Source organism: Chelon labrosus (assembly GCF_963514085.1).
Source record: "Chelon labrosus genome assembly, chromosome: 19".
NCBI classification, from domain to species: domain Eukaryota; kingdom Metazoa; phylum Chordata; class Actinopteri; order Mugiliformes; family Mugilidae; genus Chelon; species Chelon labrosus.
The window spans coordinates 1503070-1636424 of NC_140352.1; the positions used below are offsets into that span (position 1 = coordinate 1503070).

Below are 133355 nucleotides of genomic sequence, written 5' to 3' on the forward strand. Positions count from 1 at the left end.
GGTACTGTGGTGGTTTCTACCATCCTGTATGTAGTGGTCTGCTGGAGCAGTGGGAGCTCAGAGAGGGACAAGAAGAGACTGAACAATAATTACATAATCATCAAGTCGTTTCAGCCCTTCTTTTTTCAGAATGAGTTAATGTTGAGGTATGTTTTCAACAGGGCTGGTTTTCACTGGGCCTAAAGTTTGAAGTGGTTTTCAAAGTTTGTAGGTAGAGGTGTGTCTATTAAACATAAACTGATCCTGGTTTAATGTTACATGAGAAACTGATATATTTGATCAAGAGGAGGAACTACTTCAGGTAGGGGTGTAACGGTATTTGCATTCGTCCTGCGGTGTCACGATACGGCGTCACGGTTCGGTGCACGCAGTCATATGGAGAATACGTCTGAGTGAGTAGTTTATTAAATAAAAGAAAAAGTCGAGTCCTCACTTCAATCCAGGTGGCGCTAATGAGCCTACCGCCACCTGGACTGAAGTGAGGACTCGACTTTTTCTTTTTTTAATGTGTCGAAGGAGGAATATTTTCCTCTCCTTCAGCCCAAGTTCTTTATACCTATTGGAAAGGTTAGTTCGACTATGAATAGATCACCCGACAACTTCTCTCCAATCAACAAGAATAGAATCAACGAGAATAGGTACAGAGTCAGCGCTGAGACTTCAACTTAACCACCTTAAGGGTAGGAGAAGAGAAGCCCCTCACTAAGTGTACACACAGGTTTTATTCTATCTGGGCTCCACCCGAGGACAATAGGAGGAGTCCGGCCTTTCGTGTATCAGTGGTCTTCTATGTGTGGCCGAGGCCGGCCCTAACTGGTATCTTCAAGGTGAAATATGAGTGTGGTGCATCTTATCTAGTGAGCAAGCTGCAGCAAAGCAGTAAATAATCCCGTATCTGAACAGGACAAGAAGAAGAACACTAATTTCTGTCCTGTTCTGTTTCTTCCCATAACTCTTTTATATCTAACAAATGAGCCTAAAATTTTTGGTAATGAGCTCATTACCAAAGCTGCGATCATAAGCCTATAGAAGAGGAAAAATTCAATTCAATTCAATTCAATTCAATTTTATTTATATAGCGTCAATAACAATACAAATCGTCTCAAGACGCTTTACAAAAACCCGGCCTGAAACCCCCAGAGCAGCCTGAAGGCAACTGTGGCAGGAAAAACTCCCTTTTAACAGGAAGAAACCTCGAGCAGAACCCAGCTCATATGGAGGGACCCATCTGCCTAAGGCCAGCTGGGTACAGACAGAAGAAAGAGAGAAGAGAACAGCAAAGAGAGAAGAGAAGAGAACAGCAAGATAAACATACATCTGTCATGGATACACATATCTGACTAAAGTGTACATGTGGAATCTGATGATACAAACTGATGATGTTACATGACAGTTTGAAAATGTAAGAGGAATCATAGGCAGGTTGGAGAATTGTTCATTCAGGTAGGAGTGGATAACTGCAGGATTCCATGAAGACTGGGCAGGCTGATGAGACCACGACAACAGATGTAGTATAGAGCTCCACAGGAAACGCACAACTCCAGGCCAGAGATACTCACAAGAAGAGGGGGGAAGAGGGAGGAGGGGAGGGGAGGAGGGGAGGGGAGGGGGGGAGGGACACACAGCAGTAAACATTCTACATAGTAATAGCACAGAATTGTATGACTAGTAGTAGATAGGAAATTAGAGGGCAAGAGCTCTGTGCCAGAGAAAAGAAAGTGGAGGATGAGAGAGAGGAGAGAGAAGAAAGAAGGAGGACATGTGTTTGGTGCATCGTCCCCCAGCAGCCTAGGCCTATAGCAGCATAACTAAGGGATGGAAAAACACACGAAGAAGAAAAGTAATGCAGCAGTGGAGTTGGAAGAGCCGCTGGCTTCATTTAAATCACCAGTGTGGGAACACTTTGGTTTCCCGGTGCAACATAACGGTGATGGCACAGAGTGGTGGACCAGACAAAGACTGTCTGCCGACGATGTTTGGTGGAGGTGGAGTACGTCGCTGGAAACACATCAAACATGCTAACCCACATAAGACACACTCATCATTTATTTTGTAATATTTTAAAGAGCTTTTCAGTTTTGGTTCTATTTGAAATATTTGTTTGACTTGTTTGACAATATTACTAATGTGAGAGTATGTTCAGTGAACATACTCTCACATTAGTAATGTGTAATAAACAGTGAATCACTGTTTACAGTTTACTGTGTAATACAACATTGAAAATGTTAGTTTCTTCTAATGAAGTTACCAAAGTTGCCAGTTGCTACCTGACTACCTCAGTTTATCCCTACAAGAAATTGTGCTTTTTCTTTTCCTCTGTATGAACAAAATGAATGAATGGTATGAGAACCCTCCTAATGCATTCTAGTTTTCACTTTTATAACAGGAGGTGGTTTTTCAGTCAATTGCTCTGTTCAAAATATATGAAAAAAGCTAGTCTTATGAGTTTTTTTCTCCGTTGTACCGAACCGTGACCCCGACACCTAGGTACGTTACACCCCTAGTATGTATGTATGAAAGGGTAGTGTTTTTGAACTGTACACAAGGGTTAATACTAAGATAATTTTCTTCTTGCAGGAAGTTGGGGGTTAGATGCTTGCTCAATGCACCGCAGCCATCGACACAGAGGAAGGTGAACCTGGGACCCAAGTCGCATCTCTAGCTACAACTCGGACATTCAGAAGTTCGCAGATGACACGGCCATCATGGGGTGCATCAGCAACGATGAAGAGGAGGTGTACAGGAGCCTGGTGAGGGATTTTGTTGTCTGGAGCCACACAAACAACCTACAGCTCAACACCTCAAAGACTAAGGAACTGGTCATTGACTTTGGGAGGGACAGACCCAACCCCAGACCAGTTCTGACAGGAGCGGAGGAGGTGGAGGTCGTGCAGAACTATAAATATCTTGGGCTGTGGCTGGACAACAAGCTGGACTGGACGAGCAACACGGGGCAGCTGTACAAGAAGGCCCAGAGCAGGATGTACTTCCTCAGGAGGTTAAGATCCTTTAACATCTGTAGGAAGCTCCTGGGGATCTTCTATCAGTCTGTGGTCGCCAGCGTCCTGACCTACGCTGTGGTGTGCTGGGCTGGGAGCACCTCAAAGACAGACCTCTCCAGGTTGGAGAAGCTGATCAGGCGGGCTGGCTCTGTGGTTGGCACGAGGCTGGACCCTCTGGCTACTGTAGCAGAGAGCAGGACACTTAAAAAACTAATGTGTATCCTGGACAATGCCAGTCACCCTCTGCACACGATCATTAGTAGCCAGAGAAGCACCTTCAGCGAGAGGCTGCTCCTCCCAAGGTGCAGGACAAATAGGCTGAGGAACTCCTTTGTCCCCCGTGCCATCAAACTGTTTAACCACCACTCACTTGGGGGGAGGAGGACAATAAGGAAAGGGTCTGAATGACATTTTTAATTAACCTGCAACAACATGAGTGAAATAGCAAAGTGCAATAACAATATGCATCTAGTATTTTTTCTATTTATGCAACAACCATGTATGTACAGTACAGTCACAATATTCATTATTATTATTATTATTCTTTTCTGGGTGTTTGGTATTTGGGTCTATAATTCGTGTACATGTATGTCTGACAAGGGTTGTATGCGACCTCCCAAAGGGATCAATAAAGTTGTTTATCTATCTATCTATCTATCTATCTATCTAGCTAGCTAGCTAGCCACTACTCCACAGCTCCCCCTATATCTTGGTCTGGAAACACAGCGGGATGGATTTATACCAAACTAAAATATAACCGGCTACGGTGTATTAACAATAAAAAAATCGAATTCATGTTATATAAATTAATATATTAATCTAGATTTTAAAATAAAGCCCCGGTTGTATTCAGGGGACATTTGAGATTTAAAGTTCGTTTTAATTATGTATTTTTTAACATAATCTTATTTTTTAAATGTGTGTAATGTGCTGATACTGACGAGATAAAATAAACTGAGATGAACTTATAAGAAACAAATTTAATGCTGAGAAAACTTAAACAAATGAAAAGTCACATTATAAATCCACTAATATAAATGAAATACGATTAAATATAAATACGATTAAACTGAAACATTTATTATTATTATTTATTTTAATTATTTAAACGAAACAAAACAAGATTCAAATGTAATGAGTTAAACAGACAGACAGTGAGGGTCTAGGCCAGCAGGGGGCGCCACATCTCCACAATATACAATATATTATAAACGTTTCTAGTTGGATTATTGTTTAAGATAAAATAAGACATGTTTATTAGTCCCACGTATGGGAAATTTCCTTGTCACAGTAGCATGGAATTTGGCAAAAAAAAAAAAATATATACAGAAAACAATGACAACTTCGACAGGGAAAAAGTTACCAAAAAAACACAAATACAAAATTTTGAAAAATATATACAAAAAATATACAAAAAAAATAACAATACTCTGAAAAAATATAGAGAGAAAGAACTAGAAATATAAAGACATTCTGTATATACATTCAAAGTCTAACCCAAGTCTAGTTCTGGTTCTGGTTTTCTGTCAAGACCTGGTCCTCAATGACAGGACAGGGTTTGACATCTTTGCTCAAAACAACTGAAAATAAACTAAAAACGGTGCTGGTCCAAGTCCTGGTACTTGTTCCTGGTCCTGGTTCTGGCTCCAGTCCTGGTCCTGGTCCTGGTCCTGATCCTGATCCTGGTTCTAGCCAAGATTCAAGGTTCTTTATTGTCACATAGTAACAATGCAGCGTTATTACCAGTAGTGACATTCTTGGGGCGTGGAGCCCACTCGACTTCACAGAAGCAAAAAATACAATAAATCAAATCAAATCAAAAATCTGGGGCAAAATTAGATTAATATATAGGACTAGTCTGGTTCTAGTCCTGGTTCTAGTCCTGGTTCTAGTCCTGGCTCTGGCTCTAATCTTCGTCCTGGTCCTGGTGTAGTGGTGACCTGACCCTGTGCCCCCCGAGAGTAAACACCCCTCAGGACGTAAACACCCATAAACACTCTGTCCCAGCCAGACCAGTTTAACTAGGTGCGCTTCTTTTTGACACCAGTCACAGCCCCGCCCCCTCGCCCTGGGTGGGGGGAGGTGCGGGTGTAGTGAATGGAGCGTCCCGTGTCCCGTCTGCACATGTTGTTGTTGCCAGAGGCTCCGCGGACCAGAGAGGGTCTGGGGGGCGCAGAGGACGTGGTTAATGATTGAGGGTCAGCTGGTCACTTACTGACCGGAGGACCTCTTCTTCTTCTTCTTCTACTACTACCACTACTAGTACTTCTTCTTCTTGTCTCTGCTGGACTCAGTTCTAAAGCAAAGGACCTGGATCTCTGCTGCAACAACTTCAGCAGAAGAAACTCATTACCTGAAACCAGACTTCCTCAGGACAAGGACCGGGAGCAGGACCAGGAGTAGGACCTGGACCAGGACCAGAGACCGGCTCGGGTCGGTCTGCGGCTGCAGTGATGGCTGCGGGGAAGCGGCAGAGCGCGGGTCCGTGTCCTCCGGACGGCGGGTGGGGCTGGGTGATCGTGGGCTGCTGCTTCATGGTGACGGTGTGCACGCGAGCAGTGACCAGGTAACACGCGCACTTTTTCATATGCACACACACATATCATTATAGATATAAACTAAAATAACACACACACACACCTGTTGATAAACACGTGTTCAGATGTGTTGTTGCATCATGAGGCCAAAATAATAGAAACAGCAGCGTCAGCTCAGTTACAACACACAGGTGAGTGTGTGTGTGTGTGTGTGTGTGTGTGTGTGTGTGTTTGTGTTCTCTGAGGGTTAGAGCGTGTCCAGTGTGTGTTTTAAAGGTCTCCCAGAGGTTATGGTTGTGATCAGGCTCCAGATATGGGATGTTTTATGTCAGTGGAAGGTCCTGAACAGGTCAGACAGATCTGAACTGATCCACAGTCACAGAAACGACTTGTTATAAAGTGAAAGGATCAAACTGTCTGATTGATCTGAGGCGGCCCGACAACCAGGACAGCAACTAGAGCAATGAAACTAAAACAACTAGAGCAACCACAGAAACTAAAACAACTAGAGCAATCACAGAAACTAATAGAGCAATTACAGAAACTAAAACAACTAGAGCAACGAAACTAAAACAACTAAAACAACTAGAGCAATTACAGAAACTAAAACAACTAGAGCAACGAAACTAAAACAACTAAAACAACTAGAGCAACGAAACTAAAACAACTAGAGCAATCACAGAAACTAAAGCAACTAGAGCAATGAAACTAAAACAACTAGAGCAACGAAAGAAACTAAAATAACTAGAGCAACCACAGAAACTAAAACAACTAAAACAACTAGAGCAATCACAGAAACTAATAGAGCAACCACAGAAACTAAAACAACTAGAGCAACCACAGAAACTAAAACAACTAATACAACTAGAGCAACCACAGAAACTAAAACAACTAGAGCAAACACAGAAACTAATAGAGCAACTAGAAACTACAGAAACTAACACAACTAGAGCAACCACAGCAACTAAAGCGACTAGAGCAACTACAGAAACTAAAACAACTAAAACAACTAGACCAATCACAGAAACTAATAGAGCAACCACAGAAACTAAAACAACTAGAGCAATCACAGAAACTAAAACAACTAGAGCAACCACAGAAACTAATAGAGCAACTAGAAACTACAGAAACTAACACAACTGGAGCAACCACAGAAAGTAAAACAACTAGAGCAATTACAGAAACTAAAACAACTAGAGCAACGAAACTAAAACAACTAAAACAACTAGAGCAACGAAACTAAAACAACTAGAGCAATCACAGAAACTAAAGCAACTAGAGCAATGAAACTAAAACAACTAGAGCAACGAAAGAAACTAAAACAACTAGAGCAACCACAGAAACTAAAACAACTAGAGCAATGAAACTAAAACAACTAGAGCAACGAAAGAAACTAAAATAACTAGAGCAACCACAGAAACTAAAACAACTAGAGCAATCACAGAAACTAATAGAGCAACCACAGAAACTAAAACAACTAGAGCAACCACAGAAACTAAAACAACTAATACAACTAGAGCAACCACAGAAACTAAAACAACTAGAGCAAACACAGAAACTAATAGAGCAACTAGAAACTACAGAAACTAACACAACTAGAGCAACCACAGCAACTAAAGCGACTAGAGCAACTACAGAAACTAAAACAACTAAAACAACTAGACCAATCACAGAAACTAATAGAGCAACCACAGAAACTAAAACAACTAGAGCAATCACAGAAACTAAAACAACTAGAGCAACCACAGAAACTAATAGAGCAACTAGAAACTACAGAAACTAACACAACTGGAGCAACCACAGCAACTAAAGCGACTAGAGCAATCACAGAAACTAACACAACTAGAGCAACTAGAAACTACAGAAACTAAAACAACTAGATCAATCACAGAAACTAAAACAGCTAGAGCAACCACAGAAACTAAAGCGACTAGAGCAACTACAAGGAAACCACAACAGCTAGAGTAACCACAGAACCCAGAGCAACTGCAGAAACTAAAACAACTGGAGTAACCACAGAAACTAGAGCAACCACGGAAACTGAAACAACTAAAACAACTAGAGCAACCAAAGAAAATAAAACTAGAGCAACTACATGTACTAAAAAAAGAAGAGCAAACACAGGAACTAAATCAACTAAATCAACTAAATCAACTAAAACAACTAGATCAACCACATAAACTAAAACATCTTGAGCAACTAGAGCAACTACAGGCACTAAATCAACTAAAATAACTAGAGCAGTGGGAACCCGTCAAGCATTTATAAAGTTGTCCTAACAGTGTCCTCTGCTACTGCTTTGGTCTGTAAAAACCCAGTGTGGCCAACCCCTGAACTAGAGCAACTAGAGCAACCGGAGCAGCAACCAGCAGCTGCAGCTCAGTCTATGAATAGTTAAAGTTGTTTTTTTTTCCATGAAGCAGCTTGTTTTACTGACGTGAAGACAAGACGACCGTCTGTTCCTGTCAACGCCTCTCAAGTATACACCGTAACACACACTTTAACACACACACATTGACACACACATTAACACACACTGTAACACACACTCACTAACATAAGCCAACATTTAATGATTGGCATCAGAGCGGCATCTTCCCGCACGTACCAGAAATGTCCTCACAAGCTAAATTAATGCTCAATCTGGTCCTCACACACACACACACACACACACACACACACACACACAGGTTGTCTTACAGCTGACTGTAAACAACTTGTTTACAGATTCTTTACTTGCTCATCTTCTGACTTCTGATTTCAGCCTCTGCAGGTATTCCGTGTGTGATCTGAGTTAAATGTGTTCACACCTGGTTTTAGGGGAAAGGTTACGCTCAGGCAATGCATCCATGTCAGAGGAATGTCCTCACAAAGACACAAACTCAGATGTGTGTCATCAGTGCAGAGGACTTGGTGTCCCGTTGTCGTTGATAAACATAAACCTGTGGCTAATTAGCTTAGCATAAATACGGGAAACTATTATTCGTCCAAACTTTAACAGCCCATAAGACGAGGACTCATTTGTGTCTCTGTGGTTGATTTGTGTTAATCAATGATGGCCGGTTGGTTTTGTTACTTTTCAACAAACTAGTTTCTTTCCACCTCTCTCCTTTTTTTCGTATGCTAAGCTAAGCTAACCTCCAGGTCTTCTGACCACAAGACAAGAGTAAGAATAAATGTTGGGCAGATTTACAGATAAAACATCAAACAGAACATACATGTTGTCTTATGGACTGATGATCTCTCTGTACGGTGGCCTCTTTAGGACATTTGTCCAGTCTGCAGTAAAGGGACAGTTCGTTCAAACTGTAAACCCGTTGACCTCCACTGTGTTCCAGCTGAAACATTAAGAGACGCTCCGAAGGCCTCGCTGAGACTCTGACACCTGAACAAACACCAGGTCCCGTCTCTGACTCCACGTCAGGGTCTGCGAAGGCCACACGGTGCGTTCAGGGTCCCCGCTAGGTCACTGTGTCCTCATGCAACACGTTTTTTTGTCAGACACATTTACAGGTTCGTCTCCTCAGGCGTTCTCACAAACCGTTAGTTCATTAATTGATAACGTCACAAACTGAGAGAGAGAACGTTAAATGTAGAAACGGGAATGAAGTTAACCACCGTCCACCTCTAAAGTCTAGTCGTCCATTTTATTTGTGAGTTGGTCTGTAGCTGTATTTTTATGAGGGTTACCAAGGCAACCAGAGCCTGGGATGTCCACGAGAGACCAACTGTCAGATACATGGAGATGAACAATCAGAGAATCACTTTAGATCTGGATGGAGCTTTATGCAACTTTATCTAACAGGCTTATGTTAGCTAGTTTAGGCTAACGTTTGCTGGTTTATGTTTAAGTTAGCTGGTTTTGGGAAACATTATTTAGACTAATTTTATGTTCATGTTAGCTGGTTTAGACTAACATAGTTTAGGCTAATCCTAATACCGAATACACCATGCTGATAGCGGGCTTTAGTCCCACCTACTGCTCTGATTGGACGGATTTTCTGACGTCACTGTTTGACGTCACAATTCCAGACATGAATGCATTCAAAGGTCTTTATGGAAATCGGACTAATATTGATTGATCCATTTCTCCGTTGGCAGAAAATGAAACAACTCTTTTGATATCCAAAAAAGGTTAAAAAAGCCAACTGGACTTGTAGAGTTTGTTCAGAAGACGTTTCACCACTCATCCGAGTAGCTTCATCAGTTCTGGTGGACTGGTGGGAAATCTGAGGTTTAAATAGGAACTCCTCCTGAAAAAACTTGCTTGTTATGCTAATAACCAGAAACTGGTGCAGCTAATTTCCCTTAACGACTGGGTACTTACCTGTAGTGGAGGGGGGGACTGTTTTGTCCCCCTCCTCTTCCCTATGAATGGTTCTCTAACGACTGTTGTCCGTCAGAGGCTCCAGTGTCAAGGTGTGAATGAGACTGAAACTTCTTGGGGACAGAAGTTAAAACTGTATTGTAAATAGATGGCAAATTAAATCTCAGTCCACCTCCTCTGTTTAGTGAAGGTTTTTCCAGTTTGACATAGATGGCTTCCTTTACTCCTCTTTCAAACCATTGACCTTCTCTGGCTAAGATTTGGACGCTGTTATCTTCAAAGGAGTGTCCTTTGTCCTTCAGGTGTAGGTGGACCGCTGAATCGTTTCCTGATGAGCTGGCTCTCCTGTGCTGGTACATGCGTTTATGGATGGGTTGTTTGGTTTCCCCAATGTATAAATCTGTACACTCCTCACTGCACTGAACAGCGTACACCACATTACTCTGTTTTTGCCTGGGTGTTTTGTCTTTTGGGTGGACCAGTCTTTGCCTAAGTGTGTTTCCTGGTTTGAAATAAACTGGAATACGGTGATTTCTGAAAATTCTCCTGAGTTTTTTTTCTGTTAGCTGGTTTAGACTAACATAGTTGAAGATAACAACGTCCAAATCTTAGCCAGAGAAGACCGATGGTTTGAAAGAGGAGTAAAGGAAGCCATCTATGTCAAACTGGAAAAACTTTCACTAAACAGAGGAGGTGGACTGAGATTTAATTTGCCATCTATTTACAATACAGTTTTAACTTCTGTCCCCAAGAAGTTTCAGTCTCATTCACACCTTGACACTGGAGCCTCTGACGGACAAGAGTCGTTAGAGAACCATTCATAGGAAAGAGGACAGGGACAACACAGTCCCCCCCTCCACTACAGGTAAGTACCCAGTCGTTAAGTTTTTTCAGGAGGAGTTCCTATTTAAACCTCAGATTTCCCACCAGTCCACCAGAAATGAAGAAGCTACTCGGATGAGTGGTGAAACGTCTTCTGAACAAACTCTACAAGTCCAGTTGGCTTTTTTAACCTTTTTTGGATATACCATGACCTGGATGACTGAGAACCTTCACAGACAAACTCTTTTGATAATTAACTGATTACAATGAATTGTTTCTTTGGTGGCTAGCAGACAGACCTGGACTGGCTAGAGAAAGTGGCCCAGGGCGTTGTTGGGGTGTAGCCTCCTAATCTAGAGACCAAACAGCACAGTCAGGTACAACACCCTGTCTGGACAGTCCCTGTTTGAACCGCTTCCATCTGGCAAACGTTTCAGGACAATAAGAACCAACAGGTTTCGTTGGCTCTCAATTAAATCTTGAAAACAACTGACAGATTAATCCAACATAAGAATAGTTCAGTCTTGTACAGATTCGTGTTCTGTCCTCAGTTGATTTCCACTCGTCAGTCCTGTTTTCTGCTTGAAACCCGACCCCGCCGCCATTTTGAGGCGGTGTCAAGGAACAAAAGAGGAAACCTGGAGGCCTGGCATTAAAATGGAGGCAGCATCGTTAAGCTTCACTTCTGTTGAGTCAAATAAAAGAAGAGCTAGCTCACCCTTGTCTTTAATGTGACCCAGGACACACTACCAAAGGAATGAGGTCACATGTGTCCCAGACCACCTCCACATGTGGACTGACACCAGATCAGTGTTCACACCTGGACTCTAACTGGGACACGAGAGAGGACGGATGTTAATGATGTCTGAACGAAGTCATAAACGGTGACTTCTCCAGCATCTGCTGATGGAACATGAAGTCTGGTCACATTCCTGCAGTAACAGCTCAGTTTCTTGACTTTGAACAGAAAGTTTGAACTAAAACTGTCTCTAGAGCATTTAAGACATAAGACATGTTTATTTATCCCACGTATGGGAAATCTCCTTGTCACAGTAGCGAGGAATTTGACAAAAATATATACAGAAAACAATAACGAATTCGACAGGAAAAAAACATTTGAAAAATAGAAACAGACATTCTCTATGTACAGTGTCCTAGTGGAAACTTTACAAATAAATAATTGCTAAAACTATAAAACTATAAGATGGTAAGGTAGTGGTTCATGCAACAAGAAGATTTATTTGTGCAAAGAATATAGCGTCATATAACGTGTTTCACTGTTTTTAATCATGTGGTGAATTTGGTTAGTTGCATGGATCAGGTCTTGTCTCTGCAGCTGTAATTTTTCTGCAGAAACACAGACAAACTGCCTTTTTCCTTTGACCTTTGACCTTGGGCTGCTCCTTCTCTGACCTTTGACCCACGTTTCCTGTTCACACCAGATCCAGAGCGGTTCAGAAACAGAAAACATGTGTTGGAGGTTTGGGCTTCGTTGATGAGTGGGTGTTGGTGTGAACAGATGAGCTGATGCTCCCAGTCAGACCAGTTACATAACGTTTGTGTTTTTTAAGCTTGAAGTCCACCTCAAATCATTCTTTCTTCACATGTGACGGTTACACAACGTCTACCTGACCGTCCGCTGACCTGTCTCTCCTCTCTCAGCAGATATGAGACCAATAATCTGGAGTTCACTCTGACGCCTCATTCATTTTCATTTTGTCTTTTTATATCTGGGCCTTTAGCGTAAGCCATATTTGCGTTACTGTGGTTACAGCCGCGGGCATCTTTGTGGCGTACAGTTACCACGGTTACAACAGACTCACTGGAAGGTCATGTGACCCCACCGCAGTTAACAACATCTGGACTCGTTGTGTTTCTAGAAGACGGGAGTTTAAAGGCGTATTCACACCTGCCTTGTTTAGTTCGATTAAAACGAACTCAAGTTCGTTTCCTTGCTTGGTTCGGACCTTTTTGACTGGTGTGAATACAATCACTCGAACTCTGGTGCGGACCAAGCAAGCGGACCGAGACCCAGCTGAGGAGGTGGTCTCGGAGCGGTTCCTACCGAACCCTGGTGCGGTTCCTTTATGGTGTGAAAGCAGCCCGACCTCGATCCGACCCAAGTTGCAAAAATCTACCTTTTTGGATTTGACGAGCTCCCGTAGTTTTCGCGCATCTATCAAGAAGCGTCTGTGTGTCTGTCTGTCTGTGGCACGCATATGTCGCGAACCGTTGGCCCGATTGATTTGAAACTGGACAGGTGTCTCGCTACGGGCACGAAGATGTGCACTGCTAAGTTTGACGAAGTTTGGATAAGAAATGTAAAATATATCGGTAAAATAGATTTTCTCCGCTCTAATATTTCCAGTTTCCTGATGACAGTTAAATTATTGCGCTGGCTCAAACGCTAGATGGTAACCATGGCAACGGAGACTCAACGTTATTTTACAGTTTACAGACAAAACATGAGTGATTTGATCATCTATCTATAAATCAAGAATTTCTTTTAACTTATTTGGTGAGTTTGTGTCTGTCTGTCTGTCTGTCTGTCTGTCTGTCTGTGGCACGCTGATTTGAAACTGGGCAGGTGTCTTTGTGGGGAGGAGACATGGGTCACGACAATGGTCACAACTGAAAAATCTTCTTCAGCTCCCACTATAGGAATACTTCCGACGGGCACTGCACTAGTTATGGGAAATGTAGGATAGCCCAGTGACACACACAACAGAGAGAGACACGTGAAGCAAACAAACGCAGGTAGGTTAGGTAGAGATGAGCCGTGGCTTAACCGAGCTCTGAGGAGACACGCTGCCTCCTAGATATCTGGGCAGATGTCCAGATATCTCAAATGCTGGAGAAAACACATAAAAATGCAGAAGTATATAAGATTTTTAGTAAACAAATGAGAGAGAGGGGATTCCAGCGCTCAGTTTATAAACCATATTGCTAGCATAATAACAAGTAGACCTACAGTACGCAAAGTCTCCATTGTAGCCTATTTACGTGGGACATTTGGCTTCCTTCTTTACCCCGCCTATACGTTTACCAGCCAATGGCTGAACGACCTTAGCACATCTGTTTTTGTTTATAAATTCTGGTCCGGTTGCAATTAATCACAGTGTGAAAGCGAACCGCACTAAAAAAAAAAAAAGAAAAAAAAAATTGGTCCGGACCAAAGCAAGTGAACTAACGGACCTTCCTGGTGTGAATACGCCCTAAGTTTTTATCAGGCACATCTGTGGGTGGAGTCCACCTGAAGGTCACATGACCAGATACTCACCTGTGATTGGAGGAATCTGTTTTGAACCTGTTTTCTAACAAACCATTAACTGGTTGTTGTCCAGACTGACAGGTTATATCTTAGTCCACCTCCTCTGTTCAGAGAATGGTTTTCCAGTTTGACATGCGCTCTACATGTGGACGTTGTTGTCCTCCAAAGACCTTTGGACCCGTCCCTTGTCCTTTAGGTCCAGGTGGACAATTGAATTCTGACATGAAAAGCTGGTTCTCCTTTGTTGTGAAGGATCAGCTCGTCTTCTGGTTGTTCTTCTTTGTGTATCATAATCATACACATCATCTGAGCGCTGTGGAGTTGAATTAGTTTACCGCTAAATGGCTCTAATGGTAGGAGGAACCTCTTAGCACCTAGAAATATATTAGTCCAGTGCCAACACAGTAGAAACCACCCAACAACCATCTAGCAACTAAAACATGTAGTGAACAGGTTCTTTGAGGCTGCAGCAGGCGTTGTTTTATAACCTACTGGGTGTTGGTCAGGTAGCAGGGAGATGATGTTTGGAGGCTGACTAGAGATTTAACAAAGTCATCTATGTCAAATTGAAAAAAGTCCTCAGACTGAAATAGTCTAATAAAAACTTTAATGTTTAAATTAGCAGCTGATGGATGAAGTCTTGTCTGAGAAGTTAAATGTTTGAGGAACATGGACGTTGACGCTCCCCTGTGTCCACAGGTGCATCTCCATCTTCTTCGTGGAGTTCCAGGCTCACTTTGAGGCCGACTACGCAGCGACGGCATGGATCCACAGCCTGGTGGACTGCACCACCATGCTCTGTGGTCAGTGCCCTCGCTCCAAATCCACGGTCGTTACAGAGCGGTTCTAATGAAACCAGCTGAATGTGTGTTTGTGTTTGTGCAGCTCCGGTCGGCAGCCTGGTGGGGAACCGCTGGTCCTGCAGGGTGGCAGTGATGCTGGGTGGACTCTTGTCCTCATGCGGCCTCCTCATCAGCTCCTTAACCACCAGCCTGGAGCTGCTCTACATCAGCATGGGCGGTCTCACAGGTTATAACGCTGGGCGACTTTAAAGCATCCTCCAAATGTCTAGACTAGACCTAGTCCTGACTGATTAAATCTCTCTGGTCTTCGCAGGTCTGGGCTTCGCCCTCTGTTACACCCCCGCCATCGCTTTGGTCGGCTGCTACTTCCGGCGGAGGAAGGCGCTGGCGTACGGCATCGCCATGTCGGGCAGCGGCATCGGGACGTTCGTGTTGGCTCCGGCCGTGCAGCTGCTCATCGAGCTGTACTCCTGGAGGGGGGCGCTGCTGGTCCTCAGCGCCTTTGTCGCCAACCTCTGTGTCTGCGGTGCTCTGCTCCGACCAATCACGCCGCAGGAGGAGGAGGCAGAAGATGAGGAGGACGAAGAGGAGAAGCAGCACTGTACGTGGTAAACCCGATATTACACCAATATTTCAGTATTGTCTGATCCCAGTTCCTCTCTGATCCTAAATGTCCTAGAGTTGGTCTCCTGTGTCTTCCTAAAGTCTGTCCTTGTCTTCCTTGTCTTCTCCTAGAGTTGGTGTCCTGTAGCGTCCTAAAGTCTGTCCTTGTCTTCCTTGTCTTCTCCTAGAGTTGGTCTCCTGTAGCTTCCTAAAGTCTGTCCTTGTCTTCCTTGTCTTCTCCTAGAGTGGACTGGATTCAGTCCAATAAATCTTTCAGTCAAAGTTAATGTAGTGTGGAGAGGGTAGCTGGTACCTTGTGTTCTCTACTCCAGAAATGTTCTGGTCATCCAACGCTGCCATAAACTCCCTAACCCTCTCTGGAAGATGTTTCTCCTTGAACTTTTCTCTTCTTCTTCTTCTTCTTTGTACCCTGTAGTCAAACACGTCATCTCAGAGACATGGAGTTTATTTTGTTTCCAACTAATGGCTCTGATTGGTTGGCCTCTATTGTATAGAATCCTCTTAACACCTACAAATCCACTAGTCCACGCTGTAGGAACCACCCAACACCTTAAATTTCCACCATCTGTTCCGCTGCAGGTGACGTCTCATCGCAGGACGCAGAACTCGCCTTAAAACTCTCCAAAGAATCCAAAGACAGCCTTTTGTCATCTGGAAAGCCGCCGCCACCGTCGTCGCCTTTACCGCCGGGGTCCCAGGCTGCTCCAGGAGAGGCCGACAGTGGCCTGAGGCGGCGCTTCAGCTCCTGCTTCCTGTCCAGTAAGGAGTACCGCTTCCTGCTGATGCCGGACTTCCTCTGTCTGGCCGTGTCCTTCCTGTTCCTGGCCAGCGGCTGCAGCCTTCCCTTCGTCTACCTGGTGCCGTACGCTCTGAGTGCCGGCGTCAGTCACCAGCAGGCCGCCTTCCTCATGTCCATCCTGGGCGTCATCGACATCGTGGGGAACATCACCTTCGGATGGCTGACCGACAGAAGGTAGGTTCAGTCCAGGTAGGACCGTCTCTGTGGATTGAACTGAAAGATGAAAGAAAAACAACTTCAGATCAGAGGTCTCTGATCCACTGCTAGCAACGTTAGCTTTGTAGCTATGGTAGCATCGTTTCTTATAGATCTGAAAAGGAACCAATATGAAGACAGAATTAATTTTCCAGCGACGTAAAACTGAGTCCTAGGGATACGCGTTCAGACTTTGACTTTTTTACACTGCGTGCACAATTATTGGGCACTTTTGAGGATTTGTTTTATTATTTAACAACAAAACAAATGTTAATAAACCTGAATATTTAAGGAAGTGAACGTGAGGTTTTGACTTTTGTACGAGAATATTTGTGTGTGCACAATTATTAGGCAACTCAAAGAAAACCAAAAATATTCCCATCTCACGTCTTTATTTAGTGTTTCATTTTTTTTTCCACCAAGATCTTGTATTGATGATGGGAGAGTCTGACCACTGCACAAAGCCTTCTCCAGCACATCCCAAAGATTCTCAGTGGGGTTCAGGTCTGGACTCTGTGGTGGCCAGTCCATGTGTGGACATGATGTCTCATGCTCCCTGAACCACTCTTTCACAATCTGAGCCCCATGAATCCTGGCATTGTCATCTTGGAATATGATCCATTGATGGAATAACCTGGTCATTCAGTATATTCAGGTAGTCAGCTGACCTCATAATGTTGCTGAACCTAGACCTGAGCAACTGCAGCAACCCCAGATCATAGCACTGCCCCCACAGGCTTGTACAGTAGACACTAGGCATGATGGGTGCATCACTTCATCTGCCTCTCTTCTTACCCTGATGCTTCTCCACTATCCTTCCAGTTTTTAATAATGCCTTGGACAGTTCTTAACCCAGTTTTAGTAGTTTCTACAATCTCCTTAGATGTTTTCTCTGCTTGATGCATGCCAATGATTTGACCCTTCTCAAACAGACGACCACAGGATGTGTCTTTAGACATGGTTGTTGAAGAAATGAGAAGCTACTCATTGCATCAGTTGGGCTTAAATAACTTGTTGTCAGCTGAAAGATAATCACCCATGCAGTAATTATCCAATAGGAGGCTCCTACCTGGTTGACTAGTTAAATCCAGGTGGAGACTTTTTTTTTTTGTTTGGCCAGGCAGTGTAGTTTTTGACTTGTCAGAATCTGTTAGATCTGTTTTCCGGCCCATTTTGCCTGATGAAAAGAAGTTGCCTAATAATTGTTCACACCTGATAGAGGGTGTTGATCTCCTGAGGCCTCATTACACCTCATTACCTCCCTCATTACACAGACACACATCACCCAGTATGTTTAAATCCAACAGGCATTTAAGTTTGTTCAGCTTGGAGTTGGAACGTATACGTAAAATGACGATACGGTCAAAATACTCACTTGCCTAATAATTGTGCGCACAGTGTAGAACCAGCTCGTGATAATAAGTCTCAGAGACTGAATCTATGAACTATTGAACGACAGAATCAAAATAAATCAGTGACTCTGATCTGACCTCAGTTAAAATCCATCAGTGAAACAACCTGAAGATAAAACCTGCAGCAACAAGTCAGAGATAAACGACAAGTCAATGGGTTCAAAGTAGGATTAAAGTTTACATCAGAAGGTTTTTTGTTTATTCGTGTATTTACTGACGCTTAAAAACCAGGAAGCACCGATGGTCTCATCAGTGAACTGTACCGGTTCAGCCTGGAAGTCATTGTAGTTGGTCTGGAGTCTCTCCGTTGGGAACTGATCGATGTGTCTCTTAATGTTTAAATGTGGGCGTCCAGGTGTCTGAAGCCGTACCGTCGGGCCTGCTACGTCTTCTCGGTGGGGATGGAGGGACTCTGCTGCCTCTTCACGCCGCTGCTCCGCTCCTTCACGCTGCTCGTGCCCTTCGCCGTCCTGTACGGTTACTTCGACGGCGCCTACGTGGCTCTGATCCCGGTGGTGACGTCGGACGTGGTGGGGGCGCCATACCTGTCGTCTGCGCTGGGCGTGGTCTACTTCCTGCACGCGATCCCCTACCTGCTCAGCCCCCCCATCGGAGGTGAGCCGAGGCCTCCCTCATTTACAACCAATAACCAACACAATTACTAACATAATCACTGATAAAATCAATATGTGCAATTAATCAAATACTAATTATATTTAAGAATCAAGAACCAAGAGTCTTTATTGTCATGAGAACAGAATGAAATGTTTGCAGAGGCTTTAGAGGCACACATATAAATAACACAACATTTAAATAAAACACACGAAAAATATGCCACTTAGTGCCAAAAGTGCCACTTAGTGCAAATCCAGTATTTAATTATTTTATAAATTGCATGAATTAAATTGCCAAACACCAAAAATTGCCTAAAAACTTGGAAATGCTTCATGTAACTTTAAATTGTTTTATTTTATATTATATTTTTCCATGAAACAATTAAACCAATAAAATAACTTGATCTAAAAAAAAAAAAAAGATTAAAAAAAATCTTGAATAAAATACATTACTCAAAATAAAAAAGAAATACTGTCATTAGAGCAGTCAATTTATAAAAAATACTCTAAATAATAGAAATCACTTTAATTTGAATTTAAAAATTACGTAAAATTAATTATGTAATTGTATTTTTCAATCTGATTGCACATTGGTTTTCTAGTTTTCTACAATAAAAAAATTGAAATCACAAAATGTAAAAATCACTTTAATCTTTTTTTAAATAATAAAAAATTACTTGAAATGAAAATATCTTCAATTTAACTTGGAACAAAAATCATTTCAGGTCAAAAGATAAAACACATTATTAGTTTTTAGATGTAATAAATATTTAAATGGTGAGCTCTAACTCTTCTTCGTCTCTTCCTAAAGGCTGGTTGGTCGACGTCACAGGAAGCTACACCGCCACCTTCTTCCTCAGCGGCGCCGCCCTGCTGGCCAGCGCCCTCGTCCTCGCCACCGTCGCCGGGATTCGCCACGTGCACCACCGGCTCGCCGTCGCCAGGGGCAACAAGCCCGTCTGACCAATCAGGGCCGATCGGGGCGCCGCCTCGTGGCCTCGGAGGAAGAAATCAGATCCATCGACGAGTGGAGAGATGTGATTGGCTGAGACGGGCGCCAATCAAACTTTATTTAGAGTCCGGTGAAGGTCAAGAATCAACAACACCGTGACAAACGCTTTGACTTTGATTGAACTCGATGAAGAGCCTCGATTGTTTTTATCTTTTAAACTCTGGGCGGACTAAAGCTGCTGCAGGAGCAACCTGTACCTAATAAACTGGACACCAGCATCAACCACACAATAAAAACGACTTCAGTTTGTTTCTAGCTGAGAGATACCTCTCCACATAGCTGCTACTTGTTTTAATATGATCATAATCTATATTTGTACAAGGTGATTTTATTTGTTTATGGTGCACTAAGTGTTTTATGGACCCAGCATCAACCCCAGCGCACAGATTTAAGACACAGTCTGGGAGGTTTCCTGGTTAACGACACGACCCTGAACGCATCACGCTGCTAACGTCGCTGCTTCGGCTCCAAGGAGAGACGCTGATCACGGTCGGAGTCGATCATTGATCATGATTTCTAAGTTTTTCTGTGAAACTCAGACGAACACTTTCAGGCTTTTAACTCAGGTAGAAGAAGAGTCCACGCCGTTTGAGAGAAGAGTGGTTCTACATTAGAACATTTACAGGGATGAAAATAAATCAACCTAACGCTGTGCTGTCTGAAACATTTCTCATCAATAAATGAAACATTTTTCCAGTTTGTTTCCTGAAGGTTTTCAAGTTATCGACTGATTAAAAGTAAAGTTCTGCTCTTAGTGGATTTATTTTTATTGTCCTGCTCCAACTCTGGTCTCCATGAAGGTTCTAGTGTTCAGCTTTAGCAGGCATGCAAACTGGTCAGGGGTCAAAAAGGTGAGAAGAGTGTGAAGAGGGAAATGGCCACGAACACCCCCCCCCCCCCCCCCCCCTTGGTAAACAGAGATTTACAAAGACAACAGACTACAAATTCACTAATTTTTACCAAAAAAAAAACTTTTGAGCCATTGAGCCTGAACAGCTCAATGGCTGTTTTTCCTCGGGCCTGAAGGGCATATTTCACTGCCGGGCCTTTATTTTACTCAAGCACATCGCGGTCCAGGCCTTTATTGGAAGGAGGCCAGAATTAGAGGCAGGCCTTAATTTCTATTTGAGCAAAACGAACTACGAGTAGAATGAATAAAAACAAGATTTTGTGTCTATTTGAACCTATAAAATACTAGGTTCATTTATTGAAAACGTACCGTTACCATAACATGGTATGCATACAGAATATTAACAACAAATGAGCGGCGCGACGCGGTCGGAGCGCACTGAGGACAGTGAGTCCGCTGCCGGTCGGCAGTCGCGCCGGGAGCGAGTGGGACCCGTCCCTCCCCGCACGGAGAGAGGGCGCAGTGAGCACTGATTCCACGACCCCAGGGACCCCAAGTGAGATGCGGGGGGTCGCTGTAAAGCTCGCGGCCGGAGCCGACGAGCCACCTTCGCCCCGAGCACTTCCAGGTCGACCCAGAGCCGGTCGCGGCGCACCGCCACGGAGGAAATGCGCCCGGCGGGGGCCGGCCGACGCCGGGGAGAGGTCCCGCTGAGGGGATCCTCCCACACCGTGCCGCCGAAACCCTGACCCGCCGAGATGACCGGCCTTTATTTACCTCCGCTGACAGCGAGACCGGCAAATGTTGGAGACCCGGCCGCTAATGGAATACAGGCCCAATATTAGAGGATTTACGGTATATAGAACATTATATTATTATATTATTAAAATATATTAAAATAAAAGTCAACGAGTAGGCTACCCCCCCCCCCCCCCCCCCCCAAATATTTTCTCCTCGGATTTGCACGAATCACATAAGTCACCCAATTTGGATTGAAAACGGCGAATTTCGCCGAAAGGTGAGGAGTTTGCATGCCTGTTTAGTTTCTAATGACTCAGATGTTGATTCTACTGGGTTTTCATTGTGTAGAGTCAACACCTTTCTGACGCTGCGTCTACATCAGCTCCTCCAGAGTTTTCAGATTTTAATAGAAGTTCCTCATTTTTTTTTTAAACTCTACAGACGAATAGAAAGACGACAAGAAGGAAGCTGTGAGTGAACCAGAGCTGCTGCTCTAATAGAGCTTTATTTAAAACATGCAGCATATTTTAGAATTCATCTAAATCTAAATCACTTCAGTTTGAATTTCTCTTTAGAAATAATTAAATACTTAAATGTGATTAAAAAAAATAATTATAACGGTAATTCTTTTCTAGAAATAATTCAAAAAAATCCCTTGAGTTCAAAATATTTCTTGAAATAATAAAAAAGTCCTTCAGTAATCCAAAGATAATTAATTAAAACTGAAATCACTTCAAATAATAATTTATAAGATTTTTTGAATTTAAAATGTATAAATACAAAAAACTAATAAATCTGATAAAAAATCATTTCGTATGAAAAACATTAAAAGTTAAAACATTTAATAATAAAATAATTTTGCAAAAACAATGAAACACTTTAAAGTTTAAGCTGCTTTCAAAATAAAACCTAAAAGTAAAAAGTCCATTTCCATTTTCACACTGAACCCAAATGATGAGTCCATCACCCTTTTATTTTGAAAGTGGCTACTTCCTCTGAGTAGTTTGAGGCTCTTATTCTTAAACTCCTTCCTGTTGGTCTGAAACTAAAACAGCTTTTAGCTTAGATTAAATTGACTAGTGTACCTAATGAAATGGCCAGTTTCATTTGAACCTCCTGATCAGCTGTTTGTAAATGATGCTTTTATTTTGAAGTTTTATCTTTTTTCCAGCAGTAAACTGAAGCAGAGGAGTCGGGGAATCATTTTTTATTTTTTTCATAAATTGAAAAAGGCCGTTTGCGTCGCAGTTTTTTATTGACCCCGAAACCACAAAATAAAAACTAAAATAAAAACGGAGAGAAACTGTACACGGGTTTAAAACTCTTCTCGGCTCACACTGATGATGTCACTTCCTGCAGGTCTTGGAGCGTAGCTGTCTCCTGATGATGAGGTGGTCGCTCTCCTTGTCCTCGTCTCCCCCCGACGTCTGACGGTAAGACACAGAGACACTTTAGAGACGAGGACGTCCTCATGTCCTCACAGAGACGGAGAGACACTCACTGTGACGGGGGAGTCCAGCAGCTGAGACGAGGCGTCCGTCTTATACAGCTTCCTGCGTCCTCGCCGGATTGCCGTGGTTACCGTCTCCTTCTCCACCGAGTGTCCACTGACGAGACCCATGATGGTTTTAGCTGCAGAGGGGTTTAAAGGAGGATGGTAACCATGGTAACAGTGGAGACGCCAGTCACCCGCTCTGTCTTTTCCTCACCTGCTGTTTCCTCCTCTTCCTCTTTACCTCACACAGTTTTTATTCTGGTTCTTTACGAATGGATCTACATCTGTTTATTGTCCCCCTTGTCCCTGTTGTCCCTGTTGTCCCTATTGTCCCAGCAGCGCCCCCTGCTGTCCACTCAATCCGCCACAGAACAAACAGTGACTGACCTTTACTGCTGAGGATGGAGGGAGAGCTGTGGATCAGCTCCTTCGTCTTCTGCAGAACTCCGTCTTTCTTGTCCTTCAGAAGAAGAAGAGACACATTTTAATCTCAGAGCAGACAGGAAGTCTGTCCTACTCCTTGTGCTCTGTTCTACTCCCTGTCCTCCCCTGTCCTCCCTGCTGTCTCACCCGTTTGTTGCTGCGAGTGTTTCCTCTCCCTCTGTTCCTCTTGTTCTCGCTGTAGACCAGGTCCTGTAACGACACCAGCACCGTCAGCACCGTCAGCTTCACCCGGGACCAGACTGAAACACCGTCATGACCTGAACTCACCTCCACCTCGCAGCTCTTCCTCTTCTTCCCAGTAGTCTTGGGGGTTTTCTTTCTGTCGGCCATTTTGGATCTGAGCGGAGACTCCTTCAGTTTCTGTAGTTTCTCCACCTCGTTCTTCACCGCCTCAAACTCCTTACTCCTCGTCCCCGCTGCCTTCCTCTTCTGGAGTTTCTGGATCTCCTCCTTCAGCTCCTCCACCACAGACACCTTCCTCTCCTCCACCGCTCTGTTCTCCTTCTCCTCTTCCTCCTCCTCCTCCTCCTGCCTCCTCTGCAGCACCTCCTTCAGACGCTGAAGCTCTGACAGGAAACGCCAACGATCAGTCAGTTAAAGCAAACAATCAATCGGTTACCTAGGCAACCAGAGTCTGTTTGACACGTTACCTCGTCTCAGAGTCTCCGTCTCCTTCAGGAGTTTGTCCTTCTCTGATACGACTCGTTGCAGCTCTGACGCACAAACACACAAACAACATCAATCAACCAATCAGGAGCTTTCTAGTGAGTCCCCACCTGGGATGTCCCACCCGTCTCCCAGGTGACACATGTCTCCTAGGAGACAGGTGAGGAGGAGGAGGACTTCTCCTTTCCCCTCACCTGTCATCTTTCTCTCTCCTTTTATCTCTTCCTCCTCCTCCTCACCTGTGGTCTCCCTCTCCTGCTCCCTCCTCCTCCTCACCTGTGGTCTCTCTCTCCTCCTCCTCCTCCTCCTCCTCCTCCTCCTCCTCCTCCTCACCTGTGGTCTCTCTCTCCTGCTCCCTCCTCCGCTCCTCCTCTGATCTCTTCATCTCCTCCAGTCTCCCTCGCAGAGCTCCGCCCTCAGACTCAAGCTCCGCCTTCAGGTTCTGCAGCTCGCGGGTGAACTCTGCTCTCTGATTGGCCAGCTGCTCCCTCAGCTCAACACACCTGTTTAAGAGGAGGAGAGGAGGTGGTTAGCAGTCACTACTAATCACCTCCTCTCTGAGTACTGAAGGATGAATCATTGATCGTTTAGTATCACCTGAGCGTCAGCGTCTCCTCCAGCTGCCTCTTTTCTCTCTGCAGCTCTTGGATCTGTTGGGATTTCTGAGCAGATCTCTCCAGCGCTGCATGGCTCTCCTTCTTCAGCTCCTCCATGGCTGCATGGAACACACTGCTGCTGCTGCTCCGCCCCTCCTCCTCCTCCTGAGACAATTCATTAATTCATTCATTCATTCATTAATTAATTAATTAATTAATTAATTAGACATCTGTAACCAACTAATAGAAGACTTCATTTCATTGATCAAACAAGAGGGAGGACCTTGACTTCCTGCCTCAGTCGCTCCACTTCCTGTGTCAGACTGACGATGGACTTGGTCTTCTCCTCTGATTGGCTCTCCAGGTCCTGGAGGCGGGTCGTAGTGACGCTGAACTGCTCTGATAGGCTGTCGGACCTCTTCCTCTGCTGTTTGAGCTGCGTCTGCAGACTGGACACCTGGAGACAGATAAATAAATGACTGGTGAACGGGGTCAAGACGTTTGTAGGAGGAGGAGGAGGAGGAGGAGGAGAAGGCGAAGGAGGAGGAAGAGAAGAAGGAGAATGAGGAGAAGAAGAATGAGGGGGGAGAGGAGGATGAGAAGGAGGATGAGGATGAGGAGGAGGAGAAGAAGAAGGAGGAGGAGGAGATGAGGAGATGAGAGGGAGGAGAAGAAGAAGGAGGAGGAGGAGATGAGGAGATGAGAGGGAGGAGAAGAAGAAGGAGGAGGAGGAGATGAGGAGATGAGAGGGAGGAGAAGAAGAAGGAGGAGGAGGAGATGAGGAGATGAGAGGGAGGAGAAGAAGAAGGAGGAGGAGGAGATGAGGAGATGAGAGGGAGGAGAAGAAGAAGAAGAGGAAGAAGAAGAAGGAGGAGGAGGAGGAGGAGAATGAGGATGAGAAGGAGAAGGAGAAGAAGAGGTTGAGGAGAAGGATGAGGATGAGGACGAGGAGATGAGGAGGATGAGGAGGAGGAGAAGAAGGAGGAAGAGAAGGAGGATGAGGATGAGGACGATGAGAATGAGGAGGAGAAGGAGGAGATGAGGAGGAGAACGAGGAGATGAGGAGATGAGAGGGAGGAGAAGAAAAAGAAGAACAAGCAGAAGAAGAAGGAGGAGGAGGAGAAGGAGGAGGAGAACAAGAAGGAGGAGAAGAGCAGCACCTCTGTCTGTAGCTGGAAGATGCCGTTAACCAGAGCTTTGTTCTCCTTCTGGAGTCTGGACGTTTCTCTCTGCTCGAGCTCCAGAGACGAAAACACTGAGTCACAGTTTGGACACTGGTCCAGATCTACAAAAGAATGTGGACATGTTTAATGTAATTTCACTGCAATGTGTCCACAAACTTCTATCGTCTAAAACATGGAGGAAAGTTCAGCTCTTACCTGTCAGCGTCTTCACCTTCTGCTCCAGAGACACCAGCTCCTTCTTCAGCTCCTCCACCTCCTCCTCCCGTCTCCTCAGCTCCTCCTCCAGGCTCCTCCTCCTCCTCTCCTCCTCCTCTCTCAGCTCAGCGATGGTCTCCTCCTTCTTGTCGTTTTCCTCCTGCAGCCTCCAGATCTCCTCCTCTAGAACCACTGAGGAGGAGGAGAATTCAAAGAGTGAACACTTTGTAGAATAAACCTCCTTCCATCCATCGTCTCTCCTTCCTCCTCTAACCTCTCCTCTTGGCGGGTCCTCCTCTCTCCTCCTCCTCCTCCTCCATCGATCCATGCCGTCGTTTCCTGGTCTCCTCCTTGTCCTGACCTCCTGCTTTCCTCTGCTGAGACTCCAGCAGCTCTTTCTGAAAAACCATCCTCAGTTATCACAGTGTCCTCCCGCTGATTAAACCTCTGGACAGGTGTGAAATAATCTGAGTGTGTTTACGTCTCTGGTGACGTCCTCCACGGCCGACTGCAGTTTAACGATGACGTCGTCTTTCTGTCGACAGATCTCCATCAGCTCCGATAACTTCTGACGCTGCTGCTCCAGACTCTGGGAGGAGAAGCAGAACAAAACACAATCAGGTACCGGTCATTCGTTTTCCACAGAAGAAGACGACACCACAGAAGACGACACCACAGAAGAAGACAGGCATCTTAAAGCACCTCTTTGGTTTCCTGCAGTTGGTCACGTGACTGTTGATTCTCCAATCGCAGCGCCTCCAGCTCTGTAGGAACAAAGGTCAGAGGTCACACTGACTAAAACACAGAGCTGTGTGTGTGTGTGTGTGTATGTAGACCAATCAGCCACAACATTATGACCACTGACAGGAGAAGTGAATAACATTTAAACCATCTTGTGACAGTTCAGTGTTCTGCTGGGAAACTTCTGGACCTGGCATTCATTGGTGTGGATGTTACTTAGACATGTAGCACCCACCTAGACCAGACCACACCAGGCCCCCCCACCCAGACCAGACCAGGCCCCCCCACCCCATAGCAATGACACTCCTTGATGGCAGCAGCCTGACGCTTTAGGAACAACTCAGAAAAACATGAAGAACAGCACAAGGTGTTGACCTGGCCTCCAAATTCACTAGATCCCAAACTGATCAAGTATCTGTGGGATGATCCACAGAGGCCCCTCCCCTCAAAGACCCCCCCACTAACAACAGGACACCCTCAGAAGGAACATGTTACGCCTCTGATGAGTCACCTGCACAATAGTAGGAAGGTGGTCATAATGTTATGGCTGATCGGTCTATGTGTGTATGCGTTTATACCTGCGGTGTGCGTTTGTTCGGTCAGACAGTGGTGGACACTCTGAGCGTCCTGTCTGATCTTCTCCAGGTCTTCGGTCACTGAGCTGATGAGTCCCTCCAGCAGAGCCGCCTGTTCCTCCTACAAACCACCGGCACTGATCAATAGAGGCGTCAACAAACAGGGAGAGCTGACGCGTCGGTAGCGTTTTAATCACCTGTCTGGCGTCGGTGTTGACAGCACTGACAGCAGACAGGTCGGCCGTCTTGTTGACGAGGTTCTTCAGGATCTCCACTCTCTTCTCGGCTCGCTCCTCCAGGATCTCCCTCTCCTTCTCCAGACGATCACTGGAACCAAGAAAAACACCTCGTCCTCAACCGCACTTCAGAAACGTAAACCACATCACATCAGCAGGTGCTACTTCTCCTCTGGTCACCTGTAGTCTTTCTCCATCTTCTTGAAGAGCTCCATGAACTCAGCGCTGACTTCTTCTCTGATCTGAGCCTCCAGAACCAAACGCAGCGCCGCCTCCCGGCCCGACTGCTGACGCAAAATAAACACGTGGTAAACACTAAAACAACATTTATGACTCAGGAACAGATTAATCAAGAGCAGGATCCAATGTATGTTTTACCTTCTGCTCTTCCTCCATGGTCCTATCCCCTTCCTCCCCCTCGTCTTCTTCACCTCCTGCCTCCAGCACCGTTCCCTCCATCACACTCTCCTCCTCCTCCTCCTCCTCTTCTTCGTCGTCCCACTCTTCGCGGTCGTCATCATTCTCCAGTAAATCCTCCAGGCTCGTCTCCCAGGCAACCATCGAGCTCTTCCTGCCCCGACCCGACCCGTTACGGCGCCGGTCGGCCTCGTCGATAATCATGGACAGCTCCATGGCTGACCTGTGGGGGGCGTCGTCGTCCAGGACGGCCGGCCTCGAGTTCAACAACACCACCTGGACAGGTAAACCTCCCGTTATTAGTCTCAAACAAACCTGACAGGAAGGGTGCAGCTGAGGTCCTGGTTGGGACGGGGGTGGGGGGGTTCTGACCTTCTGTGCGAGGGCGGAGAACTTGAGGACGTTGAGCGTCTCGTCGAAGCAGGACGAGTTCTGGTTGATGTTGACCACCATGCAGACCCGACCGGCACCACTGAAGAAGAACTGCAGGAAGTGGGTGAGCTTGGACTCCCTGAAGGGAATGTGGTGCTGGAACCTGCAGAGAGACGATAGAACCGCTGGATCAGAACCATCCACGGCTGTCTGATGTGTGTGCGTCATGACGCCAGCAGGAGTGAGGTCTTACTTGGCGTTCTGGTTGAGCCTCATGGCGCTGATGCACTTCCCGAGCGTCAGCAGAGAGCTGTTGATGTTTCCCGCCTCCTTCAGCCTCTCCCCGGTGTTGTGAGTCCGTGAACAGCGCTCCGATCCGGCCAGGTCGCACAGAGCCAGCCTGAACACACGACAACACACAGTAAACGTTTACATCCAGGTACATGCAGGTAAACTCCTCCTCCCCTTCCTCCTGACTGGAGTGTGGCGGTCTTACTCGCTGATGCCGAGGACTCTGGGAACTCCGACGTCGTCCACTCGGAGGATCCTGATGGAGAAGATGCTGTGGCTGCAGACGCAAACAGAGACATCTTTAGTTCCACCAACGCTGCTCCATCATCCAGGAAGTTAGAACATTCAACAGCAGTGACTTCTGATGACGAGGGTGATGTTAAACAGCAGTAATTTATCATTTTCCAGTGTTAATAAGTTGGTCTGGTCTACATTTTATTCATCTTCCTCTATCTTTCATGCGTCCTCTCATCTTTAGTTCATCAAACTAAACGTAACTGATGCTATAAAACATGATCCAGCAGCACCATCTACTGGTTTAAATCAGGAACTGCCTGCTTCAACATTTATATTTGAGTTTATACTGAACGTCAACACTTCTCAGTCTCAAACGCTGAATGTCTAAACAAGAGACGTGGCCGACCTCCTGCTGGACAGCTGGTTGAGTTTGGTGCAGGAGAAACTCTGGTTCTTCTTCCCGATCTTCATCACCTTGTAGGCCTCCTCGGAGCTGTTCACCTGGACCCAGCGCAGGTCTGAGACACGAAGCACACAAACACATCAGTATCCTCACGCCACAGCCAACACAACGTACGGCTTCATCTCCTGTTACCTTTGATGAAGGAGTTTCCTTTAATGTCTTGAGACAGACGCAACACCGTCCTCTTAACGTGTCCACTGGGAACCTGAACATCAAACATCCATCAGTTTGGAACGAGCATCGACTGTATGTGTGTATGTATATAACAGGTACAGGTATGGCAAGGTATTTTTAAAATTATCGGATCAAGACCAATCTTTTCTGATTATTTATTTTGACTCTGACAAATCTTAAAGCAAGAAAAAGAAGAAAAAGAAGAATCAGAGGAAAACCCCAGAAGAAGAAGCCTCTCCACACTACATTAACTCAGACAGAAAATTTATTGGACTGAATCCAATCGACTCTAGGAGAAGACAAGGAAGACAAGGACAGACTTTAGGAAGCTACAGGAGACCAACTCTAGGAGAAGACAAGGAAGACAAGGACAGACTTTAGGAAGCTACAGGAGACCAACTCTAGGAGAAGACAAGGAAGACAAGGACAGACTTTAGGAAGCTACAGGAGACCAACTCTAGGAGAAGACAAGGAAGACAAGGACAGACTTTAGGAAGCTACAGGAGACCAACTCTAGGAGAAGACAAGGAAGACAAGGACAGACTTTAGGAAGACACAGGAGACCAACTCTAGGAGAAGACAAGGAAGACAAGGACAGACTTTAGGAAGCTACAGGAGACCAACTCTAGGAGAAGACAAGGAAGACAAGGACAGACTTTAGGAAGCTACAGGAGACCAACTCTAGGAGAAGACAAGGAAGACAAGGACAGACTTTAGGAAGCTACAGGAGACCAACTCTAGGAGAAGACAAGGAAGACAAGGACAGACTTTAGGAAGCTACAGGAGACCAACTCTAGGAGAAGACAAGGAAGACAAGGACAGACTTTAGGAAGCTACAGGAGACCAACTCTAGGAGAAGACAAGGAAGACAAGGACAGACTTTAGGAAGCTACAGGAGACCAACTCTAGGAGAAGACAAGGAAGACAAGGACAGACTTTAGGAAGCTACAGGAGACCAACTCTAGGAGAAGACAAGGAAGACAAGGACAGACTTTAGGAAGCTACAGGAGACCAACTCTAGGAGAAGACAAGGAAGACAAGGACAGACTTTAGGACGCTGCAGGAGACCAACTCTAGGAGAAGACAAGGAAGACAAGGACAGACTTTAGGAAGCTACAGGAGACCAACTCTAGGAGAAGACAAGGACAGACTTCAGGAAGACACAGGAGACCAACTCTAGGACGTTTAGGACCAGATCAGGGGCAGAAAAAGTTAATAAAAATCATGAAGGAATCAAATCTAATCAGTTCACGTCTCTATCTTACACCTACTTTTCTAGACTCAGACACTTCTACCTAACGAGGTCGACAGTCTTATTCATCTTAAACTAACTAATGTTTTATTGGTGGCTTACACCACCAAGGGTCCTCACAGCTACAGAGTAACGGCCGAGTGTCTCACCTGTTCCAGCAGGTCGTGGATGTTGTCGTTGTAAATCTCACAGAATGAAACCCAGACAGAGAAACGGACGTTTGAGTTGACGTCCAGACAGAAACTGTCGGCCTCAGGGATGCTGTTCAGGCTGCTGTCGGAGTTCAGAGACGAGCCTGGACGCACAAAAACGTAAACAGCTTATTAAATAAGATAAGATAAACCTTTCATTTGTCCACAGTGGGATGTTGAAGCGTCTGTGGAAATAAAACCTTCAGATTCAAAGACATGTTTTCATCTTTTAGACCAGATCAATAAATAGTGAGGAAATTTGCAGCGTCACAGCAGCATATAGTTAAGGACAGTGAACAAGACGAGGAAAAGTAAACATTAAATAAATATAAAAATAGCAAATTAGTAAATAGTTGCATGTGGATGTTTGGTGAGCTGGTAGCAGAGCATCATTCATCTTCTGTCTCGTTGTAATAAAATCACTGACCTTCAAGAAAAGCTGATCTTCCAGACGTCAGATTCCTGTCGCTCTGTAGAGAGAAAGCAGACGTCAGCACACGTTCACACCGAGTGGTGGAGTTATACTTCCTGTCCGAGTGTCCGACCTCCTTGAGCAGCCTCAGCAGGTTCTTCTTGCTGTTGCTCTCTGCCGACTGCTGGTCTGGAGTCAGTCTGCTGAAGTCTCTGCAGCGCTGGGGCTTCAGGTCGTTGCGACTGTACAGACGTCCCTCGATGCTGTTGAAGATGACCGCCAGGGACCTGGGCAGCAGACCAGAGTCGTGGTCCGGACCTGAGAGACAGGCAGATGGTTAGACGGTTAGATGGACGGGCAGACAGGCAGACAGACAGACAGGAAATGTCTGTTACCAAGGAACGTGAAGGTTTTTCCAGCGTTGGTGACTCCGTAGGTGAAGACCAGACAGTTTCCTCCCTGGAGAACGTCTCGGACCAAACCACGAACCGAACCCTCAAACACCTTCCTCTGACTGGACTCCGGATCAAACACCTCAACAACACAAGAACCAGGACACAACGTTAGAATAGGGTCAGACGAGACAAGAAGAGACAGATGGACATTAGAGGTAAAGGACAGGAGTAAACAGCTGTACCTGTGTGAAGGTGAATCTCTGGGCTGTTTGCGGGAGGGATTTGTCGCTCTGTCGGTTTGATTGACAGATCCTGGGAGCCTTGAGGATGACAGTGTCCAGCCCCTCGATGGTCACGCAGTCCTACGAAGGGAAGATATATCAAACACCTGCTCTTCTGTCACCGAACTCAGCAACAAATCATCTTTCTCTGACTCCGTGTCTTACCTGTGCCTCTCCGTTCTCGCTCTCGGCTGCAGTGAACGGTCGAACCCTCAGGTAGACCTGCAGGTTCTCCGTCTGTGAGGAGGCACTTTCCTGCTGAGAGAAGAACAGAACCAGTCACCATCACAGCCTCCAGCACCATCAGCTCGGCTCAGCTCGGCTCTGACAGGTAGACGTACCTGTGCTGGCAGAGCAGCAAATTCCCCCAGCAGATCTCTCCTCAGATCATCCACCTCCACGGGGCCGACTCTCTCCGGCTTCCCGGCAAAACATGACTCCATCATCTCTGCCCACACATGTAAACATCAGTCACATCATCTAATCCGGTTTATATATTGAAAACCTGTCCAGCATCCTGTTAAAGATTAAAGCCCACAGACCAACACATCCTCAGGGCTGACAGCTTTAAAAAAAAAAAAAATGTCTGATGAATTATATCAAAGCCGATTTTAAAAAGTCAACCTGACGATTTAAAAAAAAATGTATTCACTCACGATGTCGTTTGTATTTAAGTCAGTAGACAAATCAGACGTAAAGAAACGTAATGGAGTTCTGAATGATTTACCAAGAAGAGAACAAAATACGAGCTAGTTAGCTGTAAACATTTGAACGGGCTCTAAAGAACCGGTACAACATAGTCACACAAATGTAATACGGATTAATCTAAAGGTCAAGACATGATATGAAAGGAAATTAATGATAAAAACAACAAAACACCATCTGGAGAGCATTTAAACTACCGTTAGCTTTATTATTAGCATTAGCCACAACTAGGTAACCTCAATTTACATACAAGCGTGTTTTATTTGAACATATCTTAAGAAACAAAACATCAGATTTAATCATAGCTATACAACTTTAAATGCTTTTAATGGAAACGTTAACTCACTCTGTGTTTCTTTTATTCCCCACACACTGTATTTAAAGTAGAAAACATCGAAAGGCTGTCGCTAACGTTAGCTCCGGTTGTTGATTCTCTTCTGTCCGCGGTCTACTTTTTAAACTGGGACGGCTGGACCAATCGGATGTCGAGAAATGGGAGACGTCACAAATCAAATTCACGTCTTTGGTTGCATTATCGCGAGAACCTTTGTAAAAACTAAATAACCAAAGATAAAATAATAAAAAATTGAATTGAATCAAATTAATTCAGATTACTTTTTTGTAAGCGTTTATTTAACTAATTTCATACATTTATTTGCCGTAAACGTAAAATAGAAATGTAAACACTGGCGGGTGGGATTGACGTCATCAGCAGGGGACCGTTGCAGCGGAGAGAACTCGACGACTCGAAGCGGATTTATGGATTAGAGTTTCAGAGACAGCTGCTAGCTTTCTCTTAAATGCGTTTTGTGCACCAGTCTTCATCTTTGTGTCAGTTTTTTTTTTTTTTATTGAGGAGCTGTCGCAGCTGTTTGATAAACTGCCGTTAAAGGCGGAAGACGTCAGCTGCGAGGAGACGCAGCAACCCGGTTTCCTTGACAACGGTGAGCTAACAGCTAACGGATCATGATGCTACTGCTAGCTGGGCTAGTGTTTATTTCTATGAGTTAAATTAAGTAAAAAATATTATATACAAAAAAAAACAACTTGGTCACCTGTAATTTCTGCATTTAAAATACTATCAAAGTCAAAGTATTTAAAATAACGAAGGAAATAACCTGTAAATAAATACATTAATAGTACATAAAACAGTAAGGTGTTCAAATCTCTTCCATGGCCACAGGTATGTAATGATATTTAAAATAATTAGTGTTCTAGATAAACATCAGATATAAAATACAAACCGATCATTTAGACCTGATCTGAGAGAAAATGTAAAATAGCTTTTGTGACTTCAGTAACAGAAAAGAACAGACCTGACCTGACTTTGTTCCTTTCAGACGTCTCCCTGTAAATAAACTCTCCATCCAGCCCGTCCTTCCATCATGTCCTCCCTGGAGTCCAGCGGTGACGGGGGCAAGTGGCTGGACGCCCACTACGACCCGGTGGCCGGTCTCTACACCTTCTCGTCCTGCGTGGACCTGGCGGACCTGAGCGGGGACGGGGAGAGCCGGCTGGTGGTGGGCGACCTGGGCTCCGGCTCGTCCGGCATGAAGCTGAAGGTGTACCGGGGCACGGCGCTGATGAGCGAGAGCACCCTGCTGGACTTGCCCGCCGGCCTCGTGGCCTTCTTCATGGACCTGCACGAGCCCCGCATCCCTGCCGTCGCCGTGGCGTCCGGACCGTGCATCTACGTCTACAAAAACCTGCGGCCGTACTTCAAGTTCACCCTGCCAGGTCTGGAGGTCAACACTCTGGAGCAGGTCTGATTTCAGTCTGGTTTTATTGCTTTAGATGACCCTTAAAGTGGATAAGCAGAGTAAAAATACCCAAATGAAACCAGGTTCTCACCTGTAAATCCACCTGGCTGTACCTGTGACGTGCTGCTGTGCTCTGATTGGTCAGGACGTGTGGCAGCAGGCGAGGGAGGGCCAGATCGACCCTCTGTCCCTGAAGGAGATGTTGGAGAGCATCAGGAAGAAGGCCGACGTCCCGCTGTCGGTCCGCTCTCTCCGGTTCTTGTCTCTGGAGACCGACGACATGGACGAGTTCGTCCAGCTGCACAAGCAGCAGCCTATCAGGCGACAGGTAACGATCACCATGACGACCAGAAAACAAGATGGCTGACAGTGACTCTGCTACGTTCACGTTACAAGTCTTAACGCTGAGTCAGAGCTCACTGCTTAGTGTTGGTGGATCACACTATGCACTCACCTGCCACTTCATTAGGTACACCAGTGAAAACAGTGCGTTCTAATTTGGGCTTATTTTTTCATTTCATTAATAGGAAGAGACGGGTGCTGTTAGAATTAGATCTAGACTTTCAAAATAAAAGCTGATGGACTCATCATTTGGGTTCAACTTGAAGGCTGCCAGGAAGTACGCTAGACTTTAAAAATAATGTTAATGTCTAAATGTTAGACGTAGCTCAAAAGAGAATCTCCAACAAGCTGGATATTCAAAATAAAAAACTGTAACGGCAGCAGTATTTCTTTTTGTAAAGATTAAAACCTGATGATGTTGAAACCTCTTGTCCTTTCAGACGGTCATCACCTGCATCGGGACTCTGAAGAAGAGCACGGCAGACGAGGACGGCGTCAGCTGTTTGGTGATCGGGACCGAGAGCAGCGACGTCTTCGTCCTCGACCCCGAAGCTTTCATCATCCTCTCCAAGGTGAACTCACACACACCGCCGTAAGACAGACTGGTCTGAACCGGTTCCAGGAGTAGGACAGGAAGTAACTTGTTGGTTTATTTATGTTATGACTTGTGGAGCACTGCAGGGATCGATGTTTACCTCAACATCCTGTTAGATTAGATACCACAATATGCTGATGATACTTAACTCTTTATTTGTCTTTCATTAAATGACTCACATCCCTTAAAAACTGTGAGACTAAAGCCCCGTTCAGTGTCTCCACATGCGTCCCCAGCCAGCACTTGAGATCTGATCTCAGTGTGTGTGTCTGTAAATCAGCAGCGCCATCATGTGGTCAGTAGAATATTGTAGCAGCTGCTGTCTCTAATGGATCTCTACCTACCGCTGGATCAGAACCATCAACAGCTGCTGGTTGACTTGGAGACATGATCCAGATGTTGGAACCAGATGGAAAGACTCTCACATGTTAAGATCTGATTTATTCTAGAGACAAAGACTCAGATTAGACCTGAACCCTGGAAGCTTCATCCTCAGAGGAATCAAACATCTCTGATGATAAAGGAAATAAAGACACCAGGAGTTATTGAGGAAATAATCAACATGATGAGATGTTCTTTTAACCAGGACGGATGTTAATGGAAGGTCTGAACGGCGCTTTAAACGAAACATTTACAGAAACGTATGTGAACTATTCTAGAAGCTAAGACAACGCTGTGACATATCTAAATGTCTCTCTGACCGTTGAAGATGTCGCTGCCGGCTGCTCCCACCATGATGGACGTGACGGGTCAGTTTGACGTGGAGTTTCGTATCACGGTGGCGTGTCGCAACGGCAACATCTACATCCTGCGCAGGTGAGATGCCGAAGACTCGTTCAAAATATTATCAGCGCTTTCTTGGTTTATTGAGGCTGTGAATTTTTTTTTGCTATTTCAAGTTTGCTTTTAAAACCAGAAACAAAAACTTCTTAAAGTAATCTAAAACAAAAAAGAAAGAACTTAACAGATGTTTTTGCTTTTGATCTTCAGGGAGTCGGACAAACCAAAGTACTGCATCGAGCTGGCGTCTCACCCAGTCGGTCTGGTCAGAGTCGGGAAGAACGTGGTGGTCGGCTGCACCAATGAGAGTCTGCAGGGCTTCACACAGAAGGTAAACGCATCCAAGACGAAAGGTCATCTGAAGCTGAGAGGAGCTCAGGACACATAAATCCTGTTTGTACCAAACTCAGGAAATCCTTTTAGACTCTTTTTCAACTTTTACTTCGACTCTTCAGTTTCCAGAGCAACAGAAACCCTGAAGTGGAGAGAACGCTGGAATAAAACTGTATTTGTTGTGTCTTCAGGGGAAGAAGCTGTGGAAGACGGTCCTCACTGCTCCCATCACCACCATGGCTGCCATGGACCTCCCCACCAGGGGATTCCAGGCGGTTCTGGTGGGCCTGGCTAACTGCGAGGTGCAGCTGTACCGGGACAAGAACCTGCTGAGCACCATCAAGACGCCGGACGTGGTCACCAGCATTTGCTTCGGCCGCTACGGTCGCGAGGACGGTACCCTCATCATGACCACAAAGGGTGGCGGTCTGATAGTGAAGATCCTGAAGAGGACGGCGGCGTTCGAGGACAAGGACAGCGCCCCCGGCCCGCCTCTGGCCCAGAGCGTCCGCCTCAACGTACCCAAGAAGACCAAGCTGTACGTGGACCAGACGCTGAGGGAGCGTGAGAACGGCCTGGCCATGCACCGCGCCTTCCAGATGGACCTGAGCCGCCTGCGCCTCGCCGCCGCCAAAGCCTACGTCAAGGCGCTGGAGTCCAGCCTGACGCCGATGTCCTCCAGCCTCACCGAGCCGCTCAAGATGAACGCCGTGGTCCAGGGTCTGGGTCCGTCCTTCAAACTGACCCTGAACGTCCAGAACACGGCGGCGTGTCGTCCCGTCATGAACCTGGCCATCAGCTTCCTGTACGACGAGAGCCTGTACAGGATGAGGAACCCGTACATGAGGATCCCGCTGCTGGTGCCTGGACTCATCTACCCGGTCGAGACGTTCGTCGAATGCACCAGCGACAAAGGGATCTCAGACATCATCAAGGTGTTCGTCCTCCACGAAGGGAAGAGCTCGCCGCTGCTCACCGCCCACATCAACATGCCCGTCAGCGAGGGCCTGACTCTGAACTGACGACACTCATCACTAAGAGTCTGAATATTTAAATCAATGGATCGATGTACAGCAGCAGAGAAAGGCCATCAAGATCATGAACAACAGCTTTAGTTCAAATATATGTGAATATATAAATAAATACAAACACTTTCTCTTCTTTGTGATTAATGTGGACATAAAATAACATAGTATAAATATTTTATTTAATTAATTTAGCTTCTCAGGCTTAACGTTTTCTTTTTTCATTCACAAAATCTTCTAGTACCAAACTTTAAAATAATAAATTTAGATGGAAGCAGCAGCTAATTATCGTTAGGCCTTTTTTTCTCATTTTGTCTTGACTCCATCTATGATTGCATATGACAAATAAAAGCATCAAGCATTTACTGTAATGAGTGGCTTCTGTCATTCAAAATCAGATTTAAGTTTCCAGAGAAACTTAAACTCATTAATTTAGTCCAGTCTTAAGTTGCTTCTGATTTTTTTTGGCCTTTCTCTGATTAAATAAAACAAGCTGCTGATGTTTCAGGTGAAAAAGGTCGACATGAATGTTTTAACTCCTCTCAGAGACTTTAATGAACGGAGGGTTTGTTGGTTCGTAGTCGAGTTTTACAGACGTCCTGCTGGATAATGTTTGTAGAGATTTAGCGCTTCGTTTGGTTTTATTTGTACAGAGACAACAGATGTTTTTAAATTTAGTCTCATTGAAATAAAAATAAAACACAGAATTTGTTCAGAATTGTCTTTTTGTTTCGTACGTTTTCAGGATTTCATCACGATATTTATAGATGTGTCTTTTAGTGTCCTACTTTCGTCTGTTCTGTGTCCCGTTGAACCGGTCGGTCCAGGTGAGTAAACAGCTGTTGTCTGCAGCTCCAGAGGTTTGTGTTTGTTCGTGTGATTTCAGCCTTTGTCCTGGTAAACATCTGGTCAAAGTTCTCCACCAAGTAACTCAAACAGAATCAGCTTCACGGGTTTCATCACCTCCTGGTTCGGTTGCAGAAGTTTTCTCTGCACTTGTGAAATAATAAAAACTCCAGAGTGAGTTTGTTTCCAGCTGCTGAGCTATAAAACCTGAGGTAGAACAGAGCTGGAGAAAACGTCCTCGACTGGATCCAACAAGAAGATCTGAAGATGAGACGCGTCATCGTTTTACTGGGTGAGAAACTGATTAACTGATTTCTGCAGAGTGGTCACCAGTTTTATGTCCAATAATATTTAATCTGACTGCTGTGAATAGTTTTGAGTTTAATTTACAAATTTTTTGAAAAACACTGGAACTTGTGTTTGTGACGTTGTGGGGACCTGGTCCCTGGGACTCACCTGCCATATGAGGACACAAGTCACTATAACGTCTTCTTAACCTGATTAAAAATAGAAATCTAATCTATTGTGTGAATGTAAATTAAATAAAGATAATGTAAATCTTCAAGTTATTCATTAATAACTTTTACTGTAGCAGGAGTTAAAGTTTATCCTTCACCTAAAAACTGTAAAAATACAAGTAATGGCTGAAAATTTCTGAATTGAAACTCTACTAAACATTTGTAAAGTACTTGATGTCATCAGTCTAAATCAGGATTTAACAACTACAATTCTTATGCATCCATTTACTGGTTAACTTTTATTTTTTAGTTAGATAGGGAGATTAATAAATACTTTTAGTCATCCTGTGGGCATCATTACTCAGAGACAGGAGGAATTGCAGTCAGCAAAAAGGATCCAAAAGGTGTAAGCTATATAAAATATTAAATATATAATGCTGTGTAAAATATATACAGTAGTATCACCAATGACCACAGTCCAGTTGGTTCCTCACAGGGAAAACCATCCTCCTCAACTTGTCCATGGAGCAGGACAGAGACAGCAGCCTGTCACTGAACCAGCTTCTCTGTCTGACTATGGTGTCCTGTAGAGGGTGGTGGACATTTTTCATGATGGACCAGAGTTTGTTCAAGGTCCTTCCATCTACCACCAGGGACTCCAGCTCTGTCCCTACCACAGAGTCCTCCTTCTGGATCAGCTTGTCCAGCCGTGAGGTGTCCTTCTTCTTAGTGCCTGTTCAGACCTTGCATCAAGATCTTATCAAGGTCCAATCTGGGCGATCCAATGACGTAACACCCCCAGGTCTCACTAAGATCGCATTTCAGAGATCTGATCTCTGACCACATTGGTCAGAGTCTGACTCACATGTGTCCGGATGTATCGTTGTGTGTTGGTGGTGTGAAGGCTGTACAACCTGAGTCACATTAAAGACCACCTACAGGTGTGCTCCTGTGTCAGCGGAGCTTTGCCTCATTCATTCAGAAAACACACTCTGTTATAAATATAGCCTGAAAAGGAAAAGGCACCATAAGTGATGTCTGTTCATTAGCAATGAGAGCCTTTTAAAACATTCTGTCCCTGTAGCTGTTAACTCACTAAAGAAGAAAGAAACCTAAGTAAGAATTTACAAATGAAAGTATTTCAAGTACACGAGTGTGATTCTGTCATTAAATACCGTATCAGGGTGAGGTTCATTGTCCACAAGCTTCTCTCGTTCTGCTGACTTTCAGGGAGAGGGTGTTGTCCTTTACTTCCTCTCTGATCCTGGTGATGAGGCCCAAGATGGCTGCATTGTCAGCAAACTTGAAGATGGTGTTAGAACTGTTCTAGATGAACAGAGAGAACAGGAGGGGGCTGAGCACACACCCAAGACTCCATCAGGTGCTTCGTTACTTACTCTTTTTAGGGTCAGTGTGTTCACTGTGGTGTGGGCATCGAACCAGGTATAGAAGGTATGGAGCACGTCCGGAAACAATGTAGTGGGCTGCACAGCATCCCTGTTTCCACAGGCGCCTCGGGTTGGGGTTCTGGTAGGAGGATGTTTCCCTGCAGTTCCACTTGGCCTCCCTGATAGACTTGCAGCAGTCACATGTGGCTGCTTTGTCAGCCTCATGATCCTCTGAGTTGAAGGCAGAGGTTAACTTGTTGAGCTAAGTGTTAGTCTCTCTCTCTGTTATCAGAAACTAACGCTGAACACAAGAACCTTCATGGAGACTAGATTTAGATCAGGACTGTTTTTATTAGTGGACCTAATGTGTTTGTGTGTCTCCAGCTGTGTTCTGGGTGTGTGAAGGCGTTAGGTTCGGTCAGCTGTGCAGTGGAAACCCAAGCAACAGCAGGAGGACGTCCGACATTCATGGAGAGGGACGCTATGGAGCCAGACGGTGAGACAGCAGCTTTATTATTATTACCATTAGCTTAATATTTGCTTAACATTAGCTTAGCTTAATAAAGTTATCAGTGTTTGTAGATTAAAGCAGCTGTTAACAGCTGGATGTCTGATGGTTTCCAGGGAAGGCAGAACCCATGAGGGTCTGGACATCGTCTGCAGGGACGGATCAACCGTCTACGCTCCGTTTGACGTGACTCTCCGTCGAAAAGTCATTGTCTACAACAAACCTGCCAAGGCAGCCATCGACCAGGGCATCGAAATGGAAGGAGGGGGTCGGTCCAACACTCTCAGCACTGATTGTGTTATTGATTGATTGATTGATTAACTGATTGTGTCTCGTGTCCTGAAGGTTTGCGTTTCAAGTTGTTCTACGTGAGGCCGGACCGAACATCTGGAACGGTGAGGAAGGGGGAGAGGATCGGCGTCATGCTGCCCATGCAGAGCGTTTACCCAGGAATCACTTCACACATCCACGTCCAGATGAATGACAAGAGCGACCCCACGCCATACTTCTGATCCATCTTCTTAAGACCCGACAACCACCTACAACTTCTACAGTGTTCTCCATGGAAGACAAAAATATACCGACACTTTTCCAGTTCACCCATCCAACCTTCAACTATAATAACCTGGCACGTTTAAACTGTTTCAACTAAAAGAAAGTTCATTAAAACCCAATTTTCTCTTTATTGATAATGTTTGTTTCTGATTATTTGCACATTTCCCTCAGTTATACTTCACAATGATAAAACATCTTGTGGGATCCCATAGCGCTGATGTCTCAGCTGACTTCTGTAAAGGATCTTAGAATAAAGTCAGTACGTACACTGATCAGACATAACATTATGACCACCTGCCTTCAGACATCAGAACTATAAAGGAACACATGTGGATTCATGTAATAAAGTAAGAAAGGTTAAATCAAACAGAATGTGTTTTATATTTAAGAGTCTTCTTTGCCTCATTCAACATTACTCAACACAAACATACATACATGTTCTAGCTCACATTATAGAGGTTTCTACTGGAAGGACAAACAATACAAACTAAGCTGGAGGAACATCTGCCTCAACTACACGGTGGACAAAGAAGGGAAATAAAGCTTGAAAAAGTAGAAACTCCAAAAACACTTTTAGAAAATTTAATCAACAGACTCCAGTCATGTGACCTTCAGGTGGTTAAAAAACCCAAACTCTCCTCCAGACATTTACAGCTGAACACTTGGAGGAAATGTCTTCTACAAATACATCAAGTCCAGATGTCTTTGTCCCAGCGTATTTCTTTGGAGATTTGACTTCTGTCCTGTAAAATGTCCTCATCAGTGTCCTACTTTTGTCTGGTCTTTCTCCTGTTGACTCAGAGGTTGAGCCAGTCATTCCAAGTGAGTAAACACCTGCTGTCTCCAGCTCCATGTTTGTTCACATCAACATCACATTTTGATGTCAGCCTTTGTCCTGGATTTATTTATATCTGCGGGTAAACATCTGGTCAAGGCTCTTTACCGAGCAACCAGCCAAGCAACACAGACAGAATCAACTTCATGGGTTTATTCACCTCCTCATTTTCTTTCCCCTTGTGAAATAATAAAAATTCAAGAGTGAGTTTGTATCCAGCTGCTGAGCTATAAAACCTGAGCGAGAACAGAGCTGGAGAAAACATTCTCGTCTGGATCCAACGAGAAGATCTGAAGATGAGACGTGTTGTCGTTTTACTGGGTGAGAAACTGATTCACTGATTTCTGCAGAGTGGTCACCAGCTTTAAGTCCAATAATATTTTATCTGACTGCTGTGAATAGTTTTGAGTTTAATTTACAAATTTTTGAAAAATACTGGAACTGGTCACAGAGGAGATGATTCATATTTTGGTACAACTACCATCTCCACAATTAAAAGCATCTGAACACCAGAACCTTCATGGAGACTAGATTTAGGACAGTCAGGACTGTTTTTTATTAGTGTGCCTAATGTGTTTGTGTGTCTCTAGCTGTGTTGTGGGTGTGTGAAGGCGTTAAGTTCGGCCAGCTCTGCAGTGGAAACCCAAGCAACAGCATCAGGACATCAGACAGATGGGGAAAGGGACACTATGGAGCCCCAAGGTGAGACAGCAGCTTTATTATTATTATTATTATTATTATTATTATTATTATTATTGTAGAAACTTGCTTTGCTGGTGGCTGGATTGCATACAGAGCCTCTATTTTAGTATATCAGTCAAAATATGAAGACCAGAAGAAAGCCTTTCAACCCTTTATTTTATTCTCAGCTCAGAGTTGATCATTGTATACAGATGATTTAATCGCCAAGAATAAATGAGAGCAATACTAAGTCAGCAAAGGTACAAGAATATATCTGCTATTAGAGCACACATCACTTCAATACATGAAGAATCAACATTAACTCAGATAATGCATCCAGGATTAACAATCAGCTGGACAGTTTTCAGCTCCACAGTCAGACACCATGCTCTGGCAGACAAAGGAAAAGGCCGAGCAGAACCTGGCTGAGGTTTCTTATCAACTCAGGTGAGGCCTGTTTGGTTGACGAGTCCCGCCCACCTGGGCCTGGGCAGGTGGGAGTATTTTCCACAATTATCATTAGCTAAATATTTGCTTAGCTTAATAAAGTTATCAGTGTTTATCTAATGAGTGACTGCAGAGTCTTTGTAGAAGAGTAAAGAAGCTGTTAACCCTTTATGGGACGAGGAACCATATTTGGTAACTTCCTCCCATTTTAAATTGCGTCCCGGTGTCTGTCAGTGAGGTTTAGAAGCATGTGGTTTTCACTCAGCCAATCAGAGAAGATCAAGGTTCTCAAGGCGTTCTCAGGTCTAATCAGGATCAAATGTGGTCTACAAGGTCCACCTCTGCCTGCACGCTCAGTGTAACTGCTTTATTAGGTACCATGAAGAGTGTGTGTCCTAATGTTGTCTGAATCAGCACTTACGTTCTAATGGTGTAAATACATGTTTACATTTGTTTACCACTTAAGGGCAAAGAACCATATATGATAAAGTCATTGATCTTGATTTTCTACATGAAAATTAAAAAGTCTGAAAAATTTCACAAAAGTAAAAAAGTCTTCTCATGCCCTACAACAACGCTGTAGGGTTGACATTTAGAATTTCCAAGTATTTTCAATGAGTGCCCTTTAAAGGGTTAACAGCTGGATGTCTGATGGTTTCCAGGACAACCGGAACCCATGAGGGTGTGGACATCGTTTGTGACGACGGATCAGATGTCTACGCTCCATTTGACGGGACCATCCGTCGAAAGATCATCGTCTACAACGACCCCAACAAGGAAGACATCGACCAGGGCCTTGAAATGGAAGGAGGGGGTCGGTCCAACACTCCCAGCACTGAACATGTTATTGATTCATTGATTCATTGATTCATTGATCGATCATTGATTGATTGATAAATTGATTGATTAACTGATTGTGTCTCGTGTCTTGAAGGTTTGCGTTTCATGTTGTTCTACGTGAGGCCAGACCGAACATCTGGAACGGTGAGGAAGGGGGACAAGATCGGCGTCATGCTGCCCATGCAGAACGTTTACCCAGGAATCACTTCACACGTCCACGTCCAGTTGAGAAACAAGAGAGACCCCACACCGTACTTCTGATCCATCTTCTTCAAACCTGATCCATCCTCTACAACTACCTACAACTTCTACAACATCCTCCATGGAAGACAGAAATGTTCTGTATAACCTGTCATGTTTTAACTGATTGTTTCAACTTGATTAAAACCTAATTTTCTCTTAAGTGATAATGTTTGTTTCTGATTATTTGCGCATTTCCCTCAGTTTTGCTTCATATTAATAAATCATCTGACGTCTCAGGTGACTTCTGCAAAGTTAGAACTGAGTATTAGGAGCTTAGAATGAAGTCAGCACGTATGTACACTGAACAGCCATAACATTATGACCACCTGTCATATATTGCCTGCCTATATTGTGTAAACCTACTAGAGCTCTGAAGGTGAGCTGTGACGTCATCATCAGATCCTTCAAGTCGTGCAGTTGAGAGGTGGCGCCTCAATGGATCACACTTGTTTGTACAGGACGTCCCACAGATGCTGGATTGAACTGAAATGTGGTTGAATTTGGAGGTCAACCCCTTGAACTCCAACCATTCCTGAGGCGGGGAGCATCATCCTGCTGGAAGAGGCCATCAGGGAATCCTGTCTCCATGACAGGGTGGACATGGTCTGACTGCAGCGATGCTGAGGGAGGAGCTACGAGTCAAAGGAACATCCACATGAATGGAAGGACCCAAGGTCTCCCAGCATCACACTGTCGCCACCAGCTTGTCTTCTACCCATAATGCACCCTGGTGTGTTCTCCAGGCAAAACATGATCCATCAGACCAGAGCCACCTTCTCCCTTTGCTCCGTGGTCCAGTTCTGATGCTGTCCATCCATCCTTGGCCTTGGTCCATGACTCTGTCTCTGGCTCGTCTTCTACCTTGGACCACTGTTGATTGGTACTATCCACTGCAGACCAGGATCACCCCAGAGCTGCAGGTCTGGAGATGTTCTGACCCAGACGTCTAGATGTCACAGTCTGGCCTTTGTCAAAGTCATATCCTTCCAGTTCAACATTTTTCCTGGACAAAATGTTCGTCTTGCTGCCTGACACATCCACCAACTGATCATCATAATGATAGGGCTGATCAGTATAAATCATCAAGGCATTACATGCATTTTTGCATATTACATTGGCGTCTGCAGTTCTTACAGAAACACCCACTTCTCTGTACAAAACATACAATTTAATTCAGAACCAAAATATTATTTTTTTTTCTCCAACCATTGGAACAGTTTGGTACAAAAACACATTCATATTAAAAAAATACACAAACCTAAATATGACAAATACAAAACAACAGGAAGCTTCAAATTCCAGACATAAAGCTGTGTTCAGGTCACATCAGATTGTTATAAATTCTAGTTGAAATGTTCAGACAGGCAGCAAACAGCAAAAAGTCATGTTATCAACTGATGAATCAGTGAATAAGAGACTGGAAAGAAAAGATGGACGGTTCCTCTGAGGTGTCTCATATTGTTCTGATCTCAGTCCTGATTGTCTCACAGGTGTAAAACTTAAAAACCTCAGACAATCCATCTCAAGTTCATCTAATAATTTCTCATTCTCCATCTACGATTTTATTTCAGTTTAGCACCAAGAAAATACCTGAACTCAAACTCAAATACAGGCGACCCTGAGTTTTGTCTTCAAGGCGAGGAACAATGTGTCCAATGCTTCGAGATCACACCTTCATGTAAACATTGACTCAAAATTTCAAACTTAATTCAGATCCAAGATCCAGAATTGTTCTGTCAGCTTGTCACTATGGTAACATTGCAGCTGGTTAGTTCAGCTTCGTGGACTGTAGGAGGAAGAGGAGGAGGAGAAGGAGGAGGTGAATGTGGTCGCGGGAGGACGGCAGTGAGGAAGAGGATGATGCTGGCCGCCATCATGCAGCCTCCAGTGATGAAGAAGGCAACGTTGTAAGACTCACAGATGTCGTAGAAACAACCTGAAGAGGAAAAGAGGCGCTGAGTGACAATAATAATAAAAATGGCAAAACGCTGTGTGTGCATCATGACTTGTGGACATGATCCAGATTTTGGAACAAGCTGGACAGTCTCTCACACGTTAAGTTCTTCTTTATTTTAGAGACAAAGCTCAGCTTAGACCTGAACCACATAAGGAGCACAAGCTGAAGGAGATGTTCAGCCCTTCCTACCTACAACAGGAGGACCCAACATGATGCCAACGCCTCCGAAGAACAGGAGCATCCCATGAGCCTCGGCGAGCTTCTCTGGACCGACCACTTGACTGGTGACGTACGGCGTCAGAGTCCAGTTCCCGCTCAGGAAACCCAGGACCAGGGACAGCAGCTGGAGGCCCAGATACGACCTGCAGGAAGACACAGATTCAGATGTGATTGACCTCTTAGTGGGTCTGGCATCGCTGGAGGCAAAACGATCCACAGGAATATGTTAGCTAACTCTGACTACCAGTTTGTGTTGACTTGTTTTTGACAATGTTTTATTTTATCTGAATATCACACTCTCCAGAACTGGCTAAAGGCTAACAGGCTAATGACACAGAAAAATGTTGTTGCTGTGTTATGTTTAGCAAAGTATGAAGTATATGAAGCTATCAAAGTATCAGTATTAACCTTACTCCTCCAATACCGGCCCCTACAACAGCTAAAACAAAAAGGCTGTATCACTTCCTCTAACCTGACGTAGGGGATGATCAGGACTCCAAGCCCGCCCACTCCCACCGTCAGGGCGTACAGGAGGACGCTGTCCACCCGGGGGATGTCGGCCATGATGCCCAGACTCAGTTTTCCCACACCGCTACCAATGGCAATCAGGGAGACCAGGGAGGTGGAGGCGACACCTTCCATTAGCCCGGAGCTCCGAGCCAGGTCCTCCAGGAAGAGCATAGGTGGATAGCTACCTGTGGGAGGATGAGTAGATGCAGGTGACCAGGTCAACCACTGAGACTGAGACGTTCTCTCTTGAATTCTCTGAAACTAGAAAAGCAAACTGACCGAAGCTGAAGAAGAAGAGGGAGATGCACAACGCCATGAGCACTCTGTCCTGAAGGAGAGACAACATGGAGGACAAACATCTGAGGAGAGAGAGAATGAACCCAATCATCAGACAAAACATCTCAAATAATCAGCTCTTCTCCATTTAAAGCAGTTGTTGTTGTTTATTTGACCGAAGCAGCAGAAGAATGACGAGCATTTTTTTCTAAATAAATCTGTCAGCCTCTTTAGAAACTGTTGTAACCTGATGTTAGCTTGTTAAACTGTTTACCTTCCCTCTGGACTGAGCTTTGCATTAACTCAGACCCTTTTTTTTAACTTGCAATTCATTTATGGTCAAAATCTACTGGTGTCAAACACTAGCAGCTGCCTTCCCGACCTCGAGTCTGATCTCAGCGTTGCTTGGCTGCTTTTTCTAAAACAGGCAAAATGATTTTTAACCACACATCTCTTTAGCTTTTACTCTTAACGTCTTCATTTTACTAACGTTTACGGTTTTTGTCAAGAGTGATAACGTTTGTGTTGAACTCACCGAGTGTGATGTCTTAACTTGACCTTTATCACCGCCACGAAGGCCGGGCAGTTGAACACGCTCCTCTTCCTCATCAGCGCCTCCTTCGTTTCCATGGTGATCACCTGATCTTTGGTTGAAGCCTTCTGATTGGACGGCTCCTCCTCCTCGTCCTGAAGCTGCCGCTCTAAGAAGGCGGCTCGCTGTCGGAGGTAGTACCTCGGCGGGGTCAAAGGTCGCATGGGGCCGGCGCAGGCCACCACGTTGAGCGCCAGGGCGCCGACGATGAGCAGGCAGCCGTCCAGACCCAACCGCTCGATGAGCTCGCTCTGCAGGGACGAGTACAGGAAGCCGCCCATGCTCCCACCTGAGGACGGCGCACAGGTGACACGAACGAACCAATCAGTAGCAGTTACATGTTTCTACATGGGATGGTGGGGACATCAAGCATTATACAGTTCACAGTATACGTGATTTAACAATAATTTAAACTGTAGACATTGTAGATGACGGCTGGGTGAACTTCTTCAGTCTCACTTTAAATAAAACCCAACTTGAGTTCATGTAGCTTTATGTTCTAACACATTTAGGAATATATGAGCAGAACATGACAGTAAACTAATTAAGACTTGTAAAATAATAATTAATCCACTTCATTGCTCAAATATGTGAGGAATTTGTGCCAAAAACAAGCTGAAACTGGACTTGTTGGGTTTCCTCAGTTGTAAAAGACCAGTGAGGGGTTGTTGTCGTCAACAGATGTTCTTATTTAAACCACAACTTCCCAACTACCTTCTCAGGCAAACAAGAAATTTGTAAAACTCATCACTTGTTAAACTGGGGCCATAAAAGGTGCCCAGGGAGCAACATTAGGGGTCATAGAGGGGATATGAACCAGTTCTCTAGTTCTCTAACCACTAGACCAGGGTTCCCAAAGCCTTTAACATGTTTAGTGTCTCTTCAATCACGATCATTGTCTTATCCATACAGTGTCTCGACTTGACGGATAAATCTTAACTCTGACATGAGTTAAAATCTTCAAATAAAATCTGAAATAAGGCAGCAGACAGGAAGCTATGGACAGACCTACCTGTGGTTATTATCCCCAGCGCCAGGCCTCTCCTCTTGTCAAAGTACGAGCAGGTGATGGTGATGGTGGCAGAGTACAAGAGGCCAGCACCAACACCTGATCAACACACAGATTAAACTCCATTATTAAAACCTCACTTCTGGTTTGACCAACAAAACAAGACAAGTTGAGGAGCTGATCAAAGAAGACGTCTTTAAAGATTCTGCTTTGATCATCAGACGTTCAGTATTCGGTTTAAAACCCGCATGAGGTCTGTTAAAGATGGTTTCAGAAACAAAGACTGACAGCAGCATCAGCTGAGTCGACCTCTGTCTGCTGTAACAGCTTCTTTATGACGAACAGCTGAACCAACAGACTGAGGGACTGAACATTCACAGCAGTGACAGCAAATCACCAAAAGTATGTGGACAGCAGCAAACAACTGAGACCTCGTTCACACCTCACATCAACATCTGGTCTCGTCTGTCCATCTCTAAGTCCTTGTGTTGACACCTGGTCTTAATATAAATGTGTCTCCACATGCGTCCCCTGTTTGTCTGCCTGTAAATAAGCAGCGCCATCATGTGGTCAGTAGAATATTGTACCAGCTGCTGTCTCTAATGGGTCTCTACCTACCGCTGGATCAGAACCATCAACAGCTGCTTGTTGAATGAATGAGTTAAACTCCTCTTCCTCAGATCAGCCCTGTTGAGTAGGTGGTCTTTAATGTGACCCAGGACTCATTGTGTGTTCACACTACCAAAGGAAGGAGGTCACATGTGTCCCAGACCACCTCCACATGTGGACTGACACCAGATCAGCACCTGGACCTGTTTAACCTGGACTCTAGAGACCAGATCAGTGTTCACACCTGGACCTGTTTAACCTGGACACTAGAGACCAGATCAGTGTTCACACCTGGACCTGTTTAACCTGGACTCTAGAGACCAGATCAGTGTTCACACCTGGACCTGTTTAACCTGGACTCTAGAGACCAGATCAGTGTTCACACCTGGACCTGTTTAACCTGGACACTAGAGACCAGATCAGTGTTCACACCTGGACCTGTTTAACCTAGACACTAGAGACCAGATCAGTGTTCACACCTGGACCTGTTTAACCTGGACTCTAGAGACCAGATCAGTGTTCACACCTGGACCTGTTTAACCTGGACTCTAGAGACCAGATCAGTGTACACACCTGGACCTGTTTAACCTGGACTCTAGAGACCAGATCAGTGTTCACACCTGGACCTGTTTAACCTGGACTCTAGAGACCAGATCAGGGTGGATGTTAATGTGAACGAGGTCTATGAGGAAGACAGTTTGAGCCTCAGTCTTACCGACCACGATGCCGTAGGAGAAGATGAGGAAGGAGACGCTGGGAGCGAAGGCGCTCAGCATCAACCCCCCCGCGACCATCACACCGCTGAAGATGGTGACGGGCCGAGAGCCAAAATTCACCACACAGACGCTGCAGATGGGACCTGAGGGATTATAGTCAAACATGGATCTGGATTATTTGATGTGTTATCCTGTCCTGAAGGAACCAGGGATTGAACTACCAACCCTGCAGTCATTTAAAGCGACCAATCAGGAGTCAGTCACTCACCCACAGTGAGTCCCACTCCGGACACCACGGAGCCCACCCAGGCTGTCGTGGCCTTCGCCTCCCCGTAGGCGAGCAGCCACTCTGGGTACAGGACGCCCACCGACTGGGGGGAGCCGTTCGTCAGCAGCAGAGCCAGGAAGCTCGCTGCCACGATCACCCAGCCCCAACCGCCGTCCAGTGCCGGGGGGTGCTCAGGCCGAGGGCCGGGGGCCGGAGGTGACATGGTGTGACCTTTGAAAGGAAACGCTGCAGAGAAGGAGTCAGGAAGTAGATTAATAACTAGAGATGAATTAAAGAACTGAATACAACATAATATGACATTTTTATCTGAACCCAATCAGCAGGTTGATAAAAGAGCATCAGAACTACAGTAGTCTCACTGGCCGCTTCATTAGGTACACTAGTGAACCCAGCCCTGCTCTAAGTCTCCATGAAGGTTCAGCTTTAGTTTCTAATAACTGACAGAGATGTTGATTCTACTGTGTTTTTATTTTGTAGAACTATTGAACGGACACGTGTTCCTAATATTTTGACACTTAAGTGTTTAATTCAATCCAGTTTAACTGCACCACAATGATCATCCAGATGAATCACCACCATTTCAACACCAGCTCAACATTACTTAGATTAAAACAACTTCACTGTTCCTAATGATCTGGCCAGTGTGTGTGTGACTTTATTCCAATGTGATGAATGCGTGGAAAAAAAACAACAAAACAACAGATTTTTTTGTTAAATAAATTTCAAACAGAAACTGAAATGAATGGACGTGTGTATTTCCTGGACCCTGCTGGTGTTTGTGCTGTTGTGAGGACCTATTGTGTGAACAGGTCCTTTGTCTCTGGGACCGTGCTGCAGGTTTAACACGTTTTTAACGTCGTTTAAAAGTTGAATGGAGTCTGGTGTGAGGAGATCTCTGCAGCTTTTTCTTCCATCTTTCGTTTTCTAACCGTTGAATCACTGACAGACTCTGACATGTGTCCCCTCTGCTGCCACATAAACAATAGAAACCCTCAGCTGAGTCCCGGGCCACTTTACCGGCCGCTCGCTGCCACCGGGGCCGCTCCCTCCCTCCCTCCGCCGCAGACTGACCTCACACCGCCTCCATCTCCAGCCGCCGTGCGTCGGTGCGTTCACGGCAGAACCGTCTCCATCCTGCGGCCGAAGGGCCGAGTGAGCCGCTGCAAGAAGCCGCTGCTGCTTTTAGAGGCTCAGGAAAACCGGTTTGAAGCTGTTCCTACCGGTCTCTGGTGATGGGCCCCTGGTGGCCCCCGACATTCACACGTGGCCCCTGGGACCAGTGTATTTACTGTTCTAGATCAGGAAGTTAACTCACTCTAGCTGCTTCTTTCTGCTTTCCATTTTTATTTCCACAAACTTTATTTCATCAAAGTCTGGATCAGCTCACAATGAAATCAGTCTCTGGAGAAAATATTATTGTCCTAACTCATTTTCACAGCTTCTGTGATAAAACAGCAAATATCCAACAAAGGTTAAAAAAGGCAACAGTTGCCTTTTTTAACCTTTGTTGGATATACCATGACCTGGATGACTGAGAACCTTCACAGACATAAAACAGCAAAGTTATTTAAAAAAACAACACTGCAGAAAGAGTGACATGTAATAATAAATAAATATTTATGGTAAAATATCTGTAGCAGCACATTAGTAATGAGAACTTTAACATAAGTGTTGTAAAAATTACGAGTCCTAATTATTTTTCACATGCAACGTTAACATAAAAAATATTTTAAAAATATTTACAAGAATATATTTTTTATTTTTCAATTATTAGCTGTCCTAAGTATTTTTTATATTTTTTAAATTATATTTTGATGAAGTTATTAATTAATATCACGTAGGAAGAATACTGAAGAAGGAGTGAAATGTATTAATAAATAAATGTCTATTTTGCTAAAAGATTTATTATGTTAAATAATGGCTTCAAACACACACAGATGACAACTCTTCACATGATATTTTAAATAATACTTTTGAATTACAGTTTAAAACTGTCCCTATTATTTAAACTTACAGTTACTGATATATCAACCAATAACTTCTGTTTTGTTCCAACACATTAATAAATGAACGTGACTCCCATCTCTACATCTGCTGCCATCAGCTGGAATAGAATCATACACCACTGACCTTTTTATTTTTTATTTTTTATTGAAGAAAAGTCATCTTAGTACGAAGTCAGAGTGACAGTAAACAACTCTGTTTGAGCACAACAAATAGGAACAGGACCTTTTAGTCCATCACCTGAAGTAGTTCCTGCTCTTGATCAAACACCTATTATCAAACCTCTGTCTGTAAACTGGGACCAGTCCAAACCAGCCTCGCTGAAAACTGAACTTTACTTCATTCTGAAAACAAGAGGATAGTTTAACTTGATCCCAAAGGACAGGTGAGTATCAGGTCATCACCAGACTCTAGTCATGTGACCTTCAGGTGATAAAAACCTAAACTCTCCTCCATCATTCAGAGCTGAACACTTGGAGGAAACGTCTTCTACAAACACAACAAGTCCACATTAGTTTGATTCAAGTTTGATAGTTTTTTTTTTCGATAAACCATGATTTTAATATTATAAGACATAAATGGAGTCAAATGGAAAACTTTGTTTTGCATTTGTCCAACAATAAGAATAAGAAAGTAAAAATAAATAAATAAATAAATAAAAAGGACTAAAAATAAAAATAAAATATAAAAACAGATTGAAACAAACACAACAGGACAATTCTACCATTGTGCACATTATAGAATCCATAAAACTATTGATGTTTCCTCCATAATGTTCAGGCATAGAACTCCACATTTAAAACTTAAGTTGACTTGATTAAAAACAAACTAATCACAATGCATCATTGACTTACAACGTCACTATTTCAACCTCAAGTTGAAACTGTAAGAAGTTTCCTCCTTTACAAACTACCACTGATAAAATCTCGTCCCTAAATATCATAGTGGTGACGCTGTAGCAGCAGCAGTTTATTCCTAATTTTAAAGCCACATTTTAGATTTTCAGTTTCTGCATTGTAGGCAGCTTCCTATATTTTGGAATAAAATGTCCTCAGAAGAGTCCTTCTTGTCTTTTAGGTGTAGTTGGACACCTGAGTCCTCAGCTGAAGAACAACAAATTGTAATGGATCTTTATTTTGCTCTAATTAAACAACTTTTGTTTGAACAGGTTTGGAAACAGGATCTACAGGGGGCTTATGAAGGACAGGTGGACACGTCATGAGTCAACAGCTGAGATGAAAGGACGTATATATGTATATATGATGTTTTGGATGTTTTTTCATGTTTGTTCACACTCCTCCCCTGTAGTCCATGTATGTATATATATATGTATGTTGTGTAGTGCAGGGATAGTCGCTGTAGATGTTCAGTAAAGTTGGACAGACCGAAGGAGAAGCAGCAGTTTGTCTCTTTGTCCTCTGACGTCTCTTCTGCAGGTGAGCTATAGAATATAACATCCAGCCGCTTTTATACAGGTTTTATTTGTGACAAATCTAAATGTTGCTTCTATTTTTGTTTGTTAATCGTTTTTTTGGAGATACAGTTCTTCCACAGCTAGAGTTAGAGGAGCTGTTCTGTGTGAATAATATTTGTCTCTGGTTCGGTACTTTAAAGAGAAAACTAAGCAAATCAATGCATTTAGTTCAGTAATGATCACAGAATATTCAGCAGGAGGATCAGGACATAAACGTAACCTTCAACAGTGACTTCTATGTCAGGTAATAATATATTCTTTCAGGAGATCAGAGCCTGAAACCCAAATATCAACATGACCTGACTTCCATTTATATAATTATCTGTTCCATGTAGTTTTACTGAAGGATTCTTTTTTTTTCAGGATATTCATCAGGAGTCTGTTCAGCTTGTTACAGCCGAGACGATGGAGGTAAATAAACTAATGTGTCTCAATAAGGTTCTCCTTGTCTTTATTTTATTGGTCAAATTCAACTATCGTGCACTAATCGTTTGCTTGTTTAATAATAAGTTAAATTTATACCTTTATTTGTAGTTTAATAGCAGTAGTACTACTAAATCTTTCTCTTGTAGAGAAACGAGTTAGTTTGCTCTAATTAAACAACTTTGTTTGAACAGGAATACAAACAGGATCTACATCAGGTTGATGACAGGACGTACACGTCCATCCACACTGATGGATGTGTACGTCCTGTCATCAATATTTAAACTTGAGATTACCTCTGGAACCTTTTCTGGCATTTAGCAAATCCACAGTGTTGAGACGTGGTTCACACCAGCGAACACAAAATGTGTCTCCACCTGGTGTTAATTCAAATGTATCTCCACATGCGTCCCCAGCCAGCACTTGAGATCTGATCTCTTCAGCGCCATCATGTGGTCAGTAGAATATTGTACCAGCTGCTGTCTCTAATGGATCTCTACCTACCGCTGGATCAGAACCATCAACAGCTGCTTGTTGACTTGGAGACACGATCCAGATTTTAGAACAAGATTGAAAGTTGTGTCTTCATATTCAATCATTTCCTGAGTCGATTCTAGTTCAGATTAGTTTCTGGTTTTGTTCGGTTCTCAGCTCCAAGGCCAGAACATCACTGATTCATGTGATCATTTCTACTAGTGGTTGAATGAATGAGTTAAACTCCTCTTCCTCAGATCAGCCCTGTTGAGTAGGTGGTCTTTAATGTGACCCAGGACTCATTGTGTGTTCACACTACCAAAGAAAGGAGGTCACATGTGTCCCAGACCACCTCCACATGTGGACTGACACCAGATCAGTGTTCACACCTGGAACTGTTTAACCTGGACTCTAGAGACCAGATCAGAGTTCACACCTGGACCTGTTTGACCTGGACACTAGAGACCAGATCAGTGTTCACACCTGGACCTGATTAACCTGGACACTAGAAACCAGATCAGTGTTCACGCCTGGACCTGATTAACCTGGATCTGATATTAATGTGAGGTGTGAAAGAGGTCTAAAAGATTCTCTTCTGTTCCAGCTGATATCACTCGTCCTCCTCCTGACTCCAATGTTGACCAGCTGCACTGAGCTCATCCAGCCACTGGACTGCAGCGACATCCACCAGCAAGACGGCAACAGACAAAGTGGAGTCTACACCATCTATCCCCTTGGAGAAAGATCTGGTGTCCAGGTGAGCTCCGCAGGTTCTCAGTCATCCAGGTTCATAATAAATAAATAAAGCTGAGACAAACTCATGTGGACTTGTTGTGTTTGTAGAAGATGTTTCCTCTAAGTGTTCAGCTCTAAATGATGGAGGAGAGTTTAGTTTTTTATCAGGAACATCTGAAGAGGCAACTTGGATGAGACGTCTTCAAAAAGCCAACAAGTCCAGTTGTCTTTGTTTCACCCTGACTGATTTGGTTGTAGATCTGACTGAAGGTTCACATTTACTACCATGTGTATTTGTAGGTGTACTGTGACATGGATTCAGAAGGAGGACGCTGGACGGTGAGTACTTCAACTACAATCAACTTCATCACTTCCGGTTTCTCAATAATTAACACATGAACCGTGTTGTCCTCCAGGTGTTCCAGAGGAGGATGGACGGCTCCGTGAACTTCTACAGATCCTGGGATGCCTACAAGCTGGGCTTTGGTAGCGCTGCTGGAGAGTACTGGCTCGGTGAGACATCCGTCTGTCAAACTAACTTCATGAGACTTTTTTACAGGCTGATATGAAAGTGTGTGTTGATGTGTGTTCAGGTCTTGACAACATCCACTACCTGACAACCAAGCAAAAGTACGAGCTGCTGGTCACCATGGAGGACTTTGATGGAAAGAAAGTGTTTGCTCGGTACACTTCATTCAAGGTCGATGCTGAATGTGACGGATACAAAATTCATGTGTCTGGATTCATCGATGGAGGAGCAGGTGAGTTAGAAGAAGAAGAAGAAGAAGAAACAGAAATATCTCAGGAGAAGATCTTGTCTTATATAATGAACTTTGAGGATCTGTTTATGTAAGCTGTAGCTAAGTAAATTTCTTTTTGGGGGGAGCTGTGGTTAGAGAAGCAGCTTTAGCACCAAAGGGTCATAGGTTTTAATCCTCCTATGTCAACAGGTGAGGTCCCTTGACTAAGAACCTAACCCCGGGTGCAGCACAGGTGGCAGCTCACAGTAAAAATTATTATTATTATTTGTTAATTTCCTAAAGGAGCTCTAGATCATTGATCAGAAGAACTAAAGTAATAATATCATAATGAGTCATGGAAACAAATGTTATTTCAAGTTTGGTTTTAAACTCTAAAATAAAATAAAAAGATTAAAAAAATAAATAAATAAATAGATTTTCAATTTAAAAAGCAAAAACAAAAAAATATTTTATTCTTTAGTCTAAAAGTAAACAGAGAAACTTAATCTCAGTCTTAATGTTGTTTCTCCTGAAGTGATTTCTTGTCCTTGAGTGAAGCAGGAAGTAGTCTCCATGGTGACCACTGGTCCAGGTTTCTCTGGTCCAGGTCTCTCTAGTCCAGGAAGAAGTCTTCATTGTGACCACTAGTCCAGGTCTCTCTGGTCCAGGAAGAAGTCTCCATTGTGACCACTGGTCCAGGTCTCTTTAGTCCAGGAAGTAGTCTCCATTGTGACCACTGGTCCAGGTCTCTCCAGGTCTCTCTGGTCCAGGTCTCTCTGGTCCATGGATCATTGTGTTCAGCTCTAAATAAACCTGGTTCTTCTCCAGATGACCAGATACCTTGAGTCAGAAAGTCTAAAATTACATCTGAATATTGTTCCAGAGTCATGTCCATGCTCCGTTTAGACCAACAGAAAAGATCTGAAATCACTGATGGAAACTTCTTCTTCTTCTTCTTCTACAAAAACTTCTGATTTTACATGAATCTAATAACCACTGGTTTCTTTTTTACCATTTCATAGATTAAAGGACCAAAGGGACATTTACTTGTTTTTGCTTTTTAAACAGAAACTCGATCAAACCCTAAATTTACTCATTTTTTTATTTTTTATTTTAGAGTCTAAAACCAAACTTGAAATGCCAAAATGTACATGGAGCCAGTGAATTTACCTTTAATCCAGGTCTGTACTTTATGGTCCGGTTGTCCATGTTTCTCCAGGAGACGCCCTGAGTAGTCACAACGGACAGAAGTTCACCACCTTCGACAAAGACCAGGACTCCTGGTCCGGAAACTGTGCCAGAAAGTTCCTGGGGGCGTTCTGGTACAACGCCTGTCACAAAACCAACCCCAACGGAGTTTATCGCTCTGGGGTCGACGGCACCCTCTTCGCTGTGGGGTTGGAGTGGAAAACGTTCAAGGGCTACGACTACTCCCTGAAATCCTTCAGCATGATGATCCGTCCTGAGCAGTAGACGTCAGACAGACAGCAGCTGAATATCTGGTGGTGATCTCTGTCTTTTCTCTCCTCTGTCCTCTAACCCCAAATAATCACTAGAATTAAAAAGAAGATTTCAGATAAAAGTCAGTGACTGGACTGAGCTGATACCACTGATCTTAAAGGCGTCTTTAATTCTTTTAATTACTTGTAACTCAACTCAGTGTCCACTGGTTGTTTTGTAAAGGTGTTGTCTTTGGAAATAAATCACTGTGTTGTTCGTTTTACTCTGCAGTAACATTTGATGTCATGAATCTCAAGAGACTTCTCCATCCTCCTTTTGGGTTTTATGTATTTATTAATAAATTTCAACATTTGTAGAGAAACCAGGCGATAGACTGTGTCCTCAGACGGGATAAATACTGCCGTCCAGGGGGAGGATGAGAAACGAGCAACTACATTTGTTTAATTTGATTAAAGTCTTTACCCTCAAAGTAAAAATAAAAGTTGTGGGAATGAAGTGTTTGATTACCAGGTGGAGATCAGGTTGTTTCACCCACTCAGTGAATATTCTTATCGATAAGAACCAGCAGCTGATTTATAAAGCTTCAGAGCTCAGACTGTTTTCATCACGTCTCTTTCAGCAGAAATCTGTAGCTTGAGTGTGAGAGAAGGTTTTGGTTGGTTTTCTCTTTACACTCAGTCTGCTGCTGTAACCAGACCCTTTAATTTCTGCTTAGAATCATTATCTGCTGCAATAAACGAGAAGCAAAGCAAGAAGCTGTTGTGATCTGATGGTGTGGTCAGTTTTTACACTAATACTCTCAAAGGTACAGTAGCTACTGGTTTTAATAGTCGTGTTAATATCAGTCATCTCTGAATAACAACTGATGGAAAACCACAAGAAAGAAATGTCCTCTTCTGCCAAAGAAAAAATAAAATGTTGTGGGAACAAGGTTTGATTACCAGATGTGATTCAGTTTTTCCACCCGCTCAGTGAATATTCTTATCAATAAGAACCAACAGCTGATATATAAAGCTCCACAGCTCCCACTGTTTTCATCACATCTTTTTTAGCAGAAGTCTCACAATGAAGGTAAGTCTACAACTTTATACACCTGGCTCAGTATTTTAACAGTGAAAACTGTCAGTGTTGTGGTTCTCTGAATTTGTCCTCTGATTGGTAAATATAAATTATACAGGTATAATATATAACATATACATATTTACTTGGGGGGCGGCACAGTGGTGAGGTTGTTAGCAATGATCCCTCACAGCCAGAAAGTTCTGGGTTCTAATCCAGGCCGACTGGTTCCTTTCTGTGTGTAGTCTGCATGTTCTCTCTGTGTCTGCGTGGGTTCTCTCCAGGTTCTCCAGCTTCCTCCCACCGTCCAAAGACATGCTGGTTAGGTTCATTGGTGATTCTAAATTGGCCGTAGGTGTGTGTGTCTCTCTGTGTTAGCCCTGTGATAGACTGGAGACCTGTCCAGGGTGGACCCCCCCTCTAGACCAATGACAGCTGGGATAGGGTCCAGCCCCCCGTGACCCTTCACAGGAATAAGTGGGTATAGAAGATGAATGAATGAATGAATGAATGAATATTTACTTGGAGGATAACAATAATTACCAAGTGAACCTCTGCAACATTAGGCTGAATATACAACTCACACAAACATCAAACAATTACACTAATATGGAATAAATTGATTACTAAATGTGTGTGTGTGTGTATATATATATATATACACACACACACACATTTAATATATATATATGTGTGTGTGTGTGTGTGTGTGTGTGTATGTATATCTATATGTGTGTGTGTATATATATATATATGCACATATATACATATATGTATACATATATATGTATATGAATGTTTGACTCTTTTAAATAATCAGTTCAATTAGTTTAGAAAATTTTGGAAAGAAATATACCTGCTATATTTGATCCACAACTTATGAACATAATGAATAAAGTGTAATTATAGGATGCTTTAATAAAGTAAATATTCATGTTGAAATACAAGTAACAATTTAATTAATATTCTTAGCATTAGACGGTTTGTCTGTGAAGTTTCTCAGTCATCCAGGTCATGGTTTATCCAAAAAAGGTTCAAAAAAGGCAACTGGACTTGTAGAGTTTTTTTTTTTTTTTTTTTTTGAGAAGACGTTTCACCACTCATCCGAGTAGCTTCATCAGTTCTAGGGGAAACACCCAGGCAGAAACAGAGTAATGTGATGTACGCTGTTCAGTGCAGTGAAAAGTGTATAGACTTATACATCGGGGAAACCAAACAACCCATCCATAAACGGATGTACCAACGCAGGAGAGCCAGCTCATCAGGAAATGATTCAGCGGTCCACCTACTCCTGAAGGACAAAGAACGTCCAAATCTTAGCCAGAGAAGAGCGATGGTTTTGAAAGAGGAGTAAAGGAAGCCATCTATGTCAGACTGGAAAAACCTTCTCTGAACAGAGGAGGTGGACTGAGATTTAATCTGCCATCTATTTACAATACAGTTTTAACTTCTGTCCCCAAGAAGTTTCAGCCCTATTCACGTCTGACACTGGAGCCTCTGACGGACAAGAGTCGTTAGAGACAACAGGTCAGTACCCAGTCGTTAATGGACATTAACTGTACTGGTTTCTGCTTGTTAAGATCAGAAGCAAGTTTCAGGAGGAGTTCCTATTTAAACCTCAGACTTCCCACCAGTCCCCTAGAACTGAAGAAGCTACTCAGATGAAACGTCTTCTCAAAAAAAAAAAAAAAAAAACTCTACACGTTAGATGGTTAATTTAATAAAACAAACGTCTCTTCAGTTCCAGCTGCTGTCCGGACTCCTCTTCCTCCTGATTCCACTGTTGACCAACTGCTTTGAACTCACCCTGCCTCTGGACTGTAGCGACATCTATAATGATGACCACAGCCGACCAAGTGGAGTGTACACCATCTATCCCATCGGAGCCACATCGGCCGTCCAGGTATGTTCTCTAATAATCTGTTTGTTGTTCAGAGATGATGGAAACATTATCAGAGAGATGAGAAGTGAAAGAACAGTGAGAGGCTTTGTTTTACACTGCTGTTGTATTTATACTACTAGATTTTAATCCTTTATGCCTGACATGAAATAATCAGTTTTGGTACAAGTCAGTTTTTTTTTTTAATTTAAGAACTTTTTGAGCTCTTAAAAAAGTACAGTTCATTATATTTGGAACATTTCAGACATTTCTGTTGGTTTGTTTTTCTTTTTCTTTTTCCAACATATATATATATTATATCAGAATCAGAATCAGAAAAGACTTTATTGCCAAGCATGTTTGTACATACAAGGAATTTGCTTTGGTGTTGGTACGCATAAAATAAAATGAAATACAAAAAATACAAAAATAAATACACAGTATATATATATATATATATATTCCACCAGAACATTTACTGTGGGATGGTAGTGGGTTTGATGTGTTCATGGGGGGGCTTGGCATTGTTCAGCAGATGCACTGCGGATGGAAAAAACTGTTCGCCATGCGAGTGGTTCTACACTCGATGGATCTCAGCCGTCTGCCAGAGGGGAGTCGAGTCTGTTGAATAATCCGTGTCCAGGGTGAGAGGGATCAGACACAATCTTAGCTGCTTCAGAGTCCTGGAAGCGTCCAGCTCGTCGAGAGACTTCAGACTGCAGCCAATCACCTTCTCTGCAGAGAGAAAGACACGCTGCAGTCTGCTCTTGTCCTTAGCAGAGGCTGCAGCATACCAGGTGGTGATGGAGCTGGTGAGGATGGACCCAATGATGGCAGTGTAGAAGTGAACCATCATTGTCTGTGGCAGGTTGAATTTCTTCAGCTGCCGCAGGAAGTACATCCTAATTTATATTATAAAGGTTATTTAATTGTGTTAGTGAAGATTGGGGACGACAAAGACAGTTTCTGTTCTGATCAGACTGCAATTTAAGCAAAGGCACCTTCAGTCTCTGTTTCTGACGACTGGCTAATGAAGCTGCAGCCTTGAGTAGTCTCCCCTGGAAACATAACTACCATCATAAATAAATCAGATCTTAACATGTGAGAGTCTTTCCATCTTGTTCCAACATCTGGATCATGTCTCCAAGTCAACCAGCAGCTGTTGATGGTTCTGATCCAGCGGTAGGTAGAGATCCATTAGAGACAGCAGCTGCTACAATATTCTACTGACCACATGATGGCGCTGCTGATTTACAGACACACAAACTGAGATCAGATCTCAAGTGCTGGCTGGGGACGCATGTGGAGACACATTTTAATAGCAGACATATTTTAGTATTTTATTTCTTGTGTTTGTGTGTAGGTGTACTGTGACATGGACTCTCTGGAAGGACGGTGGACGGTGAGTTTTTAACTCCTCTTTGATATGACCAAGATACTTCTGTCAACTGTCTGCTCTCCTACCAACAAATCATTCTTAATTAAAGGTGCTCCAGAGGAGGATGGATGGCTCGGTGAACTTCTACAGGCCCTGGGATCAGTACAAGCTGGGCTTTGGGAACGCTGCTGGAGAGTACTGGCTCGGTGAGTCATGATAAAGAACCAAACATTAGACTCTGAGTTGACATCATGGACAGACACGTGTCCATAAAGATTTCTGTTTGATTTTAGGGCTTGAAAATATCTACCACTTCACGCTGAGGAAAAAGTACGAGCTGTTGGTAGACATGGAGGACTTCGATGGAAATAAGGCATATGCTCGTTACTCCTTGTTTTCCATCGAACCAGAATCTTACGGATACACACTGAGAGTGTCTGGATTCACTGACGGAGGGGCAGGTGGGTAAATACATGATTACATCACAGGAAAGTAGGCTTTTGTGAAGCTGGAGGAATTTTAGCCCATTCCTCAGAACAGAACCACTTCAGTTCCGAGATGTTGGTGGGTTTCCTCACATCAACTGCTTGCTTCAGGTCCTTCCACAACATTTCTATTGGATTAAGGTCAGGACTTTGACTTGGCCGTTCCTAAACATTCATCTTGTTCTTCTTTAACCGTTCTTTTGTAGAACCACTTGTGTTCTTGGTTCTCGTTGTCTTGCTGCATGACTCAGTTTCTCTTCACATTCAGCTCATGGACAGATGTCCTGACATTTTCTTTTAGAGTTCACTGGTAGAATTCACAATTCATTGGTCCATCAATGAGGACAAGCCGTCCTGGTCCAGATGCAGCAGAACAGGCCCAAACCAGGACATTAGCACCCCCATGTTTGATGGAGGGATGAGGTTCTGATGCTGGAATGATGCAGTGTTGTTTCATCTCATTTAAACCAGACTATTCTACTTTGGTCTCATCTGTCCACTAAACATTGTCCCAGTAGTCTTCTGCACACATTAACTTAGAACAAGAAGTTTTCTCCAGTGTCCCAGTGTTTAGTCACAGATCATCATCATGATGCCTAAGGCCAGCCGGGTACAGACAGAAGAAAGAGAGAAGAGAACAGCAAGATAAACATACATCTGTCATAGATACACATATCTGACTAAAGCGTACATGTGGAATCTTATGATACAAACGTATGATGTTACATGACAGTTTGAAAATGTTGGAGAATTGTTCATTCAGGTAGGAGTGGAAAACTACAGGATTCCATGAAGACTGGGCAGGCTGATAAGACATAAGACATAAGACATAAGACGTTTATTTAATCCCACATGTGGGAAATTTCCTTGTTCCAGTAGCACAGAATTTGGCAAAAATATATATAGAGAAGACAGTGACAACTTTGACAGGGCAAAAAAAACACAAATACAAAAATTTAAAAAATATATATCAAAAAATATACAAAAAAAAAGAATAACCATACTCTGAGAAAATATAGGGAGGAAAAATAACTGGAAATATAAGACATTCTGCAGTAAACATTCTACATAGTAATAGCACAGAATTACATGACTAGTAGTAGATAGGAAATTAGAGGGCAAGAGCTCTGTGCCAGAGAAAAGAAAGTGGAGGATGCGAGAGAGGAGAGAGAAGAAAGAAGGAGGACATGTGTTTGGTGCATCGTCTCCCAGCAGCCTAGGCCTATAGCAGCATAACTAAGGGATGGTTTAGTCCAGCCCTAACTATAAGCTTGATCAAAAAGGAAAGTCTTAAGCCGGACCTTAAAAATAGAGAGGGTGTCTGCCTCCTGAACCCAAACTGGGAGCTGGTTCCACAGGAGAGGAGCCTGATAGCTGAAGGCTCTGCCTCCCATTCTACTTTTTGAAATTCTAGGAACCACAAGTAGGCCTGCACTTTGAGATGATCTGTTGGGATGATCTGGTACAATGAAGTCTTTAAGATACGATGGAGCTAGGCCTTTAAGGGCCTTGGATGGAAGGAGGATTTTAAATTCTATTCTAGACTTTAAAGGGAGCCAATGAAGAGAAGCTAAAACTGGAGTAATCTGATCTCTCTGGTTAATTCCTGTCAATGCTCTTGCTGCGGCATTTTGAATCAATTGGAGGCTTTTTACAGAGCTATTTGGAGCCAGACAGTAATGAATTACAGTAATCCAGTCTGGACGACACAAATGCATGAACTAGTTTTTCAGCATCACTCTGAGACAGGATGTTCCTAATTTTGACGATATTACGCAGGTGAAAGAAGGCAGTCCTGGTCACTTGCTTTATGTGACATTTAAAGGACATATCCTCTTCAAATATAACACCAAGGCTTTTCACCAGAGGTGGCAAAAGTATTCACATACTGTACTTAAGTAAAAGTATGGATACTTGTGTAAAAAAGTACTCTGGTAAAAGTAAAAGTACTGATTCAACTCCTTTACTCAAGTAAAAGTAAGAAAGTACAGGTTCTGAAATGTACTTAAGTAAGAAGTAAAAATGATGTTGCCATTAATGAAACAATTCATCCGTTGATAATTTTGCAAAATGAAAACGTTCCATCAGAATAATCTAGACTTAATTGACCAGATGTCCTGCATGAGCATCTGAATAATTTTTAATAATAAACTGAAGGTTACTGGGTTGTTGTTTTTAAACCGCTAGCTAGTGTTAGCTATAAACTATCAAAACGGTGTGTTCCCATAGCATTGCGAATGTTGTAAACTAGCATCCAAAAAAATCCTCAAAAAGCTAATGATAGCTACAGAAACCACACCATACCTGAATTTGTTTTTATTTTTATTTTTTTTCACATTAGACCAGTAGTTCTCAAATAGTGGGGTCAGGTGGACTTTCAGTATTAATGTCTCTATTGATGCTTGAACGAAAAACAAGCCTCCAGTCACTAGGTGGCAGCAGAGCTCAAACTAACCAACAGGCTGCCTGTTCAAAACAGTAGAAGAAGAACACAGGAAAGAGCATCATCGACCTTCCTTCTCTCGTCCGATGCTCTAGTCATGTCCGATCATTTGTGATGGCGAGATGAAGCCTCATGAGGCATCGAACCACTTGAGCCAACTGGTTCGAGAAAGGGTTCATTTCTCGAAGCTTCATGTGCACATGAAACCACCTACTGGCCAGGTGTATAACCACATAATGTGTGATGCATTGATTTTTTTGTGTCTGTAATTAGTGATGGGCAATCGAGGTTTTGTTGAAGCCTCGACACGTGATTAAAAAAAGGTTCATTACTCGAAGCTTCAGTGACTCCGTGCTCTATTTTTTGTATCTAGTGGACAATAAAATGTAGTGCAATGGAGACGTGTCATACTGGTTCATGCTTGTGTGGGACTTGATCCGCCATGCACATTCCTATTCGACTACGTTACATGGATATGTGGTTTAAAGTTGATTATAAGAAAATTATATACATACTAACAATAAAAAATAAAAAAAACAAACAAACAATGGGAATCGATCCCTTGATTCAATAACGAAACACCGGTGATTTCACAGTGTACCACTAAACCCGTTAATGGCGCTTGGTTGTCGTTGGACCATTTTCATTACGTCACTACTACACTTTGTGGACCGTCATTAATTTGCATTAATGTTTATGTTTCAGCGCTTACGTCAACTATTTTCTTTTGCTCTTGGTATCATGGTTTAGTAGTGTTACTATATATAGTCAGAAGTGCGTGTATAGTTTTGGGCTATAGTTTTATATTAGATATATATCTATATCTTATCTGTATCTCTCTCTCTCTGTCTTATCTATATAACGCTATTTAGGACTATCTATGTAACTATGTCTATCTATCAGTACAGTGTTATCTAACTATGTAACTAATTTATCTATTTCTCTCTGAATCTCTAATTACGATCTATCTCCACAAAATACGCAACTAACTCCAACTACAGCAACAAACCACTCTGCAAAGAAACATTCAAATGAGCACCACCAAATAGGGTATCCGGGAAATCCCTGAACACACTCGATCCGCCAAGTGATTCACATGACAAACCGAACCCCTCAGGTGATTCGTTTGCTGCTGAAGCGTCTGAAGCACTTGAGTGACGTCTGAAGCAGTTCAAGTGCTTCGGACGTCACTCGAAGCACTTGAACTGCTTCGGACGTCACTCAGCTGCTTCGAACGAACCACGCCTCGGCACAGTAGTTCGATACAATTGCTTCATGAGCTACGGCGCATGTGTCGGAGCCTCGGGTGTCAGAGGGCCATCACTATCTGTAATGGCTCTTGGGAATGACTATGAATTACAAAAAAGTGTATGACCAAATAATTTCTCTACTTAAATTATCACAGGTGTATGATATTTTTTGAATAAAACACACAATATATATTGTGTGTGTAACTTTTCCCAAAATGGTAGTATGATATGATATGGCAGGTTGTGTGTTTTTCCGTCACTTTAGGCAAATGGCATGGGCTTAAACAGGCAGAGGAAAGTGAAAGTGCTTGCGGAACTAGGAAGAGGGCACTCAATATGTCTCTTCCTAGCTGGCTCCATCCTCTTACCTATCTTTCTCTCCTCACTCTCCTAAATCTTCAAACTATATCTCTCTTTTTAAACTCTCCAAACTATCTCCAAATTATATAAACTCTATCCAAACTCCGCAACTTGACACTCTATCAAAAACCCCGAGGGGTTTATAGTGCTGTCAAACCTCGCGGCAAAATCCGAACCACTTTCTGAATCAGTCACGTGGTACAGCCGGGCAGCGAGGCTTCGGACGTCATTATTTTTGGCCCCTCCCCTAAATGAAGCAAGCCTCGATACGCGCTTCGCGGAAACCCCGCCTCCATTCTCGACACACGCTTCGAAGCCTCGACACGTCTCGTAACATCACTACCGATCATGTCACGTCTTTTGAGTCTTGTCATCCCTGGAGGTTAAAAAAGTAACAAGCCTGTTTTTCCAATGTAAGGAGTAGAAAGTACAGATATTTGTGTACAAATGTAGGGAGTAAAAGTAAAAAGTCGTCAGAAAAAGAAATACTCAAGTAAAGTACAGATACCTGAAAAATCTACTTAAGTACAGTAACGAAGTATTTCTACTTCGTTACTTGCCACCTCTGCTTTTCACAGTAGTGCTGGAGGCCAAGGTAATGCCATCCAAAGAAACCACGTGATTAGATAATGAATCTCTGAGATGCTTAGGACCAAATACAATGACTTCTGTTTTGTCTGAGTTTAAGAGTAGGAAATTACAGGTCATCCAAACCTTTATGTCTTTAAGGCATGCTTGGAGTTTAACCAGCTGATTAGTTTCATCTGGTTTCATGGATAAATATAGCTGGGTGTCGTCTGCGTAGCAATATCTTTGTGCAAAAATAAATTTTGTTGGTTGTAGATGAAGTTCATCTGTTTCATGTTTCTACAGGAGACTCCCTGACATATCACAATGGACAGAAGTTCTCCACTTTTGACAAAGACCAGGACCCCTCACCTGATAACTGTGCCAGACTATATCTGGGAGCGTTCTGGTACAATAATTGTCACCAAACAAACCCCAACGGAGTTTATCGCTGGGGAGCTGACAGTACTCTCTTTGCTGTTGGAGTGGAGTGGAGTACCTGGAAGGGCTTTGACTACTCCCTGAAGTCCATCAGCATGAAGATCCGTCCTGTGCAGTAAATCTCCAGGACAAACTTTATTCCTTTTCTCTCATTAATTATGTTGTTTCATATGTGTGATTAGTATGAGATCAACAACAAACCTGAAACAAGGGAAACTGGACCTGTAGGGTTTCTGGAAGACAGGATCAGGGTCAAAACAGATTCCTCCAGTTCCTGAAGGACTGAGAACCTTCACAGAAAACTACAGGTCCATTTTAAAAGTGTTAATAAAATCTGTAGCTTGAGTGTGAGAGAAGGTTTTGGTTGGTTTTCTCTTTACACTCAGTCTGCTGCTGTAACTAGACCCTTTAATTTCTGCTTAGAATCATTATCAGCTGCAATAAATGAGGAGCAAAGCAAGAAGCTGTTGTGGTCTGATGGTGTGGTCAGTTTTTACACTAATACTTTCAAAGGTACAGTAGCTACTGGTTTTAATAGTCGTGTTAATATCAGTCATCTCTGAATAACAACCGATGGAAAAACACAAGAAAGAAATGTCCTCTTAGTCCTCGCGTTATTGACTCTGCCTACATGTACCAGAATGCATTTCGCCTGAGCAAAGTGCTAAGTTCTAGAAGCTTTTATTTTGAAAGGAAAGAGCGGGCTTTAAGAGCGTTGACATGTTACTGATTTAGATTCATCGTTTTTATATCCAGTGATTTTATCTACTAATATTGACAATCATTGGGACAAGAACATTAACAAAGTATGCAAATCATAATAAAACACTATGACTGCCTGGCTGGCTTTTACATAGAGCAGGTCTAAACTCTACTCTTTAATGTGATTTTTTTAAAAACTCCAATGCTTACATTTATACAGCTGTATGTGCAAGGAAACAAAGAACATGTATATCTACATATCTTAATGATTATGATTATTATTACTATTATCACATAATCACACGTCACGGTTCGGTGCACGCAGTCATACGGTGAATACGTCCGAGTGAGTAGTTTAATAAATAAAAGAAAAAGTCGAGTCCTCACTTCAATCCAGGTGGTGGTAATGAGCTAAAAGCTGCCAGCTAACGTCATTAGTCTACAGAAGAAGAAAAACAGACGAAGAAGAAAAGTCACTGAGAGTGTGGAGCATAGATGTACTAAGAGAAGTGTGGAGCTTCATTTAAATCACCTGTGTGGGAACACTTTGGTTTCCCGGTGCAACATAACGATGGCAGCGAGTGGTGGACCGGACAAAGACTGTCTGCCGATGATGTTTGGTGGAGGTGGAGTACGTCACTGGAAACACATCAAACATGCTAACCCACATAAGACGGCATCACCCCGATATGTCTGTCACTGGTACGAGGAAAAAAAACGTGTGTGCAACAAGTTAGTTGAGTTAGTTTCTTCTAATGAAGTTACCAAAGTTGCCAGTTGCTACCTGACTACCTCAGTTTATCTCGACAAGAAGTTGTGCTTTTTCTTTTCCTCTGTATGAACAAAATGAATGAATGGTATGAGAACCCTCCTAATGCATTTGGTTGATGTTTTATTCTAGTTTTACTTTTAGAACAGGAGGTGGGTTTTAGTTTTTTCAGTCTATTGGTGTCTGTTCAAAATAAATGAAACAAGCTAGTTTTATACATGTGAGAGTTTTTGTGGCTTTTTTCCCGTTGTACTGAATGTTTATATGTCTATGGTGAAGTTTACCTCGGGCTCCTTGTTCCCGCCAACATGTTCTCCGTTTCACTGCTCACCAACATGCTGCTGCTGCCTGCCCCTGGTACGAAGGTAGCGTGCACACAAAAACGTTCCGTACGTTCTTGTTCACGGAAAAGTTCAGATGTATCAAGAGTGAAATGATCGTGAACTTGTACGTTCCTTCACCAACGTCATGTCTGGCGTACGCTGGCTTCTACAGATGTTGATCCTCTGGAGACACTTAGAGGTGATGCTGGGAAACTGTCATCAATGTGAAAACTATTAGTCTGACTGATCGGGACTGTGTCGGTCGACCCTGAGCAGAGCCATGCCAGCCCTGTGGGACGGAGTTATCCTCATGTCAGCCAGGTATATCAAATACCCACAATGCATCTGAACAGGTCAACATTAAAGAGCAATTTGCAGCGAGAGCAATATAATTTGCATATTTAAAAGGGGGCGTAGACAGGGAGGGGTCGGGTACAACATGTGCGCTCAATTACAAGTTGATTGCGATGAACAAAGGAAATGTGCTTCTGGATCTGAGTGTGCGCCACGTTTTAGAAGGAAAGTCTTTGTACATGAGGCCCCTGGTCCAGAAACTGTGCCAGGAAGTTCCTGGGGGCGTTCTGGTACAACGCCTGTCACAAAACCAACCCCAACGGAGTTTATCGCTGTGGGGTTGGAGTGGAAAACGTTCAAGGGCTACGACTACTCCCTGAAATCCTTCAGCATGATGATCCGTCCTGAGCAGTAGACGTCAGACAGACAGCAGCTGAATATCTGGTGGTGATCTCTGTCTTTTCTCTCTTCTGTCCTCTAACCTCAAATAGTCATTGGAATTAAAAAGAAGATTTCAGATAAAAGTCAGTGACTGGACTGAGCTGATACCACTGATCTTAAAGGCATCTTTAAATCTTTTAATTATTTGTAACTCAGCTCAGTGTCCACTGGTTGTTTTGTAAAGGTGTTGTCTTTGGAAATAAATCACTGTGTCATTTGTTTTACTCTGCAGTAGCATTTGATGTCATGAATCTCAACAGACTTCTCCGTCCTCTCCATATTAAATTTATAGACTGTCTCTTCAAACGGAATAAATACTGCCATCCACGGGGAGGATGAGAAATGAGTAACTGCAGTTGTTTAATTTGATTAAAGTCTTTACCCTCGAAGTAAAAATGAAAGATGTGGGAATGAAGTGTTTGATTACCAGGTGGAGAACAGTTTTTCCACCCACTCAGTAAATATTCTTATCAGCAGTTACCACAAACATTATGTTACAACGTGTGAATGAGGCTGAAACTTCTTGGGGACAGAAGTTAAAACTGTATTGTAAATAGATGGCAGATTAAATCTTAGTCCACCTCCTCTGTTTAGTGAAGGTTTTTCCAGTCTGACTTGGCTGGCTTCCTTTACTCCTCTTTCAAACCATTGACATTCTCTGGCTAAGATTTGGACGTTGTTATCTTCAAAGGAGTGTCCTTTGTCCTTCAGGTGTAGGTAGACCGCTGAATAGTTTCCTGATGAGCTGGCTCTCCTGTGCTGGTACATGCATTTATGGATGGGTTGTTTGGTTTCCCCGATGTATAAATCTGTACTCTCCTCACTGCACTGAACAGCGTACATCACATTACTCTGTTTTTGCCTGGGTGTTTTGTCTTTTGGGTGGACCAGTCTTTGCCTAAGTGTATTTCCTGGTTTGAAATAAACTGGAATATTTAACTGGAATCATTTCTGAAAATTCTCCTGAGTTTCTCAGACACTCCAGCCACGTAGGGGATGACAATGTTTTTCCTTTTGATGCTCCCCTCCTCGCTGTCCTTTTTGGGGTATCTTCTTGAGCCTTTTACAAAGGCCCAGTTTTGATATCCACATGTCTTAAGTGCCAGTTTAATGTGTTTCTGCTCCTTCTCCTTGCCATCCAGTCTTGTGGGTACAGTCTGTGCTCTGTGCTGAAGAGTTCTTATGACCCCTATTTTGTGTTCCATGGGGTGGTGAGATTCGAATAATATGTGCTGATCAGTATGGGTGGGTTTTCTATACACTTCAATGTTCAGGCTCCGGTCTTCTTCCACATGCACCAGACAGTCCAGGAAAGCCAGACTACCTCTGCTGATGTCCTCCCGAGTGAACTTGATGATGCTGTCCACTGCACTGATGTGCTGTGTGAAAGGTCCCACTTCCTGCGTCTTGGTTTTAACCCAAGTGTCGTCCACGTACCTGAACCAGTGTGTGGAGGTGTTTCCTGTGAAGGAGTTCAGGGCTCTGGTCTCGACCTCCTCCATGTAGAGATTGGCCACAATAGGTGACACTGGTGACCCCATTGCACAGCCGTGTTTTTGCCTGTAGAATCCTCCATTAAATTGGAAATAGGTGGTCGTCAGGCACAGACCGAGTAACACGCAGAGTTGGTCTGGGGTGAGGTGGTCCTACCAGCCAAGGAGTCATCCTTTAGTAGTCTTTCCCTTAGTACTCTTGTGGCTTCTCCGGTGGGGATACACATGAAGATGATTCCTATGATGTAACCTCCCTCTTCATGTGTATCCCCACCGGAGAAGTCACAGTGTACAGATTTATATATTGGGGAAACCAAAACAACCCATCCATAAACGCATGTACCAACACAGGAAAGCCAGCTCATCAGGAAACGATTCAGCGATCCACCTACACCTGAAGGACAAAGGACACTCCTTTGAAGATAACAGCGTCCAAATCTTAGCCAGAGAAGGTCAATGGTTTGAAAGAGGAGTAAAGGAAGCCATCTATGTCAGACTGGAAAAACCTTCACTAAACCTTCACTATCAGTCCCCTAGAACTGAAGAAGCTACTTGGATGAGTGGTGAAACGTCTTCTCAAAAAACTCTACAAGTCCAGTTGCCTTTTTTAAGCTATGTTGGATATACCATGACCTGGATGACTGAGAACCTTTACAGACATCCCAGTGTTTAGTCACAGATCATCGTGATGCTCTGCAAAGAGGAAATGCTCAGAGAGAACTTTGACTAAATCAAAACATCTGTTCATATATTGTTGGTTGTAGATGAAGTTCAGCTGTTTCTTCTCCATGTTTCTACAGGAGACTCCCTGACATATCACAACGACATATTAACAAAGATCTGGGGCCTCATGTACAAACGTTGCGTGCGTACAAAAACGTTATGTACGTACTCGCTCACGGAAAAGTTCAGATGTATCAAGAGTGAAATGTCCGGGAAATTTGTACGTGCCTAGGCCAATGACGTGGCTGGCGTACGTAGGATTCTACAGATGTCGACCCTTTGGAGACACTTATAAGTGATGCCAGGAAACTGTCATGAATGTGAAAACTATTATTCCGACCGATCGGGACTGTGCCGGTCGACTCTGAGCAGAACCATGCAAGCCGTGTGGGATGGAATTATCCACTCTTCAGCCAGGTATATCAGATTCCCATACAATGCAACTGAACAGGTCAACATTAAAGAGCAGTCGGAGCTATCGACTGCACACATATTGCTATAAAAGCACCATCGCATGAATTTGTAAATGTCAACAGGAAACATTTTCATTCGATCACTGTACAGATCATGCGTGATGCGCAAATTCAAGTAAACATTGTGGCAGCGTGTCAAAGAGCACATTTTTGCGCATCTCCACTCCAGTGAGTAGCATCTCCAATTCGCTTTCTGTGAAGTTCTCCTTCTTTCCCGTCTTACTCATTCTTATGTTTTCGTTTTCTGATCGCGCAGAGAGGGGAGTCTCAGGGTCACCGGGTCAATTTAAATATAATTTGCATATTTAAAAGGGCGTGGATAGGGAGGGGTCAGGTACACTCGATTGGGATGTACAAAGGAAATGTGCTTCTAAATGCTTCTAAATCTGAGCGTATTTTAGAAGGAAATCCACGCAAGGACTCCTCAGGTGCAAAAACTTGCGTGGATTTCCAACTAAAATTTGGCGCACACTCAGATCCAGAAGCACATTTCCTTTGTCAGCCCAATTGAGTGCACGTTGTACCCGACCCCTCCCTGTCCACGTCCCTTTTAAATATGCAATTATATTTAAATTGACCCTGCACCTGAGATTCCCCTCTCTGCACGATCAGAAAATGAAAACATAAGAATGAGTAAGACGAGAAAAAAGAAGAACTTCACAGAAGGAGAATTGGAGACGCTACTCACTGGAGTGGAGGCAAAAATGTCCTCTTTGACAGCTGTCCTCCACGCGCCACAATGTTGGTTAATATCACATACAGTGGCTTGCAAAAGTATTCATACCCCTTGAACTTTTCCACATTTTGTCACATTACGACCACAAACATAAATAGATTTTGTTGGAATTTTATGTGAAAGACCAACACAATGCGGCACACAGTTGTGAAGTACAAAGAAAATTATACATGATTTTATTTTATTTTTTTTTACAAATAAAATACTGAAAAGTGCGGTGTGCAAAAGTATTCAGCCCCCCTGAGTCAATACTTTGTGGAACCGCCTTTTGCTGCAATTACAGCAAGTCTACAAGTCTTTTGAGGTATGTCTCTACCAGCCTTGCACATCTAGAGACTGCAGATTTTGCCCATTCTTCTTTGTAAAACCCCTCAAGTTCAGTCAGATTAGATGGAGAGCATTTGTGAACAGCTGTTTTCAGGACTTAGGTCTGGACTTTGACTGGGCCATTCCAACACATGAATACCCACACAGAAAGAACCTATATAAACATATAGGTTTTAATATAGGTCCTAATATAGGTTTTGAATATATGTGACAGACATAAAATTGGCCGTTTTCATATATTATTTGTACATATATAATTACATATATGTACCTATATGTTCACTTATATATGTACTCTTTAGGGTCGTTGTCCTCCTGAAAGGTGAACCTCCACCCCACTCTCAAGTCTTTTGCAGACTCCAACAGATTTTCTTCCAAGATTGCTCTGTATTTGGCTCCATCCATCTTCCCATCAACTCTGACTATCTTCCCTGTCCCTGCCGAAGAGAAGCACCCCCAGAGCATGATGCTGCCACCACCATGTTTGAGAGGGGGGATGTTGTGTTCAGAGTGATGTGTAGTGTTAGTTTTCCGGCACACATAACGTTTTGCATTGAGGCCAAAAAGTTCAATTTTGGGCTCATCTGACCAGAGCACCTTCTTCCAGATGTTTGCTGTGTCCCCCACATAGCTTATGGCAAACATCAAACGGCTTTCTTCTTGCCACTCTTCCGTAAGGGCCAGATTTGTGCAGTGCACGACCAATAGTTGTCCTGTGGACAGATTCCCCCACCTGAGCTGTGGACCTCTGCAGTTCGTCCAGAGTCACCATGGGCCTCTTGGCTGAATCGCTGATCAATGCTCTCCTTGTTCAGCCGGTAAGTTTAGGTGGACAGCTGTGTCTTGGTAGGTTTGCAGTTGTGCCATACTCTTTCCATTTCCGGATGATGGATTGAACAATGCTCCGTGAGATGTTCAAAGCTTGGGAAACCTTTTTTATAGCCTAACCCTGCTTTAAACTTCTCCGCAACTTTATCCCTGACCTGTCTGGTGTGTTCCTTGGACTTCATGGTGCTGTTTGGTCCCCAATATTCTCTTAACAAACCTCTGAGGCCGTCATAGAACAGCTGTGTTTGTACTGAGATTAGATTACACACAGGTGGACTCTATTTAGTCATTAGATCAACATTCAATCATTCAGCAATCATCAGGTGACTTCTGAAGGCAATTGGTTGCACCCAGAGAAAAGGGGACTGAATACTTTTGCACACTGCACGTTTCAGTTTTTTATTTGTAAGAAAAAAATCATGTATAATTTTCTTTGTACTTCACAATTGTGTGCCACTCTGTGTCAGTCTTTCTCACAAAATTCCAATAAAATATATTCATGTTTGTGGTCGTAATGTGACAAAATGTGGAAAAGTTTGAGGGGTATGAATACTTTGGCAAGCCACTGTATGATCTGTACATTGAGGTTTCAGAAAACCGTCTCTCGCTGCAGATTGCTTTTTAATGTTGACCTGTTCAGATGCATTGTGGGTATTTGATATACCTGGCTGACATGAGGATAACTCCATCCCACACGGCTGGCATGGCTCTGCTCAGGGTCGACCGGCACAGTCCCCATCGGTCGGACAAATTGCTTTTCACATTTATGACAGTTTCCCAGCATCACCTCTAAGTGTCTCCAAAGGATCAACAGCTGTAGAAGCCAGCGTACGCCAGACATGACGTTGGCGTGAGGAACGTACAAGTTCACAGACATTTCTATCTTGATACATCTGAACTTTTCCATGAACAAGAACGTACGGAACGTTTTTGTGTGCACATTGCCTTCGCACCTGAGGCCCCAGGACTCCTCACCTGAAAACTGTGCCAGAAGTTTCCTGGGGGCGTTCTGGTACAATAGTTGTCACTATACAAACCCCAACGGAATTTATTCCTGGGGAGCTGACAGTACTCTTTTTGCTGTTGGAGTGGAGTGGTTTCACCGGCAGGGTCGTAACTACTCCCTGAAGTCCATCAGCATGAAGATCCGTCCTGTGCAGTAAATCTCCAGGACAAACTTTATTTCTTTTCTCTCATTAATTATGTTGTTCCATATGTGTGATTAGTATGAGATCAACAACAAACCTGAAACAAGGGAAACTGGACCTGTAGGGTTTCTGGAAGACGGGATCAGGATCAAAACAGATTCCTCCAGTTCCTGAAGGACTGAGAACCTTCACAGAAAACTACAGGTCCATTTTAAAAGTGTTAATAAAATCTGTAGCTTGAGTGTGAGAGAAGGTTTTGGTTGGTTTTCTCTTTACACTCAGTCTGCTGCTGTAACCAGACCCTTTAATTTCTGCTTAGAATCATTATCTGCTGCAATAAATGAGGAGAAAATCAAGAAGCTGTTGTGATCTAATGGTGTGGTCAGTTTTTACACTAATACTCTCAAAGGTACAGTAGCTACTGGTTTTAATAGTCGTGTTAATATCAGTTATCTCTGAATAACAGCTGATGGAAAACCACATGGAAGAAATATCCTCTTCTGCCAAACAAAAAATAAAAATTTGTGGCAACAAAGTGTTTGATTACCAGATGTGATTCAGTTTTTCCACCCACTCAGTAAATATTCTTATCAATAAGAACCATCAGCTGATTTATAAAGCTCCACAGCTCCCACTGTTTTCGTCACATCTCTTTCAGCAGAACTCTCATAATGAAGGTAAGTCTACAACTTTATACACCTGGCTCAGTATTTTAACAGTGAAAACTTTTATATAGTTTCTCTTGTCTGCCTTATTCTATTTTTTTGTATCTTCCACTGTTGTTCACCTGTAACACCCTAATTTCCCCACAGGATTAATACAGTCTTATCTTATTTTAAAACTGTCACTGTTGTGGTTCAGACAAAGATGGATTGTGTCTCTGAATTTGTTCTCGGATTGGTAAATATAAATTATACAGGTATATATAACATGTAGCGGACCCTTGGCGTCAATAAATGAGGTGGAGAAATTCAAACGGGTGCTTAAATTTCATTGTCTGCTGTAGCACCGTGAAAACTATGAAAAGGAAATACAGAAAGAAAAAAAAAGATTAAACTGATGATTGAAAAACCATGCCATCAATGCAGTTAATCCCATTCAATAGAAAATAAAAAGATACATTTATTAGATAATATTTAAAATCATTGTTAAAACTCAACCAAACCAAATCAAAATACTGTGTGCATCCATCAAGATAAAATAAATCCAGACATCCCAAGGATAATAGTAGTTCAGAACGAGGTCCACATACCTCATTACCAAGGGAGCTAATTGTTTGCAAGTCGAAGGTGCCGTCTGGGGAACCATCTGCCTCCTAATAACAATAAAACAAACTTCAAGCCAACCGCAGCAACCTAATAAACATAAAGATGGTACAGAACAAATCTTACTTGGAGAACCATAAATAATTCACAGAGAGGAGAGACTCACCAGCACAAATGCCGCACCAACCCAAAGGAGACAAAGAACAAGGTGTTAAAAAGGTGCACAGCTGATGAGACGCACAGGGGAAGCTGACAGGGCTTAATAGTCTCCTCCCTTTTACACCTTGCTACCCACAACAAAAGACTGGCCACTAGATGTCAGTTCAAGGTCATTTACTGGGTCAACACACAGAACACAGAGGAGGGCTGAGGTGACAGCCTAAACCAGGGGGTCCCAAACTTTTCCATGCCAAGGCTCCAAAGACAGCATTAGCTTCTGGCTGTTGACCCCATTTGCAAAGAAACGTCATCTTTTATAATGCTTTTTCTTACTTTTATTCACTATTCAATAACTATTACACTTGTTTAGCATAAGTGCTGCCTCATATTTTCTGATTTTAGTTGGCCAGGAGTTCTTAGGCTTTTTTTTGCAGCAGTGTCCTCCACGACAGGGCTGTTGGTCTTTTCCTTTGGTCTCTTCCTTGTCAAAAACCTGTCCATTTTGCGCTAGCTACACACTAGCTACATGCTAGCTTGAGGAGCAAAGCAGCTTGATAAATGGTGCAAACCGCCAGGTCTACACAGATTATGAGGTCATGAACGATGTTTTGACTGACAGGGAATCAGAAAGATGAGCATGGCAAATAACATTCAGATATGATATGTTATTAATAATTATGTTATATGATAATGATTTAAAAAACAATTAGATTGTATTTTATAATAATGGTTAAAAATAAATCGATTACATTTTTTTCATTTTTCTAATCCTCCCTCCAATTGTCTGAGGCCCCCCTAGCGTCCCCTGGCGCCCCCCAGGGGTCTGCGGCCCCCACTTTGAAAATCACTGGCCTAAACAATTCACTTTTTTTTTTTTTTTTTTTTTTTTGTTTCTTTTTGTGCATGTGTGTATGTCTGTGTGTATATTGTATTAAGTGTATATGTAGATTATGTATTGTTTTTTGTTTGTTTGTTTGTTTGTTTGTTTTTGTTTTTTGTTGTAATTCAAGTCAGGAATATATTTCATTTATTAGGCATATCTAAACTAGTTGCAATGAAGCTGGAGTTTATAAGTTATTCTTCTTCTCACTCCTTTTCGAATATGTATTTCTTTGTTTAAATGTTTGCCTATTTTTATTTTTATTTTGGTTTGCATATTCGAAATAAGCTTAAATCAATCAATCAATCAAAAAAAAACTGTCATTCACATAACATATATATATTTACTTGTTTTACAGAAAATGGACAAAGCCAATAATTACAAAGTGAACCTCTGCAATTTTAGGCTGAATATACAACTCACATAAATATTAACAAATTCCACTATTATGGAATAAATTAATGAATATTTTAATCTTTTAAATAATCAGTTCAATTAGTTTAGAAAAATTTGTAAAGAAATATACCCGCTATATTTGATCCACAACTTGTAAAAATATCAAATAAAGTATAAAGTAATTATAGAATGCTTTAATAAAGTAAATATTCATGTTGAAATATCAGTAACAATATAATTAATATTCTTAACCTTTACAAAATTCACAAAGATTTACCTGGAAGAAACTAGAAAGTCCATCAGTCATTTTGGAAATGGCTGCCAAAAGCTAGTGAGTGTAGAGCACAGATAAATCCACCAGGGGGCAGATGACATGGGTTAAATTCTTTACATGGAAGTGTTGATGATGTGGAGCAGAAGAATCAGAAACTCATGGATCAAATACGATACATTTGGTGTTAGACGGTTAATTTAATAAAACAAACGTCTCTTCAGTTCCAGCTGCTGTCCGGACTCCTCTTCCTCCTGATTCCACTGTTGACCAACTGCTTTGAACTCATCCTGCCTCTGGACTGTAGCGACATCTATAATGATGACAAAAGCCGACCAAGTGGAGTGTACACCATCTATCCCATCGGAGCCACATCGGCCGTCCAGGTATGTTCTTGTGGCGTAGCCTGATGCCACTGTGGGTTCTTTCAGCAGAGAGTTACAGAGCAATGATGTCTGTCGTTCTTTATTGTTGAAATCACAACACATTTACACATCCATAGGTGTCCTTGCAGGCATAATCTCGCCCTGCCAACGCCAAGAGTGTCTTCCTTTGTGTCGTGTCTTCCTTTGTGTCGTGTCTCATCTCTTTCCCAGGTCCAACACGCTACTGTGTTTAAAAGGAGAGTGTGATTAGTCCAACAGGATGCAGGTGTGCCAAACACTCTCACCTGGTGCTGCTCTCATGAGCCCTCTCCACATCTCTCCCCTGCAGCTGATGCACCACGCCCCCTCCACATACCTCCACCGCCTGACTTAGGCCGGGGAGCCATCCGGCCTAGCCTACTACCCATCCCCCCCTCCCCATGGGACCAGGAAAGGACGTTGGGCACAGCCATCTGTGCCCCCGACCTATGGATCACCTTGAACTTAAACGGCTGCAGTGCCAGATACCAACAGGTGATCCAAGCGTTGTCATCTTTCATGCGGTGGAACCACTGGAGGGGAGCGTGGTCCGAGCAGAGGGTGAATGGGCGCCCCAGCAGGTAGGACCGCAACGCATCAACCGCCCACTGGATGGCCAGGCACTCCCTCTCGACTGTGCTGTACCTGGCCTCCCTTTCGGACAGCTTCCGGCTGATGTAGAGAACCGGGCGGTCGACACGCCGTACCTGTGGGACAGAATGGCCCCCAGCCCTCTGCCCGATGCATCAGTCTGCAGGACAAAAGGGAGAGAGAAGTTAGGTGTGTGGAGAAGAGGCTCCCCACAGAGGGCCTGCTTTACCCTCTGAAGCGACACCTGGCACTGCCCCGTCCACTGGACCCGGATCTGAGGCACCCTTTCGGGTGAGGTCGGTCAAGGGGCTGGTCAGCTCTGCGAAGTTGGAAATGAATCGCTGGTAATAGCCGGCCAGCTCCAAAGACCGCCGCACCTCTTTTTTGGTCTTGGGCCTTGGGCAGGCTGCAATCGATGCTGTCTTATCTTATCTGTGGACACACCTGCCCGCAGCCCAAGTGGTACCCCAGATACCGTACCTCCCTCCGTCCAACTGCACACTTCTTCGGGTTGGCCCTGAGCCCCACCCGCCTCAGTGACTTGAGCACCTCAGCCACCTGCTGCACATGCTCTGCCAGGTATTACTATGGATGATAACGTCATCCAAGTAGGCGGCAGCATATGCAGCATGTGGACGCAGCACTCGGTCCATGAGGCGCTGAAATGTGGCTGGGGCCCCGAACAACCTGAACGGAAGTGTAACAAATTGGTACAAACCGTACGGAATGGAGAAGACCATTTTCTCCCTAGACTCTGGAGACAAGGGAATCTGCCAGTAGCCTTTGGTCAAATCCAGCGTCGTAAAAAAACGAGCAGTGCCCAGGCGATCCAGGAGTTCATCAACTCGGGGCATAGGATGGGCATCAAACTGTGAAACATCATTCACCCTGCGATAGTCCATACAGAACCGGATAGACCCATCTTTCTTGACTACAAGAATGATGGGGCTACACCAGGTACTGTTGGACTCCTCTATTACTCCCATCTCCAACATAGCTTTCAGTTCGACCTGAACCACTTTTTCTGCAAATTCTCATGTGATAACTGTCCTAGTGTGTGCGAGTTTTGCTCTCAGGTCCAGGACGTATTGAACTTCATTTTTACTGGGGCTTGGACCTTCCTCCCAGCTTTCTTTAACCAGGTCCAAAACGTGGTTTCCTGCCAAACAGCAGTTCAAAGGGAGAAAATCCCGTGGAGGCCTGGGGTACCTCGCGCACTGCAAACAACAGAGGATCTAGCCACTTATCCCAATTGCAACTATCATCGTGAACAAACTTACGGATCATGGACTTCAAAGTCTTATTCAGGCGCTCAACGAGGCCGTCAGTTTGAGGGTGGTAAACATTGGTTCGAATTGACTTGATTCCCAATAATCCGTACAGTTCTCTCAGTGTTCATGACATAAATGAAGTGCCTTGGTCAGTCAGGATCTCTTTCGGGATCCCAACTCGGGAGATAACCTGAAACAGCGCCTGTGCCACACTCTTTGCAGAGATGGTGCGCAGCGGCACTGCCTCTGGATATCGTGTTGCGTAATCCACAAGAACCAACACAAAGCGATATCCACGTGCGCTCCGGTGAAATGGCCCGATGAGGTCCATCCCAATACGATCAAACGGGACCTCAATCAGTGGAAATGGGCGCAAAGGCGCTCTCGGGATGGCTGGTTGGTTAACCAACTGGCGCACGTCTGCCCGAATGCCAGGCCAATAGAATCGGGCCATTACACGGTTCAGTGTCTTCTCACACCTCATATGTCCAGCCATCGGGTTATAATGAGCTGCCTGGAAAATTATTTCCCAGCGGCTTTTCGGTACCAACAACTGGGTAATTATCTCATTTGTCTGAGTGTCAGGGCGCACCATGTGACCATCAATTTTTATCACTTGGTTGAAGGCAAAGCGTAGAGTATCGTCACGAGACTGCTCGAGTGGAAAATCTTCCATGGAGTCAAACATGGGAACCGGCGGAGCCTCCTGTGAAGGCACCGCCGGTTCCCCCTCCTCGTCTGCAGTGTCGGACAACCTCGCGTCACCGCTGAGCGCAGCGCACATATCCCATGTCCCTGTCGGCCGTGAAGATTAAAGGAACTGCATTAGACTGGTTTGAATCCTATCTATCTGACATATTCCAGTTTGTTCATGTCAATAATGATTCCTCTACTTATACAAAAGTAAGTTATGGAGTTCCTCAGGGTTCTGTGCTAGGACCAATACTCTTCACGTTATACATGTTGCCATTAGGCAAGATTATTAGAAAACATGGCATAAACTTTCATTGATATGCAGACGACACCCAGCTATATTTATCCATGAAACCAGATGAAACTAATCAGCTGGTTAAACTCCAAGCATGCCTTAAAGACATAAAGGCTTGGATGACCTGTAATTTCCTACTCTTAAACTCAGACAAAACAGAAGTTATTGTATTCGGTCCTAAGCATCTCAGAGATTCATTATCTAATCACGTGGTGTCTTTGGATGGCATTACCTTGGCCTCCAGTACTACTGTGAAAAACCTTGGTGTTATATTTGACGAGGATATGTCCTTTAAATGTCACATAAAGCAAGTTACCAGGACTGCCTTCTTTCACCTACGCAATATCATCAAAATTAGGAACATCCTGTCTCAGAGTGATGCTGAAAAACTAGTTCATGCATTTGTGTCGTCCAGACTGGATTACTGTCATTCATTACTGTCTGACTCCAAATAGCTCTTTAAAAAGCCTCCAATTGATTCAAAATGCCGCAGCAAGAGCATTGACAGGAATTAGCAAGAGAGATCATATTACTCCGGTTTTAGCTTCTCTTCACTGGCTCCCTTTAAAGTCTAGAATAGAATTTAAAATCCTACTCCTTACATACAAGGCCCTTAAAGGCCTAGCTCCATCGTATCTTAAAGACCTTATTGTACCAGATCATCCCAACAGATCACTTCGGTCTGAAAGTGCAGACCTACTTGTGGTTCCTAGAATTTCAAAAAGTAGAATGGGAGGTAGAGCTTTCAGCTATCAGGCTCCTCTCCTGTGGAACCAGCTCCCAGTTTGGGTTCGGGAGGCAGACACTCTCTCTATTTTTAAGGTCAGGCTTAAGACTTTCCTTTTTGATCAGGCTTATAGTTAGGGCTGGACTGAACCATCCCTTAGTTATGCTGCTATAGGCCTAGGCTGCTGGGGGACAATGCACCAAAAACATGTCCTCCTTAATTCTTCTCTCTCCTCTCTCGCATCCTCCACTTTCTTTACTCTGGCACAGAGCTCTTGCCCTCTAATTTCCTATCTACTACTAGTCATGCAATTCCGTGCTATTACTATGTAGAATGTTTACTGCTGTGTCCCGGTTCAGCGGAGCAACCTCCGCTAGCATTTGTGCAAGCGTGGTTAGCGGTTGCTGTGGCTCCGTCATCTCTTATCTTGTCCCCCTGCTGAAGTACGTTGGGTGCCAAATGTGGCGTAGCCTGATGCCACTGTGGGTTCTTTCAGCAGAGAGTTACAGAGCAATGACGTTTGTCATTCTTTATTGTTGAAATCACAACACATTTACACATCCATAGGTGTCCTTGCAGGTATAGTCTCGACTAGCCTGGTCGTTACCATCCTACGTTTCCGCCCGAAATTTGATTTGGGTCTGGCACGTTAGTCTGGCCCAATGTAATAGGAATCTGTCTCCGTAATGGGCGGATGCTTATTTTGAGGTTTAAAATCATTGGAGTTCCCTTAACTAATCAGCAACGTTTGGTAATGACGTATATTGTGCGCCGGAGTTCAGGCTCTTACGCTTACCACTTCCGCTTCCAGTTTAATAAATCAAACTTTTCCCAAAGCCAGTTGGAAGGAGAGCTACGACGTCCGTGCCATTTATAAAATTGACAAGACAAGCCTCTTGTTCTGGTTTTAATTCCGTGATGCTCTCGAGAGTTGAGACGACTTCGCGGATGGCTTCTAGCGTCTCTTCCTCTGTCCGTCGCCATTGTTCCTATGCTGTTGAACTACAAGCTTCGCTGGACTACAAGCAACTCGGCAGGCGAGTTCTGCGTCATCACTCAACTGTTCGCTGATTGGCGCGGTTACACGCGAACCGCAGAAGTGCAATTTGGCCAGACTCCATGCCAGACCGAAATCAAATTTCGGGAGGAAACGTAGGATGGTAACGACCAGGCTAAGTCTCGACCTGCCGACACCAAGATTGTCTTCCTTTGTGTCGTGTCTAATCTCTCTCCCAGGTCCAACACGCTACTGTGTTTAAAAGGAGAGAGTGATTAGTCCAACAGGATGCAGGTGTGCCAATCACTCTCACCTGGTGCTGCTCTCATGAGCCCTCTCCACACCTCTCTCCTGCAACTGATGCCCCACGCCCCCTCCACAGTTCTCTAATAATCTGTTTGTTGTTCAGAGCCGATGGAAACATTATCAGAGAGATGAGAAGTGAAAGAACAGTGAGAGGCTTTGTTTCGCACTGCTGTTGTATTTATACCTCTAGTTATAAATAATATTCCACAGTCAACTGTCAGCTCTATTATAACAAAATGGAAGCGTTTGGGAAAAACAGCAACTCAGCCACGAAGTGGTAGGCTACGTAAAGTGACGGAGAGGGGTCAGCGGATGCTGAAGCGCATAGTGCAAAGAGGTCGCCGACTTTCTGCACAGTCAATTGCTACAGAGCTACAAACTTCATGTGACCTTCAGATTAGCCCAAGTACAGTACGCAGAGAGCTTCATGGAATGGGTTTCCATGGCCGAGCAGCTGCAGCCAAGCCACACATCACCAAGTGCAATGCAAGGCGTTGGATGCAATGGTGTAAAGCACGCCGCCACTGGCCTCTAGAGCAGTGGAGACGCGTTCTCTGGAGTGATGAATCACGCTTTTCCATCTGGCAATCTGGGTTTGGAGGTTGCCAGGAGAACGGTACATTTCAGATTGCATTGTGCCAACTGTGAAATTTGGTGGAGGAGGAATTATGGTATGGGGTTGTTTTTCAGGAGCTGGGCTTGGCCCCTTAGTTCCAGTGAAAGGAACATTGAATGCTTCAGGATACCAAAACATTTTGGACAATTCCATGCTCCCAACCTTGTGGGAACAGTTTGGAGCGGGCCCCTTCCTCTTCCAACATGACTGTGCACCAGTGCACAAAGCAAGGTCCATAAAGACGTGGATGACAGAGTCTGGTGTGGATGAACTTGACTGGCCTGCACAGAGTCCTGACCTGAACCCGATAGAACACCTTTGGGATGAATTAGAGCGGAGACTGAGAGCCAGGCCTTCTCGACCAACATCAGTGTGTGACCTCACCAATGCGCTTTTGGAAGAATGGTCAAAAATTCCTATAAACACTCTCCTCAACCTTGTGGACAGTCTTCCCAGAAGAGTTGAAGCTGTAATAGCTGCAAAAGGTGGACCGACATCATATTGAATTCTATGAGTTAGGAATGGGATGGCACTTCAGTTCATAGAATGAGTAAAGGCAGGTGAGCGAATACTTTTGGTAATATAGTGTATATATATATATACAGCTCTGGAAAAAATTAAGAGACCACTGCATTTTTTTTCTGAAATCAGCATCTCTACATGTATGACAGCCATTCCATTCCAGCGTCTGTTGAATTCCAACACAAGCACACCTCATTCTGCGAAATGAGGTACTGATTAGGTGATCACCTGAACCAAATCTTATTTAAGGAGGAAAAGTATAAAAACCACTGCTGTGTTCATCACTATCCTGTTGCAATAGGACCAGCTGGATGGCAAAAACAGTGCTATTAGTACCTCAAAAATAAGTGAAATCAAATAATAACTATTGACCATGCCAAAAGAGTTGAAAAGAAAAGTTTTGAGTGAGGAAAAGAAAGGTTCAATTCTGGCTTTACTGGCAGAGGGATACAGTGAGCGTCAGGTTGCTTCCATCCTTAAAATTTCTAAGACGGCGGTTCATAAGAACAAGGTCAAGCAGCAGATACTGAGGACAACAAAGCTACAGACCGGCAGGGGGCGGAAACGACTCTCCACTGACCGGGATGACCGTTAACTCATTCAAATGTCACTCAGAAACCATAGGATGACATCAAGTGACCTACAAAAAGAATGGCAAATGGCAGCTGGGGTGAAGTGCACAGCAAGAACGGTTCGAAACAGGCTCCTAGGGGCAGTGTAAGTCGTGTAAAGCTAGAAAAAAGCCCTTCATCAGTGAGAAGCAAAGAAGAGCCAGGCTGAGGTTTGCAAAAGACCATAAGGATTGGACCGTCGAGGACTGGAGTAAGGTCATCTTCTCTGATGAGTCCAAGTTTCAGCTTTGCCCAACACCTGGTCGTCTAATGGTTAGACGGAGACCTGGAGAGGCCTACAAGCCACAGTGTCTTGCACCTACTGTGAAATTTGGCGGAGGATCAGTGATGATCTGGGGGTGCTTCAGCAAGGCTGGAATTGGGCAGATTCGTCTGTGCGAAGGACGCATGAATCAAGCCACATACAAAGTTATCTTGAAAGAAAACTTGCTTCCTTCTTGTTCCCCAACTCTGAGGATTGCCACACAGCTAGGTCAATCAAGGTGTGGATGAAGGACCACCAGATCAAGACCCTGTCATGGCCAGCCCAATCTCCAGACCTGAACCCCATTGAAAACCTCTGGAATGTGATCAAGAGGAAGATGGATGGTCACAAGCCATCAAACAAAGCTGAGCTACTTGAATTCTTGCGCCAGGAGTGGAATAAAGTCACCCAAGAACAATGTGAAAGACTGGTGGAGAGCATGCCAAGACGCAAGACAGCTGTGTTTAAAAATCAGGGTTATTCCACCAAATATTAGTTTCTGAACTTGTCATTTTTTTTGCAAATAAATGTTCTAAATGACAATATTTTTATTTGGAATTTGGGAGAAATGTTGTCAGTAGTTTATAGAATGAAACAAAAATGTTCATTTTACTCAAACACATACCTATAAGTAGTAAAATCAGAGAAACTGATAATTTTGCAGTGGTCTCTTAATTTTTTCCAGAGCTGTATATATATATTATACAGGTTATTTAAAGATTGGGGACGACAAAAGCATTTTCTGTTCTGATCAGAGTTCAGTTTAAGTAAAGGCACCTTCAGTCTCTGTTTCTGACAACTGGCTAATGAAGCTGCAGCCTTGAGTAGTCTCCTCTGGAAATATAACTAACGTCATAAATAAATCAGATCTTAACATGTGAGAGTCTTTCCATCTTGTTCCAACATCTGGATCATGTCTCCAAGTCAACAAGCAGCTGTTGATGGTTCTGATCCAGCGGTAGGTAGAGATCCATTAGAGACAGCAGCTGCTACAATATTCTACTGACCACATGATGGCGCTGCTGATTTACAGACACACAAACTGAGACATATTTTGGTATCTTATTTCTTGTGTTTGTGTGTAGGTGTACTGTGACATGGACTCTCTGGAAGGACGGTGGACAGTGAGTTTTTAACTCCTCTTTGATATGACCAAGATACTTCTGTCAACTGTCTGCTCTCCTACCAACAAATCATTCTTAATTAAAGGTGTTCCAGAGGAGGATGGATGGCTCTGTGAACTTCTACAGACCCTGGGATCACTACAAGATGGGCTTTGGGAGCGCTGCTGCAGAGTACTGGCTCGGTGAGACATGATAAACAACCAAACATTAGACTCTGATTTGACGTCATGGACATGTGTCCATAAAGATTTCTGTTTGATTTTAGGTCTTGAAAATATCTACCACCTCACACAGAGGAAAAAGTACGAGCTGTTGGTAGACATGGAGGACTTCAGTGGAAACAAGGCGTACGCTCGTTACTCCTCGTTTTCCATTGACCCAGAATCCTCCGGATACACACTGAGAGTGTCTGGATTCACCAACGGAGGGGCAGGTGGGTAAATACATGATTACATCACAGAAGGAAAGTAGGCTTTTGTGAAGCTGGAGGAATTTTAGCCCATTCCTCAGAACAGAACCACTTCAGTTCTGAGATGTTGGTGGGTTTCCTCACATCAACTGCTTGCTTCAGGTCCTTCCACAACATTTCTATTGGATTAAGGTCAGGACTTAAGGTAATTACAAATGATTAATTTCATTGAACAAACGAATACTAAAGTATAACATTTCTGTCTGATGTGTTTGATTGGGTTCTCTTTGTCTACTTTCAGGACTTCTGTTGTTTTCAGTCATTTTTATGAAGAAATGTAGATAATTCTAAAGAACACAAAAAAACTTTTACTGTATGTTCAGATTCAGTGACTTCTGGTTCTCGAGGAGATCATTGTCTCTACGCTCCATCAGAATAAAACTGCACACATTAACTTAGAACAAGAAGTTTTCTCCAGTGTCTCAGTGTTTAGTCACAGATCATCATGATGCTCTGCAAAGAGGAAATGCTCAGAGAGAACTTTGACTAAATGAAGGTCAGCTGTTTCTTCTCCATGTTTCTACAGGAGACTCCCTGACATTTCAAAATGGACAGAAGTTCTCCACTTTTGACAAAGACCAGGACTCCTCAGGTGCAAACTGTGCCAGACATCATCTGGGGGCGTTCTGGTACAGTGCTTGTCACTATACAAACCCCAACGGAGTTTATCGCCGCGGAGCTGACAGTACTCTGTATGCTATTGGAGTGGAGTGGAAAACCTGGAAGGGCTATGACTACTCCCTGAAGTCTATCAGCATGAAGATCCGTCCTGTGCAGTAAATCTCCAGGACAATCTTTCTTTCTTTTCTCTCATTAATTATGTGGTTTCATATGTGTGATTAGTATGAGATCAACAACAAACCTGAAACAAGGGAAACTGGACCTGTAGGGTTTCTGGAAGACGGGATCAGGATCAAAACAGATTCCTCCAGTTCCTGAAGGACTGAGAACCTTCACAGAAAACTACAGGTCCATTTTAAAGGTGTTAATAAAATCTGTAGCTTGAATGTGAGAGAAGGTTTTGGTTGGTTTTCTCTTTACTCTTAGTCTGCTGCTGTAACCAGACCCTTTAATTTCTGCTTAGAATCATTATCTGCTGCAATAAATGAAGAGCAAAGCAAGAAGCTGTTGTGAGCTAATGGTGTAGTCAGTTTTTACACTAATACTCTCAAAGGTACAGTAGCTACTGGTTTTAATAGTCGTGTTAATATCAGTCATCTCTGAATAACAACTGATGGAAAACCACAAGAAAGAAATGTCCTCTTAGTCCTCACGTTATTAACTCTGCCTACATGTACCAGGATGCATTTCACCTGAGCAAAGTGCTAAGTTCTAGAAGCTTTTATTTTGAAAGGAAAGAGCGGGCTTTAATTTTGGCTCACGCTAAGCGGAAGTTGTATTCTATATTTTAATCAACATAAGTGATTGAGTGGGTTGACCCGTTGCTGCTATACGTCAACGTCGCCGCCATATTGGAGGAAGCAGCTCTGTCCCACAAACTAATACGAGTCAATGGAGTGAACTTAATTAAACGTCTTCTACAAAGTTCTCTAAGTTAATGTCTCTCATTTACACATATATTCAGGAAACTGATAAGAACCAGAAACAACGTCTGTAACGTTCTCTGATGAATCTAATCTTAACTACTCCTTCTATGTTCAGTGTTCAGGTCACGAGTGTTTACAGCTGTTACTGTGATGATACATGACAGTTAAATATTGAATCTGTGTCTATAATAACCAGATCCTGACATGGAAATGAGACATCTGTATTACAGCGTTTACATGTTACTGATTTAGATTCATCGTTTTTATATCCAGTGATTTAACTACTAATATTGACAATCATTGGGACAAGAACATTAACAAAGTATGCAAATCATAATAAAACACTGTGACTGCCTGGCTGGCTTTTACATAGAGCAGGTCTAAACTCTATTCTTTAATGTGATTTAAAAAAAAAAAAAAAAAAGACCTCCAATGCTTACATTTATACAGCTGTATGTGCAAGGAAACAAAGAACATGTATATCTACATATCTTAATGATTATGATTATTATTACTATTATCACATAATCACACGTCACGGTTCGGTGCACGCAGTCATACGGTGAATACGTCCGAGTGAGTAGTTTAATAAATAAAAGAAAAAGTCAAGTCCTCACTTCAATCCAGGTGGTGGTAATGAGCTAAAAGCTGCCAGCTAACGTCATTAGTCTACAGAAGAAGAAAAACAGACGAAGAAGAAAAGTCACTGAGAGTGTGGAGCATAGATGTACTAAGAGAAGTGTGGAGCTTCATTTAAATCACCAGTGTGGGAACACTTTGGTTTCCCGGTGCAACATAACGGTGATGGCAGCGAGTGGTGGACCGGACAAAGACTGTCTGCCCATGATGTTTGGTGGAGGTGGAGTACGTCACTGGAAACACATCAAACATGCTAACCCACATAAGACGGCATCACCCCGATATGTCTGTCACTGGTACGAGGAAAAAACAACGTGTGTGCAACAAGTTAGTTGAGTTAGTTTCTTCTAATGAAGTTACCAAAGTTGCCAGTTGCTACCTGACTACCTCAGTTTATCCCGACAAGAAATTGTGCTTTTTCTTTTCCTCTGTATGAACAAAATGAATGAATGGTATGAGAACCCTCCTAATGCATTTGGTTGATGTTTTATTCTAGTTTTACTTTTAGAACAGGAGGTGGGTTTTAGTTTTTTCAGTCTATTGGTGTCTATTCAAAATAAATGAAACAAGCTAGTTTTATACATGTGAGAGTTTTTGTGGCTTTTTTCCCGTTGTACTGAATGTTTATATGTCTATGGTGAAGTTTACCTCGGGCTCCTTGTTCCCGCCAACATGTTCTCCGTTTCACTGCTCACCAACATGCTGCTGCTGCCTGCCCCTGGTACGAAGGTTGTGTGCACACAAAAACGTTCCGTACGTTCTCGTTCACGGAAAAGTTCAGATGTATCAAGAGTGAAATGATCGTGAACTTGTACGTTCCTTCACCAACATCATGTCTGGCTACGCTGGCTTCTACAGCTGTTGATCCTCTGGAGACACTTAGAGGTGATGCTGGGAAACTGTCATCAATGTGAAAACTATTAGTCCGACCGATTGGGACTGTGCTGGTCGACCCTGAGCAGAGCCATGCCAGCCCTGTGGGACGGAGTTATCCTCATGTCAGCCAGGTATATCAGATACCCACAATGCATCTGAACAGGTCAACATTAAAGAGCAATTTGCAGCGAGAGCAATATAATTTGCATATTTAAAAGGGGGCGTAGACAGGGAGGGGTCGGGTACAACATGTGCGCTCAATTACAAGTTGATTGGGATGAACAAAAGAAATGTGCTTCTGGATCTGAGTGTGCGCCACGTTTTAGAAGGAAAGTCTTTGTACATGAGGCCCCTGGTCCAGAAACTGTGCCAGGAAGTTCCTGGGGGCGTTCTGGTACAACACCTGTTACAAAACCAACCCCAACGGAGTTTATCGCTGTGGGGTTGGAGTGGAAAACGTTCAAGGGCTACGACTACTCCCTGAAATCCTTCAGCATGATGATCCGTCCTGAGCAGTAAACGTCAGACAGACAGCAGCTGAATATCTGGTGGTGATCTCTGTCTTTTCTCTCCTCTGTCCTCTAACCCCAAATAATCACTAGAATTAAAAAGAAGATTTCAGATAAAAGTCAGTGACTGGCCTGAGCTGATACCACTGATCTTAAAGGCGTCTTTAATTCTTTTAATTACTTGTAACTCAGCTCAGTGTCCACTGGTTGTTTTGTAAAGGTGTTGTCTTTGGAAATAAATCACTGTGTTGTTTGTTTTACTCTGCAGTAGCATTTGATGTCATGAATCTCAAGAGACTTCTCCATCCTCCTTTTGGGTTTTATGTATTTATTAATAAATTTCAACATTTGTAGAGAAACCAGGCGATAGACTGTGTCCTCAGACGGGATAAATACTGCCGTCCAGGGGGAGGATGAGAAACGAGCAACTACAGTTGTTTAATTTGATTAAAGTCTTTACCCTCAAAGTAAAAAGAAAAGTTGTGGGAATGAAGTGTTTGATTACCAGGTGGAGATCAGGTTGTTTCACCTCAGTGCAGTAGCGGTTCTATGTTGAATTACTCCCCGGGCGAGACCCCCTCAGAGTGCCCCCAACCCCAATCTCCACCTCCAACATCGGTAGGTAGATGGCAGGTCTTGTCTAGCAGGGAGGTGGGTGGCTCATCCTGACCAGTGGCAGAGGATGCTCCAAAATATTTTAGAAGTGCCCCTGAAATTGCACTTGAAACTGACATCAAAAGACGTAGACTACAATATAACTCTTATACAAAACATCCATGAATTGCAAATTTAAATAAACATGCCGTTACATGCCAAATGTCTGTCATTAGACGGTACATTAATCTATCTTTCAGGAACACTTTTAGTTATGACTGGTTAAACTATGTTTTGTCACGAAATAGAGTTGTAGCAAATGTTCATCTTTGAAACTACCTACAGATATGAATATATGATATGACTGACTTCACAGCTCTGGGGAAGAAGCTGTCTCTCAGTCTATTGGTTGTGGTTTTGATGTTTCTGATGTTCAGTGAAATGTGCGTTATATGGAAGAAAGTCAAGGTGTGACTGACTTTAGCCCTTTTATACAGTGGACCCCCCCGTCCGTTCAATTTGGGAGAGACACAGAGGCGAACTGTCCTCTGCGCCCCCCTCCTCTTTCCCTTTCTAACACACAGCTTCTGTGAATGGCACCTTCTCAGCAAGCAGGGGCGCCTGCAGGGGGCGACAATTTGCCAATACCCCACACAAATATGACAGATAATAGAAAACCATGCAGCGATGCAGATTTATTAATTTTTTTCCAAGTGCTCATGCCGCCCCCCTTGTGTCATGAAAAAATGCCGCAGCCCGGATTGCCCGTGCCTAAAATTGCTACTGCCTCCGTGAATATTCTTATCGATAAGAACCAGCAGGTGATTTCTAAAGCTTCAGAGCTCAGACTGTTTTCATCACGTCTCTTTCAGCAGAAATCTGTAGCTTGAGTGTGAGAGAAGGTTTTGGTTGGTTTTCTCTTTACACTCAGTCTGCTGCTGTAACCAGACCCTTTAATTTCTGCTTAGAATCATTATCTGCTGCAATAAATGAAGAGCAAAGCAAGAAGCTGTTGTGATCTGATGGTGTGGTCAGTTTTTACACTAATACTCTCAAAGGTACAGTAGCTACTGGTTTTAATAGTTGTGTTAATATCAGTCATCTCTGAATAACAACTGATGGAAAACCACAAGAAAGAAATGTCCTCTTCTTCCAAAGAAACAATAAAAAGTTATGGCAACAAAGTGTTTGATTACCAGATGGTGATCAGTTTTTCCACCCACTCAGTAAATATTCTTATCAGTGAGAACCAGCAGCTGGTTTATAAAGCTTCACAGCTCTCACTGTGTTTCCTGTGAAGCTCCATACTACATCTGTTTTCATGGTCTCATCAACCTGCCCAGTCTTCATGGCCTCCTGCAGTTATCCACTCCTACCTGAATTAACAATTTATCAACCTGCCTATGATTCCTCTTACATTTTCAAACTGTCATGTAACATCATCAGTTTGTATCATCAGATTCCACATGTACTCTTTAGTCAGATATATGTATCTATGACAGATGGATGTTTATCTTGCTGTTCTCTTCTCTCTTTCTTTTGTCAGAAACCCTGTCAGAAAGGGTAGCGGGAGTTGGGATTTTCGGACCCAGATGCAGGACTTGAGAGGCAGGAGTAGGCAAAAAAAGGGTTTTTAATTAATAAAGAACAAAATCAATAGCGCTGCCGAGGATGCAGGAATTCCAAAAGCAAAACTCAAAAAACACGAACAAAACTATGACTTGGCATGGAACACTTGACATGGAACATGAACAAACTGTGACATGAAGCATGGCTAACAAGCAGTAACAAGCAGTATGGCACGACAGAGACAAAGGGGAAGGCAGGGCTATATATACACATGAGGAACAGGCGTGACGAGACACAGGTGAAGCAAATGAAGAATTAACAAAAGGTGAAACCAATGATGTAATCAAAAGAAAACATGAGATAACAAAACAGGAAGTCGAGAACTTAGCAAAATAAAACAGGAAACAGAACAGAAAAAACTAAACACTAACCATGACTATGAAAACCAAGAACTTAACAAAATACAATAAACAGAAACACAAGAAACTAAACCATGATGGAAATGACAGAAACGAAAGACATGACGGACAACATGAAAAACGAGAACTTAAAATACAATAAACAAAAAATCCAAGAAACTAAACCCATGACTGTGAAAAGACCTGACGAAACTAAACCATGACTGAAAACATGACAGGACTAATCAGAAACCATGACAGAAAGACATGACAGAAAGACGTGACAGAACACCAAGAATGAAAGACATGACAAAACCATGACAATGACAGTATCAAGACTATCATTTTTGGTTATTATTAGTTGATCTAAAAGCAAAAACAGTGTCACAACTCCCAGGATTTTTAAGAATAACCACTCCCCTTGATATCATCTAATCGAATCTAAAGAAAACAGAATGAAATATGGTGATACCTCATCGAACCTGGGGCGACAGAGCCTTCTCTGCAGCTGTCCCCTCCCTCTGGAACTCTCTCCCCAAACACATCCGCGACTGTACCGACCTTCCTACCTTCAAATCTCTGACAAAAACACACCTTTTTAAAATTGCTTTTAATGTTTAGCTCAGTTTATTGTGTTTTTGATGTTATATTTCACATTGTTTTGCTAATTTGATGTCCTTTTTCTGTAAAGTGTCTTTGAGTATCTTGAAAAGCGCTTTTAAATAAAATGTATTATTATTATTACTATTAATAGCAGTGTTAGAACTGATACAAAGACCAATCCACTACTGATTGGTTATCAAGTGGCCAGTGTTTCACTTTCCCTCCAATATTATAAACATGATAAAGACTAGGGGTGCAACGGATCAAAAAAGTCACGGATCGTATCGTTTTTCGGATCAGCCAAAAAAAAAAAAAAAAGACAAATAAACATAAGTTTTCTCTATTTGTTTATTAATACTTAAATTATTAAATTAAAATATATAAAATCAACTTAAAGTGCACAAGGCATAATATCTTCTTTTTAACATAATTAATGAAAAACAACTTAAAGTGCAACATAAAAAGGCATATCTCGCGGTTTCACTCCTGTCAGTGAAACACCGGCGTGATGTCGCTTCAAATGCGTGGCCATGCTTGATGTGTTTCCACTGTCATATGGCTACACACCGTCACGGTTTTATCCACTAACCTCTTTCCTTCATCATTATATTTGACAGGGAGCCAAAATGCTCCCATACAGGGGATTTAAATGACGCGGGGCGTTCAAGCTCCTCCGTTCCTCCGCTCCGTGACCTTGCTGTGTGTGGACTGAACATGCGCACAGCTTTTTTTTATTTATTTATTTTTTCATAAATCAATCCGCAGATCACGTGTGTTCCGAACCGAAGATCCGGGTCACGGATCAATGATGATCCATTGCACCACTAATAAAGACACCTGGACTGGGTCGAGACCAAAAGCCATATTTGGCAAGACCAGTGGCCGAGACCGAGACAAGTCCGAGTCCAAATACCAGCGAGTCCGAGACAAGTCCGAGACCATATAAACTGTCTCGAGTCCGGACTCGAGTCGAGTCCGGTCTTGGACTCGAGTACTACAGCCTCTGGTACATTGTCAGATGATTGTTGGCAAAGGGCCCTTGACAGGGTTAATTCCACCTCATCTTGTGCCAGTCTGACATTAATCCAGTTCAAGGTCCTACACAGGATACATTTTACCAAAGCTAAACTTAAATTTTTTTTAATACAAGTGATACATGTGACTGATGCTCTCTGTCACCAGCCAGTCATACACACATGTTTTTTTCCTGTCCAAGATTAAGCTTATTCTGGTCCTCTTTCTACAATACCTTTTCAAAAGCTCTAAACAAACCGGTGCTTTGGAGTCCTTTGACCTCCATCTTTGGTGTGCTTGAAGAATTCACACACTTCACCAAAAGGGAAAGCGACTCTATCGCTTTCGCATCTCTGGCAGCCCGCAGACGTATCTTACTTCATTGGAAGGATAAGAATCCCCCCTCCCCGAACTCTTGGCTAAAGGATCTGATGTCATTCCTGCACTTAGAAAAAATCAAGTACAGTATTAGGGGGTGCTCTGATAAGTTTTATAAAACTTGGAATCCCATTCTTTCCTTAATCGATTCCATCCCCTCCTTAGATGATTAAGATAACTGGTTTCAATTAAGATAAACTGATGTAACCTTCTCTTTCTTTTTCTTTCTTCTTTTTTATTATTATTATTATTATTATTATTATTATTTTCCCAGTCAGGGTTTTGAAAGGGGCCAGTAATTGTCTTTGGTTTGATGATATGGTGGTCGAACTCTAACAACAACATATACAAATTGTTATACTTACTTTTTTTTTTTGTTTTGTTTTTTTCTCCTCCTCTACATGTCTAAATGTCCCTTTTTATGTTTGCTTTGTTTGTTTGGCTACTGTTCACCCCTCCTGTTTTTTTCTTTGGGGGGGAGAGAGTTGTGTTTGCTCATTATTAGTGTTACTCATTACACTTTACTTATGTGAATGTGACTCTAGTCTGGGGGGTGGGGGGTTTGTTGGTGTTCTAAAAGGGGGAAAAATGGGTGAAATGTATCCTCACTGTTTGAACATGTATTGTGTCTTGTTAACCCAATAAAGACATATATGGGAAAAAAAAAACTGAATTGAACAGAACTGTGTCTGCGTGGGTTCTCTCCAGGTTCTCCAGCTTCCTCCCACCATCCAAAGACATGCTGGTTAGGTTCATTGGTGATTCTAAATTGGCCGTAGGTGTGAGTGTCTCTCTGTGTTAGCCCTGTGATAGACTGGAGACCTGTCCAGGGTGGACCCCCCTCTAGACCAATGACAGCTGGGATAGGCTCCAGCAGACCCCACGACCCTTAATCAAATCAAATCAAATCAAATTTTATTTATATGGCACTTTTCATACTTTAAAAGCAATACAAAGTGCCTCACAGAGACACACACACCCACTCACACACGTATACAAACACACACACCCACACACACCCCCCCCCCCCCCCCCACACACACACACACACACAGGCTCACACTCACTGTACACACTAGAGAGAGACATGGCCGGGCACCAAGACCTGGAGCAAGGAGAAAGCCTCCTTTGGGGGTCGACCACACCGAGAGGGTCTAGCCCACGACTACAGGGAGCATCGCCATAGAGACAGCCCCGACCCGGGCAGACAGGAGGCTTCACACCAAGGTGCAGAGCCCTCCAACCACCAGGGCCAGAGCTGCTCCCACAGGACAGCACCCCGTCAGTAGACCAGCAGCAACTCCCAGTGTGGTAGGCCCCCAGGAGGAGACACTGGAGCTAAAAACTGAGGGACTAAAACTGTAAGACAGGATAAAAATGACCAATTTAGATAAGATGCTTTCAGCTCGTAACATAAAGACATGTAGTTAAAGCATATAATTAAAATAGAAATAGGAAAAATGATAAAAAGTCTGATTAAGAGGAACAAAGGAAATCAAGGAAATCAATTAAAAGCCTGATTAAAAGGTGGGTCTTGAGTCTCTTTTTAAAAACATCAACAGTCTCTGCGGCCCTGAGGTTCTCTGGCAGGCTGTTCCACAATTGGGGACCATAATAACTAAAAGCCGCCTCCCTGTGTGTTTTCGATTTAACTTTAGGTTTGGTTAAAAGGCCAGTGCTGGAAGACCTCAGGGTCCGCGAGGGTTGATATGGTAAAAGTAAGTCAGATAAATATGGAGGCCCAAGACTGTTAAGACACTTAAAAACAAGTAAAAGAACCTAGAAATCAATCCTGAAGCGCACGGGAAGCCAATGCAGCGATTTTAAAACCGGTGTAACGTGCTCCCGCCCTCTGGTCCTCGTCAGCACTTGTGCAGCTGAATTCTGTAGTAGCTGAAGATTCGAGATACTTTTTTTGGGGAGACCAGAGAGCAGGGCATTACAGTAATCTAAACGACAAGAGATTAAAGCATGCATCAGCACCTCCGTGCTGGCCTGAGAGAGAAATGGGTGGAGTCTGGCTATATTCTTAACATGGTAAAAACCAATCTTTGTTATGTTTTTGGGATAAAACTAAGCTCAGAGTCAAAAATCAACCCCGTTTTTTTACAGTTACAGTGAGATGGTTTAAGATCTTGTAATTTTGTTAAAAGTTTCTCTCTCTGGCCTTCAGGACCAATGACTAAAACCTCTGTTTTGTCCTGGTTGAGCTGCAGGAAATTCGCTGCCATCCGTGACTTGATGTCTAAGATGCAGTTAAAAAGGGCATCAATAGGCCCTGTGTCATCAGGAGACACGGCCATGTACAGTTGTGAATCGTCAGCATAGCTATGAAAGCGGATGCCGTGCCTCCTGATGACATCCCCAAGGGGAATCATGTAGAGATTAAAAAGAATTGGACCTTAACAGGAATAAGCGGGTATAGAAGAATCATTATATGCTGCAATAAATGAGGAGCAAAGCAAGAAGCTGTTGTGATCTGATGGTGTGGTCAGTTTTTACACTAATACTCTCAAAGGTACAGTAGCTACTGGTTTTAATAGTCGTGTTAATATCAGTCATCTCTGAATAACAACTGATGGAAAACAACAAGAAAGAAATGTCCTCTTCTTCCAAAGAAACAATAAAAAGTTATGGCAACAAAGTGTTTGATTACCAGATGGTGATCAGTTTTTCCACCCACTCAGTAAATATTCTTATCAGTGAGAACCAGCAGCAGATTTATAAAGCTCCACAGCTCCCACTGTTTTCATCACATCTCTTTCAGCAGAACTATGACAATGAAGGTAAGTTTACAACTTTATACACCTGGCTCAGTATTTTAACAGTGAAAACTTTTATATAGTTTCTCTTGTCTGCCTTATTCTATTTTTTGTTTCTTTTTTGTATCTTACACTTTTGTTCAGCTGTAACACCCTAATTTCCCCGAGGAGATTAATAAAGTCTTATCTTATCTTATCTTATCTTAAAACTGTCACTGTTGTGGTTCAGACAAAGATGGATTGTGTCTCTCACACTCCCACCAATCATGTTATGATGAATTTAATACCACAAGAATCTGCTTTTTTTTTTTTTAAGAATACATGATTTTTAAATAATATGTGACATAACTTTAATATCCTTGTATTGAACAAAAAATCTTAACAGGTTGGCATAGTAATAGCAAACACCAAGTCACTCATTCTCTAAAAGGAGCACCAACTTCTGGATGGGTCTTTCAACAACTGTAAGTTTCCCTGATGATTTTCGATCTCCCACTTGCACTTTGACCGTACGAACTAGGTCATCACTTCCTTGAATGGGTTCAACCACCCGTCCCAACTGCCACTGGTTTCTGGGGAGAAAGTCATCCTTGATGATGACGACTTCATTAACTTTAAGGTTTCGCCGACCCACTTGCCACTTCTGCTGTGTAGAAATATTCAAGAGGTATTCCTTCCTCCAACGACTCCAAAACTCAAATATTTCACTCGTCGCCACCGTTTTGTTGCGTACATATTTTCCTTCACAAATTTCCCAGGAGGCGGGAGAGCAACTTTGGACTTCATCAGAATAAGATGGTTAGGCGTCAAGGGCTCTAGTGATGTGGGCTCATTGATTCCATCTGTATTTAGCGGGCGGCTGTTAACAATGGCCATAGCTTCATAGAACAAAGTTCGAAGTGAGGCATCATCAGGTCTACCAGGACAGAGAGAAAGAGTGGCATTCAACACATTTCTCACGGTCCGAATTTGGCGTTCCCAAACACCATCAGCATGACTTGCTGTGGGGGCGTTGAAGATGAACTCACATCGTTTATCAGCCAGTAAACCTCAGGTTGAGTGACGTCACACTGCTTGAGTGCCTCTCTGAGCTCATTCCTACCGCTCCTCTGAGGCTAATGAAACACCTTAAAGCACTGATGAATGTGTCTGTTGTCTGTCATGGTAATGGGACAGAATGAGCTTAGTAATGTGAGAGTTTTTGGAAGGATGGCTGGGTGTTTTTAGTTCTCGACTGAGAGATGATTGCTTTAGCCAGCCTCCAATAATAAGTTGGACTCCACCCTTTGGTGCACAGAGAGGATCTCAGCAGGTTCACTCTTTTCTCCATGATTCTGCACACTGCCTTCAAGATTTTTATATGTCCTCACCGGGCTGCTGCTACTTCCACCTCGTTTTCAGCTTCTAGCTGTTTTAACCTCAACTTCTCTTTTTCTCGTTCTAAGTGCATTTCAGCCTCCTTCTGTTTTATTTCTGTCAACATTTTTGCTTTCCACTCATTTTACATTTTACACAATTTTGCTTGTTGAGCTTGAATTTTCTGCATTGCCCTTGCCTTTTCCAGTTTTACTGCAAGCTCTGCTTCGGCCTTGGCTCGTTTGCTAGAGATGCAGAGAGAGTGGAGTGGATTGAAGATGTCTCTGTTTTCTGCTTTGGCTTTGCCAGTTTTAGTGAAGGCACTGCTTTGGCCTCAGCTTGTTTGGATTGAGAAGAGGAATGGATTGAGGACGCCTCTGAGATTACTATCTCTGTGTTGGTGTATCCAAAAGTGGAGCCATGATTATTTTTGTTTAGTATCTCCCTCACCGTCTCTTTCTCCAATTCATCATTAAACGCCTCTTCAATAGTTTCTTTTCTTTTACACATGAGGCTGCAGATCTCAGCTGTGAGGGAGGTGCAGGCATCCATTTTCTTAGAAATTTCGGGGGTGGAAATGCAATTGCGTCTAATAGGCTCATAGAGTTCACACACTGTGTCATGTTCGGTTTTTATGTTTTGTTGGATATTGTCAAGGTCATCCAGTGCACAGAATGTCTTCAGTTCCGTTCTCTAGTCCCTTGCTGCTTGTTTCCAAGGGTTATATGCCTTACTGAAGTTTTTCTTACGTTGTTTAGCCATCTCTTTCCGCAGCTCCCGACCCTTATCTGTTAAAGTTCTTTTACGGGAGCTGGACCTGGATGGTTGACCCTTGATGTTATCCATCCCTATTCTAGGCTATGGTTCTTTCAGTTCACAAAGTGATCCCTTCACACATTCTCAGAATTCTTGTCAAAAGTGCATCATAAACTGTGACCAAAATGAACACATAATTGCTGTAAGCATAAAGGGTTATATTGCACTTTACTCTTTCAACCCTTTCATTTAAAGAGACATTGTAAACGTGTCATTCAAGGATGGAAAATACGTGGGCTACTGTAAACGTTACCGGACATTTAACTCTTAAACCCTTGATAGCTAACTGCAGGTTTATTTCTTAACTCAAGGGTGACATGCAGCGTGTTGCTTGTTTCTTTGTTCTTTCAGTCCAAAGTCTCTCACTGCATTTTTGGCTGTACCTTAAGAAGTTGGGAACAGTTCCTTTACTGCTCTTGTCCATGTGCCAAGGTTGTAGGCTGCGTTCAGATGATACATCAGATGACAAAGGAGAATGGCTTGGACGTGAAGTTTTCACTGTAGCGGACCCTTGGTATCAATAAGTGAGGTGGAGAGATTCAAACGGGTGCCTAAATTTTATTGTCTGCTGTAGCACTGTGAAAACTATGAAAAGGAAATACAGAAAGAAAAAAAAGATTAGATTAAATTGATGAGTGAAACATTTCATACAAATACCAATTCCAACCCATCAATGCAGTTAACCCCATTCAATAGAAAATAAAAAGATACATTTATTAGATAATATTAAAAATCATTGTTAAAACTCAACCAAACCATATCAAAATACTGTGTGCATCGCTCAAGATAAAATAAATCCAGACATCCCAAGGATAATAATACTAGTTCAGAACGAGGTCCACATACCTCATTACCAAGGGAGCTAATTGTTTGCAAGTCAAAGGTGCTGTCTGGGGAACCATCTGTTTCCTAATAACAATAAAACAAACTTAAAGGCGACCGCAGCAACCTAATCAACATAAAGATGGTACAGAACAAATCTTACTTGGAGAACCATAAATAATTCACAAAAAGGAGAGACTCAGCAGCAAAGTCTCAAAGGAGACAAAGAACAAGGTGTTAAAGAGGTGCACCGTGCACAGGTGAGGAGATGCACAGGTGAAGCTGACTGGGCTTAATGGTCTCCTCCCTTTTCTACCATTATGTAATAACACCGCATTATGTGACAATGTAATAAATTTGCACGCCATTATGTAATAACTGCCGCATTTTGTAATGATTTGTCACATTATGTAATAAACTTCTTGAACGCAATAAGTAATACATTTTGCCGCATTATGTAATACGTTATTACATATTGCGGTTGTTACTGCATAATGCGGGTGTTGCGTTTTTTTTTTTTTTGCAAAATGTAACAATTGGTGCATTATGTAATAACCAAGCAAAATTGACATTAAAATAGCAAAACAATGTGTATTTTACTCAAAATTAATGCTTACAAATAAGTATTAATATAACGAGGCAATTAAGTATTTAATCAACTAAATGAAAAACTATTCAGCTGCAACATACAGCCTAACACACTGATCACACAATGGAACTGCAGAATAATAAAGTGAATTTTAACAATGTTCTTTACCTACAGTAAAACAGGCCATGACTCACATTTCACACACATATAGCCAAACTAGCAGTATATGGAGGGAACTGCCTATCAGAATTCTGTTTGATTTATGCTGTTCAGGCACTTAGCCTAAGCCACTACTTCACATTGCTCCTCGTGCAAGGTACTGATTGGGACTCATGGTGTCTATTCTGGCTTGGCTAGGCCTGCTAGTGGAAAGGCAATGTTTAAACGTAAGTTATTATCTATGATTTTTTTATTTATTTATTGTACTACAAACTAAGCAGAATTTAGACTGAGATACTGTGTCCTCAATGAACTTGAAAAGAAAACCTTTTATGCTAGTACTGTATGTGTTAGCTTAGCTTATGTTTGGCTATGTCAACACCAGCTAACTAATATAATATAATATCTGACAGTCTCTGTTTCCTTCTCTCTCACACATTTGAATCTATTGATAGGAATAATGCAAAAATATTTTTAAAAGGTCCATGTTTATTGAGTTTATTGAGTCATTTATGCGTAAGTTGACAGGATGCTACGCTACCTTTTTGAATATTTGAGCATTTTAAAGAATTAGCAGTAGGCTAACAGACTAGTAGCCTAGACTAAAGCATCAGTATTACTATAGACATTCATAGTGCTCCACTTTGCTCAAAATGGCTGGTTTTGTTAGCTGTATATAAATCCATATAATCGCAACAAATGCTAAGAACATACTAAGGCTAACTTGCTGTGTTAGCCTCAAAATATATTATCGTTATTATTATTATTATTATTATTAATAATAATAATAATAACAATAATAATAATAATATTATTGTTATTTTTATGTTCGTCTACTATTGTTATTTTCTTCTATTATTGTGTTAAATGTTCCAAATGTAAAGCACTTTGAGCTGCATTCTATGCATTATTATTATTATTATTATTATTATTAACAAAACAGAAATCATAAGTTAATAGGGCACATTCCCACATTGGTAATGCCATATTAGAGTTTATTAAGAATTAGCATTACCATGGAATATACTGAATATTCAGTAGAACATTCCCTATTTAATTATGACTTCCTCCCCCCACAGATCTTCTATTTACCACTCTGCTGACCTGCACCCTTTGGGTCTCATCTGATGGGTACGGGCAGCAGCAGACTATGAGTGAGGATGTCTACAAGGTCATTGTTAGTAAGCTAAGGGGAGAGTTCAATGTACCTGTAGCTGAACGGACAAGAGCTCAAAAAAATGCTTTAGTGAGGCTGTGTAATAGTTCTAGAACACTGTTAAATTTTACGTTTCCACTTTATTATCCACTACAGTTCCATTGTGTGTGTGACGTGTTAGGCTGTATGCTGTGGCTGGATTGTTTTTCATTTAGTTGATTGAGATATTAGGCCTATTATCAAAGATTGCCATAATATTTGCTGTTCATTACACATTGTTCATCCATGATGTCTGTACCTCTACAGGATGGTATCTGTTCTTTGTCTAAACAAGGCATTATTGGGCATTTAGAGAATAAATCATTTGAAATAATGAACTGTTCGACATCAGTCATTTGTTCTGCAACTATTTTTTGTCTCTTACTCTGGGTTTGCATAATATAGGCTATCCTACATTTTTGTGTCAGAATAATACTTAGTACCATTTTGTGACACTGCCAGTGCTACATTAATGCAGGTACTATTACTGTAGGTGGAAATATGCATTATGAAGGAATGTTAAGGTTACATGGAACATGACATTTATTGAATAGGCTAGACTACATGGTGCTGCTGTGCACAGCCCATGTTTAATTATTTGGTGCTGTATGTCTTTTCTTTACTGCTGCTTGAGCATAGACAGAGATTTAGTTGACAATTTTATAAATTGGTTAACTATCAGAAGCACTTACCTCCAAACTTGATCTCATGACTAATCTGACTGCAAATATTAATTGAAAAGAACCCCTTGTGCATTTAAATGAGCACAACCAAAGTTAAAAGGTGGATTGTTACAATGTAAGCTGAGCAATAGTTGACATACTGTCCTCTTAATTTTCATTTTTGAGTAAAATACACATTATCATGCTGTTTTTAATCAATGAAAATGTCAATTTCGGTTGGTTTTTACATAATACACCAATTGTTACATTTTACTAAAAAAAAAATGGCAACACCCGCATTATGTAGTAACAACCGCAATATGTAATAACTTATTACATAATGCAGCAAAATGTATTACATATTGCGTTCAAGAAGTTTATTACATAATGCGGCAGATTATTACAAAATGCGGCAATTATTACATAATGGTGTGCAAATTTATTACATTATTACATAATGTGGTGTTATTACATAATGCGGTGTTACAACCGACAACAAAAGACTCGCCACTAGATGTCAGCCCAAGGTCATTTACTGGCTCAACACACAGAACACAGAGGAAGGCTGAGGTGGCAGCTTAAACAATTCACTGTCATTCACATAACATATATAAATATTTACTTGTTTTAGGAAAAATGGACAAAGTCAATAATTACCAAGCAACTTTAGGCTTAATATATAACTCACATAAATATCAAACAATTACACCATTATGGAATAAATTAATGAATATTTTAATCTTTTAAATAATCAGTTCAATTAGTTTAGAAAAATTGGAAAGAAATATACCTGCTATATTTAATCCACAACTTATGAACATAATGAATAGAGTATAAAGTAATTATAGGATGCTTTAATAAAGTAAATATTCATGTTGAAATATCAGTAACAATACAATTAATATTCTTAACCTTTACAAAATTCACAAAGATTTACCTGGAAGAAACTACAAAGTCCATGAGCCATTTTGGAAATGGCTGCCAAAAGCTAGTGAGTGTAGAGCACAGATAAATCCACCAGGGGGCAGATGACATGGGTTAAATTCTTTACATGGAAGTGTTGATGATGTGGAGCAGAAGAATCAGAAACTCATGGATCAAATACGATACGTTTGGTGTTAGACGGTTAATTTAATAAAACAAACGTCTCTTCAGTTCCAGCTGCTGTCCGGACTCCTCTTCCTCCTGATTCCACTGATGACCAACTGCTCTGAACTCACCCTGCCTCTGGACTGTAGCGACATCTATAATGATGACCACAGCCGACCAAGTGGAGTGTACACCATCTATCCCATCGGAGCTACGTCAGCCGTCCAGGTATGTTCTCTAATAATCTGTTGTTGTTCAGTGTCAATAGAAACATTATCAGAGAGATGAGAAGTGAAAGAACAGTGAGAGGCTTTGTTTTACACTGCTGTTGTATTTATGCCTCTAGTTTTTAATCCTTTATGTCTGACATGAAATAATCAGTTTTGGTACAAGTCAGTTTTTTTTAAATTTAAGAACTTTTTGAGCTCATAAAAAAGTACAGTTCATTATATTTGGAACATTTCAGACATTTCTGTTGGTTTGTTTTTCTTTTTCCAAACATATATATATATATATATTGTACAGGTTATTTAATTGTGTTAGTGAAGATTGGGGAAGACAAAGACAGTTTCTGTTCTGATCAGAGTACAATTTAAGCAAAGGCACCTTCAGTCTCTGTTTCTGATGACTGGCTAATGAAGATGCAGCCTCGAGTAGTTTCCCCTGGAAATATAACTAACGTCATAAATAAATCAGATCTTAACATGTGAGAGTCTTTCCATCTTGTTCCAACATCTGGATCATGTCTCCAAGTCAACAAGCAGCTGTTGATGGTTCTGATCCAGCGGTAGGTAGAGATCCATTAGAGACAGCAGCTGGTACAATATTCTACTGACCACATGATGGCGCTGTTGATTTACAGACACACACACTGAGATCAGATCTCAAGTGCTGGCTGGGGACGCATGTGGAGACACATTTTAATAACAGACATATTTTATTTCTTGTGTTTGTGCGTAGGTGTACTGTGACATGGACTCTCTGGAAGGACGGTGGACGGTGAGTTTTTAACTCCTCTTTGATATGACCAAGATACTTCTGTCAAGTGTCTGCTCTCCTACAAACAAATCATTCTTGATTAAAGATCTTGTTACTTCTCAGTCTAGAGTTTTACATTTTTAAATGAAACAACTGATGCACCAGTTTTTAAGAGATTACAAAAGCAGCTGGTTCTTTAATGTGACAATGTTTTGGTCTGGAAACGTGACCTGTTGGACATAGTTGACCACCTTCCCCTTCCTGCACGCCCCCCCCCCCAACACACACACACAGGTGTTCCAGAGGAGGATGGATGGCTCGGTGAACTTCTACATGCCCTGGGATCAGTATAAGCTGGGCTTTGGGAATGCTGCTGGAGAGTACTGGCTCGGTGAGTCATGGTAAAGAACCAAACATTAGACTCTGAGTTGACGTCATGGACAGACACGTGTCCATAAAGATTTCTGTTTGATTTTAGGTCTTGAAAGTGTCTTCCAACTCACAATGAAGAAAAAGTACGAGCTGTTGGTAGACATGGAGGACTTCAGTGGAAACAAGGCGTACGCTCGTTACTCCTCATTTTCCATCGACCCAGAATCCTCTGGATACACACTGAGAGTGTCTGGATTCACCGACGGAGGGGCAGGTGGGTAAATACATGATTACATCACTGAAGGAAAGTAGGCTTTTGTGAAGCTGGAGGACTTTTAGCCCATTCCTCAGAACAGAACCACTTCAGTTCTGAGGAATGAGCCAATATTACATATCAGAGAGGTGCTCCTCTAGGATTAAATCAGAGCCCATGTGTTCAAAAGTGTTTCCATCAATATAATGAGACTCAGGTGTGGTTCAGTTCCTGGTTTAGTTTAAATAAATCAGGGATTTGTCTCAGTCTGATCTTCACAACACATGTTTGTGGACAAAAGAGCTTTCTGAGGAGCTCAGAGAAAGAGTTGTTGTTGCTCATCAGGCTGGAAAAGGTTCCAGAACCATCTCTATAGAGTTTGGAACCCACAAATAATCCACAGTCAGACAGATTGAAGACGACTGTTCCCCTCCACAGGAGTGGCCCACCAAAAAAGATCACTCCATAATAGTCTGAGAGGTGCCAAAGGAACCCAGGGGAACTTCTAAGCAGCTAAAGGCCTCTCTCACATTGGCTGATGTTAATGTTGATGAATCCACTGAACAACCATGGTGTGATGGACAAAGACACTGCTCTCCAAGAAGAACATTTCTAAACATCATGTGGACAAGACAGAAGACTATTGGGACAATGTTTAGTGGACAGATGAGACCAAAGTAGAACAGTCTGGTTTAAATGAGATGAAACAACACTGCATCATTCCAGCATCAGAACCTCATCCCTCCATCAAACATGGGGGTGCTAATGTCCTGGTTTGGGCCTGTTCTGCTGCATCTGGACCAGGACGGCTTGTCCTCATTGATGGACCAATGAATTCTGAATTCTACCAGTGAACTCTAAAAGAAAATGTCAGGACATCTGTCCATGAGCTGAATGTGAAGAGAAACTGGGTCATGCAGCAAGACAACGAGAACCAAGAACACAAGTGGTTCTACAAAAGAACGGTTAAAGAAGAACAAGATGAATGTTTAGGAACGGCCAAGTCAATGTCCTGACCTTAATCCAATAGAAATGTTGTGGAAGGACCTGAAGCAAGCAGTTGATGTGAGGAAACCCACCAACATCTCAGAACTGAAGTGGTTCTGTTCTGAGGAATGGGCTAAAATTCCTCCAAGCTGCTGTAGACCACTGATCAGCAGTTACCAGAAACATTTAGTTACAAGGAGGTCACAGCAGATACTGGACACAAGGAGGCACTGACTTCAACAACTCACTGATATGAACAAATGATTCATTTTATTAAACAAACAAATACCAAAGTATAATATTTCTGTCTCATGTGTTTGATTGGGTTCTCTTTGTCTACTTTCAGGACTTCTGTTGTTTTCAGTCATTTTTATGAAGAAATGTAGATAATTCTAAAGAACACAAAACCTTTTACTGTATGTTCAGATTCAGTGACTTCTGATTCTCCAGGAGATCATCGTCTCTCAGCTCCATCAGAATAAAACTGCACACATTAACTTAGAACAAGAAGTTTTCTCCAGTGTCCCAGTGTTTAGTCACAGATCATCATGATGCTCTGCAAAGAGGAAATGCTCAGAGAGAACTTTGACTAAATCAAAACATCTGTTCATATATTGTTGGTTGTAGATGAAGTTCAGCTGTTTCTTCTCCATGTTTCTACAGGAGACTCCCTGACATTGCACAATGGACAGAAGTTCAGCACTTTTGACAAAGACCAGGACTCCGTACCTAGAAACTGTGCCAGATATCATCTGGGGGCGTTCTGGTACAATGGTTGTTACAATACAAACCCCAACGGAGTTTATCGCTGGGGAGCTGACGGTACTATCTATGCTGTTGGAGTGGATTGGAGAAAGTGGAAGGGTACTGACTACTCCCTGAAGTCCATCAGCATGAAGATCCGTCCTGTGCAGTAAATCTCCAGGACAAACTTTATTTCTTTTCTCTCATTAATTATGTTGCTTCATATGTGTGATTAGTATGAGATCAACAACAAACCTGAAACAAGGGAAACTGGACCTGTAGGGTTTCTGGAAGACGGGATCAGGATCAAAACAGATTCCTCCAGTTCCTGAAGGACTGAGAACCTTCACAGAAAACTACAGGTCCATTTTAAAAGTGTTAATAAAATCTGTAGCTTGAGTGTGAGAGAAGGTTTTGGTTGTTTTTCTCTTTACACTCAGTCTGCTGCTGTAACCAGACCCTTTAATTTCTGCTTAGAATCATTATCTGCTGCAATAAATGAAGAGCAAAGCAAGAAGTTGTTGTGATCTGATGGTGTGGTCAGTTTTTACACTAATACTCTCAAAGGTACAGTAGCTACTGGTTTTAATAGTCGTGTTAATATCAGTCATCTCTGAATAACAACTGATGGAAAACCACAAGAAAGAAATGTCCTCTTAGTCCTCACGTTATTAACTCTGCCTACATGTACCAGAATGCATTTCACCTGAGCAAAGTGCTTGGTTCTAGAAGGTTTTATTTTGGCTCACGCTAAGCGGAAGTTGTATTCTATATTTTAATCAACGTAAGTGTTTTTTAATCTAAATTCAATTAAACTGGTGTTTTTATTACGATAAACACTTAATAAACCGAGTTCTGTTTTGTTTGAAAACTTCCGGACACTTTCTGTTCGGCCATTTTGGAGCAGAAGGACCAGAGGTCAAAGGTCACTGAACCCCGAACAACAACAAAGCAAACAAAGGTGGCGGGTGTGAAGTTCATAGACATATATACATAGACGCCTCATTGAGCGGGTTGGCCCGTTGCTGCGATACGTGAACTTTATTAAATGTCTTCTACAAAGTGCTCTAAGTTAATGTCTATCATTTAAACATATATTCAGGAAACTGATAGGAACCAAAAACAACGTCTGTAACGTTCTCTGATGATTCTAAACGTTCTACTCCTTCTATGTTCAGTGTTCAGGTCACGAGTGTTTACAGCTGTTACTGTGATGACACATGACAGTTAAATATTGAATCTGTGTCTATAATAACCAGATCCTGACATGGAAATGAGACATCTGTATTACAGCGTTGACATGTTACTGATTTAGATTCATCGTTTTTATATCCAGTGATTTTAACTACTAATATTGACAATCATTGGGACAAGAAAATAGACAAAGTATGCAAATCATAATAAAACACTGTGACTGCCTGGCTGGCTTTTACATAGAGCAGGTCTAAACTCTACTCTTTAATGTGATTTTTTTTTTAATGAATGAATGAATGAATGAATGAATGAATGAATGCCTTTATTGTCATTGCATTTAGGTACAATGAGATTCATAGAGCCACTCCAGTAAAGTGTGTCAACACATATACACTAATAAAAAATCCATTTTACAACACATTCATTGCAATATTTACACCCTCCTCCACACACACACACATACACATGCATACACACGTTTCAATACATCCACCCACCATCCATTGCAACCTTGCAAACATCCTCCATGCAGCCTGTGTAATAAATAATGAAAGCATGTAATAAATAATAGGAAAGAAATAAATGAGCGTAAAGTGCTGAGTAACAATGCAAATAGCATTATTAAAAAAGTTTAGCTCCATTCAAAATTGATATTGCCTTGGGAAAGAAGCTATTCCTAAACCTGCTAGTCCCTGTTTTTAGACATCTATAGCGTCTCCCTGAGGGCAAGAGTTCAAACAGTGAGTGACCAGGGTGAGAACAGTCCTGTGTGATTTTTGTGGCTTTTGAGAGCAGTCTTGAGTTGGCAGTTTCCTCTAGTGAGGGTAGAGAACAACCAATGATCTTCTGTGCTGTGTTGATCACTCTCTGTATACGTTTTTTGTCTGCTACAGAGCATCCAGCATACCATACTGACACACAGTACACCAGGATGCTCTCTGTGGAGGAGCGGTAGAAGAGCACCATCAGCTTTTCAGACAAGTTGTTTTTTTTAAGAAGTCTGAGAAAATGCAGGCGCTGTTGTGCCTTCTTTACCACTGCTGTGGTGTTGTCCATCCACGTGAGTCGGTCCGAGATCAGGGTTCCCAGGTATTTGAAGTTGTGTACCCTCTCTACAGGGTCCCCATTGATGAAGAGACGGAGGGGGTCGGCGCTGCACTTTCTGAAGTCTATGACTAGTTCTTTGGTTTTCCCAGTGTTGAGAGACAAGTTGTTTTCTGTGCACCATGTGACTAGTCTTTGGACCTCAGATCTGTAGGCCGCCTCATCTCCTCCTGTAATGAGTCCGACCAGTGTGGTGTCGTCGGCGAACTTTATGATGGTGTTGCTGGGGTAAGAGGGCTTACAGTCATGGGTGTACAATGAGTACAACAGAGGACTCAACACACAGCCCTGAGGGGAGCCGGTGCTGAGAGTGAGGTTGGAGGATTTGTGGGGGCCAAGCTTCACACATTGGGGCCTGTTGATTAGGAAGTCCATAATCCAGCGGCAGATATGAGAGGAGAGGCCAAGGTCAGACAGCTTCCTGATGAGAATGTTTGGGATGATTGTGTTGAATGCTGAGCTGTAATCTACGAAGAGCATCCTCACATATGTCCCACTCTGCTCTAGATGGTTTAGGGCTGTATGAAGAGCTATGGAGATGGCATCATCCGTTGACCTGTTCGCTCTATAGGCAAACTGGTGCGGATCCAGGGTCGATGGGAGACTGGTTTTGATGTGTTTTAATACCAGCCTCTCAAAGCACTTCATGACTACCGGTGTGAGTGCAATTGGTCTATAGTCATTCAGACTGCTGGGGGAGGGCTTTTTGGGAACCGGGATGATGGTGGATGTTTTCAGGCAGGATGGAATGGCGGCCTGGGCAAGGGACAGATTGAAGATGTTGGTGAAGACAGCAGTAAGCTGGTCAGCGCATTCCTTGAGCACCTTCCCAGGTACTCCGTCTGGGCCAGCAGCCTTCCTTGGGTTCACTGATCTAAGCACCCTCCTCACATCATCCTCTTGTACTGTAAGATGGTAGGTGCTGGAAGCAGGTGAAGGCAGCACACCCGATGTTGGACTCTTGACCTCGAAGCGAGCAAAGAAACAGTTTAGTTCATCTGCTAGCGAGGCGTCTGTGTTGGAGACCGTGGAGTTGCTGCCCTTTTAGTTTGTGATGCTCTTTATTCCCTGCCATGCCCGCCTTGGGTCATTGTCTGTGAAGTGGTCCTCTATTTGTTTCTTGTAGTCCTGTTTCGCCTCCCTGATGGCCCTTTTCAGGTCAGCTCTGGCTGAACTGTACCTGGCTGTATCCCCAGACCTGAATGCAGCATCACGGGCTTTGAGAAGAGTCTGTACTGTCTTGTTCATACATGGTTTCTGGTTTGGAAAAACTCTGACTTTTTTGTTCACAGTGACTGTGTCCACACAAGCTGTAATGTAGAACAGCACAGTTTGGGTGTATTCATCCAAGTCAGGTTGTGCAAATATGTCCCACACAGTGTGTTCAAAGCAGTCTTGTAGCTGTGCTAGAGCCCCCTCCGGCCAGGTTTTGATTGTCTTTACGACAGGCCTAGCTCTCTTCCTGCAGGGTGTATATGCGGGGATAAGAAACAGTGAAATATGGTCTGAGAGTCCTAAGTGAGGGGAGGGAACTGCTCTATATGCATGCTTAATGTTTGAATAAACGTGATCTAATGTGTTCTGGCCTCTGGTGGCACATTTCACATACTGGGTGAATTCTGGCAGTACAGTCCCTAAGCGTGCCTGGTTAAAGTCTCCAGCTATGATGTGGACGCCATCAGGGTGAGCCTGCAGCTGTCTGTTTATGGTGGAGTGCAGATGGGCTAGCGCTGAGCTAACATTAGCATCTGGGGGTATGTATACAGCCGTGATAATCACAACAGTCAGTTCCCTCGGTAGGTAAAACGGTCTGCACATGACTGACATAGCCTCGATATCCGGGGAGCAATGGCTGTGTATAATCCTGCTGTTCGAACCCCAGGTGTTGTGCACATATACACACAGTCCTCCTCCTCTTGTCTTACCGGACACTTTGCTACGGTCCTGCCGGTGTGTTGTGCGGCCCGCCAGTTGTACCGCAGCGTCGGGGATATCCGAGTGAAGCCAGGTTTCCGTTATCACTAGTACACAGCAGTCTCGCATAAAGTTGTTTTTCGCCAGCAGCACTTCCATCTCGTCCATTTTGTTGACGAAGGACCTGGCGTTGGACAGAAATATGCTTGGTAGCGGTGGCTTGTGGGGTTGTTTTCGTAGCCTAGCAAGTAATCCGGCTCTGCAGCCCCGCTTTTGCTTCCTCTCCCTCCGCCGCCTCCGCTGTTTGACAGAGCCGACAACAATCCAGAGAGAGCCCAGTGGTCTGGCTATTGCCGTGGGGATGCTGTTAGTTCGATGGAAGTCTTGAGTAATTACTCCATTGAGTTGTAATCCACAGTTTATGAGTTCTTGACGACTATAGACATAATTCCCTTCAAAATTTGCTTGACAATGCTCCAACACAACACTCACACATACGAAAAACAGCCATACTGAGCACCAAACTAGAGAGCCGTAAGCCGCTGCACTCGCGCACGCCGCCATCGTTTTGGCTGCAGTGGCCAATGCTTACTCCAATGCTTACATTTATACAGCTGTATGTGCAAGGAAACAAAGAACATGTATATCTACATATCTTAATGATTATTATTATTATTACTATTATCTTTTTTATTTTATTTTTTTTATTATTTATTTATTTATTATTTTTTTTATTTTTTTTTTTTTTTTGTCCTGTCCAGCATCGAAACAAGCAGAATAATGGTCTGTTCATTATGTTGTGCTGAGCAGATTTTGATTTGCCAAGGGGAGCTTTATGGATAATAAGGCTCCTCTTGATAATCTTATTTAATTTTATTTTATTGTTTATACATGTTGATGGATGGACCTTTACATAATATTGCCGAACCTGACAAGGAGAGAGAAAGTGAAGAGAAGATAGAGTGGACAGGAGTTGAGAGGGGGGGGGGGGGGGGGGGTGGAGAGAAAAAGAGGGATACGCCAGGCCAAGGACCAGGCCGCCCCAGACGGCCGCCCGGGATGGGCCAGCACCCGCCCCCTCGCCCAAGCCACACGCCCAGGGACCCCGGCATTAAAATTGGGAGGTAGTGACCACACTGCGCTGGAGGTGAGGCCACACAAGGGGTCCCATCCTCCTGAACGGCCCCGCCCACCAGACACTGCATAGCCCACCCCCCATGAGTGATTGTGTGCTGTCAGTGTTCCATATGTTTAATGACTAAGTGTGATTAAAACTGAGAAGCATGTCATCCCAGGGCGCAGCAAACGAGGGCACTTAGATGCCCCCCCCCCCCCCCCCCGCTGCGCCCCCCATGGTGTGCATGCCCCCAAAGCCCTACATGTGTGAGTGAGTTAAGCTGGAGGAGGGGAGGGGTCCGGGAATGTGTGTCTGGGGTCAGATGACCTCCCCCAGAAGACGAGCCGCTACCGGCATTAAGGTTCCCCTGTTCCTGGAGGCCGGTTTACTATTATCACGTAATCACACGTCACGGTTCGGCGCACGCAGTCATACGGCGAATACGTCTGAGTGAGTAGTTTATTAAATAAAAGAAAAAGTCGAGTCCTCACTTCAATCCAGGTGGAGGTTATGAGCTAAAAGCTGCAGCTAACGTCATTAGTCTGCAGAAGAAGAAAAACAGACGAAGAAGAAAAGTCATTGAGAGTGTGGAGCATAGATGTACTAAGAGAAGTGTGGAGCTTCATTTAAATCACCAGTGTGGGAACACTTTGGTTCCTGGTGCAACATAACGGTGATGGCAGCGAGTGGTGGACCGGACAAAGACTGTCTGCCCACGATGTTTGGTGGAGGTGAAGTACGTCACTGGAAACACATCAAACATGCTAACGCACATAAGACGGCATCACCCCGACATGTCTGTCACTGGTGCGAGGAAAAAAAACGTGTGTGCAACAAGTTAGTTGAGTTAGTTTCTTCTAATGAAGTTACCAAAGTTGCCAGTTGCTACCTGACTACCTCAGTTTATCCCTACAAGAAGTTGTGCTTTTTCTTTTCCTCTGTGTGAACAAAATGAATGAATGGTATGAGAACCCTCCTAATGCATTTGTTTGATGTTTTATTCTAGTTTTACTTTTAGAACAGGAGGTGGTTTTTAGTTTTTTCAGTCTGTTGGTGTCTATTCAAAATAAATGAAACAAGCTAGTTTTATACATGTGAGTTTTTGTTGCTTTTTTCCCGTTGTACTGAATGTTTATATGTCTATGGTGAAGTTTACCTCGGGCTCCTCGTTCCCGCCAACATGTTCTCTGTTTCACTGCTCACCAACGGGCTGCTGCTGCCTGCCCCTGGTACGAAGGTTGCGTGCGTACAAAAACGTTCTGTACGTTCTTGTTCATGGAAAAGTTCAGATGTATCAAGAGTGAAATGATCGTGAACTTGTACGTTCCTTCACCAACGTCATGTCTGGCTACGCTGGCTTCTACAGCTGTTGATCCTCTGGAGACACTTAGAGGTGATGCTGGGAAACTGTCATCAATGTGAAAACTATTAGTCTGACCAATCGGGACTGTGCTGGTCGACCCTGAGCAGAGCCATGCCAGCCCTGTGGGACGGAGTTATCCTCATGTCAGCCAGGTATATCAAATACCCACAATGCATCTGAACAGGTCAACATTAAAGAGCAATTTGCAGCAGGAGCAATCTAATTTGCATATTCAAAAGGGGGCGTAGACAGGGAGGGGTCGGGTACAACATGTGCGCTCAATTACAAGTTGATTGTGATGAACAAAGGAAATGTGCTTCTGGATCTGAGTGTGCGCCACGTTTTAGAAGGAAAGTCTTTGTACATGAGGCCCCTGGTCCAGAAACTGTGCCAGAAAGTTCCTGGGGGCGTTCTGGTACAACACCTGTTACAAAACCAACCCCAACGGAGTGTATCGGGGGTCCAGTGCTTTTAACACCATTCAGCATTCAGCCCTTTCTGATGAGTGAGAAGCTGCTCAGGATGGGTGTTAGCTCCTCCACGGTCTCCTGGATTACTGATTACTTGTCTAACAGGCCCCAGTTTGTGCAGGTGGGGGGCTCCCTGTCTGATACTGTTGTCAGTAATGTGGGGGCACCACAGAGGACTGTCCTGTCTCTATTTCTGTTGACTCTTTACACCTCTGATTTCCAGTCCAGCTCTGGGTCCTGACACCTGCAGAAGTTCTCTGATGACTCTACAGTGGTTGGGTGTATTAGAGAGGGACATGAGGAGGAGTACAGGACACTGATCGGAGACTTTGTGGAGTGGTCCCAGGCAAACCACCTACTCCTGAATGTGGACAAGACCAAGGAGCTGGTCACTGACTTCAGGAGGAAGAGGACACCAGCGGAGCCCATCACCATCCAGGGCCTGGAGGTGGAAGTAGTGGACCAATATAAGTACCTGGGAGTCCACATGAACAGCAGACTGGACTGGAGGGACAACAGTGATGCTGTGGACAAGAAGGGACTGAGTAGACTCTACTTCCTGACGAAGCTTAGGTCTTTCAACGTATGCAGCAAGATGCTGGAGATGTTCTACCAGTCTGTTGTTGCGAGTGCCCTGTACTTTGCTGTGGTTTGTTGGGGGAGCAGCTCCAGCAAAAAGGACATAAGTAGGATCGACAAACTGATCCAAAAGGCTGGTCATGTCATTGGCAGTGAGTCGGAGACGTTTGTCTCAGTGAGGGACAGGAGGACACAAGGACAAACTGCTCTCCATCATGGACAATCCGTCACATCCACTACACCAGACTATAGAGGGGCAGCGGAGCTCCTTCTCCAACAGACTGATCCAGCTCCTCTCCCACACTGAACGCTACAGGACGTCATTCATACCATTCTCAGTCCAGCTGGACAACAACTCACCTTTCTGTAACAGATAACTCCATGTTATACCTTACTATCATCCCTGTGTATATAATATATATTCTGTGACCAAACAAATTCCCTTGTGGATGAATAAAGTTCATCTAAGTCTGAGTCTAAAGTGTCTGATTACCAGGTGGAGATCAGTTTTTCCACCCCCTCAGTAAATATTCTTATCAGCAGTTACCACAAACATTATGTTACAAGGAAGTCACAGCAGATACTGGAAACAAAGCTTCACTGACTTTAACAACTCACTGATATGAACAAATGATTCATTTATTGAAAAAACAAATATCAAAATTTAGTATTTCTGTCTCATGTGTTTGATTGGGTTCTCTTTCTCTACTTTCAGGACTTCTGTTGTTTTCAGTCATTTTTATGAAGAAATGTAGATAATTCTAAAGAACACAAAAAACCTTTTCCTGTATGTTCAGATTCAGTGACTTCTGATTCTCCAGGAGATCATTGTCTCTCAGCTCCATCAGAATAAAACTGCACACATTAACTTAGAACAAGAAGTTTTCTCCAGTGTCTGTGTTTAGTCACAGATCATCATGATGCTCTGCAAAGAGGAAATGCTCAGAGAGAACTTTGACTAAATCAAAACATCTGTTCATATATTGTTGGTTGTAGATGAAGTTCAGCTGTTTCTTCTCCATGTTTCTACAGGAGACTCCCTGACATATCACAATGGACAGAAGTTCTCCACTTTTGACAAAGATCAGGACCCCTCACCTGATAACTGTGCCAGACTATATCTGGGGGCATTCTGGTACAATAGTTGCCACTATACAAATGCTAATGGAGTTTATCGCTGGGGAGCTGACGGTACTATCCATGCTCTTGGAGTGGAGTAGTATTACTGGAAGGGTAATGACTACTCCCTGAAGTCCATCAGCATGAAGATCCGTCCTGTGCAGTAAATCTCCGGGACAAACTTTATTTCTTTTCTCTCATTAATTATGTTGTTTCATATGTGTGATTAGTATGAGATCAACAACAAACCTGAAACAAGGGAAACTGGACCTGTAGGGTTTCTGGAAAACGGGATCAGGATCAAAACAGATTCCTCCAGTTCCTGAAGGACTGAGAACCTTCACAGAAAACTACAGGTCCATTTTAAAAGTGTTTATAAAATCTGTAGCTTGAGTGTGAGAGAAGGTTTTGGTTGGTTTTCTCTTTACACTCAGTCTGCTGCTGTAACCAGACCCTTTAATTTCTGCTTAGAATCATTATCTGCTGCAATAAATGAAGAGCAAAGCAAGAAGCTGTTGTGATCTGATGGTGTAGTCAGTTTTTACACTAATACTCTCAAAGGTACAGTAGCTACTGGTTTTAATAGTCGTGTTAATATCAGTCATCTCTGAATAACAACTGATGGAAAACTACAAGAAAGAAATGTCCTCTTCTTCCAAGGAAACAATAAAAAGTTGTGGGAACAAAGTGGTCTGAACCACCGCCCCCTCACCCAGGCCTACAGAGGGCTGATAGAGAGCATCCTCACCGCAGGCATCACTGTCTGGTACGGCAACACCACACAGGCAGAGAGGAAGGCAAAGAGTCATAAAGACAGCGGAGAGGATTATAGGGACAGAACTTCCTTCCATGCTTCCATGGACTGTATGTACGTGCAGCGATGCAGGAAACGAGCAGAGGGAATCATCAGAGACTCACTCCACGCAGCTCACTCTCTGCTCAGACACAAACACTGAACGTACAACCTGAGACACAGCAGAGCAGACAGTATCATCACACATAGAACTCGCTTCTTCAGCAGCTTCTTCCCTGCCACAGTCAGACTGATGGTAAAACAATAACTACTGAACTTGTGCAAAAAAAATAACCAAACACTACCTCACTTTAATTACATGTGCAATAGCTGACTTGTATATTATTATGTGTGCAATCTGTTCTGTAGTTCCCTGATAAATGTGCAATAGTCCATAAGTGCAATATTCTCAATAGTCTCTCTCTCTCTCTCTCTCTCTCTCCATCTCACCCCACCTCACATTCCTAGAACCAGTCTAACCAGTTTATCTATTTACTATTATTTATTACCCTGTCACCAACATTGCCCTCTCACCTTCATACTTGTTTATTGTAATATTACAGTTTTCATAGTGCTTCTATATTTTGTATTTATATTTTGTTTGTTGTACAGTGATTTCTATATTTGTACTTCTTTTTTTTTAACTAAACTGTTGACTCTGTGAGAGCCCTGCACAAGAATTCCAATGTGCCTGGACTGTTGGTTTATGCAAATGGCCTAATAAAGAACCTTGAACCTTGAAGTGTTTGATTACCAGATGTGATTCAGTTTTTCCACCCACTCAGTAAATATTCTTATCAGTAGCAGATTTATAAAGCTCCACAGCTCCCACTGTTTTCATCACATCTCTTTCAGCAGAACTATGGCAATGAAGGTAAGTCTACAACTTTATACACCTGGCTCAGTATTTTAACAGTGAAAACTTTTATATAGTTTCTCTTGTCTGCCTTATTCTATTTTTTGTTTCTTTTTTGTATCTTACACTCTTGTTCAGCTGTAACACCCTAATTTCCCCGAGGAGATTAATAAAGTCTTATCTTATCTTATCTTAAAACTGTCACTGTTGTGGTTCAGACAAAGATGGATTGTGTCTCTGAATTTGTTTTTCACACTCCCACCAATCATGTTATGATGAATTTAATACCACTACAATCTGCTTTTTTTAAGAATACATGATTTTTAAATAATACATGACAAAACTTAAAAGGTTCAGGTTCATAACTTTGATATCCTTGTATTGAATGAACAAATGTCAATAGGTTGCCATAGTAATAGCAAACACCAAGTCACTCATTCTCTAAAAGGAGCACCAACTTCTGGATGGGTCTTTCAACAATTGAAAGTTTCCCTGATGATTTTCAATCTCCCACTTGCACTTTGACCGTACGAACTAGGTCATCACTTCCTTGAATGGGTTCAACCACCCGTCCCAACTGCCACTGGTTTCTGGGGAGAAAGTCATCCTTGATGATGACGACATCATTAACTTTAAGGTTTCGCTGACTCACATGCCACTTCTGCCGTGTAGAAATATTCAAGAGGTATTCCTTCCTCCAACGACTCCAAAACTCAAATATTGCACTCGTCGCCACCGTTTTGTTGCATTCATGTTTTCCTTCACAAATTTCCCAGGAGGTGGGAGAGCAACTTTGGACTTCTGCTGCGGGGGCGTTGAAGATGAACTCACATCATTTTTCAGCCAGGTAAACCTCAGGTTGAGTGACGTCACACTACTTGAGTGCCTCTCTGAGCTCATTCCTCCTGCTCCTCTGAGGCTAATGAAACACCTTAAAGCATTGATGAATGTGTCTGTTGACAGATCTTCCAAAATTTCAATATGAACAGCTCGGGAAGAGAGGCAAGTTAAAATCAATCCATACCTCTTATATTCCTTGCGTGCTCTCTTGATGATGAACGGGTCAAACACATCCTTACCACAGTATGTGAATGGTGCTGACACCTCGACTCGTTCCCTTGGAAGCTCAGCCATGATACTCTACTGGGCGTCTGAGTTTCCTACACCTCACACAGTTGTATATCAGACTTCGACCTTGATGACACAATCTGTCTTGATAATGGGACAGAATGAGCTTAGTAATGTGAGAGTTTTTTGGAAGGATGGCTGGGTGTTTTTAGTTCTCGACTGAGAGATGATTGCTTTAGCCAGCCACCAATCTGAAGCAGGCCCTTATCCACAATAGGGTCAAGGCAGAAAAGATGACTGGAACTAGGGAGACTACTTCCTCTTTCAAGTGTTTCATCTCTTGGGGAAATGCTTGCTACTGAGCGAGCTTAATGACCACCTCAGCTGCTGTCTCTCGTTCTTTGATAGTCACATGATTACTTTGATGTCCTCGCTTCGATGCCAGCCTCTTAATTCTCATGATGTCCGTCTTCTCTCTGCTTTATGTTGTCACTAAGGTGTTGGATGAAACGAACATCATCCTGTGACACATACTTGTCTTCGTATCCCCTCTCATTAAAATCTGACTGAAGAATTTTAATGCAATGTCAGTGGCTGATGGCGTTGGCATTTCCTTCACTGCAACTCTGTGTACAAAGCTCTGGCTTCCCAGTCTGTCGAGATGGGGATTAGATGATCCTGTTATGCTCCACCCAAGCTCGGTTCTCTTTGCCAAAGGTTCATTTCCATCACCTCTGATGACCTCTAGAGGTGCTAATGCTAATGGGAAATCATATCTGATCAACAGTCACGCTTCGCAGTCTTGCAGTGGGGAAAGTTCGTCAGCCAGGTGTCTCAGGTGTGGCCACTGCAGGGCTGTCTTGTCAGTTGGGATATTGGATCTGTCCACTGGGATAAAATCCCTAGAGTAAGCCTTATATAGCTGAACATGGCTTTCAGAGTGGATTCCTCTAATTTGCAAACCATGTGCTTTGAGTCACGGCGTGGGACAATACATTGTGGACTTCCTGACTTCTGCCGTCTTCTGTGGGAGTAAGACATTTAACTCAAGGGTGACATGCAGCGTGTTGCTTGTTTCTTTGTTGTTTCAGTCTCTCACTGCATTTTTGGCTGTACCTTAAGAGGTTGGGAACAGTTCCTTTACTGGTCTTGTCCATGTGCCAAGGTTGTAGGCTGCGTTCAGATGATACATCAGATGACAAAGGAGAATGGCTTGGATGTGATGGTCAAGTTTTCACTGTAGCAGACCCTTGGTATCAATAAATGAGGCAGAGAGATTCAAACGGGTGCTTGAATTTTATTGTCTGCTGTCGCACCGTGAAAACTATGAAAAGGAAATACAGAAAGAAAAAAAAGATTAGACTACATTGATGAGTGAAACATTTCCTACAAATACCAATTCCAACCCATATATGCAGTTAACCCCATTCAATAGAAAATTAAAAGATAGTCTCCTCCCCTTTCTACCTTGCTACCCACAACAAAAGACTGGCCACTAGATGTCAGCCCAAGGTCATTTACTGGCTCAACACACAGAACACAGAGGAAGGCTGAGGTGGCAGCCAAAACAATTCACTGTCATTCACATAACATATATATATATATATTTACTTGTTTTAGGGAAAATGGACAAAGTCAATAATTACCAAGTGGCTGAATATAGAAGTCACATAAATGTGAAACACTTCCATTACTATAGAATAGATCAATGAATATTTTAATCTTTTAAATAATCAGTTCAATTAGTCTAGTAAAATTTGAATATACCTGCTATATTTGATCCACAACTTATGAACATAATGAATAGAGTATAAAGTAATTATAGGATGCTTTAATAAAGTAAATATTCATGTTGAAATATCAGTAATAATATATTTAATATTCTTAATCGTCACAAAATTCACAAAGATTTACCTGGAAGAAACTAGAAAGTCCATGAGCAATTTTGGAAATGGCTGCCAAAAGCTAGTGAGTGTAGAGCACAGATAAATCCACCAGGGGGCAGATGACATGGGTTCAGTTCTTTACATGGAAGTGTTGATGATGTGGAGCAGAAGAATCAGAAACTCATGGATCAAATACGATACGTTTGGTGTTAGACGGTTAATTTAATAAAACAAACGTCTCTTCAGTTCCAGCTGCTGTCCGGACTCCTCTTCCTCCTGATTCCACTGTTGACCAACTGCTTTGTACTCATCCTGCCTCTGGACTGTAGCGACATCTATAATCATGACAACAGCCAACCAAGTGGAGTGTACACCATCTATCCCATCGGAGCCACATCGGCCGTCCAGGTATGTTCTCTAATAATCTGTTGTTGTTCAGAGACGATGGAAACATTATCAGAGAGATGAGAAGTGAAAGAACAGTGAGAGGCTTTGTTTTGCACTGCTGTTGTATTTATGCCTCTAGTTTTTAATCCTTTATGCCTGACATGAAATAATCAGTTTTGGTACAACTCAGTTGTATGTATATATACATATATATATTATACAAGTTATTTAATTGTGTTAGTGACGATTGGGGACAACAAAGACAGTTTCTGTTCTGATCAGAGTGCAATTTAAGCAAAGGCACCTTCAGTCTCTGTTTCTGACGACTAACGTCATAAATAAATCAGATCTTAACATGTGAGAGTCTTTCCATCTTGTTCCAACATCTGGATCATGTCTCCAAGTCAACAAGCAGCTGTTGATGGTTCTGATCCAGCGGTAGGTAGAGATCCATTAGAGACAGCATCTGCTACAATATTCTACTGACCACATGATGGCGCTGCTGATTTACAGACACACAAACTGAGATCAGATCTCAAGTGCTGGCTGGGGACGCATGTGGAGACACATTTTAATAGCAGACATATTTTGATATCTTATTTCTTGTGTTTGTGTGTAGGTGTACTGTGACATGGACTCTCTGGAAGGACGGTGGACGGTGAGTTTTTAACTCCTCTTTGATATGACCAAGATACACTATATTACCAAAAGTATTCGCTCACCTGCCTTTACTCATTCTATGAACTGAAGTGCCATCCCATTCCTAACTCATAGAATTCAATATGATGTCGGTCCACCTTTTGCAGCTATTACAGCTTCAACTCTTCTGGGAAGACTGTCCACAAGGTTGAGGAGAGTGTTTATAGGAATTTTTGACCATTCTTCCAAAAGCGCATTGGTGAGGTCACACACTGATGTTGGTCGAGAAGGCCTGGCTCTCAGTCTCCGCTCTAATTCATCCCAAAGGTGTTCTATCGGGTTCAGGTCAGGACTCTGTGCAGGCCAGTCAAGTTCATCCACACCAGACTCTGTCATCCACGTCTTTATGGACCTTGCTTTGTGCACTGGTGCACAGTCATGTTGGAAGAGGAAGGGGCCCGCTCCAAACTGTTCCCACAAGGTTGGGAGCATGGAATTGTCCAAAATGTTTTGGTATCCTGAAGCATTCAATGTTCCTTTCACTGGAACTAAGGGGCCAAGCCCAGCTCCTGAAAAACAACCCCATACCATAATTCCTCCTCCACCAAATTTCACAGTTGGCACAATGCAATCTGAAATGTACCGTTCTCCTGGCAACCTCCAAACCCAGACTCGTCCATCAGATTGCCAGATGGAAAAGCGTGATTCATCACTCCAGAGAACGCGTCTCCACTGCTCTAGAGGCCAGTGGCGGCGTGCTTTACACCATTGCATCCGACGCCTTGCATTGCACTTGGTGATGTGTGGCTTGGCTGCAGCTGCTCGGCCATGGAAACCCATTCCATGAAGCTCTCTGCGTACTGTACTTGGGCTAATCTGAAGGTCACATGAAGTTTGTAGCTCTGTAGCAATTGACTGTGCAGAAAGTCGGCGACCTCTTTGCACTATGCGCTTCAGCATCCGCTGACCCCTCTCCGTCACTTTACGTGGCCTACCACTTCGTGGCTGAGTTGCTGTTTTTCCCAAACGCTTCCATTTTGTTATAATAGAGCTGACAGTTGACTGTGGAATATTTAGGAGCGAGGAAATTTCACGACTGGATTTGTTGCACAAGTGGCATCCTATGACAGTTCCACGCTGGAATTCACTGAGCTCCTGAGAGCGGCCCATTCTTTCACAAATGTCTTGTTTCACAGTCTGCATGCCTGAGTGCTTGAATTTATACACCTGGGGCCAGGCCAAGTGATTAGAACACCTGATTCTGATCATTTGAATGGGTGAGCGAATACTTTTGGTAATATAGTGTACTTCTGTCAACTGTCTGCTCTCCTACCAACAAATCATTCTTGATTAAAGATCTTGTTACTTCTCAGTCTAGAGTTTTACATTTTTAAATGAAACAGCTGATGCACCCACCAGTTTTTAAAAGATTACAAAAGCATTCTTTAATGCGACAATATTTTGATCTGGAAACGTGACCTGTTGGACATAGTTGACCTCCTTCCTGCACCCTCTCCTCCCCCCACAGGTGTTCCAGAGGAGGATGGATGGCTCGGTGAACTTCTACAGGCCCTGGGATCACTACAAGCTGGGCTTTGGGAGCGCTGCTGGAGAGTACTGGCTCGGTGAGTCATGATTAAGAACCAAACATTAGACTCTGAGTTGACGTCATGGACAGACACGTGTCCATAAAGATTTCTGTTTGATTTTAGGTCTTGAAAATATCTACCACCTCACACTGAGGAAAAAGTACGAGCTGTTGGTAGACATGGAGGACTTCAGTGGAAACAAGGTGTACGCTCGTTACTCTTCGTTTTCCATCGACCCAGAATCCTCCGGATACACACTGAGAGTGTCTGGATTCACCAACGGAGGGGCAGGTGGGTAAATACATGATTACATCACAGAAGGAAAGTAGGCTTTTGTGAAGTTGGAGGAATTTTAGCCCATTCCTCAGAACAGAACCACTTCAGTTCTGAGATGTTGGTGGGTTTCCTCACATCAACTGCTTGCTTCAGGTCCTTCCACAACATTTCTATTGGATTAAGGTCAGGACTTTGACTTGGCCGTTCATAAACATTCATCTTGTTCTTCTTCAACCGTTCTTTTGTAGAACCACTTGTGTTCTTGGGCTCGTTGTCTTGCTGCATGACCCAGTTTCTCTTCACATTCAGCTCATGGACAGATGTCCTCCTGACAGTTTCTTTTAGAGTTCACTGGTAGAATTCACAATTCATTGGTCCATCAATGATGACAAGCCGTCCTGGTCCAGATGCAGCAGAACAGGCCCAAACCAGGACATTAGCACCCCCATGTTTGATGGAGGGATGAGGTTCTGATGCTGGAATGATGCAGTGTTGTTTCATCTCATTTAAACCAAACTATTCTACTTTGGTCTCATCTGTCCACTAAACATTGTCCCAATAGTCTTCTGTCTTGTCCACATGATGTTTAGAAATGTTCTTCTTGGAGAGCAGTGTCTTTGTCCATCACACCATGATTGTTCAGTGGATTCATCAACATTAACATCAGCCAATGAGAGAGAGGCCTTTAGCTGCTTAGAAGTTCCCCTGGGTTCCTTTGGGACCTCTCAGACTATAATGGAGTGATCTTTGTTGGTGGACCACTCCTGTGGAGGGGGACAGTCGTCTTCAGTCTGTCTGACTGTGGATTATTTGTAGGTTCCAAACTCTTTAGAGATGGTTCTGGAACCTTTTCCAGCCTGATGAGCAACAACAACTCTTTCTCTGAGCTCCTCAGAAAGCTCCTTTGTCCACAAACATGTGTTGTGAAGATCAGACTGAGACAAATCCCTGATTTATTGAAACTAAACCAGGAATTGAACCACACCTGAGTCTTAATACATTGATGGAAACGCTTCTGAACACATGGACTCTGATTTAATCCTAGAGGAGCTCCTCTCTGATATGTAATATTGGCTCATTTCTCAGAACTGAAGTGGTTCTGTTCTGAGGAACAGATCATCATGATCATCATGAAAGATGAAATGAGAAGAGGAAATGCTCAGAGAGAACTTTGACTGAATCAAAACATCTGTTCATATATTGTTGGTTGTAGATGAAGTTCAGCTGTTTCTTCTCCATGTTTCTACAGGAGACTCCCTGAGGGTTCACAATGGACACAAGTTCTCCACTTTTGACAAAGATCAGGACTCCTGGCCTGATAACTGTGCCAGAAAATTTCTGGGGGCGTTCTGGTACTCCAACTGTCTCGATGCAAACCCCAACGGAGTTTATCGCTGGGGGTCTGACAGTACTCTCCATGCTGTTGGAGTGGAGTGGGAACTCTGGAAGGGTAATGACTACTCCCTGAAGTCCATCAGCATGAAGATCCGTCCTGTGCAGTAAATCTCCAGGACAAACATACAGCAGAATATTTCTCTTTTATGATCTATTTCTTTTCTCTGTCTCATTAATTAATCATATCATCTCATGTATAGTAGGTCTAATACAGGTGGATTCTAAAAGCAATTCACTTGTGTTAGAGCCAACAACATCTCTATCTGAAATGAACATGTTCCTCCACTAGATGTCTCTGCCGTCTGGATCCATCTGAATCATTATCTGCTGCAATAAATGAGAAGCAAAGCAAAACCCTGGTGTGATCTGATGTTATCACTTTATCTGCTGTCTCTCTCTGACTGTGAATCCAGTGTTTTATACACATTTTAGTTTTTAGAGGAGCCTGTTTGACGTCACTGTTAGAGACTAAAAATAAAGTTGTGTGATTGTGTGGATGAAGGTATATAGATAGTCAAATAAGATCACCAGAAGATCACCATAAGATGACCACAGTACTCACTGCCTTTAGTTGATGGATACTATGGTAAAAAAGATCTTTATAAGACTGCTCTGCCCTGTTAGTGACTTCTAACTGAACTTAAGAAAACAACCTATTCCACATGAATTTATTGTTTAAAAATAGTCTTGATGAGTTTTCAGTGTATCTCTGAAACTGTGAAACTATTATTGACATTTGTTTTAGTAATTTTATACTCTGACTAGGGGTGTAACGGTACACACAAGTCACGGTTCGGTACGGGTTCGGTACAACAGGAGAACATTTTCAGTGTTGTATTACACAGTAAAATGTAAACAATGAACATGCTCTCACACATTAGCAATACTGTCAAACAAATATTTCGAATAGTACCAAAACTGAAAATCTCTTGAAAATATTACAAAATAAATAATGAGTAACCCTAACCCTAACCCCAGCCTAGGGCTAATACAAAATAAAGGCAATACAGAATTGAATAGCATCTCCTGGTGAAACATCGTGGGCAGACAGTCTTTGTCCGGTCCACCACTCGCGTCCCATCACCGTTATGTTGCACCGGGAAAACAAAGTATTCCCACACTGGTGATTTAAATGAAGCTCCACACTTCTCTTAGTACATCTGTGCTCCACACTCTCAGTGACTTTTCTTATTCATCTGTTTTTGTTCTTCTGTAGACTAATGACGTTAGCTGGCAGCTTTTAGCCTCATTACCGCCACCTGGATTGAAGTGAGGACTCGACTTTTCCTTTATTTACAGTTTTTCTCCATTGGTTTGGCTCATTTCTTGAAACCGAAATTACATTCTCAAAACAACATGGACAAATCTCCAAACCACTTGGCAATTGTCCACAACAGAATTGCATTTCTCATTCATTTCATCAAGTTGCAATTGTCTTAGTACATGTCTCAATATGTCATTACATCTATTCAAATGATTAAGTACAGGTAGCCTTCATTTAGCACAATTTCCAAATGAATAGATCTTTTTCATCAAAACTGATTGTCGATTCTCAGTGTAATGGTTGTTCTCTGCAAAACATGTCAGCATCATTTCATTGTGTAAGTCATCACTTGCACAATAGTCTGTTCAATTGTCAAAATTAGTCAAGAACATAATACCATGAATACCATATGAATCTCTTGGAACATTTGATACATTGAGTACAGTAATTGAGTCAGGTGAAACTAGAACTTGACTAACGAAGGAGGTGTTTCACTCATCTCAGATGACCAATCAACTAGTATGTTTAGTTACCTGACAGGTGCTGTCTATGATTGTGAATGCTGCCAAACATATATATATATATATATATATAAAGGTTGACCAGGACCATTACCATTTCTGAACATGGAGGCACCTGGCCAAGCAAATGAACAAGGGCAACTGCCTGCTCGAGGAAGAAGAAGAGGAAGAGGACTAAGGATGCGTGGTGGTACAATAGGGGGAAGAGGCCGAGGAGCACGAAGACACCATGTTGTCCCGGATGAAATTAGGGCCACACTTATAGACCATGTTGTCAACCACCGCCTCACAATGGCGGAGGCAGGTCGCAGAATGCAGCCTAATGTGCCTCGCTCTACAGTCTCCTCCATCATCCAAACCTTTCGCAGGGAAAACAGGTATGTACTCATAACAGTCAATAATTGAATTACAGTATATGTTGTATACTGTAGGACAGGACACTGTGCATAAAGCAAGAAATGTGTTTATTTACTCATTTACCTATTCATTTAGAGTGTGTGTGTGTGTGTGGGTGTGTGTGTGGGTGTGTGTGTGTGTGTGTGTGTTATAGGCCTGCAGTAATGTACCTCAATGGGATGTTATGATACTAATAATGGCAAGAAAAATATTGGAAAAAATAAACTATGGACTGGAATACAGTAGTATTCCAGTCACTGTTCAGTGATGCATTAGAATAGTGGTGAAGTTACTGTAAGTAAAGCAACAATACAATTTCATTGGTAACTCATTCTGTAAGAAATACATGAGGCATACATAATGAATGGAGTGTTGTCCTTTGAATTCTATGTCTAGGATTGAACAACAACCTGGCACGGGTGGCAGAAGAAAACTTCTCAGTCAGCGACAAGAACAAGGGATCTGTAACATTGTGATAGCAAATAACGCCATCACATTGCGTGAGATCCGTGATGCAATTCTACAAGACGATGCCATATTCCATAATATCAACTCCATAAGCATCTCCACAATAGACCGGGTATTGAAGAAGCATCACATGACCATGAAACAACTTTACAGGGTACCATTTGAGAGGAACTCTGATAGAGTGAAAGAGCTGCGGTACCAGTATGTACATGTAAGTCAGTTATCTTGTCTTGTGTATGATACAATCATCATTTGAAGAATATAACTGTAGTGTAAGAGTGTTCTGCATGACTAATATGATGTTTTCTTTTTGCAGACAATAATGGCATTGGAAGGAAATGAGACCCCTCACATCCTTGTTTTCGTAGATGAGGCTGGTTTCAACTTGGCCAAGGGCCAAAGACGTGGCCGCAATATCATTGGTCACCGGGCCACGGTGGATGTCCCAGGCCAGCGAGGGGGCAATATAACTATGTGTGCTGCCATTTCTGAGAATGGTGTGGCCACACACATCCCCAGTCTTGGCCCATACAACACACAGAAGCTCCTTGTCTTCTTGGACCACCTTTATTTAGATTTGGTTCCTGAAAATGAGAGAGGTCTCGTAGGACCTCACCTACAAGTTTATGTAATTGTGTGGGACAACGTCAACTTCCACCGTGGCCCGCTCATCAGGGCCTGGTTCGCTGGCCATCCAAGGATGCTCATGGTCTTCCTGGCACCGTATTCTCCTTTTCTAAATCCAATCGAAGAGTTTTTCTCTGCTTGGAGGTGGAGAGTATATGAGCATCACGCACAAAACCAAAGATCCCTGCTCCAGGCAATGGACGCTGCGTGTGAAGACATCACAGGGGATCAGTGTAGGGGATGGTTGAGACACGCACGCCGTTTCTTTCCTTGATGCATCGCAAGGGAGAATATCCGTTGCGATGTGGATGAGAATCTGTGGCCAGACAGACAGCAGCGTGTAGATGGCCAGGAGGATGAGGACGGTGGCCAGGAGAGGGAGGATGAGGACAGCGACCAATGAAGTTTTTATTTACAGCTTTATTTACAGCACTGTAGCCTAATAATATGCTCATTTGCCTGTAATTTCCCTTGTTTTTTGTTTATGTGTTGTTTATATTACAGAATATTATGCTGTATACCTTTTCTTTCACTCTGATGTATGGAAGCTACTTTCAGTTTGTGAATAAAAATGGTTGCAATGTCCTTGGCAGTCTGAGTGCAATGTGTGATGTCAAACCTGAGGCTACTCTTGGCGTAAAAGCCTATTTTTCAGTTTTACACACAATTATATTCTGTTAGCTACACAAAAAAACTAGTACAGTAACCATTGTCAATGAAGGACTGGGCTAAGACTGAGAGGTGGACATAAAGAATATTTCAATGGCCTTCTGCCGTAGTGACAAAATATTTAAACATTTTGACTTGCAGTGCTTACACAATGCCAAAGGGACAATGCATTTTGGGGGCACTGACTATTTATATGAGCAAGAAATTTAGTTTTGACACATGAGTGAACTGTTTTGGGAGAGATATGAGCTTTTGCAGGTGAACCATGGTGTTGTGCTGAACCATCCAGGTTATTTTGTCAAAAGCACCAAGAGTGTGGAGAACGTCCGGTCTAATTCGAGAAATGAGCCAAAGCAATTGAGAAGGATCTTTGCAATTTTGTGGCACTTGACTCTTTATCTGAGAAAGGAATTTAGTTTGAAGCATGAGTGAACAGTTTTGGGAGAGAAACTAGCTTTTGCAAGTGAGTAAGTGAGTTGTGCTGAACTGTAAGACTGTTCTGCCAAATGATCTTAGAGTTTTGAGAATGTAATTTCGGTTTCAAGAAATTAGCCAAACCAATGGAGAAAAACTGTAATAAACTACTCACTCAGACGTATTCGCCGTATGGCCGCGTGCACCGAACCGTGACGCCCCTGACACCGCAGGACGAATACAAATACCGTTACACCCCTACCTGAAGTAGTTCCTCCTCTTGATCAAATATATCAGTTTCTCATGTAACATTAAACCAGGATCAGTTTATGTTTAATAGACACACCTCTACCTAGAAACTTTGAGAACCACTTCAAACTTTAGGCCCAGTCAAAACCAGCCCTGTTGAAAACATAACTCAACATTAACTCATTCTGAAAATAGAAGGTTCTGAAAGACTTGATGATTATGTAAAAAGCGTTGATTTGCACAGAATATGTTGACGCCTTGAAGTGTTTACTAAAACAGCCCTTACCCAAACGTCAGAACTGAGGAATTCCTTAAACAGACGCCTGACAAATGTTTTTATCTTGAAGAAGGCAGTAATATGACCAGTAAAATCAAAACTGATAAAACCCCCAAAGATGACGAAGTAGTAGTTCCCTCTGAATATTTGGACTATGACAGCGAATTAGGATCTTTTTTTAATTTAGATTGTTGTTTGGTGGAGTTGTTATTGTGTCCTTAAAAGTTGTTTTTGAGAAGGCAGTCAGTGCAGGTGCTAATCGCTAGCATACAAGCAGTACTTACCAGTGCATTCACAGGTTGTACAGCCACAACATTATGACCACTGACAGGAGAAGTGAAAAACATTGACCATCTGGTGACAGTTCAATATTCTGCTGGGAAACTTTTGGACCTGGCATTCAGGCATCCTGGCTGGAGCCTATCCCAGCTGTCATTGGTCTAGAGGTGGGGTCCATCCTGGACAGGTCTCCAGTCTATCACAGGGCTAACACAGAGAGACACTCACACCTACGGCCAGTTCAGAATCACCAATGAACCTAACCAGCATGTCTTTGGACGGTGGGAGGAAGCTGGAGAACCTGGAGAGAACCCACGCAGACACAGGGAGAACATGCAGACTACACACAGGAAGGAACCAGTCAGCCCAGTTAGTGAACCTTAGGCTGAATATACAACTCACATAAATTTTAACAAATTCCACTAATATTGAATAAATCAATGAATATTTTAATCTTTTAAATAATCAGTTCAATTAGTTTAGAAAAAGTTGGAAAGAAATATACCTGCTTTATTTGATCCACAACTTATGAACATAATGAATAAAGTATAAAGTAATTATAGGATGCTTTGATAAAGTAAATATTCATGTTGAAATATCAGTAACAATATAATTAATATTCTTAACTTTTACAAAATTCACAAAGATTTACCTGGAAGAAACCACAAAGTCCATGAGCCATTTTGGAAATGGCTGCCAAAAGCTAGTGAGTGTAGAGCACAGATAAATCCACCAGGGGGCAGATGACATGGGTTCAATTCTTTACATGGAAGTGTTGATGATGTGGAGCAGAAGAATCAGAAACTCATGGATCAAATACGATACGTTTGGTGTTAGACGGTTAATTTAATAAAACAAACGTCTCTTCAGTTCCAGCTGCTGTCCGGACTCCTCTTCCTCCTGATTCCACTGTTGACCAACTGCTTTAAACTCATCCTGCCTCTGGACTGTAGCGACATCTATAATCATGACAACAGCCAACCAAGTGGAGCGTACACCATCTATCCCATCGGAGCCACATCGGCCGTCCAGGTATGTTCTCTAATTATCTGTTTGTTGTTCAGACGATGGAAACATTATCAGAGAGATGAGAAGTGAAAGAAGAGTGAGAGACTTTGTTTTGCACTGCTGTTGTATTTATGCCTCTAGTTTTTAATCCTTTATGCCTGACATGAAATAATCAGTTTTGGTAAAACTGTTTTTTTTTTAAAATTTAAGAACTTTTCGAGCTACCAAAAAAGTATATTTGGAACATTTCAGACATTTCTGTTTTTCTTTTTCCAAACACAAACACACACACACACAAACACACACACACACACACACACACACACATATATATATATATATATATAAAACACAGATTATTTAATTGTGTTTGTGAAGACTGGGAACGACAAAAACACTTTCTGTTCTGATCAGAGTGCAATTTAAGCAAAGGCACCTTCAGTCTCTGTTTCTGACGACTGGCTAATGAAGCTGCAGCCTTGAGTAGTCTCCCCTGGAAATATAACTAACGTCATAAATAAATCAGATCTTAACATGTGAGAGTCTTTCCATCTTGTTCCAACATCTGGATCATGTCTCCAAGTCAACAAGCAGCTGTTGATGGTTTAAATATGCAAATTATATTTAAATTGACGCTGCACCTGATATTCCCCTCTCTGCACGATCAGAAAATGAAAACATAAGAATGAATAAGACGAGAAAAAAGAAGAACTTCACAGAAAGTGAACTGGAGACGCTACTCACTGGAGTGGAGGCAAAAATGTCCTCTTTGACAGCTGTCCTCCACGCGCCACAATGTTGGTTAATTGCATTTGCGCGTCACATATGATCTGTATATTGATCGAATTAAAATGTTTCCTGTTGACATTTACAAATTTATCATGTGATGGTTCTTTTATATCAATGTGTGTCCAGTCCGTAGCTCTGATTACATTCAGAAAACCGGCTCTCGCTGCAGATTGCTCTTTAATGTTGACCTGTTGAGATGCATTGTGGGTATTTGATATACCTGGCTGACATGAGGATAACTCCGTCCCACACGGCTGGCATGACTCTGCTCAGGGTCGACCGGCACAGTCCCGATCGG

General features: G+C 42.9%; 10 protein-coding genes across 10 annotated transcripts; 8 read left to right on the plus strand and 2 right to left on the minus strand.

Annotated features, from left to right (window-relative positions):
* The first annotated feature begins 5440 nt into the window (after positions 1-5440).
* Positions 5441-20195, plus strand: LOC311504747 (monocarboxylate transporter 12-B-like). Its single transcript, XM_084568009.1, has 7 exons — positions 5441-5568; positions 14659-14762; positions 14845-14988; positions 15076-15363; positions 15966-16359; positions 18148-18407; positions 19218-20195. Exons 1-7 carry the CDS (start codon positions 5456-5458, stop codon positions 19367-19369), a joined length of 1455 nt encoding a protein of 484 aa, XP_084424135.1. The 5' UTR covers positions 5441-5455; the 3' UTR covers positions 19370-20195.
* Positions 20196-21925: 1730 nt separating this feature from the next.
* Positions 21926-32878, minus strand: LOC311503924 (uncharacterized protein). The gene is made up of 30 exons (XM_084566840.1): positions 32678-32878; positions 31968-32074; positions 31792-31881; positions 31588-31707; positions 31346-31484; positions 31038-31268; positions 30497-30642; positions 29054-29126; positions 28865-28976; positions 28427-28498; positions 28184-28330; positions 27931-28093; positions 27520-27834; positions 27322-27425; positions 27103-27232; positions 26909-27026; positions 26292-26353; positions 26071-26178; positions 25864-25987; positions 25590-25781; positions 25371-25495; positions 24494-24667; positions 24212-24375; positions 23948-24117; positions 23599-23661; positions 23216-23514; positions 23075-23137; positions 22892-22964; positions 22511-22641; positions 21926-22436 (listed from the first exon to the last, which is right to left on the minus strand). Exons 2-30 carry the CDS (start codon positions 32070-32072, stop codon positions 22356-22358), a joined length of 3894 nt encoding a protein of 1297 aa, XP_084422966.1. The 5' UTR covers positions 32073-32074; positions 32678-32878; the 3' UTR covers positions 21926-22355.
* Positions 32879-32950: 72 nt separating this feature from the next.
* bbs1 (Bardet-Biedl syndrome 1) lies at positions 32951-37927 on the plus strand. The gene is made up of 7 exons (XM_084568167.1): positions 32951-33275; positions 33672-34094; positions 34237-34419; positions 34874-35005; positions 35738-35844; positions 36019-36139; positions 36333-37927. Exons 2-7 carry the CDS (start codon positions 33717-33719, stop codon positions 37161-37163), a joined length of 1752 nt encoding a protein of 583 aa, XP_084424293.1. The 5' UTR covers positions 32951-33275; positions 33672-33716; the 3' UTR covers positions 37164-37927.
* A 352-nt stretch (positions 37928-38279) lies between these two features.
* Positions 38280-40878, plus strand: LOC311504896 (leukocyte cell-derived chemotaxin-2-like; the record flags this gene model as incomplete). The annotated part of the gene is made up of 4 exons (XM_084568234.1): positions 38280-38304; positions 40243-40354; positions 40483-40634; positions 40712-40878. The coding sequence occupies 4 exons, from the start codon at positions 38280-38282 to the stop codon at positions 40876-40878; spliced, it is 456 nt and encodes a 151-aa protein (XP_084424360.1).
* A 1174-nt stretch (positions 40879-42052) lies between these two features.
* LOC311504245 (leukocyte cell-derived chemotaxin-2-like) lies at positions 42053-44106 on the plus strand (the record flags this gene model as incomplete). The annotated part of the gene is made up of 4 exons (XM_084567264.1): positions 42053-42077; positions 42347-42458; positions 43547-43698; positions 43819-44106. The coding sequence occupies 4 exons, from the start codon at positions 42053-42055 to the stop codon at positions 43983-43985; spliced, it is 456 nt and encodes a 151-aa protein (XP_084423390.1). The 3' UTR covers positions 43986-44106.
* Positions 44107-45766: 1660 nt separating this feature from the next.
* Positions 45767-50346, minus strand: LOC311504246 (monocarboxylate transporter 9-like; the record flags this gene model as incomplete). Its single annotated transcript, XM_084567265.1, has 7 exons — positions 45767-46367; positions 46616-46838; positions 46933-47012; positions 47465-47810; positions 48534-48629; positions 49855-49998; positions 50124-50346. The coding sequence occupies 7 exons, from the start codon at positions 50344-50346 to the stop codon at positions 46100-46102; spliced, it is 1380 nt and encodes a 459-aa protein (XP_084423391.1). The 3' UTR covers positions 45767-46099.
* Positions 50347-51098: 752 nt separating this feature from the next.
* Positions 51099-67436, plus strand: LOC311504247 (uncharacterized protein; the record flags this gene model as incomplete). Its single annotated transcript, XM_084567266.1, has 12 exons — positions 51099-51346; positions 55165-55276; positions 55555-55593; positions 55671-55767; positions 55848-56015; positions 57214-57463; positions 58511-58526; positions 60256-60417; positions 61757-61795; positions 61881-61977; positions 62065-62232; positions 67183-67436. The coding sequence occupies 12 exons, from the start codon at positions 51099-51101 to the stop codon at positions 67434-67436; spliced, it is 1650 nt and encodes a 549-aa protein (XP_084423392.1).
* A 1660-nt stretch (positions 67437-69096) lies between these two features.
* Positions 69097-88516, plus strand: LOC311504248 (microfibril-associated glycoprotein 4-like; the record flags this gene model as incomplete). The annotated part of the gene is made up of 6 exons (XM_084567267.1): positions 69097-69153; positions 78737-78931; positions 86929-86967; positions 87053-87149; positions 87233-87400; positions 87963-88516. The coding sequence occupies 6 exons, from the start codon at positions 69097-69099 to the stop codon at positions 88214-88216; spliced, it is 810 nt and encodes a 269-aa protein (XP_084423393.1). The 3' UTR covers positions 88217-88516.
* A 16264-nt stretch (positions 88517-104780) lies between these two features.
* Positions 104781-109010, plus strand: LOC311504601 (microfibril-associated glycoprotein 4-like). Its single transcript, XM_084567790.1, has 5 exons — positions 104781-105241; positions 105974-106012; positions 106286-106382; positions 106470-106637; positions 108267-109010. Exons 1-5 carry the CDS (start codon positions 105122-105124, stop codon positions 108518-108520), a joined length of 678 nt encoding a protein of 225 aa, XP_084423916.1. The 5' UTR covers positions 104781-105121; the 3' UTR covers positions 108521-109010.
* Positions 109011-118862: 9852 nt separating this feature from the next.
* Positions 118863-127201, plus strand: LOC311504249 (microfibril-associated glycoprotein 4-like; the record flags this gene model as incomplete). Its single annotated transcript, XM_084567268.1, has 6 exons — positions 118863-118874; positions 122024-122218; positions 122817-122855; positions 124365-124461; positions 124549-124716; positions 125951-127201. 6 exons carry the CDS (start codon positions 118863-118865, stop codon positions 126202-126204), a joined length of 765 nt encoding a protein of 254 aa, XP_084423394.1. The 3' UTR covers positions 126205-127201.
* Between the last annotated feature and the right edge of the window lie 6154 nt (positions 127202-133355).

Excerpts from the sequence above, each read along its gene's own strand:
- LOC311504747 (XM_084568009.1), top strand. The coding sequence starts at position 5,456 with ATGGCTGCGGGGAAGCGGCAGAGCGCGGGTCCGTGTCCTCCGGACGGC. Across the intron at positions 14,763-14,844 it reads CTGCACCACCATGCTCTGTG|CTCCGGTCGGCAGCCTGGTG; the intron begins GTCAGTGCCCTC and ends GTGTTTGTGCAG. Across the intron at positions 15,364-15,965 it reads CGAAGAGGAGAAGCAGCACT|GTGACGTCTCATCGCAGGAC; the intron begins GTACGTGGTAAA and ends GTTCCGCTGCAG.
- LOC311503924 (XM_084566840.1), bottom strand. The coding sequence starts at position 32,072 with ATGATGGAGTCATGTTTTGCCGGGAAGCCGGAGAGAGTCGGCCCCGTG. Across the intron at positions 29,127-30,496 it reads TCCACGACCTGCTGGAACAG|GTTCCCAGTGGACACGTTAA; the intron begins GTGAGACACTCG and ends TTTGATGTTCAG. Across the intron at positions 26,354-26,908 it reads CGAACAAACGCACACCGCAG|AGCTGGAGGCGCTGCGATTG; the intron begins GTATAAACGCAT and ends TTGTTCCTACAG.
- bbs1 (XM_084568167.1), top strand. The coding sequence starts at position 33,717 with ATGTCCTCCCTGGAGTCCAGCGGTGACGGGGGCAAGTGGCTGGACGCC. Across the intron at positions 34,095-34,236 it reads AGGTCAACACTCTGGAGCAG|GACGTGTGGCAGCAGGCGAG; the intron begins GTCTGATTTCAG and ends CTGATTGGTCAG. Across the intron at positions 35,845-36,018 it reads AACATCTACATCCTGCGCAG|GGAGTCGGACAAACCAAAGT; the intron begins GTGAGATGCCGA and ends TTTGATCTTCAG.
- LOC311504601 (XM_084567790.1), top strand. The coding sequence starts at position 105,122 with ATGACCAACTGCTCTGAACTCACCCTGCCTCTGGACTGTAGCGACATC. Across the intron at positions 106,383-106,469 it reads TGCTGGAGAGTACTGGCTCG|GTCTTGAAAGTGTCTTCCAA; the intron begins GTGAGTCATGGT and ends GTTTGATTTTAG. Across the intron at positions 106,638-108,266 it reads ATTCACCGACGGAGGGGCAG|GAGACTCCCTGACATTGCAC; the intron begins GTGGGTAAATAC and ends ATGTTTCTACAG.